The 135282-nt window shown below is 40.3% G+C and overlaps 6 protein-coding genes, 2 long non-coding RNA genes and 1 other non-coding gene across 12 annotated transcripts in view; 5 read left to right on the forward strand and 4 right to left on the reverse strand.

Annotated features, from left to right (window-relative positions):
• Nucleotides 1-4841, reverse strand: part of nrgna (neurogranin (protein kinase C substrate, RC3) a) — a 5099-nt gene extending 258 nt beyond the window's left edge. The window contains exons 1-3 of the mRNA XM_042091443.1: nt 4581-4841; nt 1643-1789; nt 1-328 (exon numbers count right to left, since the gene is read on the reverse strand). The exon at nt 1-328 is cut by the window's left edge and continues 258 nt beyond it. Coding sequence (XP_041947377.1) covers nt 308-328; nt 1643-1789; nt 4581-4595 — 183 coding nt within the window. The 5' untranslated portion in view covers nt 4596-4841 and the 3' untranslated portion in view covers nt 1-307. The remainder of the gene's footprint in view (nt 329-1642; nt 1790-4580) is intronic.
• A 27148-nt stretch (nt 4842-31989) lies between these two features.
• On the forward strand, nt 31990-68153 carry drd2b (dopamine receptor D2b). 3 transcript variants are annotated; one of them, XM_042091353.1, is made up of 9 exons: nt 32009-32076; nt 32370-32484; nt 52289-52583; nt 53944-54053; nt 54477-54613; nt 55013-55212; nt 56676-56762; nt 65488-65830; nt 65972-68153. In XM_042091353.1, the coding sequence occupies exons 3-9, from the start codon at nt 52311-52313 to the stop codon at nt 66166-66168; spliced, it is 1347 nt and encodes a 448-aa protein (XP_041947287.1). In that variant the 5' UTR covers nt 32009-32076; nt 32370-32484; nt 52289-52310; the 3' UTR covers nt 66169-68153. The 3 variants fall into 3 exon arrangements, with proteins under 3 accessions (XP_041947288.1, XP_041947287.1, XP_041947286.1); XM_042091352.1 differs by lacking the exon at nt 32009-32076 and adding an exon at nt 32123-32245; XM_042091354.1 differs by lacking the exon at nt 32370-32484 and having other exon boundaries at nt 31990-32076.
• LOC121708651 lies at nt 60419-64636 on the forward strand. Its single transcript, XR_006031727.1, has 2 exons — nt 60419-60670; nt 64516-64636. It is a non-coding gene; the product is annotated as an uncharacterized LOC121708651 (long non-coding RNA).
• An 18176-nt stretch (nt 68154-86329) lies between the features above and the next one.
• On the reverse strand, nt 86330-90747 carry LOC121708596 (zona pellucida-like domain-containing protein 1). Of its 2 annotated transcripts, none has more exons than XM_042091371.1 (10): nt 90645-90747; nt 90336-90562; nt 89810-89997; nt 89633-89705; nt 89450-89547; nt 89186-89269; nt 88822-88993; nt 86994-87105; nt 86847-86879; nt 86330-86744 (listed from the first exon to the last, which is right to left on the reverse strand). In XM_042091371.1, the coding sequence occupies exons 1-10, from the start codon at nt 90739-90741 to the stop codon at nt 86623-86625; spliced, it is 1206 nt and encodes a 401-aa protein (XP_041947305.1). In that variant the 5' UTR covers nt 90742-90747; the 3' UTR covers nt 86330-86622. The 2 variants fall into 2 exon arrangements, with proteins under 2 accessions (XP_041947305.1, XP_041947304.1); XM_042091370.1 differs by having other exon boundaries at nt 86847-86882.
• Nucleotides 90748-96281: 5534 nt separating this feature from the next.
• Nucleotides 96282-101833, forward strand: hoatz (HOATZ cilia and flagella associated protein). The gene is made up of 6 exons (XM_042091437.1): nt 96282-96577; nt 96702-96734; nt 96831-96901; nt 99664-99723; nt 100437-100489; nt 101458-101833. The coding sequence occupies exons 1-6, from the start codon at nt 96370-96372 to the stop codon at nt 101522-101524; spliced, it is 492 nt and encodes a 163-aa protein (XP_041947371.1). The 5' UTR covers nt 96282-96369; the 3' UTR covers nt 101525-101833.
• Nucleotides 101834-102003: 170 nt separating this feature from the next.
• Nucleotides 102004-105278, forward strand: layna (layilin a). Its single transcript, XM_042091381.1, has 8 exons — nt 102004-102250; nt 102514-102534; nt 102782-103079; nt 103346-103503; nt 103699-103743; nt 104055-104141; nt 104325-104427; nt 104516-105278. Exons 1-8 carry the CDS (start codon nt 102166-102168, stop codon nt 104868-104870), a joined length of 1152 nt encoding a protein of 383 aa, XP_041947315.1. The 5' UTR covers nt 102004-102165; the 3' UTR covers nt 104871-105278.
• A 2837-nt stretch (nt 105279-108115) lies between these two features.
• On the reverse strand, nt 108116-117023 carry ppp2r1ba (protein phosphatase 2, regulatory subunit A, beta a). The gene is made up of 15 exons (XM_042091315.1): nt 116857-117023; nt 115673-115763; nt 115215-115315; nt 114802-115034; nt 114455-114602; nt 113998-114153; nt 113739-113853; nt 113416-113486; nt 113064-113198; nt 110830-111003; nt 110662-110722; nt 110234-110388; nt 109719-109861; nt 109477-109568; nt 108116-109264 (listed from the first exon to the last, which is right to left on the reverse strand). The coding sequence occupies exons 1-15, from the start codon at nt 116932-116934 to the stop codon at nt 109248-109250; spliced, it is 1770 nt and encodes a 589-aa protein (XP_041947249.1). The 5' UTR covers nt 116935-117023; the 3' UTR covers nt 108116-109247.
• Nucleotides 117024-126934: 9911 nt separating this feature from the next.
• LOC121708647 lies at nt 126935-128492 on the reverse strand. Its single transcript, XR_006031723.1, has 3 exons — nt 128278-128492; nt 128145-128198; nt 126935-128053 (listed from the first exon to the last, which is right to left on the reverse strand). It is a non-coding gene; the product is annotated as an uncharacterized LOC121708647 (long non-coding RNA).
• Nucleotides 128493-130474: 1982 nt separating this feature from the next.
• On the forward strand, nt 130475-130611 carry LOC121710185. Its single transcript, XR_006032136.1, has one exon. It is a non-coding gene; the product is annotated as a small nucleolar RNA SNORA3/SNORA45 family (small nucleolar RNA).
• The last annotated feature ends 4671 nt before the right edge of the window (nt 130612-135282 follow it).

The following is a 135282-nucleotide window of genomic DNA, read 5'->3' on the forward strand; positions in this document are numbered from 1 at the left end:
AGAAACATTCCACTTAAAAACAGTACATTTCCAAGCTGACTAGAGCTTTCACTGGTATGATATATAGTCATGCTGTGTGTGAGGTTCACTTGTGTGTCATTGAACAGCCATCCTGACTTTATGGGACGAGAAGGAGAGGGGGAGTTCTCGGTTTTGTGGGGACAAGCTCCAAACCTAGATCTACGGTCACTTTTACATGGGCAGGGTTTGCCTTGGAGAGAGGAGCTCTGGTTATTGCAGTGATGTGTTTGTGTTCCCCCAGTCTGATCACTGTGTGGTCTTCGTGGAGCCGGCCTGTCTTCGTCTTTTACTTGTGATCCCGTTGTTTCTGGAACAGAGGAAGTTTATGTAGAGGTCAAGACTGGGTGACTGGATCATGTGCTGCATATATAAGAGTCTGAGTAGATTGTTGGTTGTACACATATAATTTGATATACAGTGCTTTGGGCACATTGAAGTTTTAAGTTTTGGGTGCATATTAAATAAAAAAAAAATACAAATCTATTCACTGTCTTTTCTTCTTTATTAAGACAAACTTAAACAGTCCATGTTTTCTGATATCTCAGTTACAATTTCAGGAAAGAAGAGTTAAACATATAAACATATCATGGATAATTTGGAGAAGATTATGCTGGCTGATTGTCTGCAAGCAGCAATTTGCCTATGCACAAAGAACCGACTCCAACTGAGAGAATCACTTTACTGCCCCACCCCAAAGTTGAAACAAAACCCACGCAGCTGGTAGAGCCATTTGAATGTGACTCATAGTTACATTCCACAGATCTCTGCTTTTGTGATGGCATGTTTTGTAAACTGAGAGATTTGATTACATCCTGTCCGGTTCGTTTCGCATCTTATTGAAGTAGCCTGTTGAATGCTTCAAGCCCATCAATTGCCATTCGTGGCAAGACTACATGTGATGACGGCACTTAAAGCCAGTCTGATGGAAACTGACCGATAGGAAGAGACTCCCCAACCCATCTGCATGAGCCCTTTGCTTCTCACCTCCTGCAGTGTAGACTGCTTTTACATTAGGAGCCAAATTAATGTACAGTATATCTGACCACAATGGACTGTACAAGTCAGCAAAGCAGAGAAATAAACATCAAAGTCTCCTTCTGACTTTATGCTATCTGAATAAAGCGAACACTGCTATTTACTGCGCCGTGCATAAGCAATGCAGTTGAGAGAGTACTCCCTTGACATTCACTGGGCACCATCTGTATTATTGCCTAGCAACCAGTAATTAAGGCTTCATCGCTAGGATACCATTTTAACCATTCTGAAGTTGATGGAGACAACACTGATTCCTAAAGGAGAGGGCAACATTTCTTTTCCAATTCCTTTGGATTTGGATCTTGGGTTTCAAATTTAGTTACAATTCTATATTCTATTCAGAATATATACTGTCTTTAAGATGAGGGAAAAATATTCTTTCTCCTACTCATGCTGAATTAATTACTTGCACACTAGGCTACTATGTATTCTATCAGAGTATTAAGTACTATCAGTATCAATAAGGGCCAAGATCAGAAGTAAGTGTGTTCATTCCAACATCTACTGCCTTGGACACCACTGTTGTCCTGTGCTCATACTGAGACAGACAGACAGACAATACGTTTTGTCATGAGCTTCTGCTCACCTCTTCTCTGGGTTTCTCATCCTTCATTTTCTTCCTGGTCATGTGACCGCGGAAGCCTGCTTGGATCTTGGCTGCGGCCTTGTTTGCGGCCGGGTCATCCAGAGGGATGTCCATGATGTCCTCGTCTGGCGGCTGGCTGCACCCTTGCTAATGGTTGAGAGAAAATGGCACATGATGAACCTGAACAGAGCCCATATAGCAGCCTCATCTCTCTGGCTAATGCCCTGCTCCCTGTGGGATAATGAACGGTGGGGAAGGAAAAAAACATTCACTGTAGCCATATGAGTAATCTACACTGAGTGTTGGATTTTATCACTTCAAAGGTGACTCACAGTGATTTGCAGTTGCCATGGAAATGTAGTTAAAAAAAAAACAACTCCCGTGGCCCTCACTTGGGATATATGGTAATGTTGTGTCGGATCTGTCTGATGTGGTGTGTGAACAATAGTGTTTTATCAGCAGAGTGATCAAAAAATTGTTCCTGCTTTGTTTCCGAGTACGGAACTTGCGCTGCTGCTCTACCTTTTCCTTTGGGTGGAAGGTGGCAACAGTTCCCTCCCGAGGCCCGAGTTTCCGAGAGCTCATCTAATTTGCCTTCCCCGCCGGGGGAGTGACGTTAACCGGGGAGCAGGCGCAGGGAGGACTGTGCATCACTGGCTGCCAGTGAAAGGCACCAGCTGAGCCAAAAGGAAACAATATGTTCCTAAGGGCTTTCCATAGCCTAACTCAGGGATAAACTATTGCACAACAAACATGACAACTTAAGTGCATTATATAACTCTTTGTTGTAGATTTTCCTACAACAGTTAGGATCAGAGTAATCCAAGTTATCTCATCTTAGTAGTTAGCTAATACCATCATGATGTGTGGAAATGATTATCATGATTATTCTGGTTCTAAGTCTGCATTTGCTTGTCAGGTTAGAAGATTCGAATACTTTATTTCTTGCTCTGAAAGGCCCGCAGGTTACTGGCATGGCCATGCACTCCAGAAAGTGGTTATATCTGTGGCCTTTGACTGTCAGGAACATGCAAATGACCATCTGTCAAACGAGTCGCAAGTCATGTCCTCAAATTATACAGAGTTAATTGCTCTCTCCTGTTCTCAACAAGTTTTGGGGCCATACTGTGGGCTGGAAGCTGTGAAGCACTAGCGCTTATGCCAGCTATTTACGTAAGAACATGCTCAAGATCTCTTTAGCCTACTTCTTGAAGTAGATACTGGAGAACGGCAAGTATGCAGGTGACTTATACAAGAAAATAATTCAACATGCTTAACGTTTTTTGTTTTTACAGTCTATGGTTTTCACCAGCTACGAGTGTGATTTTTCTAGTGGTGAGATGATTGATGATTGGATATTCCTGACGAAGATCCAGGGTGATCGAAACGTTGCTATGTTTTTAAAGTAATAAAGTTTATATTTTTGGAGCAATTGCAGTGTGCAGACCACACTTCTTCCACTGATGATTGGATATTAAAATAATCCTATGCAGACTCTTTGGGGCCCATCAGTGCGCACTTCCTGACCACATAGGGCCATTAGAGGACTATAGAGGGCCATTTCTACATGTATTCACATATCTGGCACTTTCATCCGACGTGACATACACTATCGTATAGCTGCACATTGCAATCAGTACACCGGTGTAGTTAGCTCCTTGTTATAACAATTGAATATGCGAAATGACAACATGTTTTTAGTCGCTAGGATTTGCTGATGTCGAATAAATTCATATTTTCTGGTATTTTAAATAGGCCCTCCTCTTGGCATTTCACCAGGATATGGCACTCACATCATTACAGGTCATATGTTTTAATCAAGTGGAGGAGAATAGAATTCATGCAATTAGACACGTTGCTGTATCAACTGTGATGTCTGTGTGATTGTTTTGGCTCTCTGTTGGTAAATGGCTTTGCATCTGTCTGTTCCTTGACAATCTTAATGGGATATTCTGGTCAGTAACAATCAACAACAAAAATGCTTTCAACAACATAAACATTACAATTATGCATGCATTCCTGATGTATACACTCAAACTCAGCATCACCTATTAGTTGCCATTGCACATACAATTTAGAAAGATTCCAGAGAACAGCACGGACAGACGGCCAATTGGAGTCCACTGGGAGGTTGTGGTTACATAACAGATTTTTACCAATTACTTTGACCATAATAACATTCCATAGCAATCAGGCTTCAGCTATGGGTTCAAGATGAGCCAGTGTATTATTAGACTTCAGATTCATTTTTTCCTTCATTTTGATTTGAATAAAATGCACTGTGTACCTCTTTATCTAAATCATTATTTTGCTAGATTACACAATGTTATGAAAACAATGCAAAAATGATTAAACATTTGTTATGACCATTCACTCAGGACAAACACATGCCAAACTCCTTTCTCAGATTAATGATTCCCTTATTAATGGGGTCTAAATAATAACTTAAAACAGTCAACTTTCCAGATAATTTATACTTTTGCAAACTTGTTCCTCAGAAATGAAAGCATTGTTGTAATACATTTGCATTTATTTGAATGTGGAAAATACTTTCACTGGTAGATTGCATGCAACCACAAGTGTCACATCTCAGTCTATTCACTGGCTCAGCCCAGAGCGCTTTTGTTTTGAAGCAGCCTAAATACGCTCTGTAAACGGAGTTACAATCGCATATGAATTCAAAACAACTAAGTGTCTTCATCAGTTATGTTTTGTGATTCGTAAGAAAGTTACGAACAATTTAACGCAGTAACAGTTTGGAGACGTCAAATCACTTCAGACTCAAAGATAAGGTTGATTGTTATTTGATTCCTCTTGTTGGTTTAAATTGACGATGTGGCGAAGTCGCTCACATAAAAGTTGATCTATGGCCACAAACTTCAATTCCGCATAGATTTGAACACCAAAAAGTCAGATAGATATCCAAAAATGTACTTACGTTCCGACAATCCATTGCAATGGGATGATCCTAACAGCTGCGGTCAAATGTAAGCCTGTCTGCCAACGTTACTGTACAATTCTCTCTCTCTTGTTCTCTCGCTGACAATTATATCTCTCCCTTCCTCTCTCGCCCATTCGCTCTTTCCCCTCATCCGTGAGAACAACCTGAGGCACCAATCACAACGACAGGCAGTAATTTCATCATTCCACATTTGCACGAAAATGTATCACGAAGATTGAAACGCTGCAAACACTTTTCAGGTGACAAATAAGTGGTTTCATCAATAATATATTCTAGGATATTTTGATGCTAGGCCTACATTTTTAGCAAAACAAGTTTTGGTCTTTGTAAAAAGAGTGGAAAGAGTAGGCTATAATTGATAATGAAGTCGTTTATTGATGATGAAAATACTGATGTTTAGGCCTACATACTACACCAACATATCAACATGCAATACTTCACCACTACTTTAACAATAATGTTTGTGTTTACATGAACCATATAGTCCAACAACTTGTCAGACATGACATGAGCACAGAGATGGTACTTGAAGAGTTTAAACCTTGTTCTCACAGGTATGATCACAACACACACTCTCGCCCTCAGAACAGGGAAGAGGGTAGCCTGTTGTAATCAGATCAGTCCATTTATCCATCAATCTGTGTGTGTGTGTGTGTGTGTGTGTGTGTGTCCACTCTTCAAATTCTCATACAAGGTGGAGGGTCACTATACTGTATTTTGGTCCGTCATGCACAAATGTTTTTCTTTTTTCACCTTCTCTGACAGGGCAAGGCCCAGCCAACATCTGATCATTAATATAACTTGTTGTTCGCAGTTGTGATCTTGACCTGGACCTGGTGTTACATTGAAATGTTCCTTCCAAATGTCCCGGAGAAGTGCTGTTAGCACCAGAAGGGTTGGTCTTTCAACTGAGAAGGTTTGAATACTCAGATAAGTCGTCCCTCAATAGCAAATTCTGAATTGCTTTCCTATGAAACGCCCGACTGAGTGTCAGATTGAGGGAGTCAGTGTGTGGAACTGGATGTCTTAATAAACCCTTCATTCACAAATACATTCAAGCATAACACAACAGTATAATGTATGTGGGGTGCGTAAGTGACACAGTGCATCTTTCAGTCTGTTTCAGGAGAAACCCAACCCAGCATATGCAGAGATGTGTTTGCAGCCACCTAGTGGTATTCTGAAGAAAGGCCTGATAAAGCCTGCTGGTGACATTTAAATCAGAAGATATCAACTATCAGCAAATCAGCATCATCAACCAACCCCATTCACACAATAACATTATCATTATAATGTGAAGAGTTTGGTTCCAAAACGCTATATCCAAAACGCTATATCCTCCATCATAATGAATAATTTGTTTACATTTTGTTTTACTAGTAATTTCAGTAGAACTGTAATTAACTATTATTATTTGATTTATCTTTACTCAATCAAAAAAACACAACTGCAATTTGATTGACATTACCTGAAATGCACAATGAAATAACATGACTTTTTAATGTTTTTATGGAGATATAGCGTTTTGGAACAATGTATAATGAACACAAGCATGTTTTCTGTAGAATTATTTGTGCACTAAATTGAACAGTTAATACATGTACACAAGTAACTGAAGCCAACAATCTCATTTGAACATAAATTCTTTTGGAAGTCAAAACACTTATTTAAACACAAATTCTTTTGGAAGTCAAAACACTTATTTTAAACACAAATTCCTCTGGAAGTGAAAACACAACATTCACCCAAGGGGCCTACTTGTCATGCAGTCTATAAAAAAAGTATTGCTGAACATAAAACAGCAGAAATAATATTAACAATAATTCAAGGCACTAGGGATGTCACTGTGTTTATGGACTGTGACATCTGCACTGCCAGATGATCACAAACAAACAGAGGAGAGAGGAGAGAGGATGTGCATGACCTACAGTAAGGGGAGGAGAGAGAACAAAGGGAGTTAGTTATGCCATTTTGTCATCATTATAGTTTAAGTATTACACACGTTGAAATTGAATCTTGATTATTTGTGTTTATAAGATGGGTCTAAAGACATCTGTTTAGCATATTTAATTAATTAAGTGGTTCTTCTGAGTTGGTTTGTATGGGCTACAAAGTGATCAAGTGATCATATCATACTGTCTAATTGTGTACGAAATAAACGTCTGTATGTAGTCATACAATCACAACAAATACTCAAAAGAACAAATCACAAAAGATCATACTAAGGTTAACTGCTTAGTGTCCGCATCAACGGGACCTAAGCATTTGTTAGTAAAGCCTATATATTTCTGATATGTATTCTTCTCTATTATTGTGTTACATGTTCTTATCTATATTTCTGACATGTGGCTGATTGGATCATAAACGGCCACAGCAACAAAGAGGAATGACTGCTTCTTCTCTATTATTGTGTTACATGCTCCAACTGTAAAGCACTTTGAACTGCATTCTGTGTATGAAAGGTGCTATACAAATAAAGCTTATTATTATTATTATTATTATTATTATTATACATATACTTTATATATATATATATATATATATATATATATATATATATATATATATATATATATATATATATATACATATGTGTATATATATATGTATATATATATATATATATACTGTAGATAAATATACTTTATCATAGTAGGACAACAATGAGGTCATATGTAAACAAGCTAACTGTCCATGCTATCGCTGTTAGGGCCAAAGAAAGTTGTACAACAAACTGATCAAGTCGGCTTCTTTTTAAACGGAACCGCTTGTTTCCTTTGCGTGCTATAAAGGCATGGCTATTGCCTATAGCGGCAACCGGGTGATAAGCGGGATAACGGCCTTCGAGGTGTCCTGTTATACGGAATTAATGGACTCGGGTGGAGTCTCAGCTTAAAAGAAGAGGAAAAAGATATGTGGATATTGTAGGCCTAATGTTGCTTTGACTTTGCTTTGCTTTGGCAGCAAAATTCATTGTAACAGTGGAGCCTACACATTACCTGAATCACATCCACTGCCCACTGAAGAATTTGAAGATGATTCTAAACAGACAAAAATATATTATGCTACATAAGCTTTGTTACTTGCACTGAAGATGCCTCACATGCTCATACATACTGTACACACACACACACACACACACACACACACACACACACACACACACACAGTATTTATCAATATTGTTATATATTTGTGCATAGTATATTTGGTCAATGTGATTCACATGTTTCATTCACATGACTTAAGCCTGTGGTGTGCACTGGTGGCCCCAGATGACAGCCTAGCACTCTAGAATGTTTGGTTGTGGCTTAGTGACCACACTCACCAGACTTCAAGATGAGATCTATGCTGAAGTCGGAGAACTCGTGGCTCTTGCTGACAGAGCACACATGGGTCCCGAAGTCTGTCCGCCTCACCGTCCTAATGGTCAGAGTTACGTTGTTGGGGCTGTACTCCAGCGAGTAACCCGGGGTGCACTTCTGATAGGCCTTGTGCTTGATGAAGTGGCAGAGGAGCTCGTTACTGGGGCTCTTCCACTGAAGGGAAAGCTGCTTGAGGTCCTCCAGGATCTCAAACTCATACTCACAGGGAAGCCTAGCCATCAGTCCGAGAGGAGAGTAGACCCTTACTGCAGTGACTAGAGGTGCAAACACATGAACATACATTAGTACTGACATGTGAAGCCAACTGAAGTCGAAAAGCAGCTGTAATATTTTGTATATGCATCAAATATTTAGCGATACAACATTGTGTAGCCTATTTCCTTTTTGCACGTCTGTGATTTCTATATGTTAAGGTTTCAGGCATCAGACATCATTAGCCGAACATGGCATGGACAGCCTTAAGCTCTTACCTTCCACAACGAAGAAAAGTAGCACAAATTTGGGATTTGCCATTTTTCAGCCCCTCTTATGTGTTTGTATCCAGGGCCTCATCTCTAAGGTGAAGTTAGACAGAGAGAAGCAGCTGACTGCTCCGAGCACTTTCGGTTTTGGAGACTCTGTGCTGACATGACTTCTGCTTACCCATTCAGTTTTGACTTGGCTTGGCTGGAAGGTACCTACTGTTTGGTTCTGCTATATGTATTCTGTAGGAGGATGTGATGATAAATGCTGCTAATAAAAGCCATTACCTCCCACATCTCCACTAAATCACCTTCACCCCACTCACCTCTGTCTGTCTCTGATGGGCACACACACATACACACACACACATACACATACACATACACATACACATACACATACACACATACACATACACATACACATACACATACACATACACATACAGTGCAAACACAAACACATACACAGACACACACTCATATTCCCTTTTTTTTCAAAATTACAGACATACATACAATGCATACACTGCACAAAGAGACCCCCACTCATTCTCTCTCGCCCCCCTAATCTCTCTCTCACACAGGCTACAAAAATATACACTCAGAGACCCCCACCACATTCTCACATTCCCTCTCTCAAACACACACACACACACGAGATATGAGGCATTTCAGTGAAAAGGTCCTGGCATTCTGTATGTGTTTCGTTGCTGTTTGGGCTTAACAGTCTGGTACTGTTGGAATCCCTTATTTCACTTTCTCAGAGTGTGCGAGGGCATGTGGGGTCTCAGCATGTTTATAAAGCCCTTTTGGAGTAGGCACAGCACAGGCTGAAATGAGTCACACGCTGTTTCTATGCTAAATAGCCTCCCAGAAATAAAGCAATCCATTTCAAACTCTCAGGTGCAATAAAAACTCCCTTGCCGTACAATATCAGCACAACTTGAGTAGTTACAAAAGACATCTGGGAGGCCTCCCAAAAAGGTAAATTGTATTATCTTCAAAACAATGCAGTAATGGCACAACAGCCTGGGAGAGAGCCTCCAGCAGTGGTAATAGTAGACTATTGTCAGTACCGGTAGCTCAAACACAAAAGCCAGTGCTACTGCTAGGCTAGGGCTGTGGAGCACTATTGCAGTAATGGGAGAGGTGGTGTGACAGTGATGCTTTATGAGCCATCATGTGCACAGTGGCTTGAGCATTGAGTTAGATTAATGACAGAGCTTCACACAAGCGTAGAAGCCATGGTAATAAATATATGCAACCAATGGAAATATACATCTATGGAATGCAATATATCTTCACAATTACAAATGACATTTACAACCAAAATCATTGGACAATACTCTGTGTTAAACACACTGCTTAATGTGGGGTTAAATGTGATCCCAGTGATATTTAAATGATGTTCAACACAAACAATTTAATCATTAACGTGACATTGCAGGAACGAGGCACTCTCTTCACAGTGCCCTTCCAGCATCAAGGGAAAACCCTCTGCTTTGAACCAACTGATGCCAAGCTCTACTGAATTCATGCTTTGAATCTTTATGTCGCCGTGCCAAGACCTCTCACGCCTGACCTCTCCCCAGGCCCTGGGCTTTTGGGACCTCTCTCATCAGCCACGGCCGCCCTCCATCACTTCCTGTGCGGGGCAGGCAGCGGCAGCTCTCCTGACAACACGCCTGAAGCCAAGTGTGGCGTGATATGGACGCCTCCGGGGAGACATTGGCATGGCGACGTGAAGTGCAGCTCAAACGCCAACTCTACTGTAAACACAAGCAGCCTCTCGGGGGAGCAGCACTTCACATGCCACTGCAACTCAGCCTCTTTTCCACCAGGGGGCAGAATACACACAATATTTTGTTATTTTGTAAATTGTTTGTTTATGTCTTGATGTCACGGGTACGCTGGCGACTACACCGCTCCGTCCAGCATTGTTTGTCTTTATGTGTCAATGTCTTGTGTGTGGAGCGCTTTGGATTATACTATGTACATGTTAAATGCGCTTTATAAATAAAAATGACTTGACTTGACTTGACACACACTGATATTATGTGGCGGTCATTTCATTGGAGAGACTCAGTCTGCATGTGTGTATTGTGTCTTGTTGTGATACACAGAGCCAAGTGTGTTTGCACCCGTGTGAGCTTGTTTGTCCTTTCATTACTTTGCTCTGTCTTTGTTGAGCAGCAGATTTCCATGAGGACTGCACGGGCCTCCCCAGCACTGTGAAGGTCTCTGCAGAGCAAATGAGCCATGATGGGACAAACAGATTTACAGGGCTGTGAGCTCCAGCTTTCAATAGCACTCAGTGAACGAATGCGTCCACATTAGCATTTAGTGAATGGTTGTTCCACAGACATCTAAGGACCAAAACATTCTCTAGACATTCTCTCAGCGGAAAGATAGTCATCATAATCGCTAATGGAGACGCCTCTTCTTGTGTAATGGTGATGATGCTAACAAGGAAAGCGAGAAACTGAGAGTCATCAGATGAACTGTTATGAGGAGATACGCTCATCGGAAGCTGATGGCCCACCTGCGTACAGTTAACCCAGAAGCATCTGGAATCTGTCTGGCCCAGTGATACCTGCTATGGTACTTGCTGTAGGCCTGCCTTGGAGTGATCCTGTGCACGCAATGAAGTAGTCTACAGTATGTATCATTTCTTGAATCACGCCTGTCTGAATGTCCTTGACTGCTCCTCACATAGAGTAGACAGAAATAATGGCCATACCTCCACGGCAACAGTCTGAAGGCGTTGTGTTCACCTCCACAACAGTGTGCACTGTTCCATTTGAAAGCATGTAATCAGTAGACAGAGTGGTTGGTTGGTTGAAAATGCTTGGATGTATGGTAATGATTCTACTGATTGAGACATGCCATGATAACAGTTTCCACACCGCTGTATGTGTGAGTGGCTTGGCTTTCTATTAGGATGCTCAACAAACAAAACAGCTCTGTGAGGAGTGGGTGGACACTGACAGTGTTATGAGTTGCACTCATATACCCTGCTTTTTTCACTGCTTTTGTTCAGCTTCTGGTAACATAACACAGAATAGATTTGAGGTGAAGGATATAAGAACATACCTTATATATAAAACATACCTTAAAATCTTTAAACTACCTAGATAATTGCCTAATGTTGCTTTATTGTAGCCTATTCATTTAGAGATTTCATTTTGGTCAGGTGTGTTGGATTGGAGGAGGCAGGATATGATCACTACATCCATCTTGACACACTTCATTTCACCCCATCCAATGACATGCCCTCCCTCCTCTCTCCTCCCTCCTCTCTCACGGAGGCTGAGGATGTCATGCCAGCTTTGTGTGAGGCACCTGAGAAAAGGTTGTAAGAATAGCTGTAAACAGATCTGCCTTGTTCATCTGAACGGCCATGGGGAACAGCAACTAAAATGGGAACAGATGTTTAAAACCGCTTTAAAGCATCTAATTGTTTTGTTTTTTTTGCCCGGAGGCTTTTTTCCAGCGTAAACGTTAGGAAAGGCAGAGTGCCTAGGCACTCAACATATGTCATATCCTGTTTGTTAAATGGTTGACCTGCTTATAGGATTAGTGGATTGTTCTGTAATCGAGGCAGATCTTAACTAAGAGTGGGTCAATTCAGGTGAAATTGCACTAGTGGGACACATTCATATTGAGCGCATTTCAATTAAAGGAGTTGAATCAAAGACAGCTGTACCTTGGGGACTCATCTGATGTGCCTGAGACAGGTCTGTTGACAATAAACAAATTGACAAATACACAATGATCTTAATGGCAGGCTATGGCAGGCTATGCATGCTAACATGTTAGATTTGTGATATGAATCTTTTCCTTGAACATTGTGTTGTCATGATATGACTATGAGTACACTCTTAATAAAATTAATGTGTTACGTTGTTCCTATCTGGGCACAGAGATGTGTTAAAAAACAACGCAAGTTGTGTTATTTTCAACACATATTGGGTAACAAATAAAAAAGGAAAGGATTTACCTTTCACTCGTTCATCAGCTGGCTGTCTGAGAGGGGAAAGAGAAGGAGTCTCTACCCTTTTGTCCTCAGGTCTTTTCCATAACAAGGCAATAAGCCCATCATATTCAGAATGGCCCTCAAACAAGGAGAGTCACATTTCTAAAAATCTGTAAAATGTTATGAGGATTGATGAGATGAAACTGCACATTTAAAGCAACACCAAAGAACTTTTCCTCTGTCGCACGCATGCTAATTGTTTATCGAGCACTGGCTTTGCAAATAACGATACAAGGTAGAATATGTTGCATGATTTTATGAAAGTACGATGTATTGCGACATCAGATGCAAGTCAAATTTGTAGTTTCTTATGTCTCATTCCATCGAACTACAGATCCGCTACCCGATCTGGCAAACTTACATAGTGCGGTTATAGCCGATAGAGGGCCGCGAAGCGAATGCAGAAGTGCCGTTCACCCTGTTACGAGTTGATTAACCACTGAAACGATTTTGGAAACATTATTTTAAGGTACAAAAAACTCTTTGGTGTTGCTTTAAAAGAAAATGCAAACAGAACAAAAAGGGAATAAAAGGACATGTAGCACAGGCTTCTGAACACAAGCATCCTGAGCTGTAAACACCTCTTCATACAATGACAAACAGTACCTGTTGTTTAGAATCTATGTCATCTAATGATTTTGTTAGTGCTAAGCAGTTTATGGATATAAATAGGAGCTAGCCCATGCAAGGCCTAAACAGAGATCAATAAAATCTTAAAATCAATTTTGACTGGCTGAATTGGCAGAGATAATGTGTGATGAGGTCTTCACCTTTTGTAGATCGACTGGACTAAAGCTGAGAAATTGCAAACTCGAGTGGAGACTTTATCATAATAGCCTACTCAAAGATATGAAATATCAACAGACAGAGAGCAGACCACACCTTAGCCATTTTTTCAGTCGTTTGAGTGGCTCAAAATCATTTTGGATGTGAACTGTATGTGACAATAGTGTATATTGTTCTGTTTCTAACTAATCCCATTTGCAAAAATATTTCAATTGAGCAGATTTCCCATACAAATGTGTATGCTTATTCAATGTGTTAGTGGTGATGAGATTAAGCACAATAGTACAAATACTGCCATTTCACCATTTTTCAAAGCCATCTGATTTTGCCCAAACCGTTTAAAGTAACACCAAAGAACTTTCCCTCTGTCACACGCACGCTATTTGTTTATCTAGCACCGGCTTTGCAAATAACAATGTCCACAGACAAGGTAGAATATTTTGCATGACTGTATTGCGACATCAGATGCAAGTCAAATTTGTAGTTTATGTCTCATTCCATCGAATTACAGATCCACTACCCGATCTGGCAAACTTACATAGTGCGGTTATAGCCGATAGATATAATGCAGAATTGCCGTTCACCCTGTTACGAGTTGATGAACCACTGAAACGATTTTGGAAACATTATTTTAAGGTATAGACAACTCTTTGGTGTTGCTTTAATGAAATTTGAGTCATTTTTAGGAACTGTGATGTTTTTAATATTAATCATCCTTTTTTATGACAACAGAGTTTATGATTGATTTGACATACACTGCACTATTAAACAATACTTTATGCCCCTTCAGTAAGCACTTTTTAACAATACTTTATGCCCCTTCAGTAAGCACTTTTTAACAATACTTTATGCCCCTTCAGATGAGGGCATTATCTTTAACGGGATCATCTTCTATGAACCTCAGTCAATTTCATCTCCTGCACTCATTTGAAAGGCTTAGAGTGTGAAGAACTGCTGTCTGCATATCTCTCTTCCCGCATGGCCATCGGAAAAACTATGTGATATTATCTCTGCTAGTAATAAGACTTTTGATGCCCCCTTCAATGCATGCGCAAACACACACACACACACGCACACAGACACACACACACACACACGCACACAGACACACACACACACACACACACACACACACACACACACACACACACACACACACACAGTGTATTGTTGTCCAACAACACCTCATCATATGGTCATACGGTTATATACGGATATACTTGGACATATGTCCTGCTTCTGCCAACATTTTACCACATTTATGTTCTGGAAAGCATAGCAATTAACTAAAAGTCTAAAAAATGCGTTGTTACTGTAAGTATACGATCTTAGGAAAAACAAGGATGGGAGAAGGCCTTACTCAACGTATTACCCAGGGGTAGGTAATAGGGGCAGCCATGGCCTACTGGTTAGCACTTCAGACTTGTAACCGGAAGGTTGCTGGTTCAAACCCCGGCCAGTAGGCACAGCTGAAGTGCCCTTGAGCAAGGCACCTAACCCCTCACTGCGCCGGGATTAGTGTGTGCTTCACCTCACTGTGTGTACACTGTGTGCTGTGTGTGTTTCACTAATTCACGGATTGGGATAAATGCAGAGACCAAATTTCCCTCATGGGATCAAAAGAGTATATATACTTATACTTATACCCTGAAAGAAAATCAAATTAAAAAATCATCTTACATCTCATCATGCAAAGTGCAGTCTTTTCTTGTTTTCAATACATGAATCAAAAATCACATTATTCCATTCATGTATGTCATCTTTATGTTGCTTACAACAACGTAACCTAGCTGTGTCTGTACCACTAGGAAGCTCTGGGAAATCCAAGGCCTATATGCAAAAGGAAACATAGAATAATCAGCTGTGAGCTTTGCATTTGACTATGTAGTAGACTTCACGAGTAGCCTTCACCACAGAGTAAAAGGAGACTGAACCGTAAATAGCCATTTCAGTCAATGTCACGCTGCACCTACTGCACGAGTGGCCACCACTCGGTCCCAACCTTGCCAATGGCAAAATTGACAGAAGTCATTTGTGAATGTAAAAGTGTGTTTTCCATGACCACACAATGGAGAGGAGCATACAGGGACAAGGTCAGCACTATAAATGTCAAAAACCATTACCCTTCACATGCAAGAACACAACTTGTTCATCCTCATTGTGCCACGCAGATACCCAGCAGGCTTCAGTTGGTCATGGCACTTCTGAAGGAGCAAAGAAACATTACCATATGGCCAGGTAGAGCATGTAGATTTTTGTCTCAAAAAATATAATCAGATAAAATCGCACTATATTCTTCTCTTTTAAGTCTTTTAAGTTTCTATGAATAAAAAAATCTCATAAAGTAAAACACATAATCACAGAGTGTGATGTATTATTTAGTCCCTTGATCTTCAATCTTTGTGTATTATTTTGAATGCCTTTTCATTTTCATCATACAGTACATCTCCGTTTCTCTCTGCGTTCTGTTGGCCCAGAGGCAGTTCTGTTTGTCTTGCAACACATCCTACTGGGCCTTTAACAAGTGCTGTTTCTAGTGCGGTGGACTGTCATGTAAAAGGTAAGGCTGTGAAGGCTGTGGTCAGTGAACTCGTCTCAGATTGAAGCCTGTCTGTCTGTCTGTCCTTCAGCAGCATCCCATTGAATGCATGTGGCTCCAGCTACAGTGGGTCAGCGTCTGGTTTGATGTGAAGGACTTTGAGTGCTGCTGCTGCTGCCTGGTGAGCTCTGTGCATACAGAGTGAAAGCTTAAACAAAAAGAGCATTAATGAGCCTCCATCTGAGAGCCGTGCCGAGGCTGTGGCACTAATTATGCATGTTGAGAAAGCTAAATGGTCTAGAGGACCCTGTGACGCAAGGGCTATTGTTAAATAAATGAACACCTGGATATCTCCACAGTGATAATCCCACAACACAGGGGGAAAAAGCAATGGCTCAAGGGGCAGGGGATAGCAATTTTGTTGACATGTTTAATCGTCCGACAACACAGCATGCGGTGTGTGTGTGCAACATGTACAATGACAGAGAAGTCATTGTCACATACAAGTGGTTTGTGAGTCAGAAATTGATGTTACTTTCATAAATGCGTTTGGAACACCATTAATGATTATGGTGGAAACCTAATTGTCTGAAAATGTTTCAAATTAATTTAGAAAAAAGGTAAAGCCCAGGGGATCCACATTCCCTAGAAATAAATAGATGCATAACTCTGCTAAACAGATTTTTATTTAACCTATTCTGGAAAGGAATAGTATTATTTCCTAGCCTGGTGATACCAGATGAACCTGTTAGCTAATTTGAATTTGCTCTGCTTCTCGTTTTATGACTTCCAGGGGCGTAACCTGCAGTGAAATTAAATTAAATTTGTGCACACATTCCTGGATTTTTAGTGATTTGGAAAAGGACACCAATGGGCTCCTTTCCAGACCGACATGCAGAGCAAATTCATATTTGTCAACAGGTTTGTCTGGGTTCACCCAGGCTAATTATTTCCAGTGCCATAAATAATAACTTATACTGCATTGACCTCACAGTCAATACCCATTTCCAACTACGTGTCTGACCTAAAATTACAGTCATGAAGGTTAAATATGCGTACAACTGTGAAACCTATTAAAATAAGGCCTAGTGCCAATCAGAGGTCTTTTTTGCAAATAATATTGAAATGATATGGTCCTTGTGCTTACATGCCTTTACAGATAGATACTTGTACTCACGTCCAATCAGATACTCTATATACTCTTGTCCAATCAGATATTGATAAATAGTTCGACCGGACCTAACTGTTGGAATATATACTGCATGTTGTGACAATGTATCAATATCTGATTGGACAAGAGGCATTCCAGGAGTAATATTATCCCAGGACATCCCCACTTGAACTGCTGGTAATAATTCTGTGATGACCTGCATTGTTTCACAATCCATTTTAAATGGAACATTCTTCACCTGAAAGATGAGTTTATGCTAAAGATACAGTAAGAAGTTAAATCACGCTGGATAAGCATTAAATCAAATTACACACCGAATCATAGCGGCTAATTTATGTTGCCTCTCTGCCTGCAAACATGCTATCTTGATTGGTTAGATCCTAGGGTCTGCCTCATTCCTAGTTGCAGATCTTATGAGAGATTATGAGACCAGAGATTGTCACTCAGGGCATCACCTGTATTGACAGAGACTCTTGACTAGATCAGAATTTTGCTAAATATTACAATGTTCTGATAGATACACCACCGATGCCTGGCCCCACAGTCAAGATGTTGTATTTTTGGCCATCTGATATGTTGCTAAAAAGATATTAAAACCATTTCTGTCAGTGAACCTTGTCTGCCGCATGTCAGTCAGTGCTCCAGTAATGTTGTGAAAAGCTTTGAGGGGAAAATTGTGTAGAAACACACCATAATATTTCTTGTTCAGTGTTACAGCCCGGCATCACTATGGAAGCAGCTGGATGCCAGAAAATACAGTTGTTCCATGACGTCCTCTAACTATAAATATTTTGAGTGATGTGCAAGTCACCAGATCCAGTGTTGGATGTGACTAAGCAGTGTTGCTGTGTTTTGTTTTGTTTGCCCCTATTTTAGAATGTCATTTCGTTTGCCATTCCAAGAGTCCACAGATAATGATGTTCACAGTGTGCATATGTGCACAAGACAACACAATGTCTTGTATTTGATTATAATTTCATGAAACGTAAACTGTAGAACTGTAGATGAACATATTGGAGTGAATTTCTATTCATTTGACCACATAAATGCATGTCATTGTCATCTTCCCAGTGCAAGAAAATACCCCCCTCTCCAGCAGGCTGCACTTATCCAGAAACAGCATTGATATTCTACGGACATTCTTTTCTGCACAATGGTTGGACATTAGCATGGACACATCAGGTGCAGCACTGTGATGTGAGCTGGGCTGAGCTTTCTTCACACGTGACGTGACTACATTTGTTTGCCATTTAATTCAGTTTGCGTTCCTACTTCTAACACCTCATGTTTCTTTTACTGACAATCCCGCCTCATTGTAGCCTGACGTCGTCATACTCTAATTCTAGTCAGAATATTAGGGCCTTCATGCCACCTCGGATATTCGAAAATTCCGATCTTTGATAGAGGAAAAATGACTTGAAGACTCGTGCGGAAGTCTTGTGCCCCGAGGTATCCGACTTGACTTCACTATCATATTCTGCAACCACAGCAGCCTCCCCTGCAACAACACAAGAGGCAAATTTCACTCTCATTGCAAATAGGCAAGGTCATTTATCACTAAATTAACACTACAGATAGAAACACTCACCCGAGACATTTTCCGCTTGCTAAACCATAGTAATCAGTTTTAATAACTTGTTTATGTATTTCTTGTATTTGTTTTCCGAGCTGATGTCATGAACACTCTCTTTTCGGAGGTCGGGATTTTTAAGTCGGGTCCTCCGAGCTTACGAATGGCATGAAGGCCAGTTTGAGTGTGATACTGCTCCATTGGGATGTGATTATGGGGGCGTGTTTTAACCGATACAGGGGGTGAATCCTGTAGGAAGAATCCTTCTTCTCCACAATTGCCTTAACATTGTTTTCTGGTCATTTTTAGAGTTATTGCACTGTCAATATTTTCTCAGATGTGATGGCGAAATCTTAATGTCTACCATAGCAACAGCGTTTTTGTTAGGGAGAACCGGGATGAATGAAACACTTTGTAATTAAACGTAATTTACAAAGACATCGTACCATACTGAAAGCTAATATTTTATAACTAGCAACCTACATCTGTCCTCTGTCAAACACATTTGCATTTTCCGCTCTGAACAAAACCGTTCAGGAGTTCTTCTGGTCTGAACCCCTTTGGTTCGGGCATAGTTGCTCCACAACGGAACAAGTCCAGACCGAACTTCACAAACTCAAATGTTGTGGGTGGGGCGAGGTTCGGCTGGCATCCAGACTAGCCTCATTGGCTATGCAGGGGAAAGTCGTGGATGAAAGAAGCCCTGCCTGCAATGCCATGCTTCCACTTTAGGCTTTGTTCTGGAAGCTTGATTGGCTCATAAACTGAAGCCTCCGGAAGGGCCTCTAAAAAGAGATCTTGGGAGCCCCCCATTGTTAAACTGGATTAAAAGATATTTTATCGAGGAAAATTTCAAAGAGCCATTTGTGCATATAAATGAGATTCTTTCCAGATGGTTCACACTGCCATAACCATTAAAACACACTAAGAAACTACTATCAACACGTCTTTTCAATGTCTTGCCTACACAAATGTATTACTGTGAATTAAGTAAATATGAACTAAATTGTTGCAGGTATACAATGTAATCCCCATAGATGTATATAACCATAATGTTGACTTTGATTTGGTCTAACTTGAGGAAAGCATGATGGTTTGAGAATGCCAATATGGGGCTTTGGTTGTAAACAGCTTGGTCTACCCTCAGGGACTCACTCTCAGAGAGAGCAGACATAGAGAGAGGCTTATCTCTGTTCCCAACAGACTGAAAAACATACGGGTATCTCTGTGACATTCCCTTTTCGGATAAAGTCCATTGCTGCAGCACCATTCCACATGTGGTGAGAGAGGTTTCTGACACATGAAGAGAGTGCAGGTGACGAGGTGGGCAGACATGATAAATCTGTCTCCCCTGCTGACTGGCTGTGGTCGTTGTCCTCACTCGAGGGGCTTTGTGGCGTCTTAATCTGGGTCCTTACTTCTGTGATAACAAAAAGCCAGGAAGCATTTGCCTCTTCCTGCAGAGAGAAAAATCCATGGAAAAGGTTCCTCCTTTCAGCCATGCACTATTGGGATCCCGCCATAACAATGCTCATGAGCTGGTCTGTGATGGAATGACATGGGCATTCCAACCATCTATGTCTTCTCGTCCAAATGCATTATTGCACATATATTTTGACAACTTAAAAGATAATTCTGGTGTTTAGAAACCAGAAAAGTCTCGCAAAACCTTTGGAACCGTATGTAAGAAATGTATTTATGTATTTCAATTAATCATAAAATGGCCCTGGTATGTCACTAGACATTAAGAAATCATGTTCATTTCAAATACTTATATCACTGACAACAGCGGTCCGGCCAGGATATTGTCATGTTAAAAAGTGAAGTTGCAGCCCTCAACTGATGTTGTGTTTTGTCATGTCATGTTGTGTTTTGGCCTGATATGCGCCACCCTCCACCTATCTACTAGATCACAAAGTCAGTAGTGTTTCGGCATCCGGGTTGCCAGCTCTGCCAGTCAGAGGGGAGGGAGAGGGGATACAACGCTCTACAGTAATTTGAAAGTGATTGCAGTACCAGTTTTGGCCACAATCTTACATATGGTTCCTTTAACTTACTTTCATAGCCTAGGTAGGCTAGGTTAGCAACACCAGGTTGAGAGATGCAAGTAAAGCAGGTCATTAACGTTAGCCTTCTATTTATTGTCATCAAAACTGCAGAGGAGTGAACAAGTTATAGGGAAGTCTCTGGTGTCTGCAGAAGTGAGTGTGGCATCTGACTCAATATTCTGCGCGAGGGACTGTTGTGGTAGGTGAAATTTCACGGGGAAACCTTGATGATTGGTTAAATTTGCGAAAAAGTTGCGGTGTTTGGACAAAATTGCGAGGTCGCCCAGAATTCACGAGGATTTGCTGAATTTGCGTTAATTGTTGCGATCGCAACATCGCAAATTCCTGGAGGAATTCTTAGTCTAAGATCAAAGAAAATACATGCTGCAACCATATGGGAGGTTAAAACGGTCAGAGAAATAGAGAACTTGCCCAAATGTGATTAGCCTGAAAGAGCAATACGTTGATGCACTGTAGCTCAGCTGATTTGGCTCCTTTCAATCCCACATTGGCGTCCAAATGCCTACACAGCTGAATCAGTTCTCTGGACGTTGAGGGCATCTGCCCCTAAGCACTGGGTAATGAACTGTGTGACCCGGAGAGCCTGTCAGTTAAGCAGTTCACAAAACACCATCACTTCCTGACCCTGCCACCACTGGGACTTTATGGCACAATCCAAAATGAACAAATAGAGCTTTAATACAGTTCTGAATCAATGTTTGTACAACCTTCCTTTATGGGATTGTCACAGGTTCATAGGTATGATGTGTCCACAATAGAGTGGCATTACCAATCTATTTTCTAAAGTGTACACCCAGGCACATAAAATCCTCCATTCACATCCAACTGTGTCGATAGAAAAGCTGTGTGTGTTGCCTTGGGGCTGTGCTTCTGAAGATGAGCATTATCTCATTGAGAGCATGCTTTTCAGTGACATCAAAGTGGAGAAGATATTTCGTATCAAAGAAATAAAGTAGTGAAGGGGAAAGCAATCATTCTTCTAACAAGTTAATTGAATAAACAATACTTATGTTGACAGGACCATTTCCAAGATTATTTACCAACCCACGTAACACTGTCGTTTCCGATATATAAAATAATCAAACAATCTAATCTCGTGCTGGATTGCTGTTGTCAGAATCCTCTTGAGACAAAGGCCTCTGTTTCCATTATGATCAAACTGCTCTGAGACCAGTCTAATCCCTTCAGAGTGAGCTGTTTGCATGCAGATTATATACAGTTAAGCCTCAACACCTTGAGTGCCACTATAACAGTTTATTTGATTGTGGTCTTATCCCATCTTTTTGTGTGCGAATCAATAACTTTTCAGACATCAATACAATAAAAAGACAAATCCAATTATACAAACAAAATGTAATCTTCAGAACAAGTAATTTGTACATATTCATTTTTTTTGTTAGAAAGAAAAACAGGCTTGTCACCAACATGGCCTTGCTGTAACCAAACATGCTTCATTTGCATGCACTGAATAGTCACTTGACAGATGTGAAGGTAGTTAAAACGAGGGTGGTTCAGCATCGTGATAAATCCTGTTTGACAGGTCACGTTGCCTCAGCTGTTTCCATCATGCTATACAGTCTAGTATACGTTTTTAATAGTTTCATTTTTTATTTATCTTTTATTTAAAGCAACGCCAAAGAACTTTCCCTCTGTCGCACGCAAGCTATTTGTTTATCCAGCACCGGCTTTACAAATAACAATGTCCACAGACAAGGTAGAATATGTTGCATGATTTATGAAAGTACGATGTAGGCCTATTGCGACATCAAACGCAAGTCAAATTTGTAGTTTCTTATGTCTCATTCCATCGAACTACAGATCCGCTACCCGATCTGGCAAACTTACATTGTGCGGTTATAGCTGCTAGAGGGCTGCGAAGCAAATGCAGAAGTGCCGTTCACCCTGTTACAAGTTGATGAACCACTGAAACGATTTTGGAAACATTATTTTAAGGTACAAAAAGCTCTTTTGTGTTGCTTTAACCAGGAGAGTCCCATTGAGATCTTGCATCTCTTTGTCAAGGGAGCCCTGGATTAATTTAAATAAAATCAATTAATTAATTAATTGATTAATTAATTAATTGCACCATCTATAGATTTTGTTTTTTCAAGAGCAGTCATTATGTACATATTGTCCATTGTAAAAAAACAACAGAGAAGAATGGTGTGTCCGGAGGTGATATTAGTAGGCCTACTGGCTTGGTTACAGTATATTTTTAGTTGGACCAAGTCTATTTGAACTTCCTGTGAACTGCTGCCCTGAATAAAACATAACCAAGAACCAGACCAAATATAGTCAACACTTGGCACAGCACAGTAATCCACAACACATGCCCTAGAGAGCACCTATAAGGTTTTCTCTCTACACTGAATACCATACACTTGCAAACACTGATGTTAATATGCCAAGTTCTAGTTTAAACACATGATGTACAGTATAGAGGGCACATCTTTAAACCTTCTCATGTATGTAGTGTATGTACCAAGGTGTGATCTCTGTATTTGCTTTGTGTGGATGTGGTTGATAATGTTGTGGATCTGAGTGTGTCTCTGGCTTGTTTGACTGTGTCAGTGGAGATTGTCTGGTGAGAGAACAGTACAACACTTCAGCATATCTAGGTCCCTCATGGAACTCACCTAAAGTCAAACAATCGCTGGGACATTCATCATAGTGACAGAGTCGACAGCAACAAACATGGAACAGCAACCTGCCTCAGTACGCACCATTCATTAGCATAGAAATTGAATGAAATGTGTAGAGGTAAGTTGCTGAATAGGCCTTTGAGTCACATACCTCTGTACATAATGAATAGTCATGGGCATTCTCATGTTTTTTTAAAAAGAAATGTGTAGCATTGGATGTTTTCCTATTTCTAAGCATTCTAACCAAAACAGAAATAACTCCCTTTTTGTCTCACGTTCTCCCCTTGGTTATGAGTACAGATCATTGTCCAACAATTACACTCTTTTTTTGTAACTGGCCGTGATATTATTATGGCCTCCCAGATCTTGTCCCTAACTGAGTGTTGGGGTCATAAACAGCCAGAGAATGAACCTTAATGGTCCTTATGCAATTTTCATTTTGCCCGTGGTCAGTTTGGACTGTGTGGGCTACCATCAGATTCTGCTATGACCTTGCTGATGGCCTTTTGAAACATACCAACGCAGTCAGCAATGAAGTACAATAGAAACAACCATGTTTGCCATTGCTCATGTTACGAGTATTTTAACATTACATTACATTACATTTAGCAGACACTTCTTGACCAAAGTGACTTACATAAGCTATATTACAAGGGATCACATTGTCCCGGAGCAACTTGGGGTTAAGTGCCCAGCTAGCCCAGCTCCTTAACCACTACACTACCACCGGCCCGCACCGCCGAGTATTTATATCTAAACCACATAATATCAAACATTTCAGAGGCACAAGTTTGAGAGAAGCACATACTGGTTTGTGTACTGCTGTACCTGAAACCCCTCCAGGATTGCATTCATGAAATATATATGCTTCATAGCCTCCAGTTATAAGTACATATAACTCTAATTCTCAAAAAAGAGCTAAAGTTTTATTGACTGACCATGCACAATTTCAACCAAATTTTGCTGCTCTTATTTTTTCATTATTATATGTGCCCTCTTATTTACTTATTTACTTACTTTTTTGTTTACTTGAATGTTATGTTTGTCTGTGGACTTAAATTGGTAAAATATGTCTTGTCTTCACCGTGGGATAGTGAGAAACGTAATTTCGATCTCTTTGTATGTCTGGAACATGTGAAGAAATTGACAATAAAGCTGACTTTGACTTTGACTTTGACTTTGACTAAAGGCACAGTTTTTGATTTAGCACGCATCCAGATGATGCTCAAAAATAGGACAGCGCGATGCACCAATTTCCAAGTATTGATGTGTCATTATTATTTATTATATTGGGCGGTGGTAGTGTAGTGGTTAAGGAGCTGGGCTAGCGTGCAGTAGCCTGAAAGTTGTCGGTTCAATTCCCGGCTTCCACCGTTGTGCCCTTGAGCAAGGCACTTAACCCCAAGTTGCTCCGGGGACAATGTGATCCCTTGTAATATAGCTGACATATGTAAGTCACTTCGGTCAAGAAGTGTCTGCTAAATGTAATGTAATGTAATTATTTCCTAAGAGGACACAAATGGCATTCTAAATGGCCTCAATTGCTTGTTTTAGACCACAAATGTAGGGGGGTGTTTGACTTAAGAATTGACACTTTCAACAGATGACTCAAATTTGCACTGGTAATACTTTTCGCCAGAAGAGCGAAAACAAGGAAGCCACCACCACATAAACCACAAAAGAGTTATGGAGACAGTTTATTGACCCACTGGGTCAAACAATTTCTGAGACACTAATTCCAACTGCATACTGATTTTTTAATCAATTAATTTAATCAATTTAATTTAACACCAGATGACAGTGCTAAGCCAATTAATGTTTAGCACTGTCATCTGGTGTTAAACGTCAGTCTTGACTACACTGATCACAAGGCTACACTTACAGATGGCTCCTTCAGGAATAATGTTGCCACTGCTCTTGTGCAAGCATGTGTTTGTGAATGCATATCCTTTTAGCGGCAGGACGGATTAAACAAATATGGGCCCCTGTGCACAATATCAAAAAAGCCCCCCTCTCCCCCTGACCGCGACGGGTGCGCTTGCGGATGCGCGTGCAAGTGACGTGCGCGTGCAGCCAGCGCTTCTCTCTTTGCTGTCGCTGTGCAGGCTGGTGCACAATTTCACACAATGAAAATGTACTACATTATGTCATATATTATAACTCAGGCCCACACAGAAATGAATTCCAGCAGCTGTTTTTATTATTAGGCTGTAATCTCTCTTTGCTGTCCATACAGTCTACAGCAACATTTTTCACTTAACGGACCGGACAACAGTTGTCATATTTCTGACGGACCGGTAGCAGGGACGTTGATAGTATTTTGTGAGAGGTGGTGCTGATCATATTACGGGCATAGTTTGAATTACAGGGGGTACTGGGGGGTACTATACCCCCCAATGAAGACCCAGTACCCCCCAAAGAGACAGAAATATCAGTTTCAAAGGTCAGATATTTTTTCTGATATTGTGAAAAAATATCATTACAGTTGGCTACAATACAAGTCAACTCCTATATTTTCACTAGAGAAAATGTAATGTAAAGCGATTTCAGACACCCCTATTATGGACCTTAACATTTTTAACCACCGTGGCGCTAGAAGCAACAGAGATAGAGAACGACTTCAACTTCTCAAGCAAGTGTCAACGTTACAGTAGGTAGATTCCTCCAGTAGCTTAAATTCGGTTTGCTGCTGACGTGCATGGGTAAATATAAGTTGCTAGCAGACGTCTAGCTTGTTGAAAATGTGCTATTTTACAACCTTCATGTTAGCCTAGAAATCTAGACGTACCCTAGCGGCGGCAAATTAATTTGCTCAGCCTGTACGTCTAGTATCAAACCATAGGGATTTCTATTGGCTGACGCCGTGGACGTCATCCAATCACAGCGCTCTATTTTCTTAGAGAGTCTTAAGGCGGGCTTAACAGGATAACGACAGTCCTGCGACGGTGAACAACAAGGAAGGTAGGTGGCTATAGCAAACGAAGAGCGGTTGTTTGAATCGGCGTTGGCATCAACTTTGGAGGAGTTCGAAGTTTCGAAGAAGGATGTATTTGCCGTTTTGCCGACCGGATACGGGTATGGTCGTAGCGCTGGCCTATTGCATGCCTAGGCAGTTTGAAAGACAATTCTCTGCCCGCCCCTTGGATTAAGCGAGGTGAATGGTTCGATTCCAGACTATACATTTCAATGATATAGGATGGCCCGCCAGGCTACCTTCATGTATTAACGTGTTTGGTTCTTTCATAGCTCATGTCACGTCTTCATACATTTAATTACCGGCTACTTACCTGCTACTTACCCACTGAGGCTAGTAAAGTGGACCTTGGTTAGATACCAAGGTTAGTTAGCAAGATAATTCTCTATTTAAATCATTTATTATTATTATTTTACATTGTGGCGAGGTAAAATCTATTGTCATTTCCAAGGAGATGAACTCCAGTCCATAGCCTATGTGTCCATTCTCGTTTAATCTTGAAAAAAATATTGTGCCCTTTTGAAATTAGTTTGGCACAGATCCTGTGTTGTTTTTATATTAAGCACAAGAGGGTCTGATGTAGCTACTGTAAGCCTACATAACATCAGTGAAACCTGTGGAAACATAAAAAGAGCCAAGTAGCCTAGGCTAAATAGTACAGCTATTATTTCATATTTTTAGTTCAATAAATGTAGTTTCATCTGAACCCTGATACTATCTTAATGAAACTAGGATTTTATTTTATTCACAGAGACACTATGAGGAAAAGGAAAGTGTATGTGTGCATGTGTATATGTGATTAATTTGTACAGTAGGATACTGTAGTGTTAATGGCACCCAGCTTGTTCTGGTTATCGGATTCTTGTAGGTTACCGCTCTGAAGGCTAGTTTTTCTATGGTAGTATGTTTTTTCATAGTATACTCCTTAATCACATTAAAGATTGCTCAGGTTTCACATATCTCTAGCAATTGTGTTGATTTGACACGGACTCATAGACTATAACGGAAAATTGGTTTCTGTTTATGAGAGGGTTAGGGTCTTACCTCCAGGTCTTATGAAACCTAAAAATAAACCAAATCAATATTTCATGAAATAGGCAATAGGCTTGTAAAGGTATTACTTTTACTAGTAATTAGAATGGTATTTCAGTGCACTTAACTTCTAACTTTTGAGAGTTGATCAAAACAGTTCTCTTTTGGATATATAATAACAATGAGATATTCTGTAGACTACTGATTATCAGTTTGTCGCATGTTTAGACCTTGTATGTGTGTTGCACAACACATGTTGCACTTGGTGATCATGGTGGGGATTGATATGGTAGTGGACCATGATGGTCATAGAAGAAGTGAAGGAGCATTACCCCCCAATTATGGTGGGGTAATTCGCACTCTGATTACGGGGGGTTCGGGGGTGTCTCCCCCGGGAAAATTTCGACATTCTGGCTGTTAAATACACCCTTTTAACGCAGTTTGGAAGGGGCATACAAACTTTAACAGAGCAAGCAGGGCCCGTTTTCTGTCTGACTCAGGTGATGTGAACATTGGCTACCTGCATGATAAGGTTTTCACTTCACTGCTGCTTGACACTACCTTGCATGGATACATATTTCACGTTAACAGTGGAGATGTGGAAACTATAGCGTTTGGTAAATGGAGATGCAGATCATCTCCCTAATTCATTTCTTTGCGCAACAGCCCACATTATGCGCTCACTCCAGCGAGACGAGTGAAATAAGTGTAGGCCTATCTGTCATCGGCATCGCCATAGGCTATTTGCTACGATATAAGCTACTGTTAGGCCCACAACAAGTCGCGATTTATTAGGCTATCCAATCGCTATGTTGTTTTCATGAACATTGCAGGAATCCACTTCATTCACCTACCCACGAGTGGGTCAGTTTCACTTTCGCAAACACGCATACACATTGAATGAGCACTCATAGCCTACCACTTCCACCTAATGTTATGCCTCTATATTTTATGAATTAAGAAGTATTTATTGATCAGGAAAACATTTAGTTTATTTTTCTTTCGGTCCGCGGTTCCATAACACCATTCAGTTGTGCCGCAAATTAACAGACAGAAGCACCGGGCATAATCTAGCCTAAATTCATGGCAAATTTTTTTTTTTAAATCCGAGGGCCCCCATTGGCTGAGGGCCCCTGTGCACGTGCACACTTGGCACAAGCCATGCTCCGTCCCTGTTTAGCGGCTTTGACAGGTGTTGTGCTGTGTTGGCAAATTCAGCGACCTTGTGACCCACATAGAAAGGAAGGAGAGGAAATAAGTCATTGCAGCTGAAGGAGCAAAATACAAAGATGGTGAATGAGGCACTCTATGCTTTTGTTTCCGTCCAAATTATTTAACCCTCATGTTATCCTTGGGGTCAATTTGACCCCAAGCAACGTTTAACATCATAAAATATATGGTTCATTTTTTTTTTTTTTGCTTCATGTTTCATGACTTTTCCTCAATTGAAGGGTAGGCCTACAACAGAGTTAGCATGAAATTTGTACAATAATTTGTTTTCAATGTCCTGTACAAATATTTTGTACATTGATGTTCCTTGGGGTCAGTTTGACCCCAGCTGTATGAAACATAGGATACATAAATATTTGACACATTATGGATATTATTATTTGAATAGTATGAAAACATATTGTTATTATCATTATTACATACACAAGTACATATTACATATAAGTCATTTTGGCAGGACTGAAGTCAAAAGGGGAAGCAACAGCAAGCCTTTGGGCTACTGACACTGGATGGGCAATATTGCCAGCCAGGGCTCCAAGGTTCATAAAGGGGTGTGTGGGGGGTGGGGGTGGAATTGTTTTGTAGGGCTTTTGATGGTGGTTATTACACTCTTGTTAAGTACCTGTCACAAAAGAACTGGGTAACAATATTAATTATAATCATTTTCTGAGGGTTTATTTAGCTGGGGTGAAATTGATCCCAAGGATAAAGAGTGTCGGTAAGATTTGAGGATAACACAAGGGTTAATGTGAATTATGAATATTGAAACAAGAAATCCTGAGGGGAGATGCTTCAAAATGTATTTGCTGGGAGTGGGTTGATTAACTCTCAATTTGCATTGGGTACTAGGCTAATGTGTGATTTAGGTTGATGGAAATAGGTTTATTTGTATGAAAATGAGGGTTGTTATTATTTCATTACATGTTTCCATCAAAGCTGATCTAAATAACCTCAGGATTTGAACAAGCAGCTGTTCATACTGTAACTCCTCTTGTGATGGGGAGAGGGGTTTCATTTTCATCTGGCATAATATGGCCTGTAGAATTGTGCCCAAACTTGGGTTTACTTTGACAGAAGTTTCATGAATGTGTTTAAAATGTTGTGCTTATTTTTATTCAATTTAAATGAGTTGGATGGACACCCAGTTTTTACTGTTAGGAAGAGCATTGGTTAAGGACTGATTAAACAGTCCTGTCGGGGCTCAGGTCTTTTACCTGTGTGTGGCTTATGAAATGGCACACCTTTTCATGGTGGGTGGGCTTATCTAATTAAACAAACCTAAGCAGGTTCAGTTTTTGTGGTGTGAGGCTGCTAATCCGTCTCTCATTTCACCTTTCATCAGCTCCACGCTTCTTAGTTGGATTCAGTGTTGCAGATTACCTACATATTTGTTTGAAGGTGTCAGGTGTTCTGTTGGCTTAAGGGGACATCACATTACACGCGGCATGCGCTGTGCTCACCACTAGGTTGCTCTTGGTTGAGGTAATGTCCCAAAGATTGTTGTGCTTGCCACCGGGCTTAGCGCAAAATACCTACAGTCTTACAACGAATGTGTTGAAAACAACACAACTTGCAATGTTTTTTAACACATCTAGGTCCAGATAGGGACAATTCAGTTTGTGTTGTTTCCAAAACATTACTTTTGTTATTCGTTTCAAGAGTGTACACAGTATGTGTTGAAAATAACACATGTCTATATTGGGATGACACAGTTTGTGTTGTTTCCAACACATTCATTTTAAGAATGTTCTTTGCATACAAAAGGACATTGCAACCCCCCCCCCCCCCCCCCAAAGCTATACTGTATGAGTGATTGTTGATGATAAAAGATTTGAGAGCTGGCTCTGTAAATGCATTTATATTTACATATGACTTATAAATATGCATAGCATAACTAGCATCCCATCTGTAGATACAACACATAATAGCAATACCTATATGTGCAACCCCCCACCCTCCTCATTCACATAGGTCTAGAACCATTATTGCAAAGGAACAGTAACAAAATGATGCTTCTCAATATCCCAGTGCAATCACATCCATTGTTCCCTTTTTATTCTTTTGTGGTATGATTGCCATTCTGTTCCCTATTTCTATTTCCCATCCTACAGCCATTTATTGCAATATCTCCAAGACGATTACTCAGCTGCATCTGGGAATAGAAGCTCCATATCCCTAACCCTTTGATGGATATCTTCACATGATAACCCATTGTTGTCTGAGTTGTGTCAGTCAGTCTGTCTATCTCCCTCTCAAACTGGCTCTATACTGACCACTCCAACAGCTTGTTTGTATGACATATGCAAATGCAGATAGAACATTGGCAAAAAACATGGCAAAATGGTGATTACTCACACAAGTCCACACATTAGCATTGCTATTGTTAGTGCTTGTTATGATGTAATAGCATGAATGCCTCTTACCTGTGCCTTATGTACTATCTTCACCGACATCTAATATGTGTTGGGGAAAAATGGCTTTAGTTAATGCTTTTTTGCATTAAGGTTATTTCAATTCAGGACTGAACAGAGAAAATGTCAGCTCTCCTTGGAAGCCAGGGATAAATATAGACAGAATCTTGGCATGGAATATATAATTCAACAGGGAAACAAACAGGGAACAAAAGAATGGGAAATTAATTTATTTTTAGATATTCAAATTTCTGCACCATTTCTTAGCATTACTATGTAACTTGCCAAAGAACATAAGCAAATCGGTCATGGCTATGTTGACAATTGAATCTCCTCTTAGAATCCATAAACCTTATCCTATACCTAATACTACACTGTCTCCACCCTTTAAAACAAGGAGCCCTTGCAGACATAAAAAGGGATTTACTGTTAATAGCTATTCTCAGCTAAAACATAATTTAAACAGAGCTATAGTTGGAAACACTATAGATGATTAATTGTTTTAGAGAAATTCTGATCTAAATCTAATCTGAGTTTAAAAAATCTTGACCTTTGCACTCAAATGGTCTGCTTTTATACATGCATTACATGGGTCTAAGTACAAATGCCAAATTGCAGTGCCGAATGTTCATATCTGTAATATAAAGAATTAAGGTGAATGAAAACAGTCATGGAAGGAAGTAGAAGGTAACCGTCAGGAAATCACTCCATACTGAAGCAATGGCAAAGCCTTAATAGCCTACATCGCTCCGTGCGTCTTGGATACCCTATGCCTTTGGGGTAGTTATGCAAGGCAGGCGCTGACGCCAGGCATATGAACAGCTGGTGCTTGTTGTGACAAATGCTTAGCAGCCACCAAGGTAATCATCTGAGTCAACTAGATGATGCGCTCCTCAGATCTGTGCAATGGGACAACCACTTATTCTAAATCTAACGACACGCTACCTAAAACAACAGTTCTCACACTTTAGCAGCCAAAATCTTCTGATGTGTTATGATGCAACTGACACAATCATTCACAGCACTAGATTTAATAACGTAATCTGATTTTAAAAAGTTAAATGAGCGTTTGATGGTAGCCAACATCCTAATTATGAAACCCTCAAAACCATCGATTGCATTCAACTCCGCCTCCTTTTAGCACCTGCACATGCACAATTAGGTAACTACCGTGAGCAAAATTGTTGTCGTGGTGGGCGAGGGTTGTTCCAGAGAAGCAGTGGCTCAACAACATATGTTTCAAGAGAGCTGCTTGTTCTTGCGATGTTCTCAAAAACAACTTAATACTTCTTCACATTTTGCTTGAACTTGGTCTTCAGGGTCTCGTTAGAGTGAGTTATCAGAAGGAAATTTCATGCGCACGCAAGCAGAGCGGAGAAGTCACGAGCGCGCTTTCCTGTCCAGGAGGCAATAGGCTGTGCAATGAAGATTTTTTAATGTGTTTTTTTACCCTAGCTTAAAACATTTAAACGATGTACGAACGGCGGGAAGTGAGTCTTAAATTGGGCTGGATGTAGGAAGCAGAACAAAGACTGGAGGAAAAGGAAAACAACAATCCTATGGCTTGAAGGTAGGCTGTTAAAGTACTAAGTGCTTTTTAACCTCCTCCTCTTAATAGCTTACAATTTTGTGACATTTAAATTACATAAGTGATTGGCTCTAATTAATCTAATAGCTTATTTGTCCATTAGAACAATGAATATGGACTTACATGATTGACAAAATAGTTTGTGCTGTGAGGTTTGCTCGTGGGCTATAACACTGTAATAGTAAAGTCATAATCAAGGTTGGCAATTAGCTTCAACTACTTATATGACGTGTATGTGTGTGTGTGTGTGTGAATGAGTGAGAGAACCTACGTGAAAATAAATGGATAGATACAGAGAAATATAACCGGGGCACGCAGGAGTGCTGGGTGTGAGTGTCATAGATTAGGTGATATTTAAAGAGAACATTCATCTACTTATTTGGTTGTTTTTGGCTGCGTCTTGCACATTAATATTATCTAAGAAAACATCTGATAGGTTCCCGTTCACAACAGAAATTAAGATATAAACAGACACATGGTGTAATTTAGCAGAACTATTCCTATACGGGTAATTCCAGGCAAAACTGTCACATCCATAACGCCAACACAAGGCCATGGTATTTAGTTGGCGTTATGGATGTGACAGTTTTGCTAGGAATCGCCCTCACACAAAACCCTTCAAACCAATTGTTCATGTTTTTTTTTTATATAAAGAGCCATATCTTTCCTTCTGAACCCAAGAGCATTTCATTGATAGAATCTGTGCTGATAATGTGTTTATATCAGTGCATTCTTAGATTCAATTCAGCTGTGCTGTCTAACTGCACTTTGTGTTTTGATTATGAGGTGCCTATTTTTAGCAGTAAATGTGATACTTAAGATGCCTTAATCCATTGGACTCTAGGATATTGACATAGGATATTTGTTACTGATACTGAAAGGGCTTGTTGTAGAGCTCTAAATTGCCTTATGCCTTTCCTAAAGCTAACACTGCTGTTGTAACACAGTTGTTGTAACAGTGATGTTTGTTACACGTAACACAAGAAATAGGTGTCTTTGTTCACACAATCCTTCTGTGTTGTAGTTTTGTGCAGCTTTATTTAAAACCATGAAAGCTCTCTCAAAGAAGAGATGGGAAAACCTTTAAATGTATCAAAGTTGATAGAAATTGAAGCAATATGTCAAACTGTGCAGTACATGTATGTCAGATATGTAATATTTTATTATGGTGCAGTGTCAAACATGTGAAGAGAGTCTGAGGTTCTGCAGCATGAAATTGTGTCACACCCCTTTCAAGGCAAACCTTCTCCATCAATTCAGTCTTCTGTATTACACCAGAGCTATTCTCTCACTTACGCTGCAAGTAAATATATTGCCAATGGCAAGTGTTTTTTCATCATAAAGTTTTAATTCAAATTTACATTTTAATGAAAGTTATATCACCTTTTTATGAAAATGCACAGCAACAGAAAAGAAAGAGCCACTATTTCATTAGAAGAATTAGTTATAGTTTAAGATCCTTGGTCGTCACATGATCAATTTTGTATGTAGTTGCTTAGAAACAGACAGTGGCTCACCTAATCAATTCCCCCCACTGTTCAGTGTATGTTTATTAACAGATTCTAGAGTGTCTTTCATGAATGATATTTTAAATATTGTTTCCCCCTCAACCTCGTTATGCAAACAGCTTTTATTAGAGTACCGCCTGCACAAGAACATTCATTAAGAGCAAAGGCATTTGAAGGTGCTCTGATTATACTGATAAGATGCATATGTATGACTACATGAATAATTGATTAGATGCTATTTTGTCTGTGTTAATAGGCATTATTATATAGGAGTTATTGGTCGTTGCTTAGTTAAAAGCTGTCAGATTGAGTGAATAGAGCCTCCTGGCGCATCATAAATGGAAAAATCTCTGTGTTTTTCTTTTATCTCAATAGTCTACTATTGAGGACTACTGTCTTAAAATGGCATGCATATTCTGTACTCTCGTCATGATAAAAAAACACTTCTGCTTAGTTAATGAATGTTAATGTGAATGTGAATGAAGAAGAGCATATGAATATTTTCCAGACCATTTAAGGGCAGTTATTACTTGTGTTATTATGTTTCTCTGCTCTATGGGACTTAATATTTAATATTTAATGTGTGAAGCTCTCTACTGTAGAGAGTTTAGATGAGGCTGACAGGAAGGAAACCGTGGTAACTGAGATGATGCAATGATCCTGTGTCCCAGGACAGTGAGAGATGCAATGGAAGAATAGAAAAAAGCCTTCCGCACGCAGACACAAAAGGCCAGAGACAGACATGGAGATGAGCGGGTGTAGCAGGCGCAGCTTCAGAGCGTGTGCGGCATGATCTCCTCCTCCTCCTCCTCCTCCTCCTCTTCAGAGGTGTCAGCGCAGCCTGGCGCTGTGCTCTTGCTCTGGGCTCTGAGGAGGGCAGCGCACTGGTGCCTCGCCTGGCCAAGCAGGCACCAGTGCAAGCCATGATTATGGCACACTCATTTGACCTGCTCGCATAAAAAACAAATGCGTGCCCCACAGCCATGTGGCTGCTGCCCACCCCTCCACTGACCTCTGCTCTGCACGGACGGCCTGCTCTTACTTCAGACAATGCACGGGGCTTTAGACCATGCATAATTTCCAAGATCATAATCACAGAGGAGCCTGAATAAACGCTGTCTCTATGATAACCATGCTTCAGTTACCACAACACAAGCTGCAGGAGCAGTTCCGACCATGAACAGTTTGTACTATCTGCCTACTTCAACTTGGCCTGGCACTGGCTTCCTGTTACTCCTGACTCCTCACTGTGCTTAGGCTGGTCTGGAATCAGATTCTTATTGTTAGGGGGATGTCGGTAATCAGCGTTGATCCAAATGATATTAGAGCCTAGGAGCTCTTTGCACTGGACACTGAGAGTGTGATATATGAGCTGGGAGGGCAAGGCTGGAGAAGAGACTGTATCAGAGCACCCTCTGTCTGGTGCTGTGGCAGAGCGTATTTTTCCTTGAGATCGGCTTGGGAGATCTTGCCCTCATTAGAGACATTTTCTCAGAAGAGTCTTTTCCTTTTACATGCTGAATGACATGCTGAACATGTTTTTATGATAGTCGTTAGTCTGTCATTTGTGATGACATACTCCCTGTGATCTTACACAGCAATACCTGACTTTCCACATCTGTTGTTTCAGTCTTCTCTCAGAGGTCTTAGGGGGAGTATGTTGGAGTATTCTCTGCCGTTTTACTTGTCAATTAAGTATACTTAACTATTATCTCCATTCACAGAGATAATACTGTGCAGAGTGCATACTTAGTAGAAGTAGTTAATGGAGTGCTACTTTAATACATAAAACCAAGCCTGGATGTACAGTAGGTGGACCCTATCAGGGTTCAATTTCCCCAATGCTCTCACATACAGTATTGCACTAAAGGTGTTTGGCCCTGTGAATGCACAAAGCAAATGGACCATAGGCTAGGCCTGTATGTGAACCTGGAGCAAGGAAGTAATAAGTCATGTCTTTCTTACTTACAACCTAAAAAGCCAGCATCTGATTGCAATATATCTCAGCTTCTGAGTCAGGAAATGTGGCTTTTGGCTGATAAATTGGTACAGCCCTGGCTATATATTTTCAAGTCAATGACAAGTAGAGTTTGGTCTATTTGTTGACCATGATAGTGATCAAATAAACAATATCTCTTTGCTCTCCATTTTGGTTATAAGCTGCAGACTGAAGATTGATTACTTTACATCATAAAATGAAGGGAACACACTGACCTTTTAGGGACATCAGCGTATTTGCCATCTACCCCAGAGTTATATAGGAGGACACACAGCCTTCTCTTCTCTGAGTGTACAGTACAGTAACCCAGTCGCACTGCACTGGAAGTAGGTTACACCAGCCTAGCTCCCAGAAGTCACAAAATAAACTTCCTAACAACTCCACTTACCGTATTTTCCGGACTATAAGTCACAATTTTTTTCATAGTTTGGCTGGTCCTTCCTCTTCATGACACATTTTTTGACTGGTGCGACTTATACTCCGGTGCGACTTATAGTCCGGAAAATACGGGTACATGTTGTGACTTGTGTACCACATTTACCACGCATAGAAATAACAATGTAAAATGAGACCCAGCAATTTTCTAAGCAGATATATAGACATACTTGGAACTACATTCTCATGTTGGCAAAACATCGCTCTTGAGTGCAGTGATCGCATGCAGCAGCTGAAAAGCCTTTTTTTTAACTCATGTATATAGCAGTGCTTCGCCAACATGAGAATATAACTCTAAGTGTGTATCTGCCTCGAAAATTGCTGTGTCTCATTTTACATTGTTATTTCTACACGTGGTACATACACAAGTCACAGCTTTTTAATAGCATTGATACAGCTATCAGCAGCCTAAATGGAATTAAACACAAGCCCTAGCTCCATAGCTCCATTTTGCCCAATTAAAATAAACCTATTCAGCTGGGTCCATAAGCTGGCTTGCTGCGCTAGTGTAAATGATCATAATTAAAAAACAGGAGTGCAGATGTGCTCTTCAATAAGACGGCAATGCCTCACACTCATCTTCACTTCTGCAAGCTGCTAGACTTGACCAGTCAAGTACCCTGTGTTCATGATGCCCACTCATTCACTATAGTGCACTGTGAAGTGAATAAATGTATGATGGTTATTCACTATGTAGTGCACTTTGTAGTGAATAAATGTATGATGGTTATTCACTACTGTATGTAGTGCACTATGTAGTGAATAAATGTATGTCCTGAATGAGGGGCCTAGTTTCTGTTCACATTCTCTGTATATATTATACAGGGCCTTTAGCCTCTGTGAAGAGGTCTCGGCTTACTGCTCTGAGAGGAGCACTCTTTTGTATGTTACAATGGCAATCAATTGGAGGAGTTCAGATAGCAGACCTATCGGAAGTGTCTGACACTGGGACTGGGGTGATTAATTTAGCCCTGGCCAACTCTATAGTCTCAGAGGCCATCCCCATTCACAGTGAAACATTGCCCTGGCGGCTCCAAACTATATCCTTTAAAGGTCACAACACCGTATAGCTGAATGCCGACTTATTCATCTAGTCCACTTCAGTAGTTTTCAGTAAAGTTTTCATTGCGGAAAGTTTTCAGTGTCATTGTTGGAAGGCATATAAGCAAAGGCGGACAGAGTACACAGCTTCATTACTTGAGTAAAAGTACAGATACCCTTTGCTAAATTTTACTCAAGTACAAGTAAAAGTACAACAGTCAGATGTATAATTAAGTAAAAGTACTGAAGTACTTGTTTTTAAAAGTACTTGAGTATCAAGAGTACAAGAGTAGCCTACATTTTCTAAATATCGCATTACTACTGCCACAGTGCTTACATTTATGTACAGAAACGTCCTACATGGCGTTATGAAAAATGTTAATGTTAATACCTTTGTATGGAGAATGTAAAAGGAATTGAAAGTAAAATCAAGTCATTTTCATCTTTTTACCATGTTGCCAGGGATGGGCAGTATTTCTAATACATGTATTTAACATACATATTTCAAATACAAAATACTATTTTGTAATTGAAACACTTGAAGCAAAAACTATCATTAACTTGTTCAAAAAATTTAAATAGTCTGGCGAGGTGGGGCCACAGGTTGGCACATTCCCGGTATGGACCTGCTGTGTCTTCATCCATTGTTTCGTCCGTGGTTTCGTCTCTTATCTAAATCTGACCATGGAGTTGACTTTGGCGAAAAGCTGAAGGTGATTGCTGATAGGCTGTCCCAATCAGTGGCGCCTGCACAATCCAATCACGTTTGAGAGGGAAACAACAAATTGAGGGTTTCCGAGATTTTTCTTTTTTCCTTTTTTTTTTTAGAAGAAGTAACGGGTACTCACGGTTATGGATAGAAATGTAGTGGAGTAAAGAGTACAATATTTGCCTCTCAAATGTACTTGAGTAAAGTCATGAGTACTCCCCAAAAATGATACTCGAGTAAAGTACAGATCCCTCAAAATTGTACTCAAGTACTGTACTCAACTAAATGTACTCCGTTACTGTCCGGCTCTGCATATAAGGCATTGTCTTGATACTCAATTAGTCATCATTGAGTCACTCTGGATCAATCAAGGATATTCCTTACTATTTGCAGCCCTCACAAGTATGACATTTCGTAGTTCAGATACTCTTCACCCTATAAGCAACTTCCTGCTTTAATCTGATCATATTCAAACCTAACTCTATTTACAGGTCATGTATGTTATGGTGCCTCCATTGACATGCTGTCATGTTTTGATGACTTATTCCAGCTGTACAAAGTTAAGAACCAATGTGTATGGAATATAATATTTTATCTTGAGGCATGTTTACAGTATATTTCACAGTGGTTATATCTTTCTCTGAGGTTGTGTGTTTTTTTCCTCATCCAACTGTTCCTTTGATGGATAACACTTGAATGACCTTACAAACCCAACAGCCTCATCAACCCCCTTTTCCGGGAATGTAGAGCAGGCATGTCCCTGTGATCCACAGGGATTTCAGACAGGAAAAAAGACGGGGAAATGGGATGAGGGAAAAAGGCTTAATTCAGGTTCATTTCGTAGCAGGGAAATGCCCTTAACACTCAACCCAACGTGCCATCAGGGGACATATGAATATCATGCCGGCCCTTTAACTCTTGCCACATTTCCTTTGCTCGGCAGACCAAAAAAGATCTGGCTCGAAGTGGAACTGGAAAAGGCTGCCGAGCCTGCTCCCTGTAAAGAGGTGGCGGGCTGCTGAGGAGAGCTTTGGTTGTTAGGAGCGAGCATCTGAGCAGGGCTTTAATGAGCTCAGCGGAGGCTTGTTGAAGACAGACGCTCCACACTTTCCCCAGTGGCTGTAAGGCCATCAGAGAATAGGCTGACGGATAGATCAATGCACCGCGCGGATGTGGCATCACCACAGCACTATCACAGGGCTATCACAAAGCCCTCTAACGTAACGCAGTGGTGTGGCCTGCTGTTTTTCGACCAAAAGGGCTCTTATCCGCAAGGACGCCGTGTGTGTGATAGAGCTGTGACCTTTAGCTGATTTTATGGATGAAACAGAACCGCGCCGAAACCAGATAATTACTTTTCCTCATGGAAGTAATTGGTAGATTAAATTCAAATGTGGGCCTCTTTGCACCTTCAGGCATAGAGGTAAAAACCCTTTGCCCATCTATGAAAACACATTTATTTTTTATCCACAGCTTTTATCCTTAAACTTATCTTTGTACCATCAGCTCTGATACACCCCCCCCCCCACCACCACCACCACCACACACACACACACACACGCACGCACGCACGCACGCACGCACGCACGCACACACACACACACACACCACACACATTATTCAAAATTTCCTCTTCTCCTGATAATAGAGAGATTTCAATTAAGAAATCCTCTGATGATTGTGCTGATACTGATACTGTATGATTACTATGTTGTGCTCATTGTACATATATGAGATTTGGGATGTAAGGGAAGCTGTGAAGAAGCTACATGCTGTGGGTGGCTGTGGTTGCTGTTGTTGTGGTCCTAGCTGTTGCAGTTGTTTAGCTAATGAAGTGTCCAGTGGCAAGGCCAGGTAATTTAAACGTCCAATAACCTTGGTACATTTTGTTTCAAAAAAGATGACAGCGACTCTCATTACAGTCAAATTATAGCTCCTATTACAGAGTCATTGCGAGCATTAAAGTATAGTTTGCATGCAGCTACAGTACCATCCTATATCACATCTTTAAGTGCTGGCCATTTTACCCCTTGTAATAAATCACCATAATAGTTTTAGATTCTCCGTCGACGTGGCCTACATATGCATTTTCTAATTTTACCCATTGAGCTGATGTGGCTGAAAGATAAACTCCTTTATTTATGGATTCACATTGGTGCAGTAGAGTTGCAGGTTTACCTACTGTTGTTCTCTTCTTGTATGTGGAATAGACGGATGAGTAGGCTATTCTAAAAAATCCCTCAGGGACTTTATCTCTGCTCTGGATTTTAAGAGCAAAATTACCATGACAACAGAACATTGCTCAAGGCAATAATGTCATAGCCAAATGACGTATTTTAAAGGACTTGTTGCAAAGGGTCGTTCACGCCAGGAACAATAACTATAAAGATAAGTATAATTATAAGAACATTACAGCCCATGCTGACCAACGTTAGAGAAAGTCTCTTGTTGCGTTGACAAATGTGTTTAGTCTAAACTTTTATGGATTTTATCGTTCTCAAAATTGCTCTGAAAGTGATCCTTAAGGATACCGTTCTTCATGTTGTTATGGTTACAGTTTATGTATGGACGTTGTCATTTCTATGATCTAGAATGATACTTATTTTTGTCGTTATTGTTATAGTTATCATTCTTGGTGTGAATGGCCATAAATGCACTATGGACCTTTTTCACACCCTCTACAGTGCACAGGGTTCTCCCTCCCTGAGTTGTTCTCTGTGTGGCAGGCACTGGCCCCAGGCTGGATGATGCAGAGCCTTTGGCCACACAACTGGGCCGTGTTTTACAGTAGCAGGCTCGGCCTCCTGTCTCCTCTGGTGCTGCCCATTAGAGTATTATGTAATTGCGTTATGCAAATCTTGAAGTGACCCATGGACGTTCAGTCGCTGTAGCAGACGTGGGAGGATCATCTCCAGTGCTGAGTTTTGGTCGGGTGGGTTAAAGCTTGAAAACAGCCCCCCAAAATTAAGGTCCTTTAGCACTATTACTCAATCTGAGCTTGGTAAAATTATAACTCAAACCGGCTCCTCAACATGTGTTTTAGATCCAATCCCTACTACATTCCTCAAAAAAGTATATGATGGCTTAGCTCCCTTTTTTCTCAAGGTAATAAATACCTCATTAGAAACAGGTATATTTCCAACTGCTTTTAAAACCGCTGTTGTGAAACCTTTACTTAAAAAGTCAAATCTTGACCATACCAATCTGAGCAACTACAGGCCTATATCAAATCTATCGTTTTTGAGCAAAGTACTTGAAAAAGTTGTTTGTAATCAGTTAAATACCTTCCTCAACGAAAACAGTATCCTTGAAAAATTCCAATCAGTTTTTAGATCAAATCACAGCACAGAAACGGCTCTAGTAAAAATAGTCAATGATCTCAGACTAGCTACCGACTCAAACAAAGTCTCAATCCTTATTCTTCTGGATTTGAGTGCGGCATTTGACACCATTGATCATAGCATCCTAATTCACCGCCTTGCGAAGTGGGTGGGTCTCTCTGATAATGCTCTAAACTGGTTTCAAACCTACATTACTGGCAGAGATTTTTATATCAGTCTAGGAGATCATGTATCTGAAAAACATGACTTGCCTTTTGGTGTGGCCCAGGGGAGCTGCCTTGGTCCCCTGCTATTTTCTCTATATATGCTTCCATTGGGAAATGTCATAAGTCAACATAATGTAAACTTCCACAGCTACGCAGATGATACCCAATTGTATCTTTCTGTTGAGCCAACTAACCCTGATGGCCTTTGCTCCCTCACTGCATGCCTAACCTCCATTAATCAGTGGATGAGCAAAAACTTTTTGAAACTAAATGATGACAAAACAGAGGTACTTCTGGTTGGACCAAAACTAAAGCGAGATATTATTCTTAGTAATCTGGGGAACTTGGCACACCAGGTCAAACCAAAAGTAACAAGCCTCGGTGTCATCTTAGATGCAGAGTTAAGTTTTAAGCCCCATATCAGTAAAGTTACTCAGACAGCCTATTTCCACTTGAGAAACATTGCCAAAGTGCGGCCCTTTTTAACTCAACAAGATGCAGAAAAACTAATTCACGCCTTTATCACTAGCAGGTTAGACTACTGCAATGCACTTTTCACTGGTCTTCCCAAAAAACATCTAAAGAAATTGGCACTCATACAGAACTCTGCGGCTAGACTTTTAACTAAGACTAAGAAGAGAGAACACATCACCCCTGTGTTGGCTGAACTGCACTGGCTCCCTATTTCCTATAGAATTGATTTTAAGGTTATGTTAATTACTTACAAAGCTCTGAATGGCATAGCACCTTCATATATCTCTGAGCTTTTAATATCTTATCAACCACAAAGGAAACTTAGATCATCCAATTCTAATCTTTTAATCGTACCCAAAGTGCTCCACAAACAAAGTGGAGAAGCTGCGTTTATCCATTATGCCCCCAAACTATGGAACACCCTGCCTCTGTACATCAAGCAGGCGAGTTCAGTAAATATTTTTAAAAAAGATCTGAAAACATACCTGTACAGGAAAGCTTTTAGTTAACTCATCTTATCCTGTAGACTACATTTTCAGATTATTCTACATCTGCTACTATTGGAGGGCGCAGCCAGCCAGAAGCAGATGGGCTCCCCCTATTAAGTCAGGTTCTGCTCAAGGTTTCTTCCTGGAATATGGGAGTTTTTCCTTGCCACAGTTGCCATATGGCGTGCTTGTGGGGGGTAAGAGGGTTAAGGCTGCCAGTCTTATGACGTCATTTTCTATATTTTTGATATGTTGCTGAGCATATCATAAACAGCAAAGAAAAGTGATTGATAATGACTGACTGACTACTATTGTGTTACATGCTTCAAATGTAAAGCACTTTGAGCTGCATTCTGTGTATGAAAGGTGCTATACAAATAAAGCTTTATTATTATTATTATTATTATTATTATTAAGGTGCTGATAGAAGATATTTTTACAGATGATGCTGTGAGAGCTGTTGTCTGCTGTCCTCACTGTGACTGTGTTTCTACAGGCTGACAAGGAGGAATACCACCGGGTTCTGGGTTAGGTTGTAATTATGACATAGTCAGTTGTGTGTGTGTGTGTGTCTGTGTGTGTGTGTGTGTGTGTGTGTTTGTGTGTGTGTGTGTGCGTATGTGTGTATGTGTGTGTGTGTGTGTGTGTGTGTGTATGTGTGTGTGTGTGTGTGTGTGTGTGTGTGTGTGTGTGTGTGTGTGTGTGTGTGGTATTTTATGTGTGCTTGACATGCTTAAGTGAGGCTGGTGATGTCTGGATAAAATCACCTTGAGTATTCGCTTGTATTGTGGTACCTGAAATGAAATGGAAAGCCATTAATTAATTTTTATCGTAAATGCCACAAGATAAGCCACAGCATATAAACTGCTTTATCCTGGCCCACAGACAGTACTACTGAGCAGGCCATGGTGGTGGTGATGGTGGCCAGTAACAGTCTAGCAAAATACTCATAGCTACAGTACGACATTCTGCCTTACAGCAGTACAGATGAAAAAATAATGTAATGCTTACAGTTAACCTTTATTAATAGGTCAAACATTGCTTCAAGCCAGAAAATATTGTTCATAAGACTTAGGGCAAGCAAAGCACACACAAGCATTGTTTTTAATTGTTTCTGTTGTTTATTGTTTTATGTAATCAATATGTAATTATATTGTAGATTGCGTTAAATTTATTCAGTAGACTCTACATACCGTATGCCATATTACATTGGCTAAATCAATTGAGCAGGACCTGCAGTGAGTGTAAGAACTAATAGAATTGTGTCCTTTTACTGTCCTTTTAGTAAGATAATAGGTAGTGGACAGAGCTTTTTTTTTTTTTAGATTTTAGATACTTTATTGATCCCCAAGGGGAAATTCAAGTTCTCTGCATTTTACCCATCCGGAGGTAGTGTACAACACACCCACACACACACCCTCAGAGCAGTGGGCACACTAGGAGCACACACACACACACACACACACACACACCCTCAGAGCAGTGGGCACACTAGGAGCACACACACACACACAACCAGAGCAGTGGGCAGCCCTTAATCCGGCGCCTGGGGAGCAGTTGGGAGTTAGGTGCCTAATCCGTGGATGTGAATGTGGGAGAGTGCTATTCAATCACTCCCCCCACCCACATTTTTCCTACCAGTCAGCGATCGAACTGGCTACCTGAAGTCCCTAACCAGGAGGCCACGGATGCCCACTAACAGATGCCCAGTTCACATTACTGGATGCAGAAGCCTAATGATGAAGTATGTGCTGGTGTGTGGAGAGAGGACGTTCGTAGCTGGACTCAAGTTCTCTTTTGTAAAGTAGATTTGGGGCTTTTTGCCTGTATTTACAAGTGAAGTGTGAAGTAGAGAGAGAGAGATGGGGTGGGATCGGGAAATTACTGCAGCTCGGATATGAACCTGGGTCCCTGTGGGCACTCGGACCTGTACATGGTATGAGCTCTGTCAGCGACCCCCCTGGACTCCAGTTCTTACCATGTACTTCTGACATAACCCTGTACTCTCCTGCCCTCGGGAATCTCCAGTCAGGAGGCATCACAATAACATATGACATTCTGGGACAGATGTACGTACATTTGCGAAAGTAGCGTTATCAGCGCCATGGAAAAACCGCAGATTGCGAACGCAGTCATACCCAAGTGTACGTCGTATGTATCAAACTTAAGTGTAATCTGCGCCTTTCTATGCCTTTCTCCGCCCCCTACCACAATTTACGAAGGTCCACAACTGAACGGAATAGCCTATGTACAAGCACAGTTGAATGAAGTTAACTGATGACAGCATTAAAAAGAATGAAACGTTTAGCAATCATGATAAGATGTCAACAAGCAGGGAGATCATGAAGATCAGTAGTTCTACTCAAACTACTTGTGCACGTAGGCTATGGAAGATGGCCTATTTGGCCTATGGAAGGTCAAATCTAGCAAGTAGGAAAGTTTAAGTGAATGACGTGAAAGTGAAAGTAAGACATTCAAAAGGCCAACGAGAGTTAAGGTTGCTTTTGATAGTACAAAAACTGGTGCTCTAAATAGCGATTCTGTTGTCTTTGAAAGGTTCTCTTATTGACGCATTGAACTGCAATTTGGATTTACACCTGCTTTTACAAGGCGGAAGTATTTAGGCGCAGAATAGACGAGCAATCTTTGTACATCCCGCGGAATACATAATTAGGCGCTCCCACTTTCGCCTGCATCCTCCCATGACTGCATATGCATGACACGAAAAACGCAATTTGCCATTTTCAGCTCCTGCGATAAGCAGTTTGCGCTTTTACATCATTGCGGCCTGTTTGTACATACCTCGCAATAATTTTACACACACGTTGCGAAACAAATACGTCTGAAGTGGGCACAAAAGCGTTAACCTTTAACCTTTCTGGTTTCCCTTGGTGAGGATTATACCTCTACGCCGTCCACTTTCTGGAGATTGGGATCTGGCTCTCCTAGCATCTCTTGTCATGTTCTCTGTGTGAAGACTTCAAGCCCATAGAGCAGCTTGCTCAGGCAATATGTCATAACAAGAGCCCTTGAGCAAGCAGGAGCTGAACCCAGCAGCGCTCGGAGACACTGGCCACGAGCTGAACTGTCTCAGTCTCACTTACTGAGCGTCTTACGCCATGTGTGTTTAGGCCACAGAGGTCGTGCCATGGTGCCACTCCAGATGACCGATGTCGTTACTCTAGCCGATGGCTCAAGTGGCTACAGCATTTGCCAGGAAGCACCTTGGACATGGATAATGATGTCAGGCAGCATGAGTGCCCTGCTCATGCGACGGGGGCCCTTAAGTCTCTGGACACTAGCCGAGATGAGTGGATGGACGCTCACTCTCTCTCTGTCTCTCTCTCATGTGTGTGTGTGTGTGTCTGTGTGAGTGTGTGTGTGTATGTGTGTGTCTGTGTGTGTGTCTCTGTGTGTGGGCGTCTGACTGGACAAATGAAAGCAGACAGAGCAGGGGCGTCAGCAGGCCAAAGCCAGATCTGTGGCCCTTGAGGCATAGCTAGCAGAATAAAAATGTGTCCTGTGATGTGTGTATGTGTGTGTGTGTGTGTGTGTGTGTGTGTGTGTGTGTATGTGTGTGTGTGTGTGTGTGTGTGTGTGTGTGTGTGTAGGTACTGGTGAGTAGTGTGCATGTAGTAATGTAGTGTGTGTGTGTGTGTGTGTGTGTCAGAGAGAGTGTGTGTGAGAGAGAGAAAGATCATGAGTGAAAGGCAGAGAAAAAGAGAGCCCTGAGAGTTCTATTAGTGACCCATCACAGTCACTCAATTCTGAGGTATCATGTGACCGGGGATCCCAGCCCATAAACCCAATAAATTGGCTTTTACTCTGATACTTCAGACGATATCAGGGGACCAAAGCAGTGCCTGTCCTCAACAGGCATCGCAATGTATTATTCAGAATTGTACATTAAATCCATCATAAATATCTTAGAGATCTCCCCAGTCCAGTAGACTGACGACAGTTGACGTTTAAAATGATGAGGTCTTCAATAATTAACATTCCTTGTGAAAAATCATGCAATTACTTATGTAACTGTATTTTATTTAAAGTAGTCTATGTAGTGGATATCGTGTATTGTTTATAACTGATTAAATGTTCATGAACCACAGCTGTAGCAGATGTATTATTTCAAAGATAGAAAGATTTTACAATAAAGTTCATAGCTATTCATCATAATCATAATTATCACCCAATTTAATCATTATCATAGTTATCACCCAATTATCACCTAATTTAGAGATTTAGTGAGATTTCTTTAGTCAGATTTTCAGTTGACTGACTGTATAAGTGGGCTTATTATGACCGCCGAGCAGCGAAGCCATCATTTTTGGTTTTGATCTGTAGCCCCCCCGCTGGACTGGACCCCCGAAAGGAGGGTAGGGCAGACACAGTTTTCTGTGAATATCTCGAGAACCGTAGGGTTTAGGAGGACCACCTTTTTTTCGTATGTTAATCTTAAGGGGCCATGTCAACCCATTCCATAACCAGTCATTTCATATATAGCGCCACCTAGTTAAAAACAAAAAAGTAAAAATGAGGTGTTGTAATCGCAGGTATCTGTGACCTAACATGGTCAAAACTGCACTAAGTACAGGATCATTACGACACCCTCTGAATGCACGCCAAATTTCGTGGAATTCCGTTCATGGGGGCCATACAATAATGAATTAATTTATGTTACTGTACACCAACTGGCCTGTAGGTGGCCGGACACAGTTTTCTGTGAATATCTCGAGAACCAGAGGGCCTAGGAGGACCACCTTTTTTTGTATGTTGGTCTTAAGGGGCCATGTCAACCCATCCCATTACCACTTATTTCATGTATAGCGCCACCTAGTTTAAAATTAAAAAGCAAAAAATTAGGTGTTTTAATAACAATATCTCTGGCTGACATGGTCAAAACTGCACGAAATTGAAAGTGTAGGATCATTATGACACCCTCCAAATGCATACCAAGTTTCGTGGACTTTCGTTGATGGGGGGCCATACAATAAATTAATTTATGTGTACATTTAGTGACCGTACACCAACAGTTTTCTGTGAATATCTTGAGAACTGTAGGGCCTAGGATGACCAATTTTTGCGTATGTTTGCCTCCAGGGGTCATGTAAACCCATTCCATATGCATAAACAGATACACACGTGCATAAACAGATACACACGCACACACATACATTCACAGTAATCAATCAATTCAAGTATTGAACACGTCAACTTTTTTTTTTCAGTAAGTGTACTTCCAGTGAGGCTATTTGCATGAAATTTTCACCAGACATTAGTATTAACTTAGGTAATCCACACATATAAAAATTCCAAACATTAATGTCCATAAGTAGAGTTATGAGTAAAAAAATGGAATGCCACAGGTAAAAAATATTGAACACGCCTACTGAAATTTCTTAAATACTTTGTGGAAAAGCCATTATTTGTAATGAGAGCTTCAACACATTTCCTGTATGACTAAACTAATCAGTTGCAGTATTCAGGTGTGATTTTGGCTCATTCTTTTAAACAGATAGTCTTTTAATATTGAAGATTCCAGGGGTCCCTCTTGTAAATCCTGATCTTTAGGTAACTTCCAAACTTTTTCAACAATTGGATTAAAGTCAGGGCCTTGATTTCCTTTCTCTGAAACCAATTGAGAGTTTCCTTTGCTGAATGCTTTGGATCATTGTCCTGCTGGAAGGTCTAGCCATGTCTCATACTCATCGTCCTGGTGCAAGATTCTCCCAGGAAAAATCGCTCCTTCAACTGTGTGAAGTCTGCCAGTACTATGAGATGAAAAACAGCCCCACACCTTGATGCTTCCACCTCCAAAACTCATTGTTGGTATGGTATTTTTAGGGTGATGCACAGTGCCATTTCTCCTCCAAATATGGTGTGTAGTATGACATCCAAAAAGTTAACATTTTCTCTCGCCTGACCAGAATACATTCTCTCAGTATTTAATAGGCTTGTCCAAATGTTTTGTAGCAAACTTTCAACGAGTTTCGACATTTTTTTCTTCAGTAATAGAGTCATGCGGGGTGTGCGTGCATAGAGGCCATGGAGCTGGAGTGCATTGCCAATGATTTTCTCTGTAACAATTGAACCTGCTGCCTCCAAGTCTTTTTGGAGCTTTCTCCAAGTGGTCCTTGGCTCTTAGGCTACACTTCTGACTTCCTGGTCAGAAATCTTGTGAGGAGATCCTGTGCATGGCCGATTGATGATGCAGTGATGTTCCTTCCACTTGCAGATAATGGCTCCAATACTGCTTACTGGATGATTCTTAAGTTTTGAAATGCATCTGTAAACAGTTCCATTGATATGTTTTTTGATATGCACACACACAGGCACATACACAGGCAAACACACGAGCACATGCACGCGCACGCGCACACACACACACATAAACATAAACATGTACACGCACACATGCACACAATTCAAGAATTTCTCAGAAGTATGAACAGGCAAGATGGGGGTGGGGTTGTATAAAATGTATTTTACATGTGAAATCTATGAACTATGTTTTGGTGTTTGTTGTCTAGCAGATACCAGTGAGAATTGAGTGTGCATAATGCAATTCAGTGAGACAGTTAGAATCATATATGCCTTTCAGCGTGATTTTTGTGGAAAAAATGTGCTGGACTGGGCGGCGGTCATATTTTGTACCGCTCTGCGGTACATCTAGTTTTAGTAGTGGTGTGCTTGCCTTGGCTTAGTAGCAGTTCCATAGTCATGCCCTCCATGTCGTGCCTACCTAGCAGCGGTATTTATGAGTCATACCGCATGACCTGCTATTGCCTTCCTCAGGCCCTGAGTCTTGCTTCAGTTCCACAACTTGCCAGATTCAGGAACTTCAAATTCTAGGAACCAGGATCTACCTCCAGGACCAATAACATTGCAAACACAGATCATGAGTAAAGTTGTTAAATATATTCCGTGAAATAAAAATAACTCAGACCTTTGTTATTTAAATCTGTCCTTTTTGGTCACTGGGATGAGCCAAAAAGTAGATTATCTTCCTGGTTTATTTTGAATAATCTCAAATCTATTTGTCTCATCCAGGTCTCTGGCTAGAAAAGGTCTTGTCATGGCTGTATATCATGGCATGCCATGGCAATAGACAAAGCTATTCAACTAATGCAATTAATGCAACTGTTCATTGCATTAAATGCACCATGTAGTTCATGAGTCCATACACATTTAGCACTGTGTTCTACTGAGCTATTCATCTGCTGACAGATAGTGTTTCTCCTCTTTATTCTAGTTCCCTTTCCTTTTCTATCACAGATTAACTGCTTCCCTGCAGATTAACACATATTGTATCACAAATTAGCTGCTTCCCTGCGGATATTAATGGCACTCCTCAGTGTTAGGGCTTGTTTCAGCCATTGCATTAGATTTGATCTCATTACCTTTAATGTCTTTTAACACACCTGTACCAGTCCGTTATGAAAGACATTGCTCTGTTTGCTTCTGTCCGGGGGTTTTGCATTTTGTATCAATTTTAGATGTGCTTGGTTTAAACCCTGCCCCGAATAAGTATACATTTAGATGTGCTTGGTTTAAACCCTGCCCCGAATAAGTATACATTTAGATGTGCTTGGTTTAAACCCTGTCCCGAATAAGTATACATTTAGATGCTTTGAAACACAAAGGTCATTGCTTCATACATACCCAATGGTTACTATATCCTAGTTAATTTGTTATTTGAAGCTAAAAAGCATATATTCCAGATCTACAAATCAACAACCTTCAGGAAAGAAGTTACAGGGGACAAATTGTGCCTTCATTAAGACAAAGTGCCAAAGACTATCGACTGGCCCCATGAATCCTGCTGGTAATTGCTACCTGGCAGGGGTTGAAATTACCTATTTTCCTCTAGTCTATTGTTGTGAGCCTGTAATTCTTGTGTGCCAATATTTTAAGACATTATTTCCCAAGGGTAAGGTAGGGATTCCTGAACCATACCAATCCACTTTGCATCACGTTTACATTATGTTTCTGTGGGACTATTAACCATGAAATAAAAGCAGGAGTTTAATGTATCTTACCATAAAATAAAATCTAATTTAGCTTTTGAGACTGACTCCTTTTCTGTCTACCTCTTTAAGATGGTGCATGTGTATAGCTATTGTATTTATTTGACCTCTGTATTTGTTTTCCTTACATTGTATTACATTGTGTGTGGCTGTGAGAGAGAGAAAGAAGAAGAGAGAGACAGGTGACTGTGCGTGCGTGCGTGTGTGTGTGTGTGTATGCGTGCGTGTGTGTGTGTGTGTGTGTATGCGTGCGTGCGTGTGTGTGTGTGTGTGTATGCGTGCGTGTGTGTGTGTGTGTGCGTGTGTGCGTGTGTGTGTGTGTGTGTGTGTGTGGTGGGGGTGATGGAGTGCTGTTGGCGACAGGACTCGATAATGGCTTAAGGCGTTTAGAATTACAATTTGGGCTTAAAACCTCCAGATCCCGCAGAGGTGAGAGTAGAGGCTGACAGGGTGAATTACACCAGCCGTCTGTCCCAACCTCCACACGTGAGGCAGGGCGAGTCCAGCATATTCCCCCACTACTACATCTACGCTGGCATCGTGAAATAAGAGCATTGTTACGGCACAACACAAAGCCATAACGCTGTACTGTTACGTCAGCATGATTGCTACCAAACACATAGGCCTGCTTTCCCAAACATGGATTGCACTTACTAGACTAAATGACTTCAATGGAGATTTCTATTGAAAACACATGTGAGAATTAAGTTCCTTACGAATGAGTACACCAGGAAATGTCTATCTCAAGTCTTACTCATTTACTCATGGCTTGTTGGTAAATGTTAAGGGTTGGTTGTTAGCAAATGCAGGTGGGTTAACTTGTGTGTCCAAATCTCTTGCCTCACCTCATCTGGCCTTGAGATGAAAAGCTCTTAACTTAATCACTTGCACCTCTGCAAAATGCCATGTAAAGGTCACCACGAAATAAGAACAGACTTTCTGGCACTATAATGTCTCCATTGTATTGTGTTTAAAAAAGATGGGGATATTACAGTCTCGGGGGTGGCTGCCTACAGAGTCTGACTTTTAATGGTACAATAAAAACAGATGGAGTTTGTGAAAGCATGTGAGATTTGTGTTCGTTGCTTGTTAAGAGTTCGGGTCTCATACCGTTAGGCATTGGGGAAATGATTCTCAGGACAATGCTGGTCAATAGGGAAGCAAGCATGTCTTCCTCATAAATAAATCAATTTAAATGCTCGATACACACTTTTGAAATTCAAATGGAAATTACCTGGCCAAATGTAGTTCAATTTAGTTGTGAGATGACTAGTTGATCAGTGAGGATGCTGAGCTGAAATGTGGCCCATGTTCAGTCAATGATGTATGGAGCAAAACAGCCACAGATTGTCTGAAAGAAAGAAAACACATTGGTTGAAATACCAGTCTTCCACCGTGGCTGTACAAGGCCATTGATGTTTTTTTATTTGTATTTTATATGTATAAGTTAAATAGCTTTCTTGTTGTGGTCCCATATCATATGCTACTTTATCTCTTCTCCAGGTTTTATATGTATAAGTTGAAGAGTTATCTTGTTCTGGTTCTTGCTCTTCTCCAGGTTCTCTGTCTGGCTACAGCTCATGGATTTCCTCACAGAGTATGCCTACAACGACACGTACTATGACAATGGGACGGTCAACGGCACGGCCTGCCAGCCCAAGCATCCATACAACTACTATGCCATGCTTCTCACGCTGCTTATCTTCGTCATCGTCTTCGGCAACGTGCTGGTGTGTATGGCCGTCTCCAAAGAAAAAGCCCTGCAGACCACCACCAACTACCTGATAGTGAGTCTGGCCGTGGCCGATCTCCTGGTGGCCACACTGGTCATGCCCTGGGTGGTCTATCTGGAGGTAAGCTTGCTCGCTCAGTGTTGGAACACGGAGTCAACTTTACGAAGCTGGCTCCCTCCGTTTCTTTACGACTGCAATAAAAAACATATCTGAACTGAACTGGCTGGAAGATGATGTTGTAAACCCCGACATCATAATTTGAACAGAATTAATTGAGCTTGTACAGCTTAGATGTCGTTCCCAAGTGATTTATGGCTTTTGTGCATCCTTACACATTAAATGGAAATGCTGATGTAATCTTGTTCAGTGTAACTAATACCAAATACTAGTAGTACAACTGATTCAAGGTAATTGCATCCAGTGTTGGTGACAGTTTCATAAGGCCCTGGAATTATTCAAATAGCATGTTGTAGGCCTGTAGATGAAACCGGTTGTTTGCTGACATGTGCTATGATTACATTGTAAATTCTAGGCAACAGATTAAATTACTTACCACTTTGCTTGTGATTCAAATAAATGTAAGATGCTTCTCAATGGGATGACACCATTCTGTCCCCACAATTTTTAGCCATCCATCCCTGTGGAGGTTGTATAAGTTATTTAAGGCTTTGTGGATTTGGCTGTTTGCACACCAGTGAGTTATGATGCCAGTGCAATGCCACACGCCTGGTGGAACTACAGGAGGCACATGCGGTGCATGTTATGCTAGCTTGTCAGTAATTCATAGGGTTATTACACGCTAGCGTCAGATCAGAAAAGATTAGCTTGCCAACTTGCTCGTATCAGCGTGATAGAAAAATTGTTTTCATACATTGTGATTTTGTGCTGAGCTTTCGATCATGGATGTGCATACTAGGAAGAATTGTTGTTAAAGTGTCGCCCCATGTCTTTCATACTTTTAAAGGGCCATCATAGTTGGCCCCACAAGATTGTTGAAAGGGTCTATACATTACGACCAGATCCCCTTTTGTTTGGTATAGGCTACTGTGCATTTGTTCAAATCTATACGTTAATATCACCAGTCCTGTTTTGGCACTAAACATGGACTCTATTTGTGGAAGCATGTGCAAATTGTTTTCATAGCTTGTTAAAGTTTCGAGTCTCATACTTTGAGGCATCATGCTGGCAAGCTACCTTAATTATGCCAGTCCTGTTTTGGCACTAAACATGTCCTCTATTTGTGGAATCATGCAAGTATTGTTTTCATAACTTTGTGAAAGTTCCAGGTCTTATACTGTACCTTAAGGCATTGGGAAAATCATTCTCAGTCAGGACAATGCTGGCCAATAGGGAAGCAAGCTACCTTAACATTCCATTCTGCAGGTGGATGCACTTGTTCTGACCTCTGTACTCTAACAAACAACATTACTTGTTCTGGCTCTAAACGTGGTCTCTTCGTTTTTGTGTCTTCATGTTCTAGGTGGTGGGAGAATGGAGGTTCAGTAAGGTCCACTGTGACATCTTTGTCACTCTGGACGTCATGATGTGCACTGCCAGCATCCTTAATCTCTGCGCTATTAGCATTGACAGGTAATCCTCCGCAGGAAAATAAAATCAATATGAAATTAAAAATGTTCTGTGGTCTTAGAGAGGCTGTGGTGCATTAGTGTTCAACGTGGCCCTTTTAATGAGCAATATGGTGGAGAGAAGGATCCATGATGGTTTGGTTATGAACTCACAATAGGCAATAATGTGTTATTGATAATTCCATAATCATCGCTCAGTCATCAAGCAGTGTCACACATCCAGCTGTTTACAGTGCAGAATATGAAGCAGATATTGATGTCCATGCCCTTTTCATAATCAATTTGGACACTTAGCTCATAGATTCAGCACAGTGTAAATTATATGAGCAAAGCAGTGTGAAAATTAATCAGTTTTTCACAGGCTCATCACTATTTTTAGCCATAGTTTGCCTAGAGTCGTTAAATGCATTTGATGTTACACCTGCAGGTATACCGCTGTTGCCATGCCAATGCTGTACAACACAAAATACAGCTCCAGAAGACGAGTCACGCTGATGATCTCTGTGGTTTGGGTCCTGTCCTTTGCCATATCCTGCCCCCTATTGTTTGGGTTAAATAATACAGGTAATCGACAACAAGGAATCTCAAAGAACATTTAAAGTAGCACAATGCAGAAATTCCCCTTTTTGTCAATTTACATCAACATAGTGGGTACCAATTTAGCACTAAGGGGTTGACCAATTAGTTTAAAACTGACAAAGAGTGTTGTGCTCCTACCCACCACAACAACATTAAATAGTATAGTGCAGTACCAGGCGTTCCTGGCAGAGACTCCATTGTCTGTATTGTCAGTGTAGCATCAAAATGAGAGTGCACTGCAGTCATTATTTGAAGGTGAAGGAACTACATTATGCTCCTTTAAGGTCCTTTCACCTTTTTTATATTCAGCCATCTATCTCCAGTATATGGATGGGAACAGAGTTGTTTAACAGAGTTGTGCAACTCGTGTATATTGTCTTGCAGCGACTCGAGATGGCGCGGTGTGTGAGATCGCCAACCCGGCGTTTGTGGTCTACTCCTCCATCATGTCCTTCTACGTCCCGTTCATCATCACGCTGCTGGTGTATGTGCAGATCTACGTAGTCCTCCGCAAGCGCCGCAAACGTGTCAACACCAAGCGCGGCTGCCAAGCAACAGACATTGATCCTCATGCCACTCCCAAGGTGAGAGGCCATCCCCATCTCAGCCAGTGTACGGGTGTGTATTGTGGGCTCCTCGAATGGATGTGTTTCTTTACGTTGCATTAACAGTTTGGTTGCATTACCACAGAATCAGTATCACTATGTATTGGGTGGTAGTGGCTCCCATAAATTTGGTACTCTGTTACTTAATGTGTGTGTTCCTTGTCATTTGTGTTTTGTCTATGATAACTAGAAGCCTAATCCAGGTCTGGCGCTATGAAGAAAATCAAAGTGCTCTGTCTAACATAACATAGAATTTATGTTCATGTACAGAATTTATATCGCTGACAACTGAAGACATGCACTGTGCTGAATACTGTTATTTTGTCCATTACTTTAGGAGAATGCCACTGTCTGGTTTAGATGCTGAGCTTTTAAACTGTTATTGTGTCTTCTGTGTCTTGTGGTGCCTGCACAAAAATAGCATTAATGATCAGTTTAGCCTCCTGACCTTTGACCTATCTCTATATTGATTTTGGCAGTATACCGTCATAATTGCCGTGATAAATTAATAGGTTCAGTTGACTGCCTTGCTTTTTGCCTGTTTGAAGTACAGTTAAGAACAAAATTATTCAACCCAAAATATTGATTTAATATTGTTTTTTTAACCTGGTGACATTCTCAAAGTAAACGGTAACACTAAAATAAGGGGCTACATAAAATTCTGGGGGAAAAGATCAGGCATGCAGTGTGCTGAGAGACCTACCCCAAAAGATGACATTGGACCATTAAACCACACAATGATCCAAAACATACAGCCAGACATGGCAATAAATGGTTAACTGAGAACAATATCAACATTTTAGGGCAACCTAGCCAGAATCCAGGCCTCAATCCGTCAAAAAAGGGAGCACAAGGCCAGAGTGATGGCAAAGAATCGTTCCTGCCTCAAATCCCAGATTGCTGCCAAAAAGGTGCGGTCTAGAATCATTGTGGAGGCATGGAGAGGCATGGTAGATATTATAAGAACACTTTTGAGAGCTGTGAATGCAAATACAGATGTTTCCACTGATTATTTAAAAAGGGTATGAATAATTTTGGACATGCTATTCCATATTTTTTTTTTTTTTTAAAAAGATGAAAATGCTTCTTTTTTGATTCAATATTTCTACCACATTGTCCTACAACCTTTCGCCATGTGGCAGTTTCATTTTCAGTCAAAACAAACATATTGGTCAAGAGAAAATCAACATTAAATCAATATTTGCCAGGGGTATGAATCATTTTGTTGTTAACTGTAGCTGTACTTTCTTTAAATATATTTGAAATAAGACATGTCTTCTAAGATTACTGAAGTATCCCCGTCTCATATGAGAATATAACCAGTCCGGTGGTTGACAGATTTGATTATCTTGGATATGAAATGTATTCTTTAATTTAATCTCCTCTGTTATTACTGAATTTAGTTCTCAAAAGATGTGAACTGTATGTCTCTTCTAATTCAGGACAAGTGCACTCATCCAGAGGATGTGAAGCTATGCACAGTAATCGTCAAGACCAATGGAACTATCCCCAGCAATAACAACAAAGGTGTATGTAAATGTGCCTCCATTTGACCTATAACCCAACATTTATGTGTACAAAATTGCGATGTAATTTGCTTAAGTTCTTCATTATAGTGGATGGAATCCACTATCTTGAAATCTCCTGGCTTCTTCTTCTTATTACAGTGCATGCAAATGCACTATATTGTTATTCCTTAGACTTCTTCCGACATATTATTACAGTGCATGCAAATGCACTGTATTGTTATTCCACAGGCTTCTTCCGACTTATTATTACTGTGCATGCAAATGCACTGTATATTCATTAGGCTTCTTCCGACTTATTATAATTTTTTTACAGTGCATGCAAATGCACTGTATTGTTATTCCTTAGACTTCTTCTGACTTATTATTACAGTGCATGAAAATGCACTGTACTGTTCTTCCTAGGCAACAACAACAACTTCTTCTTATTATTCCGCTTACCACTTTTTCCGTACGCAATTTCTCTTGAACAGTTTAACTTAGAAACTTCATTCAAACTTTGTAACGTAGGTATTCAAACGGACCAAGCTGCTATGTCTTTTCAACTTTGAAACTTTTATACTTTTTAAACTATTAAAGAAAAACTTTTTTAAAATCCCCATAGACTTAACATTGCTCATTGTGACATCATAATACGGCCGTTAAGCAATTAGAATCCTATGGCAGGTGTTCAGGCCACCTGGATCAACTGCCAGTCTCAGGCTTTAAAGGGGAACTTGGCAACCATTTCAACGTAATATACCCGTTTACAAATCATTTGGATGGTTAAATGACCTGTTCCGGTGAAAATGGTGACTTTCCCCGCTGCACCTAGCGTCCTCAGGCGGAAAACCAACCTTGCAACATTGAGACTACCGTCCCGGAAAGAGAAGTGAGAAACAAGAAACTAGTTTTAAATCGTGTTTCTTACCTTGTAACATCCACATAGTTCTGCCAAACTTATGCCAACCGTTCGCTAGCTTGTAAACAAATCCATGTGCTTTATCATTACCTTTTCCCACAGTTTGAAATAGCATAATGCACAATTTCTCCAGCAGAGGGGGAAATCCTGCCAAGTTTTCCTTTAAGCATACAAACTGGCCTTATTAAGACTACACATCCTGTTCAACTGCTTCCTCTGCCAAAAACTGTTTCAAAATAAAAGTCCTCACTACAATATTTCACCAAAGATGGTTGATTACGAAGATACTTCATGAGAGGCCATTTCCTGTCCCTGGAAATTTATGCAAATAGGGTAGCAGTACACGCCTCTCTTTTTAACATTGAGGTCTATGGCCGAATCCAAGAATTTCCCAGAATTTGTCAAAGCCTTATTTTTCTGAGCAATGGATGCACATTTCGGACACGGTATCATGATCTCTAAACCCTCCTCCCTATTTCAGTAGAATGTCGTGATAGTATGACCCTCCAGTCGGGAGAAAATCAACATTAATGAAGGTGTACACCAAGTTTATTTTGTACTCCGGCTTGTCTGGCGTGGAACCGAGGCGTTCAAACGTAAGTCATACGTCAGTGACACGCCCCTGTGCAGGCGGGAACTGAACCAGAGCCTGTCTCTGACTGAACTCCACTTTGCCCTCATAGACATGAACTAGGACGACCCATCTTGCTACGCATTCATTATCTTTGATTTCACTGTTAAACAATTTAAGCCTTTAAACTACTGAACTTTTCAACTGTTCAGCCATTGTAACTGTTACTTGTCATCAACTATGACTCCTACCCACTGTAGCTAATTTGCATGGTTAGCGTAGTTAGCATAGTTAACATGCTAGTTAGCATTTTTAACAAAACTGCTAAAAATGATTAGCTAAGTTAGCTAAGTAACATGGTTAGCATGTTAGCATGTTAGTTAGCATAGTTAGCATAACTGCTAAAAATGGTTAGCATAGTTAGCATGTTACTATTGTTAGCATGCTGGTTAGCATAGTTAGCATAACTGCTAAAAATTATTACCTAGGTTAGCTAAGTCACATGGTTAGCACAGTTAGCATGTTAGCATAGTTAAAATGCTAGTTAGCATAGTTAGCATAACTGCTAAAAATGATTAGCTAGGTTAACTAAGTCACATGGTTAACATAGTTAACATGTTAGCATTGCTAGCATGCTAGTTAGCATAGTTAGCATAACTGTTAAAAATGATTAGCTAGGTTAGCTAAGTCACATGGTTAGCATAGTTAGTATGCTAGCATAGTTAGCATGCTAATTAGCATAACTTCTAAAAATGATTAGCTAGGTTAGCTAAGTCACATGGTTAGCATAGTTAACATTTTAACATTGTTAGCATGCTAGTTAGCATAGTAACTTGGTTAGCATTATTATAGTGCATGCAAATGCACTATATTATTATAGTAACTTGGTTAGCATTATTACTTGGTTAGCATTATTACTTGGTTGTTATTCCACAGGCTTCTTCTGACTTATTTTTATTCTCTATTATTATTATTCTTCCAGGCCCTAATTTGACTTGAACCGCTTATCGTAGAAACTTGGTTCAAACTTTGACATGTAGCTCTTGAACCAAATTTTCGTTCTATGACTTTTCATATTTCTACGACTTTTACTTTTTGAGATATTAAATAAAAATTCCCATAGACTTAACATTGGCTTTATGACATCATAATAGGCTATTAAGGAATTAGAATGCAATCAACTGCACCTGTGCTCTCTCACTGACTGCCTGCAGCAACTTCAATGGAACCTCTTCTCTGTGTCCCTCTCCATTCAACTGAATAGCTCACTTCTCATCCCAACTTTCTTTCACTTCCTTTTCTTTACTTTCTCTCACTTACTATCTATCTCTCTATTTATCCCAAATTCAATAACTTTCTCTATCTATCTCTCTATTTATCCCATTTTCTCTATCTATCTCTCTATTTATCCCAATTTTTTTTACTATTTACACATTATATAGCATGGTAACCACTATAATGACCCTAGCAACAGCCTAGCAACCACATTAAATACCCTAGCAACAACCTAGCAACCACTGTTATAGCATAACAACCACTATCATTATCCTAGCAACAGCCTAGCAACCACCTTAAATACCCTAACAACAACCTAGCAACCACTTTTATAGCATAGCAACCACTAAAATTACCCTAGCAACAGCCTAGCAACCGCCTTAAGTACCCTAGCAAAAACCTAGAAACCACCTTAAGTACCCTAGCAACAACCTAGCAACCAATTTTATAGCATAGCAACCACTATAATTACCTTAGCAACAGCCTAGCAACCACCTTAAGTACCTTAGCAACAACCTAGCAACCACTTTTATAGCATAGCAACTACCATAATTACCCTAGCAACCAACCCAGCAACAACTTTGCATGCACTGTATTTCCTTCAGGAAATGCTTTTCTAGTTATTATTATAACCTTTTCTTTTTACCTTTCCAAGAATTAATGCGACTCTAACCGCTTAACGTACAGAAATGTTGAAATAACCGTTCTGAAGGTCTGGAGTGGGGCAAGAGAGTTATTTTTTCAGATTTTTAAAAAAGTTTTTTGAGAAATAAGGGATTAAAAATGGTAAAAAGCTCATTTTCCCCCCATAGACTTCAAAGGCTGTGATGTCATAATGGCCTAAAGGCAGCTGCGCTTGTCAAGCTCCCAGAGAAGTTCCCGGGCTAATTAGAAACGAATCTTTGATTAGAACACTGGCACAGGTGTCACCTGTGAATTCAACGGTCTCAGCTCCTAATGCATACAATCTGGTGCTCCCTAAAACTACATATCCCGTAATTAACTTGTGCGCATGCGCAGTAGCGTTCTCCTTGCCTCATTTATTCCTACCGATTCTACAGGCACTGCTGCTGTCAAGCATCCTCTTAAAGAAAGTTTACGTTCTTGTTGTCTGGTTCATCCAACAAACGACGACGAAACGGACGTTTTCCTACCACACCCAATGTAAGTTACAATTATTTGTGTTTTGTATTTGAATGGAGTGTGTGAAGTCTGTTTAAAACGACTCGGCTAATCAAGTAAGCAAGCAAGCTGGCGTTAGCTTTAAACTTGTAGCTTAGCAACATAGTAAGTTCATGTTTCTAGGTTCGCGGTTGTGTGCAGTGGAGGCGGTAGCAGCTAGCTAAGCACTCAAATTGCCAGCCAGCCACCTTTCGTAGCGATAGCTGGCCTGATGAGGGAAATGGCAAACAATCACTGGCTGAAACTTAGCCTTCGTTTTAAACTACGTTTGTATGAGTGGCTCAATGAGTTAAATCTCCAGTTACAAGGCTAACCGTGCTTTCTATTTGTCTCGTAAATCCGCCGTCCGAGTTGGAAAGTGTAAATTACCTTTTCTTGCGGCATTTTGGGCAGGCACGCCCACTTTACCTTGGAGTACCTCGGAGTTAATGTTGATGTAATGCTCTTACACACTAGATTACATTGCTGCTTCAATCCGGTCGCCAATTCATGCATTGCACGGTTTTGCTGTGCCTGCAATACAATGTAACGATTTGTTTTCCAGGCGTTTAGCTAGAGGCTACATGTAGCACAAAACAATAACAATGACTAGCCTCCTGCTAATGCCCCTCGTGGCTCGAGAGAAACGCGTTCCTATAGCCACTCATTCGTACATGTTGTACGAGTGGGTGTACGATGATTTACAAGACAAATAGAAAGCACCATAAGACAAGCACCTACCTCACCTAGCAGATCTAAGATTACTGCATTCACCAAAAAACTTGAGGTATGGGACAGGCGCCTCGATCGCGACAGTATTATGCCTTTGAGAATCTGAGTGAAATCACTGAAACGTCTGATTCGGGAGCCACTGTAGGCCTACATCACATCCCTGCAAAGTTTATTTCAAAAATATTTCCCAACCAGCAGTGATCCATTTAATGTAGCATGTTGGTATTTCATTGAATATATTGTACAATGCTGTAAAATATTGGCCTATGCTTCCTAATATGTTGCTGGAAAACAGAAATATGTGTGTTTAATTTACAATGGCACATTATGTATTTATTTATTATATCTGCAGCACCAGCTGATTTTAACTGCTGCCGAGGATATATTTACAGTGCATGAAAATGCACTGTACTGTTCTTCCTAGGCTTCTTCTTATTCTTCCTTCTAACGCGTTTAATGCAGCTTCAACCGTTTAACGTAGAAACTTCATTCAAACTATATTACGTAGGTCTTACTTAGGACATGGGTGCTATGTATTTTTCATCTTTGTAACTTTTATACTTTTTAAACTATTAATTAAAAACTAATCAAAATTTCCCCATAGACTTAACATGGGCTGATGACATCACAATAGAGCCGTTAAGCAATTAGAATCCTATGCCAGGTGGTCAGGCCACCTGGATCAACTGCCAGTCTCAGGCTTTAAGCATACAAACTGGCACTATTAAGACTACACATCCTGTTCATCTTCCTCTGCCAAAAACTGTTTCAAAATAAAAGTCCTCACTAATATATTTCACTGTTAAACAATTTAACCCTTTAAACTACTGAACTTTTTAACTGTTCAGCCATTGTAACTGTTACTTGTCATCAACTATGACTCCTACCCACTGTAGCTAGTTAGCATGGTTAGCATAGTTAGCATGTTAGCATTACTAACATTGTTAGCATTTTTAGCAAAACTGCTAAAAATGATTAGCTAAGTAACATGGTTAGCATAGTTAAACATGTTAGCATTGCTAACATTGTTAGCATTTTTAATAAAACTGCTAAAAATTATTAGATAAGTTAGCTAAGTAACATGGTTAACATAGTTAGCATGTTGGCATGCTAATTAGCATAGTTAGCATAACTGTGAAATTAATTAGCTAAGTTGGCTAAGTCACATGGTTAACATAGTTAGCATGTTAGCATGTTAGTTAGCATAGTTAGCATAGCTACTAAAAAATATTAGCTAGGTTAGCTAAGTCACATGGTTAGCATAGTTAGCATTTTAACATTGTTAGCATGCTAGTTAGCATAGTAACTTGGTTAACATTATTATCTAGTTAGCATAGTAACTTGGTTAACATTATTATCTGCTAGCAAACATTAGAGTCATTCTAACTGTCAGTTATCATCAACTATCTACCTAAATAATTTAACCATTTAAAGTATCCACCTATTTAACTGTTCAGTCATTCCAACTATATTAAACCTCATCTACTTAGCAACCAATATAGTTTGTTTTTACTCTGTATGATATTTTACATAATATTTTTGTATTTTCATGCACTGTATTTCCTTCAGGAAATGCTTTTCTAGTTATTATATTCTAACGCAGTTAATGCAGCTTCAACCGTTTAACGTAGAAACTTCATTCAAACTATGTTACGTAGGTCTTACTTAGGACATGGGTGCTTTGTACATTTCATCTTTGTAACTTTTATACTTTTTAAACTATTAATTAAAAACTATTGACAATTTCCCCATAGACTTAACATTGGCCTTTATGACATCATAGCAATTAGAATCTTATGCCAGGTGGCCAGGCCACCTGGATCAACTGTCAGTTTCTCAGGCTTTAAGCATACAGTCTCATTCTCTTAAGACTATTCACCTATTTAACTGTTCAGTCATTCCAACTATATTAAACCTCATCTACCTAGCAAATAATTTAACCATTTTAACTATCCACCTATTTAACTGTTCAGTCATTCCAACTATATTAAACCTCATCTATCTAGCAAATAGTTTAACCTTTTAAGCTCTTCACCTATTTAACTGTTCAGTCATTCCAATTATATTAAACCTCATCTACCTGGTGCAGTCATTCCAACAATATTAAACATCATCTACCTAGTTAGAGGGGATGCATCCCCTCTATTGAAATCCGAAAACTTCTTCTTCTTCTTATTATTTTTCTTTTTACCTTTTTGTGCGCGCTATTCAGCCCAAACCGCTTAACGTACAAATTTGGTTCAAACACCGTTCTGTAGATCTTCCAAGGCTTTACCGTCCTATCCGTTTTTCATTTTTGAGAAGTTTATAGTTTTTGAGATATTTGTAATTAAAAGTGTATTTTTCCCCCATAGACTTGAATGGGGGCTGTGATGTCATAATAGAGCCAGCTGTGCTCGTTAAGTAGTTCTCAGAGCAGTTCCCAGGCTAATCAGAACACTGGCACAGGTGTCACCTGTGAGGAATTCAACTGTCTCAGCTTCTAAGCATACAATCTAGCTCAGCTAGCAGCAAGCTCAACAGCCCCACCAACACCCTAACCAGCAGACTGCATCCCCTCGTGTAATTCCTCGGAATTGCATTTCTAGTTCAGTCATTCCAACTACATTAAACCTTATCTACCTAGTAAATACTTTAACCATTTAAACTATCCACCTATTTAACTGTCCAGTCATTCCAACTATATTAAACCTCATATACCTAGCAAATAATTTAACCATTTAAGCCATCCACCTATTTAACTATTCAGTCATTCCAACTATATTAAACCTCATCATGTTGGTTGCCAATTAGCACATCATCTGTTTTAACAATATATTTCACACCATATGTTTTGCATTTTCATGCATTGGTAATTCCCTGGAATTGCGTTTTCTAGTTGGAACTTGTCATTATTTCAATAAATTTGACAATTTTAAGTTTGACCTACCACTTTCTTAGAGCGATGAGGGACAGGTGGGGTTTAAAAATGCCCCCTTGATCTAAGTGGGGAATGAAAGAAAAAGTTTGAGAACCACTGGCGTAAAATAACTTGATTGTAGGCTTAGCTGTTAGTTTGTTGCTCAGTTGAACATATTTATCTAACAGCTGCCCCCCCCCCCTTCTATTTCTGTTAGGTGCCGCTTCACTCTGCTACTGAAGGATCAGGCTGACTGCAACTGCTATGGATGGCAGGAAAACACAGTACACGTGAATTTCTAGATGAAGAGTGAATAAATGCACTTGCTTAACTGATAACAAGTTGTCAATGGTTATTTATGCAAGCTTGTGTAGCCTAAACAAGACAGACCTAGGCCTAGCCAAATTTATCCTGGCTGTAGATAAAGCAGGATATGAATTTCCCAATATTTTGCCAGATTAGGCTAATAGTGGTTTACTGAGGTTTAATATCAATTGAAATAGCACTGAAATCACGTTGATCTTTAGTTTGGTTGTAATTTCAACATTGTTTCAATATTAATTTTAGTGGAAATACCATTGAAATCCCATTGATCTGTAGTTAGAATTTCAACGTTGCTTTAATATTAATGAAGGGTGCAAAAGTGATGTAGAATAAATGTTGCAGTGCGACGTTGATTAAATTATTTTAACGTTGACAAAGTAATTGTTAGCTGGCTGCAGAATGAGCAGTCATCAACACCAACTGAAAGCCCCGTTTTGCAGGTACAATAGTCCTGCATTGCATACTCTGAATTACATTTTCCAAAGGCCAGCTTTCATGCTTGTGTCACAACTTCAGAACGGCTTGACGCACATGCTTTAAATTTGGTGTGAACATTTGTATGGACTCACTGATGAAGTCAAATGTCAAGGCCAAACCTTGAGTGTGATATCTCAAGAATGCCTGACGCACAAGGTTTTTTGGTACAAGGGTTTGTATGAACGCAAAGATCAAGTGATTCAATGTTTTTTTTTCAGGAATCTCCCCACCAACATTAACCCAGCAGCTTTCCATCCACTATTGTAATTCCTCTGGCATTACATTTCTAGTTCTATTTAATCTTTACATTCTCAAGGGTTCTTTTCCTTGGTCTGGTAAATTGCTCATCTAATCATTGCCTCATGTATGCTTGCCCCTGTAATTGCAGCTCCTCGTCAAGGATGTTGCTCTCCACGGCAGTGAGCTGGAGATGGATTTAATGGTGAGCACCTCTCCACCGGAGAGGAAGAAAACGCTTTACCCAGAAACAGGCCAGCTGCGGCCATCTGCCGTGAACGCGGACGACCCCTCTCAAGTCGAGAGGCAGGTCAACGGGGATGAGAAGAACGGCCACACCAAAGAGGGCCAGTCTCCGACAGCTGGCAAAGCTCTAGAGACCCAGGCCTTGCCCAATGGCAAAACCCGCACCGCGGTGAGCAAGGCGCAAAGCAAGAAAAAGATATCGCAGCACAAAGAGAAAAAGGCCACTAAAATGCTGGCCATTGTCCTGGGTAGGTGGAAGTGTTTGCTTGCAGCCACAATGTCATCGGATCTAAGTGCCTTGCTGCAGCTATTGCCGTTTTTGCCTGAAGAGGCAGGTACTCAAAGATGTCAACTCCATTGTGTAATCTCTCCTGTGATCTCTCCTGCAGGTGTGTTCATCATATGTTGGCTTCCGTTCTTCATCACACACATCCTGAAAACCCACTGCACCAGCTGTGTTGTCCCCATGGAGATGTACAATGCTTTCACATGGCTGGGGTACGTGAACAGCGCCATCAACCCAATCATATACACCACCTTCAACATTGAGTTCCGAAAAGCATTCCTAAAGATCCTGCACTGCTGATAGCACTGCTTAGAGCTCACTGCTCACGCATGGTACTGGGAATCAACATGGAGGCAGGAAGAACAACCAACTGTCCATTGAAATGCTGAAAAGAGAAGGTCAAATCACCTCAGGATTTCAACGCTAGGCGAGTTGAAGCTATGACTTGACAAACAGATTCATTACACACCGGCACTTTGCTCACACCTCAGTTGAATGTACTAGTAGGGCTTTATCAGTTTTCCCTTTCAACAGTAAAAACACCCTCCATATAGTTAAAAAAAACAGTTCAAGTGATGAATGGACTGGTGATTGGAGCCAGTGGCCATTTTTGGAACACTCAGTGGAAACTCCCACATTATGGGGAGGATCATAGGGATTCATTAGTGGGTCAGCTTCTCTTTTTTTCTGTAGCAATATAGATGTTACAATGTCCCTGTAAGGGCCATCTTGATGTACATTGTGCAGAACACAGAATATTCAGTATTAAGTTATGTGTTAAATTATTGGTGTGTCAGGCTATGTAAATATAAGACAAAGAGCTTTCTGTATAGTGAAATCATGGCCAAAAGAGATGTATGAGACAAATGTATATTTTGCAAATTAAGGCCCAAAATCAAATAATGGCTTTCTAAATGGGGATCGTCCTTTGGGTTTTAAATTCAAATGGGTACTTTGCCATGTATTGAGTCATTTTTACATGTCAGATGTCATGTGTTTTTTGAGAACAGCATTTTAATTGAACATAGAGCAGAGTCCTCGTTACTGGGACTAGGTGACGTGGACACAGAGTAGATCTTATATGAAGATACACACACTGGACTGTGTCTGTTGTGACTCAGAACAAAAACTGGACCTCACAGATCTTATGTGTCTTGGTGAAGGACAGAGTGAATGCCCAGCATTAGTGATGATTTGCTAAATGTTTGCAGTAATAAGGTAACACTCTAATGCTCAACCAGTTTTGTTGCAGACCATGCCTTTAATATATGTCTATATATGTACATACATATACATGATGTTATATTATAATCATGACATCACACAATGCAGAATTTGCACAATGCTGTAATCTGCTGTTTTAGAAATACCATTAAGACATATTTCAGCATAGTTGGACTATTAACAATGTATAAAAGTATGACAAGTGTCATAAAAGAAAAACCTGAAATTACAGAGTGATGGTCTACTAATTTCTATTTAACAAATGTCATACATTGATTTTTATTATTAATTCTCTCAAAACTATGTGTGCCAAAATATGTAAAATACACCATTATGTTGAAATGCTTTAAATACTTTTAATCTAAGATAATTGTTTTCAACTGCTACTGGAAAATACACAAGCAAATATGAATGTTACATGCGACTCCAAGCGAATGGAGAGCCATGAGCCTACAAGCCTAATTAATGAAACCTTAAACAGACGCTTCATTTAGTCTTCTCTCTCACTTTCCTCATTCAGATTTGCTGTGCTTTTGGTCACAATTAGATGTTAAAGAGAGTTACTTTGGACAGCCTTCAAGCTGTAGAATTAAGCATCATATCAAATACTTTTATATTTGGCATGAAACTCAAAAAATACCAGAATGGGCATAGAGCAGAAGTCAGTTGGCTTTGTGTAATAGGCCTTTTGTGGCCATGTAGGGGTAAATTCAGAAAGCCATTGTTTCATTTTGGGAACTCAAGCCCATGATAAAAGACAAGCATGCATGTTACACGTGTACTTTTTATGGTATCCTGGCCAATGTGAGTCCCTCCACAGCTGCCTAGCAAAAAAAACATTGATATTTTAATGAAGCTACTGTATGTGAACTATGTAAAATGACAAGTGGACCATTTTCACTATCATGTATAATATATTTTTTTTTTTAGTGTATAATTTTCAATTGTAAATAAAAAAAAACACATATTGGCAAGGGGTCATATGTTCACACATGCAAGCTAAAGTCATAAGGCTGTGCTTTAAATTGTAAATTGTTTGTCACTAAATTCTATTTCTTAATACATTTTTGACTGGATTTCTTTTTGTTCTGGTTATTGTCTCTGCAGTGTGCATATTGTGTAAGGTGCCTGTAGTATAGAGTGTGCATTCAGTGAAAGGGACTGACACTCAATCATTAACTGAAAGGGACTGACACTCATAATCATTTGCAACTGGCTAGTCTTAAGTACAATAATTAGCTAAATAAAGAATACATTCATAAACTTAACATCCAAGCTAGACCTACTACTAACAAGAAATACAGTGTCATTATTCATTTGATTTTAAATTGCTTATTAACAGTTTATGATGACTGTTGGCCTTTACTAAACATTGTAGCATGTGAACACATATATTGCTGAACTCTAACACTGGGCAGGAATTTATTGGGACTAAAAAACAGTCCTGGACTTTCTTCTAAGGCCTTCTACCATACGTTCACACATATACTCTACATGTATCTGTCTATCATGATACTCTTTCATAATACTATGCCAGTCAAGGAATCACATTCAAAATAGCTGGTGACATGTTGCCATTTCCAAGAAGCAAATGTGATCTGTGCTTTTAAGTATAGCACTATGAGTCTGGGTCAAAAACTAAAGGCTCAGGTCATCGCCATCTTGTCAAGAATCCTAGCAAGATGGCAGCGAATAGGTTATGTACTAATTGCACAAACAGTACATTTTATATTCCATCCAACCAGAACTGCCTCCTCAAACTAAAAAAAAATATATTTTTCCAAATGTTTGCCTATGTTGGCGAATTTGAACAGGTAACAGCCAGATGTGGGCCAGGTCAGGACTGTATTTGGGAAAGATCTGGGTAGGATTCCAATCCACAGTCGTCTGCTATGACTGGGAGACAGTCAAAATAATTTCACAAAAAAATAAAAATAAATAAATAAATAAAAACCTGGCTCACTGATGCACTGATAAATGATTTGGCTGTGAGAATACTGTTGGCCATCTTTGGTGTCAGAAAAACCACAGAAGAACAAAGTAACTTGCCTAGTGCAAAAGGAATAATGATGCTTTGGCACACCATGCTTGTCTTACTGAGTTGGCTGTGACCACCCAAAACCATGCCAAGTCAATGTTATTTTTGCATTCTATGCAAACAGTGTTGGTTTTTGTTGTTGTAGCTTAGTGACAGTGATTTTACAGACATGTATAAAGTGGCTGGCACTTTATGTGACAGCTCTCCTGGAACACAACCCCATTTCAGAATCACAATTCCAAAAGATAACATTTCTAATCAGCATTTCCATTGTAAACTTGTGCTGTAGTATATTTCTATCTCTATAGGGTAACACAATCTAGAAGTGCTGGGCATTGCCAGCATTGGAGAGAAAAATCCAAATCCAAATTCCAGACAAGCCCACTGTGACATAAGTCATACGTTTCTTATAGGGAGGTGGGAGGATATTTGGTGCCATAACATCCTAACTGCATATTCATCATTTATGCATATCATGCATGTGTTATTTGTGATAGTTCTGGCATTACAATTACAGGTTGTACACCTGTTCTAATGGAATGCATTAACATGTAGGACAAAGTGGGTATGACAAATTCTGTATGTGTGGACCCTGTGTTAGACAGGCCATTAATAAGACACATAATAGCCATACCATTATGTAAATAAATTGAGACTTAATCAGCAACACCTGCAATCACGTTAGATGTATTAGATTTTAAAGACAATAAAATAAATTCAGTGTCCTACTCAGAAGGCCCACAAGTGCTTACAGAAAGATCAGTTACACTTTACTTGAAGATATCTACAGTACATTAGATTGACATGACACTGTCATGAACGTGTCATAAACATTATAAACAAGTCACAAATGTTTATGACATAACGCTTACGTACATTCGATTCTGTCAAGTGTCTTTCCGTTTTTGTCATGACAAATTAGGGTTAGTGTTAGGATTATGACAGTGTCATAGGGCAGCCGTGGCCCACTGGTTAGCACTCTGGACTTGTAACCGGAGGGTTGCTGGTTCGAGCCCCGACCAGTGGGCCGCGGCTGAAGTGCCCTTGAGCAAGGCACCTAACCCCTCACTGCTCCCCGAGCACCGCTGTAGCAGGCAGCTCACTGCGTCGGGATTAGTGTGTGCTTCACCTCACTGTGTTCACTGTGTGCTGTTTGTGTTTCACTAATTCACCGATTGGGTTAAATGCAGAGACCAAATTTCCCTCACGGGATCAAAGAAGTATATATACTTATACATGTCACTCTTAGATACCTTCAAGTAAAGTATTACCAAAAGATCAATTGATGAAGACGCCCAGAATATTAATGTGCACATGCAAACAAATAAACACGTATACAATTTGCTCTAATAGAGTCAGTTGGATTTTTTTTTTATTTTCAATGCTCGAATTCTGAACACTAGATGAAACAACTCAGAATAAGGAGTGAACCTTAGACAGTAATACTTTTGCCAGTTATGTCATTGTGTAAATTACCCAGCGGAGGAAGTACAAATACAAATGTCTGACAAATAAAATATCATACACATTCTGCATCAGATGCAGTGTCTATAATCAACACAGATGACCTTTTAAATAAGCACTCTCTTATAATTGCTATGTTTCTTAGCCATGGCATTAGGGTATCCATTTTTGTCTAAAATATGACACCACATCAACATTGTTCATATCAAAATACAGCAGTGATTTTTTTATTTTAATTTTGGTATTCTTTACTATATGTAGGTAGGCAAGGGATTGGTTAGCTCTTCATCTGCTTCTATCTTACACTTTACATCTTTTGTCTCCCACGGCGTCATCATCTCGACACATCACCTTCTCTAAACCGCAGCAAATGCAATAGACCACAAACCTTTAACTACAATTAACACCCACAAACCCCGGAAACTGGGAGTGGAAATGACATTATAATTGGATATGGAGTGATTAGCACAACTTGCAAAAAGTGATTGGTATTGAGTGGTGGGCCCACGTTTTGCCTGCAGAGGTAGAATTTGTTTTGTCCGTAATCCCATTATTGTTCCTGATGGAGGAAGGAGAGCCGGGTTTAAGGTAGAGATGACCTTTAGAGATTGGCATGGTTACACACTACCCCCTCCCCCCCCCCATTCAATTCATGGTTGAGTGAGGAGGTGATGGAGAGGTACAGATGATTTTCACTACCCTGAACCAATTCTGGAACGTGAGCCATGGTTGTGACAATGGGCCATTTAGAGCTGTTTGTTGGCGTTGGCCTCCTTCATTCTCTAATCTACTCTTTTCTCTGTTTTTGTCAACAGCTATTATTTGCTAATGACGTTATTGTTAACATCTGCACGACAAAGTGCCTTTCTGTATCTTCATGTACCTTCATGTAATATTCATCTAATCCTTGCCCCCTTGGTCTGTGTCCCCATTGCTGCAGGATGATCTCTGTAATTAAAATCTGTGCTACTGTGTGAATGTTCACAAACAGATCATCTCCGGAGGTCCGAGTCACATAACGTTCCAGCATGTAACATTACAATACAAGGCATTCTGAAGAATTTTGAGCCTAGGTGGGCAGCATGTGAACTTTTTACACAGTATTTCTCTACAAGCTCTAGAAACTACTGCTATAATAAAGCACTCTGTTCCATCAGTGCATGCTCTCATTGCAGTAAATTCATTAAAATGCAAGAATACTTGGCAAAAACAGTATACCTAGATATTTCTGAAGTGTCCCCACATAAAGAACGATTCTGTAGGATGTGAACAAGTCAACAGTTAAACGAGTTTAATTTTGAAAAGGATTAAATAGATAATATTCTATGTTTTGCCATCATTTCGTCAATTCGAATAGTTTTTTTTTTTTAATGACACCTTGACACCTATTTTTTTTCTTCTTATCCTGATGAATCTCAAAAGAAACATATTCCATCTTTGCCTAAATCTTAAATGACAAATGAGACCTCGTGTTAGGCTATAAGTGTCTTCACTCAAGTCCCTCAGCAGTCCTCTTAAAAGAACACAGTGAGAAACCTTTCCTTTTTCATAGATAGTGCTTTGTGTGTCTGTGATAGTGGTAGTGCAGTGAATAATTTCCCTTGATTCATTTGTACTATGTAAAGAACATAATGAGAAATGTTTCCTTTTCATGGATGTGCTTTGTGTGTCTGTGACGTTGGTAGCACAGTGGAGGGCTTGGCTGAGGACTGCATCTATCTCAGCGAAGGCAGCGGTGATTTATCACTGTTACAAACCTCCGCTCCCATGTGTGTTGGTTTTGCATCATAATAATTGTATGGGTATTATTGTATGAAGTTATGTAGGCCTATGGGACGCATCTTATCAGTATAATTTGTCCAAAGTACCCTTTGTGTTTTAGTAACCTTCATATTTTATATTTATTTCAAGCAAAGCAATGCAATTTTTTTAACACTGTTCTGCACGCATTGTCTTCAAATGTATCGTAGGCCTACAAATGAGGTCAACCTAAAATAGCAGTGTTGTCTCTCCTGCTTCACAGCCTCTATAATTACAGCAGAAAAAGCTAAGCTGCGGCATCGGCCCTAATGAACCCAAAAGCTCCTTACAAAAGCATTAGGAAAGAGGAACATCAGGTCTGTTTTAAATGACACACGGTGTGGCTCTCTCGTGGTGACCATTCTCCTCAGACAGGAAACCGCTGGCATGTAAATTATGTTCTTTGCCATCATTTTACCTCCACTTAGGCTATTGTTTGCTCCCGTTTCCATTCTGTTTGGGGGGTCTTCCTACCGGCTAGCTTCACAGCATAATTTCAGCATAATTTAGCCGAGTCAATCAGACGCCGCGCTGCTCTGCATGCAAAGCTAATGCCACAAGAGGCCCAGGTCTTTGAACTGTATTCCAGCATTCATTTTCACAGAGTGACATGTGCTTAACATATGGAAAACTCATGCACAATATAACAAATATGCGGCGCCCATGTTTACTTAATGAACTGAACAGTGCTCAGCATAACGCAGAGTCAGAATAGGCTCCCTGCTCTGATCTACTATAAGAGCATTTCCGTTTGGTATGTCTTCATGAGCCTCAGAACACTTGGCGGGAGGCACAGGCACTACACATCACATTATCTGCAGCTCTGTCATTTAAACTCATTAACAAAGGGGCCAAATGGGGTGGGGAGTGCTCTTAGTGATGATACGGTCAGTCACCACGGAAATAGGCATATAGTACATAAAACCATCAATGCTCTGCTTGGGTGCAGAGGCAAAGGGAGGTAAAATTACATAGCATCAAATAGAGATATATTACATGTCATATAATCAGCTACAGGCTCTGGGCTCTGTAATAGTGGGTAGCCTCTTGACCTAGAACTGTCACTCACTGTACAACCAGGTCCTTGGCCTACTGCTCGTTTTATATCTGAATACATGAGGAGCACATCATACTGACCCAGGTTACACATGCCCTTATTCTTTGTTAAGGACTAGGTAAAGCAACCATCTTAAGAATAGCAGTTTCACTAAGGATGCCCACTTTGTGCTAGCAGAACGTAGTCAAGACTCAAGAGTATGGTTCACAAGGCTAACTTTGTGCTGCTGTAGCCTATACATTTTATTCCACTAGGTAAATTAGACCAGTACGGTATATAGCCTACCATGGAATGTGTAGGACAGTGGAGATGGTGTGGGCACAAGGACCCCAATATGATAATGTGGGCACAAGGACCCCAATATGATAGTGTGGGCACATTGACCCCAATATGATGGTGTGGGCACAAGGACCCCAATATGATAGTGTGGGCACATGGACCCCAATATGGTACTGGTGTTGTAGTCAGTTGTGTCACAGTGCCCCGCCATACTTCTGTATTATAAGCTAATTCAAGAGATTAGATGTCATCTCAAAACTGGCTGAGACCTGGACAAAGGAAGAGGCATGACAAGGCACAAAAAAAGCAAAGCATCTGATAGCAGCCATGGCAGCAGTCTTATATGACCAAACCACGGTAAGTTAGTCATCATATTAAAGGTGCTCTAAGCGATGCTGGGTAATGTCACTTCTGTTGACCTTTAAACAAAACAGAGAGCTAGCTCGCTACTTCCTCCTCCTCCCTCCCGTGCTGCTCCTGTGCAATTGAAACTCTCCTAAACGCGCATCTCATCTGTGATTTGCTGGAACAGTTTGTTATGTTTTTTACAGTGTATTCAGGACACAGACAGCTAGCGGTTGATTAGGTGATGTTTGCAGTAAGTGACATAAAATGTTTTAGCCTAAAAAACGCATGGCATCGCTTAGAGCACCTTTAAGGCTAGTATCACTTTCTGATGTATGTTTTTTTTAAGAGCAACTACTTTATGATCTTTATGATCTCCAAATGACATTTCATCATTTATTTTTGCTTTTATTTAACGTTATTTTGGTCCTCCATAGGATTGGTAGATTCAAAAGAAACAAATAAAGTTGATCAGTTAGCCCTTTGAAGTATAGGCTATTTTCAGTGTAATTTTACATTTACTTAAGCTCTTATCTTGGTCATTGTAATGGCGATCTATACATGCTAGCCTATATCTTCTTTTTCAGGACAGTCTGTGCTACCCATAGCTGGGAATGATGTGATAATATTTGCACATGTCTTATGTCAAGCTTTACATCAACAAAAAGTATTTTTTTCCATATTTTTGCATTAATTGTCTGGAATCTGGCAATATTTATGATGGTGGGATACTCTATGACTAAGCAATTTACAAAAATGTATGTTATATTACTCGGCAACTGCTTATTGTACAGAGGCATGTTTCATATCCTCGTATTCTGTCTGGTGTTTATTTTGACATGGTTTGCCATTGTTGAGTGAAGAGTTTGTGAGATATTTCACTGATATTAATAGGTGTGTAGAGCTGTGTGCAGAATGCAAATATGATTACATTTCATGTAGCCTAAGTTTTTATAGTATGTATTAAAGGTATTCATTTTCCGTTTGTTCAAGTAATATGCTGTGTGATATCTGTGTGATATTTTTTTGTATTCCGCGAGAAATTTAGGCTGGTTGAACCTGGACTTGAGATTTTTACTGGGCACAGCAGTTCAGTAGCCTACTGGGGCACGGCTGAGTAAAAAGGGTCTAGTGACCCTCTAGTGTGGTAGAACAAAATCGTGTAATTTGTATTCCGACCAGATGCATTTTTTAGGTATCAAATAGAGCAGTGTTTCTTAACTTCTTAACTGGTGGGTCGGGACCCAAAGGTGGGTTGCGGAGCTTGTGGTTAAAAAAAAAAAAACAATCGCCCATTTAAAATGCTACCCTATCAAATCTATTGTTGGACCTTTATTTTGATAGACTTTATTTGTATGCCAGTCGTTGCCAATGAACATAGACAATGTTTATGGGACAGGTCATGTTAGACACCATTTTAGCAGTTAATATGGCAAAATGACCCTGAATATTTGAAATATGGAATCACTTATGTTGAAGACAAAAAATGGATAGAAACCCCAGTGTGTGGTGTGCAATGAATTGCTGGAGCATGAGAGCATGAAACCATCAAAAGTAAAACACCACATGGAAACAAGCACCCTACTGTCAAAGACAACCCTGTTGAGTAGCCTACTTTGAAAGGTGACACAGGAATTGAGGACTTAGGCACACAAATGTGCCTAACATCAGCACATTCCAAACAAGTACAGGCACTTTGCACATCTTAGCCTACCACATACCTCACTGTATCAGTTGGCTTGAACGCTAAAATATGGGTCACAACTTAATGTCCATGGGAAATTGAGGGTCCCAAGGCCAGACCAGTTTAAAAACACTGAAAAAGAGAACATGTCTGAGGAAAAGATGACGTCTGGTCACCCTAGACCTGGGCTACCCAATTTGGGGCCTGCAGGGCAAACTTTGCCCGCCATAAATTATTTTTGGCCCGCGCTGTGGTCAGAATTTCATTCTGTCTCAAAGACTGGTTGCAGTTCACTATCTAGCCACAGTTTAACAACGTTTAGATGGGGCGATAGGGGGGCGCTATTGAGCTTCTGTCAGCGCAGATCCATAGTCATGATGATGACAAGAGTGAGGAGGGCTGAGGAGAAGCTAGTGGCTAATCTGAATTGTCCAATTGTCATTGCTCAATCAAATCTATTTGTATTAATATTTTGTTTATTACTTATGCATATTAATATTGTATGAATATGTATTTTATTATTCCTTAATATGTGTTAAACTTCAAATTTATGGAAACACATTGTGTTGCAAAAAAAATATGGTTTCCATTTAAATATGTCTCATTTCCTGAAAAAAGAGATTGTTCTGAAGAATTTGTCCTATAGGGGCATGCTCTATTAATTACTCATTCATATTGATGCAAATAACTTTCTGCCAAGACATAGAATTGCTCCATATTATGCTTTTCTTCAAAGATTTTAATTGCTTCAGATAGGCTACACTGTATATTTCTACTCCTTAAAACAGCCATGTGGATGTTCAAAGACAAGCACAGTAAAGAGTAGTGTTTTTTATTTCTTAAAAAATAGTTTACCTGTTAATTTTGCAAAAATATTCAATACATTTCAATTTATTGGTCCACTACTTGAACATTCAGTCTTGGCCCGTGGCCATCCACTCCAGAGTCCAATTTATTTTTGGCCCTTGACGGTGAAGAATTTGGGCACCCCTGCCCTAGACTAAAGATGTGAGAGACGGAGCTAACGTTAACGTTTAGGCTACTTTAGCAAGAATCAAGTTCACTAGGCTAAATTTGTTTTCGTATTGGCAAGTAGCCAATGCTGTAACCTAATACTTGCTCTATAGTACGATGTTCATTTTAGGACATCCTCAGACTCAGAAAAACATCTGTCATCTTCAGACAAAACTGCCTCAGCGTCAGAAAAACCTCTGTCATCTTCAGACAGAACTGCCTCAGCGTCAGAAAAATCTCTGTCATCTTCAGACAAAACTGCCTCAGCATCAGAAAAACCTCTGTCATCCTCAGGTAAAACTGCTTCAAACCAAACGGCCTCAGAAGGAGTCAGGTCTCAGAAAAAAACACTGTCAGGAAAAGTAGAGTCAGGTCTCAGAAAAAATGCTGTCAGAAAAAGTGGAGTCAGATCTCAGAAAAAACACTGTCAGAAAAAACAGAGTCAGACGAAAAAGTCTCAGATGAAAAGTTATCAGAGTCAGGTATCAGACATCAGATGAAAATGAGTCGGGTCTCAGGAAAACCGCTGTCAGAAAAAGTGGAGTCAGACGAAAACGTCTCAAATGAACAGTTATTGCGGGGAAAGAAGAAGACGACGGATACAGAACGGTGAGTTTAATATTATGCTTAATACATTTATTCTGTCACTGGCATGTTATATTTGGTGCTTGGTTAGATGTAGAAATTATAAGTAAAAGTAGAAAGTGATCCAATGGTATACACATTGTAGGAAATCGATGTATGTAACTTCACTTCGCTAGTAACATTAGCAGCTGCTGTAAGGCATATACCGGAGTAGGCTATGCTATGTACTACATACCAGAGGTGGGACCAAGTCACTGTTTGGCAAGTCACAAGTAAGTCCCAAGTCTTAGCAGTCAAGTCCAAGTCAAGTCCCAAGTAAATACAGAGAAGGGCAAGTCGAGTCCAAGTCCAAGTCACATCAAAGCCAAGTCGAGTCCAAGTCCCAATCTTTTTCAAGTCCTGAACAAGTCATCAGGTATTTTTCACTTAATAATGCCATTATTATTAGACTATCAATCATAATTTTAACACATCAATCTAATCTACAGTATTTTTTTCTTTATAAATACAGATTAAAATATGTTCAATGTTTCTGTCTTGAAATCTTTTACGATATATGCATCCGCATACCTGTGAAATATACGCATGAGCATACCTGAGTAATCTGTACGAAACGGATAGCTACATGGCACTCAGCACAGCAGCAAATATATATATTTTTTCCAAATTGCGGCATCCACTAAGGATGAGTAATAATTTGACTGATGGCATTTCACTGCGCTAGGCCACAGATTTGCCTGCAAATAGTTTATTAGGCTGTCTGCCAGTGGCAACTCATAAAGCCAAGGTCATGGTTAATGATTACAATAAATGGTGACGAGAAGAATCGTTACATAGGCTACTTTTGTTGCGGTTAATTACGATTTTATTAGGGCTGTCAACCGAATAAAAAAATAACTAATTAATCTCATATTTTGAAATGAATTAATCTAGAATCTAGATTAATTGCGATTAAAAAGTACATTTTCTCCCTAAAGACTAAAGCTTCTTATATGGCATATTAACAGCATAAATCACAAAATTACTGAGTAACCACAAAGGTAAAAGTAAAACACTTCTATATTATGTAAATGATAATAATGACACAGTAATTTTGTAGTATTTAAAGTATTCATTTCTTAAATAGGCTTTTTTTCGCTCTATGGCTAGTCCACAAACTCTAACATTGTTTGTGCCACATGTAACGTGTATAGCACAATATTAACCATGATAAGCATGGTGTTAAGTTGGCACAAACAGCTTTCATTTCTTTGGAAATAAAAACATGTAATGACATGATGCTTGCTAGGCATGTTCTGTTTGCAATTATGATCCTGAGGAGGCTGCGGTCCTTCAATGTGTGCAGTTATCTCCTCAGGATGTTCTACCAGTCTGTTGTTGCCAGCGTCCTCTTCTGCAGTAGTATGTTGGGGAGGAAGCACAAGGAAGAAGGATGCGGGGTGAATTGACAGGCTGGTAAGGAAAGCTGGCTCTGTAGTGGGAGCTGAACTGGAGTGCATCACTTCAATATCTGACAAAAGGACCCTGAACAAACTGATCAACATCTTGGACAATGAGTGTCACCCACTCCACAGCACTATTGTTAAGCAGAAGAGCCTGATCAGCTGGAGACTTCGCTCACTGCCTTGCACAACTGACAGACTGAGAAAGTCATTTGTCCCTAGGGCCATTGAACTGTTCAATGCCTCACTTAAGGGAAGAGGAGAGATAGACTTCTCTGCATAGTCTGTCTGCCTCTTCACCCCCTCCATGTTTGGATACTGTCTGTCCACTAGCCACTTTTACCACTGTCTTTATGCCTCATTGTTTGCGTGCTATATTAGCACATTAGCACATATGCATACCCACCCCCCCTCCATGCCACAGCCGAACTGTGGCCACACTTATACATTTTCTTTAAATAGTTAAATATATAGATATATAGACTTTACTTTACTTTATTTCTGCATTGTTGCACTGTTAGACTTACTCATTTGCACTATCAACATGACCACTATCACCATTGCACTACCACCATGACACTCATTCACACAGAGCACCTTAGAGCACCTTACCATACCTTACTATGCACAGAGAATCACAGGCTCAGTCCCTGCCTCAGTCATTGCAAGCGCCTCTGATTGATTAATCACCACTATGTGGATACTGTTTTTAGAATTGATTTAGATTAACCGTTAGTTAGTATAATTTGTATTTTAGTATATTTAGCATATTCTTTATCTTCTACTGTCCTTATTGCTTAGTTGTGTTTTTATATTATATACTTTAATTACTCTTTCTGCTGTTAAAGAATGTGTTTGTGTTGTATGTATGCTGCCGCGGAAGTGAAAGCATCTCTGGGGTGACTGGTTCACGATCAGGAAATTTATTTTTTGACTCGAGACATGTCAAGTCATTACAAGTCAAAGAGGCAAAGTCCGAGTCAAGTCTCGAGTGAATAGTATTCAAGTCCAAGTCCAGTCGCAAGTCATGCCGATTTTGATCAAGTCGAGTCTGAAGTCATTAGGCCTACAGTTTTTTCTGATTGCTTAAGCACATTTTTTGTAACTATGGATTTTTTTGAAAAACTCTACACACAAATGGCAAAACCTCTCACCCAATCAGCAAAACATTGTAGTTATCTTGCAAAAGCTAACACACCTTGCTTAACTCTTCACACCTTCGTAAAAGCCATCACAATAATAAGCACACAATGTGGCAACTACACACTAATGGTATACAGTTTTTCTCAGTTGCTTTGGTGCTTTTCTCACATCACTATTAACATTTGCACAGCAGTTAGTGCATTTCTCAAAACAATTAGTGCAAACTGCAAAACCTAGTGGATGACCTGCAAAAGCACGTCACTTGCTCAAAATGGATAGTCCATTCCTCAAAAGCAAGTATTTATGTCAATGAAACTGTCAGTATCATCAAAATGAGAAGTCTTGACACCATTGTTTATGAACAAGATAGTCAAATGGCTTTGTCATGTTTTCATTATGACAGTTCTCTCAGTGTTTTCCAATGCAAAAAAAGGTCAGAATTCGGTGACACTACCTGAACATGCTCAAGACAGCACTATACAGTACTTGTACATCCATTTGAAAACTACAATAAAGTTACACATTACGGGAGTAAGTGAGTACAAGACACTGAGTACGTACATTTTTACTCTTTGCAATTCTACAGCATTGTGACAGAATTTGATAACTAGTTCAACAATTTTGTATGTAATGACTCAAGCAATGAAATGAAGACTGTTAGTTTTATTGGGAACGACTATTCAGCATCCGTAAGTATAGTTCATTTTGACTGACATGACATAAGCAAATGATAATGTTAAAAAACAGCAGAGAATTGTATGAAAGCAACTGATACATGTCCAAAAGTATTTGCAATTTGTTCAGAGGAAGGAGAAATTGCTACTATGATGTGCACAAATGACTAAATGTTGTGGAGGTTGAACTAATAGTTATGAGAATTTTCATTCTGATCTGAAAAAAGCACCAAAGCGACTGAGAAAAACTGTAAAAGGTCAGAACTCGGTGACACTACCTGAACATGCTCAAGACAGCACTATACAGTACTTGTACAGCCATTTGAAAACTACAGTAAAGTTAGAATTTTTTATAGTTAGGAGTAGTGAGTAGAAGACACTGAATATGTACGATTCACATTTTTACTGTATGCTCTTTGCAATTCTACAGCATTGTGACAGAATTTGATAACTAGTTCACCAATTTTGTATGTAATGACTCAAGCAATGAAATGAAGACTATTAGTTTTATTGGGAATGACTATTCAGCATCCATAAGTATAGTTCATTTTGACTGACATGACAGAGCAACTGATACATGTCCAAAAGTATTTGCAATTTGTTCAGAGGAAGGAGAAATTACTATTATGATGTGCACAAATGACTAAATGTTGTGGAGGTTGAACTAATAGTTATGAAATTTTTCATTCTGATCTCAAAAAAGCACCAAAGCGACTGAGAAAAACTGTAAATAAAAAACACATCTGGCTTTTGCTTTCTCTGTGCACAAGGTAGGCTATGTCAGTTTGAGGTAATACTTTTGTCATAGTTCTAACATACAGGGATCCAAACATCAAGTATTACATGTAGTGTTTACTGTATTTAGACACATCAAAACAAACACAATTGTTTTTTTTCCAAGTCAAAACACAAAATAGTAATTTCACAGAGAAAAACAAAAAAATCAGTCTACATCGTGTCGTCTCGTGTCGTCTCTCTGGGTCCGGCCACAAAATTTTATCTACATCACATGCAATGTTCTCTAGTCCAAGGCACCGGGGGTAATATCTTCTGGAATGCCGTATCCAGGCCTGACATGACAATATCCCCACATGTAGACTGATTTTTTTGCCTGTAAAGGGCTATTTCTTTCTCTTCTTACCCTTCCTCTTCCCCCTCTCCATCCTCCTCTTGCTCCTCCTTGTCCTCTTCCTCTAACTTCACCTCCTTGTCCTTGTCATTCTCTCCCTCTCACTTCACCTCCACATCCTCTTCCTCCTCTTCTTCCTCCTACTTCTTCACCTCATGTCCTATTCTTCAGCCTCCTCTAATTCTTCCTCTTCCTGCTTCCTCTATTGTACCCATTGTACATTACCTGTGGCTTAGTGCTTAGGCTGATTGCAAAGTGAACTAATTATCTAAAACATTTTTCACATGAGAAAGTGCCAGAGAGTTGGCAAAATAGTGAAAATAATAGCAATGCATGTGTATAGATTTGCTAGGAATCTGTTGATCATTTGGAAATTGAGTGTAAATCATGAGTTGTGTTTACAGTTCTGCAAAAAGAGTGCTGTGTAGCGAATTGTGCCTACAGTTGTGCAAAGTGTGTGTTACAAAATTGCAAACTGAGTGCAAAGCAGTGTTTGTGCTTTTAGTTTTGCGATCTCAGTTGTGTTTAAGCATTCAGAAAAAAACTGTAAAATGACTCGAGTCTGACTCGAGTCCACATGTCTGCTACATACAGCAAAATAAGTTGTTTTTCGTAGGACTACGGTACGTTCAATGAGCTAGGGAAAAGTGGGATAAACATTTTTCCACCACAAAAGTCCAGAACGACACCTGGACCATTATTTCTTACTTTTGCTAACCGTTTCCCAGTTGTAGCCTACACTGCCTACCAGTAAGAAACCTGTCTGTCTGACATGAAGACTGCGCGTTGCGCAAGAGACGTTGAGGGAGGGAGGTAAAGCGGGCACCGAATGCAAAAACTCTAACCTTTCGACTTCATATTTAGGTTTTATAGTTTAATCAACATTAATTCAATACACGGTGCGTGGATGCAAGGATAATTGTTTTTTTCGGTTATTTCTATGAAATACCAAGGATATAACCTCGGTATCTTAGGCTATATGGCAATGGTCCTAAACATCGTATAAATATCGAAAAGAATGCACACCCTCCGAGGTGCTGGCAAGCTGGCTAGTTTGCTAGTGTCCACATTAGGAACCTTGACAAAGACTGACAGGCTGAAACGTTGGAATTAAATAAAAGAATTAAGAGATAGAGTGTGCGGCGAAGTTTTTCCATGATCCTAAACATAACTGAAAAGCTAAGCCACAAGTCTTTCTAAAACACAAATTACTGTCTATTTGTGACAATAACTACAGAGAATCACCTTAATATATTTTAGTGTATTTCTCTTTCTGGTGTCCAGGCTCCCATCTACAAAGACTGCAAGGGAGTCTTTGGGATACCATCTGTTTTGACTTTTCTTTTTTTATTATTACAAATTGTCATTACAAGCAAAACTATTTTCTAGTTAATGCACTTCCATGGGGAAGATAAAGCTTTCTCTACCATAGTAATTCTTAACCGTTATAACCACACTTGATATTTGATACTTGACACACACACTTGATATTTGTCAGCATTTTAAAGTCAATTTTATTTCTGAGATTTTGTACCAAGCAGAAGAGATGTTGTGGTAAGGTTGAGGTGTTTAGATGCAGGCATGCCTCTTACTGCATAGTGGCATGCAAAAAGTATTCACTTTGTTTACACCGTTACTCAAACACAATTCTGACTCATGGATGCAATTTGATGAATCTGGCCAACAAAAATGCTACCTCGGAAACTCACTTTTATTTCCCCACAGATGTGCATTCCTTCTCTTACCAACAATACAGAGGTAAATCCTATGCACTTTGTTTATTATAATGCAGGGTCAGTTTTACGTGTGGTCGAGTTTTCTATAGATTTTATATGTCTATCTAAATGTTTGGATTTATTAATGAAAACAACCAAGTGATGACAGTATGGAAAATCCATTCTCTGTGAGCTGGGCGGGTCCCTTGTACCCAGTCACTGCCTGCTCGCCTCTCTTCCCACCCCCCATTTGGTGGCCAGTACATGAGCGCTGTAGCCGTAAAGGCATTCCTTACATTCAGCTGTAAAGCAAGGAAAAGAAGACAAGAGAAATGGACGGAGCTCAGAGTCGCACCAGTGTGCCATCCCATCTTGGTTTTTCCATCTTCAACACACTCTGCTGTTGCCTTCCTCTTGGAATTGCTGCCATTGTCTACTCATGTAGAGTAAGTAAATGTTATATATTGCTCTGTGTGAAATCCAGTGGCCTATGGCTTAATGATTTTTGTTTAAAACTGTATTACCCCAACTCAAATGCAGGTGGACAATGCCAACGCCATGGGAGATGGGGCCAGAGCTCTGGAATCATCAAGGACAGCCAAGAACCTGAACATCGCTGGACTCATCATTGGAATAATTCTGATCATTATTTTGATTGTTTATCAAATTAAGATACATAGCTGAGGACCTTCAGACTATGTGATGTTTCATTAGCCTCTGCTCTATGTACCGCATGCTTCAAATGTAAAACTTGGTCCTGCTTTCTTACCTGCTACAAAACTTTCGAAGCAAATGAAAACCAGCTGCTCAGACCTCAATGTCCGGAATATAGACAAGACCTAACCTGCAAACAATTACCAGGGTGCAAGTATCATTTTACTCTTAGCCAGTACAAACCCAAAAGCTGTTTTTTACTCCAACAATATGTTACATTAATCATCTATACTACGTTAAATAAATGACATATTTCCTGTTATTCTTGGTTGTTGTTGTTGTGTTGTATAATGGTAACCTGACTCTCGCCAGATGAATTTCCGCCTAGCTTCACTCACATCCATCTGGGACCTCTTCCGTTGAGAGTGATTTCTGCACCAGATTTTATGGTAAAGCTAATCAGGACAAAGGGCGAGAGTTTCATAGATGTGACATAGCGTAGAAGCGACTGTGAGACTGTTATCAGCATCACGGGTTGGTTTCGATGTGAGTGGTTGAAGTAGCACGTCAATAGATGACGGACAAGTGGCTTATCCAATCATATGCAAGCATTTTTTGATTAGGCCCAGCCTTCTGAAGCAACACTTCAATGGATTGATCCCAGATGGATGAGTGGAGCTAGGCGGGACGAAATTCATCTGGCGAGAGTCAGGTTAGTATAATGGTACACATTTGGAAAAAGGAGGTTGGGCCTCAAGAATTATCTTCACATGGCTGGAACTGGATGTGAGTCTGGGGGCCTTTAGCTCAGCACACTTCAGGGTCCCAGACTTTTGTGGCGCACCAATCACCAATGAAAAAAAAATAGTGGAAAGAATGTTGTGGAAGAATGTAGTGTAAATGATGATTGGCTACATGCCGCTCCATACGCTTCAAAGTTAATCCTAGACCAAGCCCATTTTTAAAGCCACAGACACAATAAAGTCCCTTGGGGAAGTTTTATAGAACACTTTTACTAGCTACAGGCTCGGTGAGAGCAGGCAGAACAGTTAAATGAGGTTTGAGGTTCTGACATTCAGTTAGCTCCAACACCCAGCAACTGAGTCTGATGCCAATCCCATCAGGAAATGCCAGTTTTGTAAGCAGTGCATGCAAGATGCATGTAATCAATTTCAATTTCCCTCCAAGGGATATTTACAATTATTAGGGTATTATATATATTAGGTGAAATAATATGCATTTGGTTCAGATATGCAATGGTCCTTTAATGTTACTTTCTGACTTGTCATCATGGTTTGATATGTTGCTATTGTAAGACATTTTGGATCACAAAGCACATTAATGCAGGCTACAGGATAATATTGCAGAACACTCCCAAGCTCCCAAACAATGTACTGTCTAGCAGAGCAACTCTGTTAACATGTTGCTGAACCAGGAATTAATTACTCTATTACAGTTTTTTCACAATTGCTAAAACACATTTTTTGAAACCTGCCACCCTTTTCTCAAAACTATAAACACAAATCCCAAATCTCAAATTACATTCCCAAAACCTTTGCCAACCTCTGCAAAACTGAACAATTGCCTCAGTTGTACCTGTGCTCAAAACCAAACACTGCCTTCAGATCATCTCACAAAGCAATCAAATGGGAAAAAAATGGAAAGCAGTGTTCAGGGCAGCTCATATTGCTCTATATTTGTGTTCATATAGTGCTCTGTTTGTGTTCATATAGTGCTCTGTTTGTGTTCACTCTCTCTAGGGCAGGGGTTCCCAAACTTTTCCACCAAGGCCCCCCAAATACCACTAGATTCTGGACAAGGCCCCCCAAATACCACTAGGTTCTGGCCAAGGCCCCCCAAATACCACTAGATTCTGGCCAAGGCCCCCCAAATACCACTAGATTCTGGCCAAGGACCCCCCTATTAAACCCATCGACAATACTACGGCAAATGTAAAAATACATTAAGCTAATCCTAATAATTATTTTAGCCACAAACACTTCACGATGGAGCATACAGTGCGTAAAAAAATTATTTGGGGCTTTCTGCTATATGAGAGCTATCACGACTATTATTCTCAGTCATTATCATGGAAAATATAATGTTCAGATATGCGTCACATTATTATAATGCCATTGTATAACAACCCTCATAGTAATAGGTATATTTGAATATATTTGGTATATTTTTCAAATGTATTTATGTGTTGCTTTTGTTTTTTCCTCCAACTTGCTGAGGCCCCCCTGGCACCCTCTCGCGGCCCCCACTTTGAAAGCCACTGCTCTAGGGCTCTGTGTTTACCCTTTGCCACTTCTGGTTACCATTATGCATTACAAGTGCATCACAATGCAAAATGGGTCTTCTTGTTGCATGAGAATGTGTTTTTTGCAAACAAGAGTCTATGAGATCTGTAATTTTATATCTGTATCTGTTTTATCTGTTTTATATGTAAAAACACACAAAAAAATCCTGTGTGAATTAGTGAAAGGATCCAATTTCACCACCAGTCAAAAATACTTCTTCACCACAAACCAGCCTCCTAAGACGAGTAGTACAGACGCTCCACAACCGAAAACCAGCCCGACAGCTAACCCTGTGCTGCTCGAACTCCTTTCACCCTGCTGAGCACCTAAAAGGAACGTCTTTTTTAGAACCACATGTCAGCCAGCAGCCTCATAAGATGGGTGTTGAGTTTCAAAATAAATTGTTTACGAGGAAACAACATACTTACCCGACTCTGGAGCCGAGGCTTGGTCGACTGCATCTGCTTGAACATGAAGGGTTTTCACATTAATGGAGATCACTGAACTGAGTTGCAACACTAAAAGCTCTTTTTAGAGATTGTGTAGAAGATTGTTGTGGACAAAGACAATTGTACCATTGTCTCTGGTGAAGATTGGTCCCACAGAGACAGTGGTTGACTCAGGTGACTCCGCACCAAAAGGCTCCACGACGTCTCTCCTTCTTCTGCCATTGTTTCCGCTGCACGCCTGCCAAGAATATAGCCAAAGTAATTCAGCATGGTTCAATATAGGTTTATCTGTTAGTCTTATCTTGGACAGTGGTAACTGGTGGTGGTTGGTCATTTTCTAGAGTGCCAGTAATCAGTTTGATGCCAACACACAGACACAGACAGGATTTGTTACACAAGGGGCCTGCAAAAAACAGTTTGCTGTGTGGTGGTGGTAGAGGATGGGGGAGGGGGGCTGAGGAGAGAGCCTCTGATGGCCACCAAGCTCTATCAGCTGGGCTGTCTGGACCGGCCGCAGGCCAGCGAGTGTGACTACCCGTCCAAGATGGACTTAAGCAGGTGGAGTTGGTTCTCAAGACACAAAATGAACAGAGAGACAAAGTAATATCTACAAAGATTTTAGACTTATCTAAGTAATATCTGTATCTATTTAAATATTAGACTTCTTGCACCTAAGTTCAGTTGTGTTGGACGCGTCAGTGCCCACACATTCATTACCATTATACAGAGGCTGACAGAGTACACAGCTTCATTACTTGAGTAAAAGTACAGATACCCTTTGCTAAATTTTACTCAAGTACAAGTAAAAGTACAACAGTCAGATGTCTACTTAAGTAAAAGTACTGAAGTACTTGTTTTTAAAAGTACTTGAGTATCAAGAGTACAAGAGTAGCCAACATTTTCTAAATATTGCATTACTACTGCCACAGTGCTTACATTTATGTACAGAAACATCCTACATAGAGTTATGAAAAATGTTAATGTTAATACCTTGGAGAATGTAAAAGGAATTGAAAGTAAAATCAAGTCATTTTCATCTTTTTACCATGTTGCTAGGGATGGGCAGTATTTCTAATTCATGTATTTAAAATAAGTATTTCAAATACAAAATACTATTCTGTAATTGAAACACTTGAAGCGAAAACTATCATTAACTTGTTCAGAAAATAGAAATAGTCTGGCGAGGTGGGGCCACAGATTGGCACATTCCTGGGATGGAACTGCTGCATCTTCATCCATTGTTTCGTCCATAGTTTCGTCTCTTATCGAAATCTGACCATGGAGTTGACTTTGGCGGAAAGCTGAAGGTGATTGCTGATAGGCTGTCCCAATCAGTGGCGCCTGCACAATCCAATCACGTTTGAGAGGGAAACAACAAATTGAGATTTGTTCAAGATTTTTCTTTTTTCCTTTTTTTTTTTTTAGAAGTAACGGGTACTCACGGTTATGGATAGAAATGTAGTGGAGTAAAGAGTACAATATTTGCCTCTCAAATGTACTTGAGTAAAGTCATGAGTACTCCCCAAAAATGGTACTGGAGTAAAGTACAGATCCCTCAAAAATGTACTCAAGTACTGTACTCAAGTAAATGTACTCCGTTACTGTCCGGCTCTGCCATTATAGGAACCATCATACTGGTAAAGAAAATTACTTTCACACATAACGTCCTATCCTGTGAAAATGCACCGCAGACAATCTATCAGTTACATCACCTATTTTGTAATAGCATGCCTTTTTGTCAGACTACTATAATTAGTCAACTATAGTCAAAAACATGTACATGTTTGTTTTGTGGCTGACATTCTAACATAGTAACAGCAAAATATTTTCAAATTTGTTTTTAACAATTTCTCACTTAGGGGCTTTACGAACAGATCTGATGCCAACCATGGCAGTCACAAATGAAGTAGGGGCACTGAGGTGTGAGAACTCAGGAGGGTAAAGTACTTCTTACATTGAGAAGCTCTTGGCACTTGGTTGGTTCACAGAGTCGCACAATACAATGGAGGTACAGGGTGGACTTCTGCTGACTGTGGTGTTGCACGAAACGGAACGCCTCAAAATAGAACCGCGAACGAAGATCCAGCCCATTCAGCTCTACTGTGGTTCTTGAGGCTATGTTACATCTGCAAAATTATAAAATAAAACCAAGTTAAAAAAGATAAGACAAGATATGAGTCACATGCTCCAAAAATCTATTGTTCATTAACTACCCGATTTCATTTTTACATTTACAGTACAGAAATGCATTATTTGCTCATGAAAAAATAACTTAAAATGGCTGTGTCTGAAATGCTTTATAACTGAAAACGTCCTACCCAATGAAGAAGTCATACTGTTCACTGACAGACACGTTGTAAGGGGATGGCGTTGCAAAGCAGTGGTCAAGCATCACGTTAAAGCTGATAACATGAAGCATTAGGTATCATTTTGATTATACAGAAGAGATATAATTCTATATTCTATCTATTTTCTCTATATAATGTACTGTAATATACCTATCCATACCTAGTATACAATAACATAAAAAAAATGTAGTTGAGGATATCTGGATAGGATAATATTATCTAGATAATACTAACCTTCCAGTGAGGTTTGTAGCCTTGACTTCAACATAGACGTTAGTGCGCAATGCTAGGCCTGAATCTGGAACTACCAGAGGGTTATTATAACCAGAATCCTGAAGAAAAAATTTCATAAGTTTGGGAAAAAAAATCTCACTATATATAGAATGTTTATTTTACACTACTGACAAATCAACTTACATTATAGACACTCATGCTGAGAGTGTTAATGAAGGTTCCATTATTCCCCTTGGTTGCCACAGAAACAGAGGACCTGAAGACAATTAAACATATAAGCACAAAATGTCTCCATTTCTTGAAGAGAGATAGAGAGTAGGGAGAGAGAGAGAGAGCGTGAAGGCTGACTGTGAGACTCACGCCACAATTTGTGTGTTGTTGATGAAGTACTCCAGGGGATAGCGGCAGGAGAAGTGGTAGTAGAGGTCAGTGGAGTAACTGATGATGCCTTCGGAGGACCTTGGTGTGACAATGAAGCCTGTGATGACCACCGACTGGATATTGGAAAATGCACTGAAGATCCCTGACCCTGCAGCCTCATTTACAATCTGTCTTCAGAAGCACACATACAAATACAAGCATGCATGTGTGCACATTGCACAAGTACACACACACACACACACACACACACACACGCTCACACACACACACACACACACACACACACACACACACACAGATAAACATAAACAAACATGAACATGTTAGTGTAGAACTTCACATAATCACCATTCTATAAACACATCTTTTGAGCTTGCTTTAACAGATTTTGATTCGTCGCATTTATTAATCAAATTGACCAAATATGAACAAATATTTAAACAAACAAAATGACCAAACTCAGTGTTGAAACTGAATGGACAAAAGACATAAAAGCAATAATGACCTGCCAGGATGTCCGGCAGGGGTTCTCCTGGCTATCATTGACCGGCAAGTGAAACCGGACAACAGGTGGGTCCACAGTGGAGTCCTGGATTCCGAGGCACAGGCTGTTATTGTGCTGTCCGTTCATAGCCAGAGTTGTGTCATTGAAGCCAGCCCACTGGACAGTGCACAGATTCACCTCCAATGTGATGGTATTAGTCCCACAGTCAACGGTCAAGTCACTGTTGACTGCAGGTAGTGGGTCAGGGTTAGTGGACAGGTGGATAGGGAGGAAGATTGCTTTGAATATGCTGCTCAGTGGAGGACTCACCAGGAATTCTGTCATAGACTGCTGAGCAGTTATTCGCAGAAGCCAATCCAGGATGCAAAATGAAAGCCAAAAAGGCTAGTTGTTTCCAAGTTATCATCCTTACGGTCTGTAAAACTGAGAAAGTCGAGGTGTGACAGGGAAAGACTGAGAGATATACAGTGAGGCATTATACAACACTTTTAACGTGACAAGGTAGTGTTAATGTTGAAATGAAAAATCACTAGCATGAAAGAACTCTTATCATTCCCTTACAAAATGAAAGTCTATGTTTGTCGAGGTCACTTGAAAAAGAGGCTAAAGAAATATTATACAAACCTTGCTTCCCTGGTGCTGATTGTCAGTGGCTGTGTGTGTGGTGGTTTATATATACAGTATAGAGAGCACATATAGCAGTATTATGTTTCATTGTGCTTGTCAAAGAATAGGATGTCCCCTGACAAGACATAAGCTTTGCCTCGAGATATTTCAGACATGGCCTTTAAGATAATGACAAGGATAAATCATATTACAGAACTTTTATTTCTTTTCGCGACATCAAATTACAGGATGACGCAAAGTTGTAATCCTGTAATTTACCTGACAAAGAGTAACTTAATCTTTAGTCATTATATGTCTGCAACTGTAACTCTGCACAACAAACTGTGGTAATTTATTTAATTGTTTTTCTAAGTGGTGCTATTAATACTGGTGTGCTACAATTCTCCTTTAGATGGAAATAAATGACAATGCCATTATCAAACAGCTGAGTGAGCATTTATTTCACGTTGAATGATAGTAGGGCCATATATCTTACAAGTAAATTTGTCTGCCATTTCTTCTGTGGATGGCAGTCAGCATCGTCATCCCTTGTTCGCTTCATCAAATTCAGGGGTGATCGTGTCTTCTCCAGCAGACATATAACACGTGCATTGTCTCTAACTGTCTTTAACGCTTTCTCTTACAAGTGATTGCAATCAGTTTGCTGATTTTAGATGTAACTTAATCAATTTATTCTGTCTACTTCATTGAGAGGGTTTGCTAATGTATCGAACGAGGTATTGATGTCCGAGTAACAAAAGTATAAAGTAATGTCTTTGAAAGGGTTGTCCAGTATATCACAGGCGTGTAAAGGGCATGATCTTCTCCTGGGAGGGGTGTGTCGGGGTTAGGTGAAATCCGATAGAAAGAAAGGAAACGCAAAATGTCTTTGTGGGCCGCTTCAAAAACAAACCTGCTATCACCATGACTAACAAGCCTATCTCTTCTCTCTCTAGATCTTTCGGCCTGGACTTGACATAGAGGCACGATAGCAATTTTCTAGGACACCTCTCATTGAACTGCAATGGCTTTTTGATGATGCTCAACATGAGTTAAAACAAAATAACAGTCTTTTATTATTATTATTATTATTATTATTGTGATTATTATTATTATTATTGTTATTATTTTCCCTGTTTGTGTCTCTCTGTATAAATGTTGCTCTTCACAGGGTGCTTCAGAACTATTACATGACTTCTTGCGGTCATGCAAATGACTCTCAAATGTGTAGGCTATTTTACTCAATATGGAATTGAGAGTATATAAAAAATGAATTCTTATTGAACAAAATCTGATTCTGTGGGGGCTAAGACTCAAACAGTTTGAAGTACTAATTCATTCACATGGCAATCAGGAGAACATTTTTTGTAGATTTCACAAAAGTTGGACTGACTTCATTGCTTTCTTAAAAGAGTTTTTTTTAGCATGAGCAAAATTGCATTAGATCATGGCAAAAATAAACATTGCGATGAAATACTTTGTACTCTGCTGCCATCCAATGGAAATGATTGAAGTTACACTTAACATTTGGCTGTTGTGTCCATGTTGTTTTTGTGTCCTGACAAAGCAAACTGTGATTGTACTAATTATTCAAAATAACATAGCAACATTTTAGCATGGGTCAGCCTGTAAGGTTTGGGAGATAAATATACATACAAAAGTCAAGATGAAACAATTACAACATATAGGAGGCAAACAGCTTAGTGCTACTTCCATCTTTGCAAAACATACTTGAGAAAGACAATCTACATAGTAAAAGACACACTTAATGACCTGAAATAACAATACTTCAGTCAACACATTTTCCCATGCACTTTTATAGGCTAATTTCTGATTGTTCAAATCATACATCCAATCTATTTTGGTTGAGGTACAGATCATTCATCCTGACAAAGATGTGCACAGATACACAGTGGATAAAACTGGAACATGTAGCCTACAGGACCCTATATTTCTATGTTGCAAAACAGAATATAGAACACTGATATGACCCAACTGAATGGCACTGAGCCGAAATGTCTACCACCCCCTCTAAAACATAGCAAAATCACTGTAAAGGCCATTCAAAACAGTATAACCTTTGATTTATCTTGTATCTAAAGAAACTGCATAATTGGCAGTAGCTTGGTCTCTGGTTAGTGATTACAGTGCAAACAGAACAACTGAATTGTGATGTGGCTGTGGATGTGGAATTAAGTGGCTGTTTTAGCTTGAGAACACCTGAGTTTTTCCCACTTCATCCTGACCTGAGCAAGAAGATATGATAAAAACAGGTGTTTCAAATGCATAGTGAGGTTTCCAGGAGACCTATTCTTCAGTGACACCAACATCTTTTTATGGGTTTATTATTTGGAGCTTCCCAGGAGGGCTTGATTTATTTAATGTTTAATATGTCTTCAAGGAAATATAAAACAAAAACACACATAGCTAGAAATGTTTTTGCATTTAGGCAGATCATATTTAACATGCACATAGCAGTATGCATATAATGTACACATCAGAACATGTTATATGCCATGTACATAACACTTAAACAATTAACAGTTAAAATAGGACTGACTACCTGTTCACTCAACTGACCCATTTGTAAAAGAGAGTTAGGTTACTGAAGACGCTGCACCTGTTGAAACAAGGCTAGCTGTCCATAACCTCCATGCAGGCAAGCCTAAACTTGCCCACAAGGGCAACAAATCAATGAAGATTCTATGGTAACCAATCCAACATCAACATTGCCCCACATGGAGATTTTAAATAAAAGTTCCAAGTTCTGCAACTCAGACTGGTGCTGCGTTCTGCTACATTTATTTTATTTGAAATGCTGGATGTTTCTTCATACTTTTTGTGGTGGTTTTTGATGGGGTTTCTGTCCATTTTTAGGCTGTAGAAAGGAAATGTTACTCATGAGCTATAACTGACAGTTCCTATTGTCCTGCCCCAGTCACCATGACATAGGTAAGGTAGTGATAATCCATAAGAAGGGGTAGACTTGCATCATGTCCAAATGTTTGTTTTGGGTGGGCTGGAAAACAAGGAAATGGGAAAATAAAATAAAAACTTCTTTAGAAACATTTGAAAATCATGAACTAAAGTCAGGAAATGCTGACTTGTCAACTCAAATTGATACAAATTGAGATGGAAGTGATATTGATTTTATGGATTTAAGCTACAGTAGTCTAATCAGGTTAAGCGTTCATTTTAATCATTAATATGTTTGTTATAATATGTGAAATAATTATATAAGGACAGGGATGGTTAGGCAAATTAACTTTTGCATTAATTCAGATCCAGTCGGCTTTAGTCTACTGCTGGATGATTGACCTACTACCAAATGTATGATGTGCTGTATAAACCTAATAAAATATAACTGCAGTTATAGCCTACTACAAAATAAATTACACTGCAGTTTTTCTGAAGTAGGCTAACATAGGCCTACAATGAAGTGCAGTGCGGTGCCATTTCTGCAGTAAAGTGCAGCAGGCTATCATACAACGTACATCTCTTCATGCCCAAAATAGGCTACTGCATTATCCCTGCATAGGCTATGAACTGCAACGAATTCCTCAATAAATAGCCTTCGCAAAAACGTTTGAAAAACTGGATATTTTTTGTAGGCCTATGGATGCTATAGCACACAGACACATTCAGTAGCCTATTCGGCTATTCAGTAGCCTACGTTGAATGAAGTGTATAATATTTGAATGAAATGTAACAGTATTTTATATGGAGGTTAGTCGTTAGCTGTCAGTTTCTCCCTCCTTGTTGTTATCTAAATAGCAGGCTCTCTAGCGCCAAAATGAAGCCTGAACAAGCGCCAATGTTCGCGGTGCTAGTGATCGCGCCTCTGCTGGCGCTGAATTTGAACTGACATTTAGTGACTGCTGCAAGCCCTACTATAAAAGCTGGCGATGTCCGAGTGAATTCCAGCACGCTCAACTAACAGGTGTTTTGAGACGCTGACAAGGAAGCTACGTTTTCAGGTAAGCTTTATCCGCTTTTTTCTTTTATCACGGATTTGGCAGCTGTAACCTATAGCTTAAAGACCAATGTGGATAATTTAGCCTTTTTATGGAGGACAATTAGCTTTAGGCCTATTATTCCTGTCTCCAAATAAGACATTTCTCTCTCTCTCTCTCTCTGCAGTGGTTTAACGATTTTGAACATTTCACATTTCATAACTCTTGATATTTTAGATTGCTAAAGTCTGTTTTATAAAAAAAAAAGAAAGAAAAAGAGGCTTATTTTATAATCCTTGTATTGCATGGCAGCCTACATGGGCCTGGTTATCAGGCTACTGCGTGTGAGTCATTGGCTATTGTCTTTCTTTTGCAGTTTCAACCCTAACCCCACCTGGAGATGTGTCCTCAGAAACCGTAACAACAACATATTTCGCCTGGACACAAAAACTCAGATGAACAGAATCCAGCCATGAAATGAGCTCTGCGCTCTTGGACACCATCTCACAGGTAAGCTTTCACGTGACAGCTTCTTCATATCAGGCTAGGCCTAAAACAGATTGAATTTACTCTTCAAAATGGTCAAATGAAGTAGTTTATCTGTATACCTCCTGTGCTTCCATGGGCTACTTTCTTTTCCAGAAATGCCCGCCGTTGCCTGTTCCTTGCTCCGATATGTTTGGGGCTGGTTTGTAGGCAGTGTAGTTAGCTGATTGTTTCATTTCAGTTGCAATCACTAACAGTACTGCCAACACAACAGCCTGCATCAGACACAAGTCCAGGCTTCAAAGGGGCTATCTTTTCATATGGTGAAATCTGTATAGACCCTTTCAATTAGGCTAATGAATAATGAGCACAATCTGTGCACAGCCTAATACACCTCCTACTACAGTAACAGCATAGTCTGTGCTAATATAGCCAGGGCCATAGTAGGCTAAACTGTCTAGTTTGTTGTAATTCTTTCAGATTTTATATCATACCAAGAATATCTGAAAGGCGTTGGGTTGGTGCGTTTCTTCTGCGGTCACCTGGCAGTGTAGTTAGCTGATTACCAAAATAGCAGTAATCACTAACCTCACAGCCAGGAGAACCAGACAGATTTTACAACTCTTCTCATCCCCTCAATGCTGTCAAGTATTTTGATGAACGTAGGCCTGTAGCTAGCCTAATAGGCCTACTGATGTTGTCAATGTGGATTTATGTTGATTGAAAAATAAAAACGATGAAATGTAAACTGTCTATTACTTTACTGTTGTCTCTTATTAATGGGAATGGTTGGTTTATTTAAATAAAGATAAGTTAATAAAACAGCGGCTTATCTTTGCGTCGGAGCGCGTTCTCGTTCAGAGCAATCCAAGGGCGCATAGTGTCTCCCTGGTAACAGACAACAACTCAGAGCACCTCAGTGAGTTTGAGACGTAGGCCTAGGCTACCGGTAACCTCAGCCAGTTTTGAATTTTGTAGTCGATTCCGTAATGGCAACTGATCCAGTGGACGATATAAACGTAGGGCTACAAGAACTTGCCGAGTTGGAAGCGCAGTATACTATTTTTGTTGGATCTTCGCCTGAGGATGTTTCATATGCGACGACTTTCTGGAATTCCCTAGCCCTGCAACCGCCGATAGAGTCGAGACTGGTGTCAGCAGATATCGGTCAGCGACTAAAAGTAGCTAAAGATCCATGTGGGTATTCTGTTCTTGACTAAATAGCTTAATCTACATAATTCATTTTTTCATTCGTTTGTTCATATACATGGGTTTAATGGTGTGAAATATAATTATTGCATTATCTACTATTTGAGTTCAGCCATTAAAACTGCTCCAAGGCCCAGTGCACCTCGTGAGTAGCCCTCACCTCAGCCATCACATCTGTTCCATGTGTTTGAAGATGATCTTTTAGTACTATAAGGCTAACATAGCGTACCCTATATTACAGAGAATGATGCAATCTTCGAAAAAATTTCAGAACAGAGGGCCGAGGAGGACAGACAAAAGTACAAAGACATGGTGAGAATCAAATGTTCATTATTGATAGGCATCAAACACTTAAAAGGGTGTCTTTCTAGGAGCCAATGTGTGATATCTAAGTGGGGAAAGGCTGTCATAATGTAGGCCTAATTTATTAGGTTATCTAGGCTGGATGCAATCTTTTGCTGGATTCAGCAGTTTTCAGCCTCACTCAATAAATGAGATACAAGCATCCAAACTTCCTTTTCTGTGGGTTTAATCACAAGTGCTATAGTCTCTTTAATTCTGACACACACTTAAGACTAGGCCTATTTGAGAATCCTCCTCTGTATATGCTTAGCTCAGTGCAGTTACTCGTTAAACGTTCTTGGCGGTTAAATAGGGACCAGCCTGCAGTGGCGTTATAGATGTTTGATGAAATATGATTAAATATCACAGGGTGGTCAGGGTGTGGATCTGGCAGGCAGGATAGGGCCGGCCAGAGAATACTGGCCCACATGCTGCATTAAGAAAATCACAGCATTAAAACTGACAGAGGAGGGTAGTCCTGCTGCATGGCTTTGCATCTTAAACAGTTATTACTAACACCATCCAGTGCTGTAGCTTTCATAGAAAATACAAATAAATCATGGGATTGTTGGAGAAATAGTTCTTGCGGGCACAGATTGCACACATTTTATTTATTGCCCTTTAATTTCCTCATTGTTAACATCACTCAAAGTATTGACATAAGGGGGATTACCCTTTGACCTCATTTATTTTTAGAGTGTCAAATATTTGAAAACAATGACTACCTGCCAACAAATCACAAACAAGTCCTTTGCATGACTCAAACAATTTGCAAAGAGTGCTGCAATGCTGTCAGACTGGGTGTCCCTCTGGTGCTCTTCAGTTGAGGGATCCAAATCATTGAAAGATGCTTTAAAGAAAATCTGAAGCACCCACAAGGTAATATGATGTAAACATAGCCCTCACGAGTGCCTCATTTACTTTGCATGACTGTTGTGCCAATAATCCTTTCTATATAAACACATAATAGAAGCTATACATAAGAGACTATATATAGAGAATATATCCTCACAATACCATCTCTATCAACAAAACTCAGAATCTATTGAAGGCATTGGCAATTTGGTGATGTATTTCTCTCAGAGTGCGCCATTTTGTGCAGTATGGAAAAGTTTAGCCTCCAACTAAAATGGTGAAATATGATTATCATAGTGTTTACACCACCTGATGTTGGCAGAGGTGTATTTTACACTAGAATACAATAATCCTGAGTGATTGTCCACATCTCAGGTCACCTGATGCTTTGAAGGCCCCGCAAATGAAATCAAAGGAGCATCTAACATTGATTTAGGGGGGTTTATCCGTGTGCAGTCCACATAAATCCTTCCACTGCAGACAGAGAAGCAGCCAATCCAGTAATGCTATACAGGGGGCTGGCATCTCTTACACTCTGCTTAGCCCCATTTAGCCGACTCTCTTCGCCGTGATGAATGTGTCTGCAGTGTCTCTCTATGGCCACATCCACCAAACCGCACACAGGCTAATCGGATTAGAAAGGAGGGCTGGGTACCCTTGGATCAATTCATCTAAGAGGGGTTATGAGAATTAAGGGACCATTGATTTATCCCACCAGAGGTTACTGTCAGACCAAGAAAACAGCTCATCATCGTGTTTTAAACTCGCTGGAGCCTGCACTACAGAATGCTGACCACAGCTGCTGGCCTCTATTTGTGCTGGGTTTCCTTTATGGGTAACTCCCTGTTTTATTCCATCTATTTAAGGATGTCTGATATAGAGACATAGCACTGGTCTCTTGATCTCTCTCAGTTGTTAGGTCATTGAACCCCTAATGGCTCTCTGCAGCTTCTTAGTGTTCTCAGATGTGGCGTCTTTCTTTGGTAGTGATTAACATGCTGAATAATATCTTACCACTCACTTTAACTAGAACGGAGCTTATTAATAATTTCAAAGCCTTTGGGAGATAGCTACCCAGCAGCCTTCATTTCTCACTGGCATGAAGAGCTGCCGTATCAGAGCCTGGGGCGTAGCTAGATTCATGCCACTCCTATTTCTCAGATTTTTTTTTCTCTTTTTGCTGAGAGTAATCAACCTGGAAGCCTCGCAATAGATTGCTCTCTAGAGAAAAGGCCCATTTGATGAGGCTCCTCTTAAGTAATTGACCCACTCCAGAAGCCCTCTGAATCAGGGTGTTTAAGGGAAATTGTGCATTTCAGAATAGTTACGTTTACGTTTTCACTAAAGCTACTCTCCAATTCATCAGCCTTTCATTGACCTTATATTCTAGTGGAAATACGGGTAATTATTGTCCATATACTGCATACACTGATAGCATATAGTTAGCATATAGAGGACTTAAAGGTGTCATTTGGTGACACATTACACTTATAGCAGCCTAAATTGTGTTATTTTGTAGTTCACATGAACTGCTAATATGTATTAATGATTCAAATTTGAAATGAGAACATAACAGTAATGGTTTAACCTACAGTTAAATGACATCTGCTTGGCATGTGTAATGGATTTCATCAAATGGCATTAACCACAGGAAGCCTTGTCCCCCATTTCCTGAAGTGATAAATCAAAGTTATGAGGCTTGTTTAGTAATTGCTGCTGTTGGCTCAGAAAGAACATCTGTGCTCTACTGTGCTAGGGTGATAACAGTATACACAGAGTAGTCTGTTCCAGGCCATGTCAACAGAAGGGAACAAGTTTTTTTATTACCAGTATATATATTGCACAAATATTCAAAATTCTGATTGTCATTTTTAAAGGCTAAAAGGAGGGACCAGATCATGGTGCTTCTAAAGAAGCAGCGAGAGGAAAGAGTAAAGGTAAGATGTTACTGCTTAGATGTGGTTGGGGGGGGGGGGGGGGGGGGGGGGGCAATAACTTATGTCCAGTAATGAACATTGGATTTAATGCAAAAAATTGGAGAAGTTTAGATGCACAAATGATGCCTCAGTGTCATGATGAGGTTGCATTATCTCCTGCGTAGGCTAATACAGCCATTTTAAACTTGGACAGGAAGAATGGTGTGCCCTGGACAGCCAAGTGCTTTATTTCTCTTCTATCCATTAAAGTGCTCTCACTCTCTCTGCTCCTCAGCAGTTTTTCCCCAGAGTCTCAGCAGTTCTGGGAGTGGTAGCCGTAGTGGGTGGGGAGGGGGGACTTCGGGCTCTCCCTTTAGTGACCATTCATACATCTCTGGGGAGAAAGGTGGTGATGAGGGTCAAGGAAGGGCTTGTCATCTGGTCAGCTATAAAACACATGCTCATGGACAAAGCGAGTGTTATGACCAAATGCAAAATGAAATAAATTTCTTACTGAAATATTATTAGCAAAAGCAACATAAAGAGAGTAAGTGAAAAGGTCTATTCTTGTGCCATTGCACATTCCTTAAATTCATATATTGTTTCGTGGACAGGCTGAGAGAGTAAATACTCAAGCCATGTTTTCAGTGTTATTACAATGAAGGCTCATCATTGTAAGTCATTTGAAGAGTTCTCTAATATAGTTTTACATAAAAGGTTTGTTTTCTCAACAGAGAGAGATGATTTCACGCCCTTTCAAGCCCAAGCAGTGTCATCAAAGTAACAGGTATGCCACTTTTTTAGGTTATATTCCAGCCTCATAGTAGTCTTAATTATTGTAAGAGGGAACATTAATTTAGGCACTGTTTTTGATACATGGCACAAGTATGATCCTGGAATGTTTACAAATGGAGGAAGTGATGGCTCATGCCAGGTTAAGGTATTGATCTTGGAGGCAGCAACTGTAGCGAACGAACCCTGATCTTATCCCATAATTTACAGCCAGAGGCGGGGAAGGGGTATACTATTTTGCTGATGTGGCTTGCATAAATCACTGCAAATTGAGGATAGAAGCTCTAATAATGTTCTCTACTCCCGGGCAATACAGTGTTGTGACCCATTCTGTTTACTTGCACACTGGTTCATGCATACTGTCGCTTGAAAGACCGTACACTAGTGAGTAAGTTGTTAACTTGTTATGTATCTAACACAAGTTATGGTACACATGCACCTTTCTTTTGAAAGAAGACACTTCAATGGCACTTCAATTTCTAAAGAGAATAAAATAACATGTTGGTGACGTTCACTTCAATTGCTACCACAAGTAATCATAAACTGCCGGTCAGTTACAGCTGGATGTTCTAAAACCTCAGATTCTCTTGGTTGGTGGCCCAGAAATGTAAGAGTTTTCACAGCAGGAAATATGGCACTCTTTTCACATACACCAAAAGACACAAGTTAGCATGTAAGTAAGCTTTTAGTGCTTCCAACTGGATGGTTGCTGGTGTTTGTCAGATGTTGCACGTCTTTTACGTAAGCTATTAGAACACCTTACTTCTGCTCTCACTGGAGCTAAAAAAACAAAACATTTAGGATAAGTAAATACAAGGCATTAAGTGCCAAGGTTCTTTACATGTGTACATGCCATCAGAAGGGATGGGTCTATGAATACAAGGACAACAAATGCATCTGTCCCCCAACACACTCTGTCCAGACCTAATTACTCCTCTATTCTTTTCACCTTTGTCTCCACAGGCATGGTCCAGATGTCTCTCCACAGGAACTAGACGAGGACATACAACATGTTAGGAGCCTTCAGTAGACTAGGAGTTCCGATTTATGAATACCCATCAATGAACACTTAACCCAAAGATCCCTGTGGGAATTTAAGACGTTTAAAAAGGAAGGAAGTGTACTGAATTGCATTTTCAAATTAGTGCACATCTTATAGTATATTGAAACATTGTCTTTTGCTTTAACGGGGCATCAATGCAACAAAATTCTACCTTTATGTTCATGAGATTATATTTTGTGAAAATATTTAGTGATAATAGCCTATAATATAAGTGGCCCACTTGAGTTCAAATTCTTGTTTACTCCTTAAAATAAAATAAACCTACTTTCTGCATAAGCTTTGTTCCTGTTTCTATGAGTGTGCTTTTTGCAAAAGAGCAGGACTGTACATGACAAACAGGCTATTGTCTTGCTTACACTGGCCTGCTGTCGGTCATCTGAGCTATTGATAATGGCTTGATGGTTTTAACGTCATGAACGCCGACTCCAGCCCTCTCCCGCGCCTCATTCCAGTCTGGTATGGACTGCTGACAACATGCCAACCAACAACAGAACACCGGACTGCCTTCGTGCTGTCCACATTTGGAACATTTTCTAAGTACTTTAAGTGGATTGTGGATATAAAACTACGTCGAGGAATAAACATTATTGAGAAATGAACAGAAGAGAATGAAAGAAATGGATTTTCTTATACGTTTTGGTTCCGCACTCTTTATCTGCAGCATATCAGCCTCCGCATCAAAGCTATTCAGTGGTAAGATATCTACTGGTATGCGCATTTGTTCTCTGTGGATAAGTAACTCATTGTCCATTTCACTAAATACTGGAAGCACAAAATAGATACATGGCTACTTTTTTGAGTGTATATTTAAACGATTTACCACTTTTGAAATCAACAAGTAGACTAGCCAGTGTTGATTTTCAACTCGTACGCATGCATTCTCGTCGAGTTTTTCCTAAAAATAATTAGCCTACTGTTCTTATGGTCATGACCATTTTTTTTGTCAATCTCTTTAGCAGACTTCTACGAGCCGAGAGGTATGTTGAAATCTATATTCATTGTGTCTCCAAAATATAATTAATTCATCCAGGCGCATCAGACAAGTGGAGTATTGTGCACACGCTTGGATCCAGTTCAGAATGCCATTGTGTTTATAATTAAATTATTAGGCTATAGGATAACGTTATATCATCTTAGTGTATTTCACTAGACATGGACCCTATCATTTACATTACCAATGGCACATGAGACCTTTCTCATGCAGATGTTTTCCTCTTTCTAAAGGGCAAAGGATCTGCAAGCGCGGCACAGAACGCCCCTGCTACAAAATAGCCTACTTTCAAGACAGCAGACGCAAAGTGAACTTTGAGGAGGCGAGCCGCGCTTGTAAAAGTGATGGCGGCGAGCTTCTCAGTATCGAGTCCGAGGCTGAGCAGCAACTGATAGAAAATTTCATCCAAGAGCTGAGAGCTGCCGATGGAGACTTCTGGATTGGACTACGCCGAGACGCGGGCTACGAGGAGACGAGTGGGGACTGCCCATCACAGTACTACTGGATGGACGGAAGCCAGTCAACATTTAGGTCTGGTTTAAAGACTGCTTGTTTAGTGGAGATGGCCATTAATGAAATAGCTCTTAGGATAATTGGTATTTTTATACCTACATTAATAGAGTCAGACAGTCAGTAGTGCTACTTTTAAACTTAAGCCCATTATTTTTCCATGCAAATTCAAATGGTTCTGAATAAGTTGTTTTGCCAGTAACCAGATTGTCCATCAGCCTACTTCAACATCTATAAATTCCTTTTGCTCAACCTATAGTTCAACATTCTCTTATTGAACTTCTCAGAAACTGGCACTGGGACGAGCCGTCGTGTGGCTATGAGGTGTGTGTGGTGATGTACCACCAGCCATCAGCTCCACCAGGCCTCGGTGGACTCTACATGTTCCAGTGGAACGATGACAACTGCGAGACAAAGAATAACTTCATCTGCAAGTACACCAAAGGTAGTCGTATATCACAGCAGTGGCCCTTTTTTTATATGTAAGACACTGAATCAAAGCCCTCTGCTTACACAACAATTTGTTTGGTCATTTTCATGTCAGTTTGTCTGTTAGCACTTTAAAAAACGCATAGAACTTGGCAGTCTTCTTAAGGACAATGATTTGTGTTCCTCATTTTGCTCACTGTAATGATTTCAGAGACTCCCCCTGTGCCTACTCCATCAGCAAATGGAAGTGTTCCAGGTAAATGCTCAAAATAGGACATCATAATTCTGAGATTGAAATTTGTTCCTGTTTATTGACCATAATGTTAAGATGTTGTTAGATTTGTTATATATTAGGTTATATTCTTTAACATTATATCTATAGAACTATATTTTATATGGTAATGTAATCATAGGATCATAGGAGACTGTAGTTACAATGGTCCTAGCTCACTGTTGGGGACTATTGATTTCACTGCCTGTCACACAATGAGTCTGGGACACTTAAATAAGTCTTATTTCCTGTCAACATTACTTTCTGAAATAAAGTCTGAAATACATTTTTATCAGGTGCTCCACCACCATCCTTGCGACCAAAATATCCTTCAGTAACAAAAACAGATGAAGGAATGAGAGTTGTTGTATCTCCAAACCCAGGTACTCAACAATTCCAATCAATGCACACACACACAAAAATGTATCATCCATATGAATGTATTTTTGATATAAAAAGTAAATTATAAAAATGTGTGAATACTGAGAAAAGGCTAAAAGAAACAACATAAAAAAACAAAAATAAAATGTTGCAGACCTCTAAATGTGACAACAACTCTGTTTCAGACAATGCCTTAAATATTGCCTACATCATTCTTCCAACAATTCCACTGCTCTTACTACTGATAGTTGCATCTGGAGTTTTTTGCTTCAAGCTTTTCACAAAGAGGTATGATTTATCAATTCCAAATTTCCCATATTAAGCCTTCATTTAGTAGCTTGAAATCAACTAACCCTAACTTTTTATGTGTATGTAGGGGTAAGGAACGAACTGAGACCTGTCCTAAAGAGCCAGGCTACTGGGTCTCTGATGAACACTGCGACAGCCCCAGTCAAGACGTCTATAACGTCATAAGGAAGCAGCACGAGGCGGACCTGGCCGGCACGCGGCCGGACATCAAGAACACGTCCTTCCTGGGTTCTTCTCCTGACACGCCACCTGGCGACTACGACAACCTGGCTGGACGAGACACAGAAAGCGGCTTTGTGACGCTGGCAAGCACCGAGAGTGGCTTTGTGACCAATGACATTTACGACATGTGTCAGCTGCGTAGCAGTGGACGATACCACCGCGACACAGGATGGTTGGACAGTGACCTGTATGGCTATTAAGGCCCTGCTTTCTGTGAACTTACCACTTTGTGCCAAGTAGTAAGGGCTTGCTCTTTGCCCCCTCAAATAACCCCCTAATACCTCAAATCCCCCTGCTATTATCTGTTGCAACATGGGGCAGTTGTTCCAGTATGCATCTCATCCACTGATCACATCCAGGTTACATCACAGTTTCATTCTGGTGTTACCTGCATGCATTTGAATTAACAACTGCTCTCCAATGAAGATATGTCCTCGCATACTGACGACTGCACAGTTGAACGTGTGGACAGAAGCATGGGAGAAGCACTCACTCCTTAGTTGCATGAAGATACCTGAAGCCTGCGCTCAGTGCCTCCGAAGAGCATCTATCCGTTTGCATCGTGGCAATGGGCAGTACCAGCCAAATGGTCTGAAATACTCTCCAAGCAACGACTTCAAGAGGATATGAGTGTAAAGTGATGATTGTGAAATGTCCTACTGAGGTGTCCTGTAGGACACCAAATCCTGAGAAACTCTGAAGTCTGAATGTAATCACATATCTCATGAGTTGAGTGTTATTAGAAGAGACTTTACACTGTTGTGTTGGATATTGTTGATTGTGTTAAGAATGTGTTCAGGACTGTATGGTCAAGTTGCACTAGTTACCGGATAAGCTAAAAAGCAAATTGAATGAAGACTATATGCATCTGTAGGTGGATTTGCATGGCCTCCCATTGTTGCTTTCCTTTGGAGTTGTTGTTACAGGGCAAATGATGATGCAGTAGAGAGCTCTGCCCTCTGCAGATTGCCATGATTGCCATGGCCTGAGTTATTGATTTTGAGACACTCGCTGCTTTCTCTACACTGGAATGTGTTTGTCATGTTGAGGAAACTAACTAAAACAAACGAAATGAAAATGACAGTGAACAGAAAGGTATCTATCATGTGTCTGTAAGCAACTGGGAACTGGTGGTGTACAAAGTAGGTTAATGTTTTTTTTTTTGTAAATTTTTGTAGATTGTAAAAATATAGAGAATGAGCTGAACAGCATGATCGGTTAAGTGCTCTACTTTGATCTGAGACTGTATGTATACTTACATAGATAAGTATTTGGAATTTGGTGATTAAAAATCAAACAGGAATAAGGCATTTTAAGGGTGTGTGTGTGTGAATGTTTTGTGTAAGGGATAATGTATAGAACGCCGGTCATTGTCGGGAGATATGGTCCCTTCAGGGAGGAACAGGACCTATCTCCCGACAATGACCGGCGTTCTATACATTATCCCGCTTATTACACGGCTACTTACCAAAACGACACAATAAACTCCCCACGATATGACTCTTTAGCCTACATAGCCTAGGCTATAGCCTATTTGTTACCGTTTCATCATGGCTTTTGCTGAGAAACAAATAGTTCGCAACAACACACGCTTAACTTGAATCAAACATTCTTTAGAACACAGCTGATCAACCGTCAGCTTTCACTTTTGAATGAAGTTCCAATCCTTGCGTAGTGATATGAAAGAATTGACTTAGAAGCACAAAGCCCATTTTCCTTGACAGCGGTCTGTTATTCAGAATTAGCAGACCGCCGAACGTTGGGAAGGCCCATTCAAGTGAATGGAGCATTCTGCAGCACTATGAAGAGTCGTGTAATAAACATTCTTGTCAGTCATGTATAATTACATGAATAATTTGCCAACAATTTAATTATTAGCTGCTTTCAACCATCCACCTACAGCTAACAGCTGAAATGTAACATGTACTATCTCTTTCATCATGAAAATTATTTGAGAGGAAGTGCCTATTTGAATTTTTGATGCAAGTAAATAAGTAGTTGCCTCCTCTTAAGTTACATTTACTATTCTGTGAACTCACCTCACACTATATACTGTTGATAAAGTTGATTTATTCTGATGCCTCTTGGTAAGCAACCCGATGATCCACTGGACCTGCATGGAGAACCACACTCCAATTTCAGTACCTTCAACATAAAAAATAAAACCCTTTTATTTCAATGGGGATGATAACAAATAAAGAATGAATATTCAATACAACTGCGAGTGCAATAAACACATACATCTACCGATCCACATTGCACTAGATGCCTTCACCATGGCCTTGCTGTAGTGGCAGAACCTTTACATTTGGAAGACAACACAAATAAGAGGCAAGTCTAGAATAAGATGATCTCTCAACTACCAACCTAGGGAGTCCTTCACTGACCTGCAGAGCTGTCAGGAACTGGCACTCAAGTTTTTCAGCTTATCGAAAGTGGACCTGTGAATGTGGTCACAACGATCCAAGTGAAGTGCCATCAGAACAAGATGCATCTGTACACAATAAGATCTTCTTTAGAGCATACACATCCAAAGGACAGGTCTTTACAGTGAGGTTATGAGATATGTGATTACATTCAGACTTCAGAGTTTCTCAGGACTGATTACCTGTCGCACCATGACACCTTGAAAGCCAAGAAACCAAGTCAGCATCAGAAACAGGAAAACATTACATTTCCTAGAAAGAATACAAAAAGTAAAAACATGCATTAGTTCTACAGTAAAAATAGTGTAGCTTTTTCTTTGAATTGGCTGCAGGGAAACCCCTTTATACGAGGTGTAAGCCATCCTCTTACTTCGAAGAGATGTGATGTTCAATCACTACCTTGAGCACATGTAATCACATTATGCAAAATACATATTTATTTTAAATATACATGATTTTCTACTGAGGAATGAAACTGGCTTCAATTTAGAAAAAAATAGAGAAGATGGTGTCAAGAGAGTTTAGTCTATGTATAGATTAAATATGTTTGTTTACCTCTAAACACAAAAGATTACACTTCAACTTATGTGGTTAACAGTTACTGTATAGTAACCAGACTGCATTTATATGGTGTTTCTCTACTCCTCTGAGCACCCAGCCTCTGAGCTTTAGAATTACGCCTCATTCTCACCTATTTACTTACACACACACACACACACACACACACAGGTGGAGGAGCCTGCCATGTAAGGTGCCAACCAACACATCAGGAGCCGTTTAGGGTTGTGCGTCTTCCTCAAGGACACTTGGACAGGGTCAGGAGACAGGCTGGAACCAGCACACTTCACTCAACAACTCGTCTACCTCCTGAGCTGACACCACTCATCCTCTCTATGGACAGTGTGTGTGTGTGCACTACAAACTTGACCCACCAGTATGAGCCATAACAAGCCTGCTAATGTCTTTGGTAGGAGAGCTACACAGAGTTTGGCACATTATTGAGAAACACACAGGCGGCGTTGAGTTACCTCGGCTTCTTTATTGATTATTCTCAAAACATTTCTCTGCCTTGCGTCAGAAGGAAGGAGATGCAACATGTTCATAAACAAGACACATTCTAAAGACACAACAGATACAGTAGTTACATCCCTACAACTGATGTCAGTTTACATCTGAAACTAATGGGTCACCGCCATGTACAGCGTGTAGCGCCTAAAACATCCCGACAAATTCAACACTTCCTGATGCAATGACACCCAATTATCTCTTCCAATTCAACAGTATATGAGAATATCATGCAACTGTTTCTGTACAAATGATAAATGAAAGTTAAAACTCAGCATACAGAACATTTTATTATGAACTAAGGTCCTTAAGAAAAGAATAGGGGAAATTGAAGGGAGATGTGTGGTCCATGGTTAATGGCACAGAAAAGCAAAGAGGGGGAGGGGCTTAAAATGGCCAAGATAAGAGAAGGTCTGTGTCAGTGTGTGCATCAGGTACAGTAAAGGTGGTGAAGGGAGTTTCATCGTGGTCCCTATAGGAAAAGGGCCATGTTAATAATGCATTTGTCTGTGGAGGACTGAGGTCTTCTGTAGCTGAACGTCTGATGGTGTGCACCAGTGGCATACTGTACAAGCAGGTGGGGTGGAGGCCTGAGCCATGCTCTACGCATGCACTGAGCCGTGCTGCAGCCGGACCGGGCACAACCACTAGGAACGCAGGCACAGACTCACAGCACACTCTCCCGTTACCCTAAATCACACTTGGGAGCTAGTGAGCCGACCGCGTCCGTCCTTGTTTCATTTTTGTTCTTCTAACTGGTGCAGATGCGCTTGTGGCCTAAGTAGACAATGCCACCTAACAAAGTGCTACGGGAAAGCTCAAAGGGTCGAAGGTCAGTGAGTGTACAGGACAGGGACAGGGACATTGGAGTGGCTCATGAACATCAGACCCAAATGGTCTTATGCCCTGAAGAGGAAGTGACCAGAATAGTGTAGAGAGAACTACAGTGAAAACAGAGTTTGCCCAGAAGATACGCCGACTCCCTCTGCACCATTGAAGTGTGTTAAAATGTCAAATATATGATGAGACATCAGTACTGAGGTTTGAGGCGTGAGACGCAGAAGGTTCCTCTTCTGTGTGGATCCTCTAGGCCAGGCCAAGAACTGCAACATAAAGATTACGTTCACTCGGTCACTAACAAAAATCACCCCACCTCACCTCACAAAGCGACAATTAGTTTGGGAAATCATAGACAAAAAAAAAAAAAGTACATATTCGTAATGAATATACAGTAAATCTACAAATACATAACCAAGATCACTGAACAAAATAAGTATCCAATTCATGCAGGAGAGTGAACGCCTTTCCCTCTTACCACTAATGGCCTCCTGAGCAAAGTACTTGACATCCATGTCTGTGTCTGTGGCCAACCTCTCCAGCACCGGCTTCACCTCAGCCTGCAGAGAACTACAAGACCCAGAAGAATCAGCATCAGACTCCACAGAGCAACCTTCATCACACACAGAACCATTTTTGCATATCAGATATGGCCTTGAACGTTCTCATTTGTGAACCTTTCCTAAAATAAATCTCAAATATCGAATGTAATTCACATACTTGCTGTCCAGCACTGGGCCAATTTTCTGCAGGGTCTTGGCCACGTTGAAGCGGACGTTGGCCACCTGGTCGTTGGCCATTTTCAGGGCCACGGGGAGCATGTGTTTGGTGGTGATCTCCTGGCCACACGCCTCCGATAAGGCCTGAGACAGTCCCATTTACAGAGTTAGGGGAGCAGAAGCATGCTACAAGACACTGTGAGTACAGTATTTATGAAGAATAAAAGCATACAATCTGCACATTCATTGCTATATTGCTCTAAAATAAATATCGAATAATCATATATTCATCCAACCACCCAGAGATGCTATGCAACCACAGCAGAAGCATTAGATTTCATTTGGCTGACGCTTTTATCCAAAGTGACTTACATGTCAATTATTACAAGAGCAAGCCTCCACAGAGACTTCTCTGCTACTGCATGCTAGCTCAGCAACGTAGCCACTATGCTACCACCACCCAGCATACTAGTGTATTTGCCGTGCACTAGTTTTTGACATTGAGATCATACTCACATTGATACAGAAGAGGGTGGTCATCCTGTGGAGGTAGTTGGGGTCGTTGGCCATGCCCAGCACTTTGGGCACAATGGTGTTCTGCGCCCACTCGGCACCAAACTTCTCCACCAGCTTCATCAGATTACATGTGGCAGCCTCCCTGATGGCATAAACTGTAGACAAGAGAAGAGCAATGTCAATCAAGGTCATCTCAGTTGGTTGAGGAAGGAGACAGGTCACACAAAAAATGACCAAATTACAATTAAAACAAGATCTAAAATGGTTTAAGATAACAGATTATGTATTTTATAAATAAAACAAGCAATGACATCCAATACACTAAAATCAAGTTGAAACAGTCAATACAGATTGGTGATACAAAATGTTGGGTGTTGTTTGAGTTGGTGTGCCATTTTCAGTCCATCATAAGAAGAGGATGTACTCACCATGATCAACAAGCCATGCCATGCACAGAGAATTCAGTTTCTCATCAAAGAACTCCACACCCTGAAAAAGAAGCAGAGATCCCAGTAAACATCAAGACCCCACAAAATATCCAATCTAACATCCGTGTCCAATTAGCTTTGATCTTACTGCACGACAGTTAGACTCACCAGCTGTCCAGCCAGCAGGGGCATGTACTCAATGATGGCCAGACGCACCCTCCACTTGGCATCCTCTGCCAACTCAACAATGGCCGGCAACAGAGACTGAGACAGCTGGCGGATGCCAATCACCTCGTTGACGCAATCCAGGTTGGAGATGATGTTCAGACGAACCTCAGGGCACTGAAATAATTAATGTATTGGAATGTCACATATTACCAACCAAAACAAGCCATGTTATGTATGTATGTCCAACCTCTTACGTGTATGTGTCACTTAATATTCATTTCTATACAAACCAAGATGGCGGATTCCTAAAGAAACTCAAGCACCCACACCCTAAGTTTATCTAAATTAGCTATGTACCAAAAATTACATTTTACCGTGACTCGAAGAGCTGTAAACAGTGTTGTAAGGCTGCGTGTACAAATTCGCTTGGAGCTCCAGTGGAATTTTGAATTGCGACGACGAGAATTCTCAGGCTAATCGTTGATGTGCCGTGAGAAAGGTTGGGAATAAGTACCCACCAGCCCAGCACTAAACTCTGAGCGTGGTAAACAAAATCGGATATTTCAGGTAGTAAAAGCCCCGGTAAGAACTAGATTTTGTTTAAATCTACACACATATGGCTACTGAAAAATGTAAGGTTCATTTATCAAATTAAAAAACATCGTTGTTTTAGAATTTTTGAACTAAATGGTTGGTAATTAGTACATTTACGATAAGTTAGAGAGATAAGCTCATCACTGTAAATACCAAGGATATTACAGAATGAAAGCAAAAATGTTTTTCTGTTGCTCTCGAGTCTTATAGGATAATTGTATAGCTAGTGCTGGGCGGTATACCGGTTCACACCGTACACCGGTGTATATTTTCGTTGTTGAATTTTAAATATACCGCCATACCGGTGTATTTGATTACACAACGTTTGGAACACTGCGCCGCGCGACAGTGTTTCAGACGGGACTTTTTTCACACGCACGCATGGTGCCACTGCGAGGCATAGTGAGGGTAAACACAAAACACCTTAAGTTTTTCCCCTAAAGTATGACCCTTAAGGCTTAATTTCTCCTTAGATAAGGGGTTTATTTAAGGGTGTGGCACAGAATACCTTAAATTGTTTCTTTAGTTAAGGAAAAACGTTAAGGGATACTGCATTGAAAGGGATTTACCGTCACGAAAATTCTATTGAGATTGTTCAACAGCTGTAACTAGCTGGCTAGTAGGTGATTCCGTTAGTTAGCAACCCACTGAACACAGTGAAGTTTAATGAGCTTATCATTCATCTCACCTTAAGAATATTCGCTGAAATTATCCAGGTAGGAAGTAAAGCATGTTATAGACATGCACTGAGCAATACTAGCTGGCTAGTTGGAAATTATCCTGACTGTCATTAGTGCACCAAAACAAACTTTTTTGTTAATGTTTTGCCTAGCGAACCGAACCGAAGCTCATGGCAGGCTAACAAGACATCCACATGAAGTTAACGTTAGCCTACCACTAACGTCACGTAAACCACACAATAAGGCATGTTTCTGATTGGCCTATTTGACAGAGTAAGCATATTAGCAGAGAGGTTTCATTTTAAATTGTATAATTTTCAAAAAAGTATAATTATTGCAAGTTGCACTACTTTTTGTATTGGTTTTATAGGATACAAGATGTTTGTGAAACTTGCACAGTAAAAGTTCTGTATTTTGACTGCAATTGTCTTTGCATTCTTCATTAGAATCATGAGTGGCTCTTTGTAAACAGCATCATTTTCTGGGGCCATGCAAAACCGCATTAGTGTGGAGTTATTCTACATCATGACAGTAAAATAGACCATCCTTAGTCAATGTACTGCAGCAATTCCTCTCAACCTGTAGAAAATTCTGTGAACATCTGATTATGCATGGAAAAAAAATACCGCCATATACCGTGAAACCATAAGAATTTTGAAAAATACCGTGATACATTTTTGGTCATACCGCCCAGCACTATGTATAGCGATGGCTAATTCATGAAAAAGACTAAAAAAAAAACTCATGTGTTCCACACACGCACTACAGCTATACAGGAACATAGACTAACACACTATTACAGCTATACAGAAGTATAAAGTTGCCCTACAGGTAGCAGCCTAATCAATTTAGCACCCATTATTTCTTAGCTTCTTGCGAGACCCACTTTAGAAGACCCGACATCTGAGACATGTAAGCAAGGCAAGCCGACCCTTTGTGGCCAGGACCAGACCTGCTTACCTCATCTTTGAGCTGTGCCAAGAACAGGGGCAGCAGATGTTCGACAGTGTTGTCTTTTCCCAGGATAGTGGACAAGCCCATGATGACTGACGCTAGAGCAGACTTGACATGCTGGTTGGTATCGGAAACCAGTTCCTACAAACAAAAAAGTAAATCTAAAAGTCAGTAATTTACTCAAAATATGAGGTTATGTTTAAGCAATAGATCACGAGTGAGAGTGGGGTTGGTCATGGATATTCTCACGGGTGTTGTTCGGCCGTAGCCACGTGGCGGGAGGACGAGTTGCGCAGGCAACAATTGTCAAATTATGTCTCCAAATTAAACTAAAAGCTGGATAACGGTTTAACTTTACCTTCACACAAGGCAGTATGTGAGTCATGATGATTGTCTCTCTGCTATCCTCTGGTAAATTTTCACAGAATTCTAAAGAGATAAACAAGTGAAATATTAAATGTTATAGATAAACCATAAAACCAAGAAAAAGAAACATCGTTTAAGGAAATTGTGTGTGGTTGAGTTGGTGGAAAATAAACAAACAAACAAATCCAGTAGGCCAGTAGCTAGTCTAGATAGATAGATAGATAGATAGATACTTTATTGATCCCCAAGGGGAAATTCAAGATCTCAGTAGCATACAGACATCACACACAACATGCACTTGCAAGATTCACTCACCTTTGACCTTATTTGCTGCAGCGGCCCGAACCTCGGCCTCACAATCCTTAAGAAGGTTCTGGAAGGCAGGTACCAAATCGTTTTTGGTAATCTCTGGTCCCACTGCCTTCTGGAGCTGTTTGAACCAGACACACAGTTAATACCGTTCCTCTGTTGCAGTCATATCGATTATCAGGTCACCCTGACCTGGCCTTTGACTACACTATGCTGGACACCAAATGAAACCAGACTAACGCCATAACAATCAACAGCCACTTACTTCAGAGAACTTGTCGGCCACCATGTAGCGGACTCTCCATGACTTGTCCTCAGCTGCCTGGCGGAGGGTGGGCATGACGAGGCTCTCCAGATCCTCCTGGGGAAGGAGCTGGGCGATGCTGACACAAGCCTCCACAGCAAGGAGCCGCACAGAGTCCTGCCATCACAACAACATCACAACAACATCCCAGCAACGTTAGAATAGAACTGGCCCAGGCTCACATGTCCATCAGCATTCCAAAATACCAATCCATAAGAAACAATATCAAATAAATGACTACATTAAAATATTCTTTTGAGGTAATTACACACAACTAGGCTATGTCAACAATGCAGGAAAAACACAATCCCCCAAAGTCTACTAAATGAATCCAGCAACAACTAAACACATGGTGAACCTACATGGCAGTAGTGAGAGCAAAGTGGCAGAAATAATCCATCAGTTGTGAGTGCCTCACCTGCTCATCAGAAGCCAGAGCTGTAAAGAGGGAAATGATGTCACTCTTGACATACTCCAACTCCAAGACTTTAGCAAATTCTCCCAGTTTTGATGCAGCGGCACGCCTCACCATGGGAGTGTCATCGGAACACAAGTTGCGGAAATGCCTGTGGCGGGGGGGGGTCACTCTTTCAGATAAAACTGATCAACTTATAAAATTGTTTAAGTTTAATATTTCACATAAGACTGATAAAATCTGGTTAACCCCCCCCCCCCCCCCCAACTTCCTCTCATGTTGCAAAAATATTCATGTCAAATATTCCAATATTCACACTTCATGTACATATATATTCAAAAGTATCTTACTGTCGGATCTCGGCTTTGACGGTGCTGGAGACGCGGGGGTAGCACACGCTGAAGAGGCCGCAGGCGGAGGTACGGGAGGTGAACCAGTCGCCGCTGGCCAGGCGCTTCACCAGGGGCTCGAAGTGCACCTCCAGGTCCACGGGGGAGTGCTCGTGAGAGATCTTACGCAGAGACTCCACAGCCTTGTCGCGCACCACCGTCTCCTCTACGGTGGCCAGGCTCTCCAGTGGGGGCTGGGGGCAAAGACAGACAACAAAAACAGTGAACAAATAAAAACAATAAATAAACAACAACAAATAAAACTAAATCATTTAAGTGTGGTTCTTGAAATCTACATTAGAGGCAGTAAGAAAAGGACATTTGGATCCCTGAGTTCACCAGCCCTTACATGGTACAGGCATCTTGGTACTCACCAGGAGACAGTGCACGTACTCTGGGCCTCCCACCAGCATGGTGAAGTTACCGAGCTGCTCGGCAAGTGCAAGTAGCACCTCATCTTCATCGTAGATGGTATCTGGGCAGGGCAAAGGAGAATCAAAGATGGTGTGATGATTGCACGTACTGTCATGTATTTTATGATCACTAACTTTGTACTTGTTTTGTTTCTGTGAATACATAGTGCATTTTGTGATGTCCGGTTCACTTCCTGACTAAAATGACAGTTGCCAGCCAGCTGTGTGGACTGTACAAGTACATGTATGCTACAACACAGTTATGTAGGCCTGTATGCCCACACTTCACATAAGATGTATGTAACGTAATCTAACTTGTATTTGGCCAATGCGTTTTTGGCCATGCTTGGGACTAGTTGAGTATGACAAAGAAGATTTTATGAGAAAAGTATGGTGCATGTTTCAAAGTTCACATCTACCTGTAAGGAAGGGAAGGAGCTCTGTGCGGGTCCTCTCCACCCCTAAGGCTAAAGCAATGGTTGACAACTTCTTGATGCTATTCAAGCGCAGCTGTAAAATACAAACATTGTAGAGGAGAGTTTGTAGTTACATGGATAAATCAGTGTTTGCCGTAGTGTTTAAAAAATACTTTGGAGAATGAAAACACTTTCCATCAGAGTTATTAAGCAAAGTGTCAAGCGAATGTCAATATCCACCTTAGACAAAATTATATCTAAGTTAGTCCATGGTGGATAGAGCTAATTAACGGGTGGCATCGCTCAACAAGTTCAGGATCCATCCTAGGATCCAACTGACAAGTATGAAGATTGCTAAATTAATGCTAACCTTAGTTGTGAACTGATGGCTGGGTGGTCATGGGAATCTTGGACGCTAACAATAACCAAATCGAGACTGGCTACTGCTTAGCCTTACGGTTTCAGTGCTAATGCTAACGTAGACAAGAACGCGTTTAGCAGATAGTTGCTAGCCTTGAAACCTTAAAACAAACTAATTACCTCACTTATAAAATGAATGTGAAGCAAGTGACGTTAAGCTATTAAAAACACTCGTTAATTGCTTTACCGCTAACGTAGCACTAGCTGGTATCATCACGAGAGGTTTCTTCTTGAATGAAAGCCATTCCAGTGAACTTAAACTATCATTTATACTAGAAGCTATATTAAAAACCACCAATCCATTATTGTCGAAAGTTAAGACACCAGCTCCGTAAGCTGTAAGTTACACAACTGTCTAATAGCTAGCTGCTAGCTATGGAGACAATCTAGCTAACGTTAACGTAACCGTCTGAAAAGAGTCTGATCTCAAAACTCATTACACCAGTTCGTATTACCCCAAGAACACCACACACCCGCACAGAAATACGTTACCAAAGTAATAGTTTGAGTATGGTCATGTTTTGTCAGAACCACGGGGCTTTAGTCACAATTAAATATGCGGCACTGGCAACATTGCATGCAGCAGTAACATTAACGTTGTTGTACCTGCTAGGCCTGAGCCTACCGGTACGTTAACTTTCGTTAGCCTTGCTAGCCAAGTGATGCTAGTCTCGTTGCTATTTTACTAGACAGTGGAACAACACAACTTTTTGGGATCAACATTTAACATATTCACAATTAAAACGTTTAATGATTACAAAACCTACCTGTACGTCCTCATTGCGAAGTTCATCAATGAGTACAGCAATAGGGTACAGGGAATCATCTCCATCTGATGCCGCCATCTTGGAAATTGTAGGGTAAGTAATCTACTTCCTACGGGGTTTCCTCCTACTTGTTCCACTAGGCGGCACTAGTGGGGAAACGACAGATACTTGAATTGACTCTCGAGTGCAGATTGCAGCAGTGACTTACCTACGACGAGTATTAGGGCCACACCAAAGATTGTTAAGGCGGAGCAAGATATTTCATCAGGAGCCACTTCCGGGAACCCGGATCGCACGAGAGGGGGTCAAAATCCCCCTTTATGCGGAGCAGAGGCAGTGACTGCTCCATTGAAGTCTATGGGCATAGCTCAGAATTTTACCACATATGCTAAGGTCTTGGTTCTATAGAGTTAAGAATGTGAATTTTGGGCACGTTTACATGATCCTCAAACCCTTCTGAACATTTCAGGTACATTTTTAGCATTTTTGAGCATTCCAGTCTGGAGAAAATCGACTTTATATCAGGTGTGTGCCGGTTATTTATGCCACTGCTGTTGGCCGGTTGCAACGTACGCTCATCAAAACGTCATCGACACGCCTCTTTATGCAGACAGGATTCGATCCCCATTTCGCGCCCATAGACATGAACTACAACGAAGTATCTTGCTCCGCCTTAACAATCTTTGGCCACACATGAAGGAAAAAATATTTTTGCCATACGTTAGACCGGCACATCCGGGAACTTGACTCGTGACAAACGTTCCCGCCCCTTTCGGGGGGAAAACAAACAACCCCTCTCATTAACTCCAACGCAAATTATGGTCAATAAACGTAATTCGTACAGAAATCGCAGGAGTAAATAATAACAAAAAATACCACAAATCAATATGATCACTCAATACATAACCACTTTGCCGGTCATTGACCGTGAAAGATACCTACAAAAGCTTAATTCAATTAATATAAAAACATGTCCCTTCAGTCTCCCGAGTACGAAGTGGTGCAACAACCCCACTCAGTGACCAGAAATATACGGTCTTCTCTTCTTTTTCTTTTTACAATTTTCTTCTGTGAGGATTTTTTTTGAGGACATGGTAGGCAAAAGAAACTCAGGGAGGGGTTCTTAGCTGTGTGGTTGGTACATCTACCGGTTCACTCTGGCTTGTTCTGAGGGAATGTTTTCCCCTCAAAAGGGGCATGGCGCAAACAACCTGCTCTGTGTGACGCGGGTCCGGTTGTAAGTATGACGAGATTCTTCTTCTTCTTCTTCCTTAAATTTAATGGCGGTTGGCATACCAACTTGGTGCATTACCGCCACCAACTGTTTGGGGTGTGGAGCTTCAACGCGGAGTTAGACGCCTGTATTTATTCGTGTAAACAAAAAAAAAAAAAAAAAGAATGGGGGTGTAATCTTAAATTCTATTGAAAAGACCTGTTTCCTTTAAATACCGTATGAGAGCTGGCCATGCTGATGGTTTAACTGAAGAAAAAGAAAGCAAACCCTCTACTGTTAAATGTGTGTACCCTAATCCTTTGATGTCTTCTAGTAGTGTGGTTCTCTCTGTGTTGTATGCCTCACACTCTAGCAATACATGTTCTACAGTCTCGTTCTTGTCACAGTGAGTGCAGAGTCCTGTTGTGTGTTTCCCTAAACGGCTGAGATTGTGATTGAGATATGTATGCCCAATTCTTAGTCTTGTGACCACCGCTTCTCCCCTTCGCTTCCAACCACCCTGCCTCCTTGTAATTACTTGTTTCTGTACTTTATATAAAAAACGACCTTTGGTCTCCTTTTCCCACTGTGCTTGCCATAGTTTGTTGACCTCTGTTTTAATGACACTTTTAATTTCTGTTTTACTCAATGGGACTGTCCATTGCAACTCTGACTTAAGAGCCCTTTTAGCCAAGCGGTCAACTACTTCATTGCCTTCTATGTCAACATGAGATGGGACCCACAAAAAACACACTGTTATATTACGACTTTGGAGTCTATACAGACTATGAAAGATCTCAAAAACCAAGTCTGGTCTACAAACAGATTTGCAATTTGTAATACTTGTTAAAGATGCCATTGAGTCTGAGCAGATAATATATTGATTAGACCCAACCTCCTCTATCCACATAAGAGCTAGTAAAATAGCTAAAAGTTCCACAGTGTAAACCGCTAAATGGTATGATGTTCTTTTAAATATTGATTTCTGAAAATGTGGTATATACACTGCTGCTCTCGTCTTTCCTGTATCTGGATCTTTTGAACCATCTGTAAATATTTGAATACTGCTATTATACTTGAGACCTAAGTATTGTTGCACCAGATCGTTCATCCCACCATATTCCCTGCAGTGTTTTGACATCTTTGCTATTTCAAAATCTACTGCTGGCAAGGGAAATATCCAAGGGGGAATGACAGGTAATGCCACTGTACAGCTGTGACTTAATTTTAAAAGACCCAGTTTCTCAGCTTGACTGTTTCCCACCCATCCAAAACTGCTAAATTGTTTCCTTCCATGTTCCCAGCTAGAGTTCAACACAGGTTTGGTTGGATGATCCTGCTTATGCCCCTGCAGATTCACCCAATACACCATGGCAAGCTGTAGACGTCTCATAGATAAAGGCATCTCCCCACCCTCCACCTGGAGAGCTGGGATTGAAGAAGTCTTGACTGCACCACAACAAAGACGAAGGGCTTGTGCCTGAACCAAGTCAAGCTTTTGCAAGTGGGATTTTGCAGCTGAACTAAATACAATACATGCACAATCCAATGTAGATCTGACTATGGCAGTATAAATATGTTTAAGAGAGTTCATGCTAGCACCCCAACCACTTCCTACCAAGCATCTTATAACATTGACTGCCTTCTTGCACTTGGTGACAGTTTTCTGAATATGATCTCTAAATGTTAGTTTATGGTCCATCCACACACCTAAAAACCTTATATTTTGAACCTGCTTAACTAATTGCCCATAAAGAGTGACTTGTATTGTAGGGTTATTGCGCTTCTTAGAAAAACAAATAACCTGTGTCTTGTCCACAGAAAACCGGAAACCCCTCCTGTTTCCCCACTTCTCAACAATGCTGACTGCTGCCTGTAGCTTTTTCCCAACAAGTACGTCATTACGCCCACTCACCCACAATGCCCCATCATCTGCATATAAAGACCTCCCAAGTCTAGCATCAACCTCTGAAAAAACCTTGTTAATCATGATATTAAATAAAATAGGACTGCATACACTTCCTTGCGGTACCCCATTTTCTATAGAGTAAATCCTGGAGTGGGATAGCCCAACCCTTACCTCTATAGTCCTGTCCTTCAAAAAATTCATAATCCAGTTGAACATTTTTCCACCAATACCCATGGATTCTAATTTAATAAGAAGACCCTCTTTCCATAACATATCATACGCCTTCTCCACATCAAAGAAGACAGCAGCTACCAGTTCCTTTTTAACCTGAGCCTTCCTAATTTCATCCTCTAAACATAGCACAGGATCCATAGTCGACCTCCCTCTACGGAAACCACTCTGCTGAGGTATAAGCAAGTTCCTGCTCTCTAATATGTAAGTTAACCTGTCAGTGACCATACGCTCCATTATTTTACATAAGTTAGATGTTAGTGCGATAGGTCTATAGCTAGTTGTTTCACCTTTGTCTTTTCCAGGTTTCCCAATTGGAATAACAACAGCGTGTTTCCAAGCTGATGGCAATACCCCTGACTCCCACACATTATATAATTGCAGAATCACTAATTGCGCTTGATGAGTTAAGTTTTCAACCATTTTGTAACATATCTCATCTTTACCAGGTGACGTTGCCCTGACTCCTGCCAATGCTCTTTTTAGTTCAAAAAAAGAAAAGGAAACATTTAGTGTTCCATCAAAATTGTCCTTTACCATTAAAATGTTAGAGTGTGCTCTCATTATCACATCTCTACCTTTCTTAGCTTCAGGTGTCAGATTTGTAGAGCTATGGACTTTAACAAATGTTTTTGCCAGAGCCTCCGCCTTATCCTTATTTGTTATCATAATTTCATTATTATATTTGATAGTGTAAGAAGACGCTCATAAATGATATATATAGCCTCGGAAACAGAGACGTCGAGCTATATCCTCACTTGAAGGAGCTTGTGTGGACAAATAGGGTGAAGAGTTAAATGGCAATGATATTATTATATACTCGTTAATCTGACTCCATTTGATTAATAATTTGTATCACCAATCAATTACCAAGTAACTAGTTTATCAGCTATGGAGGAGAATGGCATGGCACACTACGATAATTGAAGATATACTATTGGTAGGCAAATGAACAATTTAATAGGCATTAAGTCTTAAAGGTAAATGTAACCCATATCACTTCAGTTGAATGTACAAGTAAACTCACATAGTGTCAGACACCAAACAGGACGAGGACCACAAAAGCGTCACGTTCAAAAGTTTATTTAAGGGTTGGGGGTTAAGGGGGTTTCAGGGGTTCCGGGGGGGGTACAGGAGTTCCAAGAGTCTGCGTGTGTGTGTTCCCCCAGTAGCCGAACAGCGATGGCAGGAGCTGGATGATCCAGGAAGTCCTGGGGGAAACACACACACAACAGCAATTGAAACGAAGCAGCAGTACAGTCAAGGACTAGGCGGTATTCGTAGAAGAGGGACGGAAGGCAGGTCAAGATTACCGGGGCTGGAGAACACAGAAGTAGTCGAGCGGGTCTAGGATCACAGGCAAAGAGTCAGAGGCGTTTTCCTAAAACAGGCAGGTAACTGGTGCTGGTTGCAGACGATCTGACAAGTGTGGACTGAAAAGCAAGGCTTTATATAGAGGGCATGATGAGTGGTGAATGCAGTGCAGCTGGTAGGTAACGAGGGTGAGGCAGAGCAGAGCAGGAACAGGTGGAGGTCATCAGACTTCAATCAGCGTGTGTTACCAGGCAGATAGAGAGCTCATGACACATAGTCTACTGTAACAAAGTAGCAAATGATAACAAAGGAAACTTAACCAATTCACAGAGGTAAACTTGACAAGTTAAAGATAACAGATACACCAGATAAAACAATACAAACCCAGAGATGGAGAAAGGGGGAGAGAGAAAGAGAGAGAGAGAGAGAAAGACAAAGGGAGACAGAGAGAGAGAGGAAGAGAGAGAGAGACCCAGAGAAGAGGTCCAAGGTGGAAAAGAAGAGAAGATGGGAAAAGAAGCCCCAAGATGGGAAAGAAGACAGAAGACAGAAGAAGAGAACCCCAAGATCGGAGAGAAGACAGAAGACAAGAAGAACCCTGGAGGACCAGAGCCTCCACTTTTATCATTCACCTGGGCCACCCCCGACTCATCAGAGCCTTTGTTGTCTGAGGTGGATGGGTGTGGCCCAGGTGGATATCATAACTTTATGCTGCAGTTTAATTCTTAATCTACAACTATGCACAGATACATTCAATTGTACCAAACCCATAATCAGACTGTTGCCCACATTACAAGTATTAATTCAAGACCAAACATGAATGTATTATTCACAACACATATTTACAGAGCAATACTGTATGATAATGAGGTTGGCCTATTTCACCAAGACATCAAGTAGGCCCAGGACTGAGTTATCTCTCAGTAGAGGGGTCAGAACAAGGAGCAAATGGTCACTTTATGCATGAGCGGGTGTTGGGGATCTTTGGCCATGGCCAGCTAAGACAATACAGATCAAACACAGGCATCCACACATGTAAATTGACTGCAAAAGGCATTCTTGAGAAATGCATAAGGTTTGGGCAAAAGACGGGCCTTACAATAGCTGGTAATGTATACTCCCTCCTAATACCACCCATCCTTCTTATCATACCCCAGATTTGGCTAATATGTGTTTCTCTCCCAATGTTATTGCAGAACTGCTGCCAGTAACTCCGCTTAGCCTTTCTAATAGCTCGTCTAACTTCTGCTTGTGACTTTTTATATTCTATTAGGTCATTAAAGGAAAATTATCTTTTAACTTTTCTAAAAGCTCTGTTTCTTGCCTTAATAGCATTATTGCATTCATCTGACCACCAGGGAACTACCTTGTGTTGTTTTAATCCACTTCCTTTACCTATAACTTCTTCTGCAGTAGTGTGCATGACTTCAACTACTTCTGCATTAAAACCATCTATACTATCATGCCTGTTTTGACTAATTCCTTTTAACCTCATACTACATGTCATATTATAAAGTGCCCAGTTGGCGTTTTTTAATTTCCATCTAGGAAAACCTATTTCCTCCAACTGAACTGGACCCACTCCTACTTCACATATTATTGGGTAATGGTCGCTCCCTACTGTATTATCTTGTATAACATCCCACTTACTGACTCTAGCTATTTGCTCAGAGACCAAAGTGAGATCAATTGGAGATTCCAACCCTCTTGCTATATCTACTCTGGTTCCCCTTCCATCATTCAGACAGATTAGCTCTTGATCCTCTAGAAATTCTTCCACCACACTCCCATTACTATCAGTGTGAGCACCACCCCAAAGTGTGCTATGAGCATTAAAATCCCCACACCAAACTGCGTTGTGTGTTTCTTCACCAATTATCTTTTCAAGTGCCTCTTTATTTAGCTTCCCACATGGATTATAATAGTTCACTATCCTTATGCTTGTATTTCCTATCCATACTTCAACTACAATCGCCTCAGAGTCTTTGCTGATATTTATAACTTTATAGCCTATTCCCTGTTGAATAAACATAGCTACACCACCTCCAGTGCCACTTTCCCTGTCCCTGCTTATAGCCACATACCCATGAAGTATAAAATCTAAGTGAGGCCTAAGCCATGTTTCTTGCACACAGATAACACTAGGTTTTTCACTCCTTTCCTCAATACATTTTTTAAATTCCTTCCCATTAGAGCAGAGACTCATTCCACTGCAGAATTGCTAAAACCATTAAGACTCTCCACATGATGGCTGAATATCCTGTGTCCCTGCTATAAGTGTCTCATTTATTGCGTCCACTGTTACTTCCCCCATATTAAGGTATTTTTGTGCTGCCTTTATGATAATCTTAATCCTCTCTGTTCTGCTTTGAGTTTGGGCTGAATAATTGACTACCTCTGCCAAGAATGCTACAAACACAACACTATCCACTCCAATACTAGGCTTGACTACTGTAGGTCTCTCAAAATCTCTTCTGACTTTGTTGTATCTCTGGTCTTGACTCTGCTCAAGCGTTCTCGCTATTGGTGATACTACCATACTCCTCTTTGCATTCACTTCTTTAATGGCTTCAGCATATGTCAGCTTTTCTTCCACTCTGACTCTCTGTACTTCGGCCGCTCGTTTGTGCGCCTCACACCCTTTATATGCAGCACTATGCTCACCCCCACAGTTACAGCATTTGACTTTTGTACCTTCATTGCATTTGCCATTCATGATCTTCCCCCACACATTTACCACACCGTTGTTTGCCTCTACAAACCGCTGCTACATGGCCAAATCGTTGGCATTTAAAACACCTTAGGGGAGGGGGAACATACGGTCGCACCTGGAAACTCATGAACCCTACTTTAATTCTTGTTGGCAAAACTTCCTCCTGAAATTGTAACCAGATAGATAAGCTCTCCTGTTTTGTTCCATTATTATTATACATCAGTCGTCTAGCTTTTATCACTTTAGCTCTTGATACATTTTCCAAGATCTCTTCAATGGGCACATCTGTTGAAACCCCTGTAATAACCCCTTGTAATGTTTTCTTTCGACCCCAAACAAAACACTTGACTTTCTTCCCTTCCAAAGTTGTCATTTTAATCAAACTTTCTCTCTGTTTGGCATCAGAACATGTAATCAACAAACTACCATCCCTAAGTGGATTAACATGCACAGTACCTACAGTATCATGCAAAGCTTTCGTCAGCTTCAATGAGTTGACAGAACCGGGAGAATCAAACTGGAGCTTTACCTTAAACTCATCTCCTCTACTTTGAGATGCGCTGAAACTACTATCCACATCCGACTCATAACGATTATCATTATCACCATCGCGGCTTCTTTTCTTTTTCCTTTTGAAATTTCGCGTAACTGTGTACCAGTCTCCTCTGTTCGTTTCTCCCGGGTCCTCTCCCCCCATCTCCACCTCACTTCCTACTCCTGCGTCACTTCCTGCCATCTCAGCTCCACACCGCTCTCCCCTCATGACGAGATTAAACTCGACATGTCGACTTTAAAGTCGCCATGTCAACATTAAACTCGACATTTCGAGAATAAAGTTGAAATGTAATATCGACTTTAATCTCAACGTATCGACTTTAATCTCGACGTGTCCACATTAAACTCAACATTTTGAGAATAAAGTTAGTTTGGAGAGAGAACGACCACTCGCGACGATTGAAAGGGAGGACGAATGAAACAATGCAACAAGTGCAACAATGATTCGGAGTGTTCGAGTGCAACAATGATTAGACATAGGCCTATATCATGTGGACAAAACATAGAACATACCTACGTTGCTCAGCCAAATACTTTGCTGTTAGGTCCTTTTCACGGAGTTACAGGCGATAAATGCGATGGTCAAAAGTAGCCTAAACGTCATTAGCGGTTTATTTATTTATTGTAGGCCTATTATTAAAGTGTTGTTTTTCATCTAAAGGTTCAACTTCATGCTTATGCACTAGACTAGGCATACTAGGCGCTCTCCCCAATCCTAGACTTTCACGTTGCTTGTTTGTAATGGATGCAAAACAGCCTATTGCTGAATGTCTATGGAGGGACGAATGAAGCGGTCCTCCCGACCACCCCATGTAGGCTAGTAGCCTACATGCACACATAATGCATAAATAAAGCGCATGCACACAGGGGCGTCATGCAAGACAAAATTCAGGGGGGGCACAATCAGACTTTTTTTTTAGGGGGGGGGGGGGGGGTTATGTTAGAAGGGGGGCCGGAGATTTCTCCCCCTGGAAATTTTGAAATTCTGGCTGCTAAACATACCATTTCAATGCTGTTTGGGAGGGACAGAAATACCTTAACAGAGCAAGCAGCAACCCTCCTCTATCTGAGGACTAAGCTAAAGTATCTATTTTGTATCTATTCTAAGTTAATGTAAAACACATAGGTTGGTGAAAGAACTGTAAGCTCAAATTCAGCTCATTAAAGTGTAAGCTCATTAAAGCATGTTTAGACACACACATTTACACTTAGGCCTACTACACATGATTTTAAAAACAGTACCATTGCAGTTATGATTTTAAATTGATATGTGACCTAAGAACAATCTTACATTAAAAAAGGTTCTGAGGTCTGAATTTGTGTGCTCAGAAATTAAATTATTTTAATCTTAATTCATGTGATGAAGGATTTTGAAAGAAGTTTGATAGGTTTCAGTGCTGAGTAAGGTTAACACAAAATATTTGAATATTTTACAAGGCCTACTAGCCTAATCTATTTCTCATTACCATTATGGCAAGCAATAGGCCACCTCATTTGTAAGTTGCAAATCATGAGCAAGTGACCTGATAATAAGTTATGAGCACACGAGAGAGACTATTATACTTTCTTGCCCTCTACATCACGGTCATAGCAATCCTATTTATATAAAACAACTTTAGGAGCTCATTTTGAACGGATACCCTATCCCTTTTCACTACATGGATAAGCTGCCAGATACGTGAAGAGAACAAGTGGAGAAACATCCAACGCGATGCCTTGGTAGGCCTAATGTTATTAGGTTGGATTTTGTAGTCACTGCAAATTGAACACCCCATTAAACTGGAAACAATTGAACCAGGAGACTTAATACTACTGCTATGTGTAATATTTGTAAGAGGCTAGCCTAGGCTACGTTACACTGACACCATGTAGGCTAACGTTAACGTAATGCTCTGAATTCGCGGCCAACATCAAAGCCATAGTCAAAAGTCAACATTTCCAGGTCAACCACAAATAATTCCACAACTTTTTATTGCTTATGTGACCACGGGAGTCAGATGACAAGAGTCTTGACTATAGAGTGCTCGACTACGCCACTTGGGGCCTTTCACACCAAGATGTATTTTAGCTAGACCTCCAACACCTTGATTTAGACAAGAGGGCTCTCGCACACAGATAAGCCAGTAATGACAGAGACGTGGTATTTCAATGAAAAAATAAACAATATTTATTCACAAGCAATTCAGTTAAAAAGTCAGTCTTGGGTTTGATTCTCAGGATGGAGTGCAGTACATATTAGGCCCAATAGGAAGGTAGTGGCTGCCACCAGGAATATTACATGTAATCAAGTAGGGTTAATTTGATCAGCTGTTCGGGAGCGGTTACCTGTCCTGGAAGAGGAGTGAGACCGACACACCACCCGTGCTGCGGATTCTGTTGCCTATTCACAGACACACACACACACACACGCTCGCATAGGCACAGGTACTACAAAGAGTGATCACTGCAAATAGTGAGGTGCACGTTACCACTACAAATACTGTGTGAAGTACACGAAGAGGAGGACTCAGATCCGGCGACCTGCCCCGCGGAACAGCTGCAACACTCTGTTTCTCTGGAGGGGAGAAGGGAAGATATGGTTGCTATTGGCAATAACTGGCTGGGTCAAGAAAGCTAGATGTTAGCATTACTACCATCACACATTACCGCAGCAAAATACTGGGGCAGCCAATACCACACCTGTTGCCGACACCACGACGGAGGGCAAATAAATGAAACCAGCCACGCCTATGTTTAGGCCAAATCAATCGGACAAACAAAACAAAATAAAGAAAACAAAATGAGGCAAGAGCTACAATTACTTAAATCTACAGGAGGCAAAGCAGCAGTGGCAATCTTTCTAAAGGAGTAAACAAACACAGTTAAAATCCATTGTTTATGGTAAATACAGCCTAAACCAATACAGATACAATACAACACGGTTTCCTTTTACCTCTAGGAATACAGCACTCAACATGAATGGAAATGGGACTCCCTGGTATCTCTCCAGTACGCAAACCTACATAAAATCACACACAAGCATAGCTCACATACAACATAATAAAAGGTTATTGGCTAGTTAAATCACAAGGACTTACAGCGAAACATGACACATTATAGTAGATCCAGTTACTGTAAACATGCATATAAACATACATATGTACACATGCACACACACATATTACATGGCAAACCTTACTGAGATATACAGCCAATGTTACCTTAACGCATCTCCCAATAGAAAGTGCAACCTGCGCGTACACGGCGTCTTTTCAGTCAAGACCTACGTTAAAGACAATGCTGTGAATGTGCGTGAAGGCATTTACAAAAGGACCATACAGTTCAATCATCTACGGTGTAGTGCTTGTAAATACCTTCGGTAGATCAACAAAACACTACCCGGAAGCGTCTGGTACACAGCCAAATACCTGTTGTCAAACAGTTGCACTTTAAAAACAGCTGGCTAAAATAACATGTTTGCAGTGAAAAAGGAGCATTGGCACATACCTTTCATAGGTGACAGCACAGCGAACACAGTGTCGGGAGGACGTACGGAGCCTAGGGATCACTTACTAGCCCACCTCCGGTGCTGGTCTTATAGAAAGTGCCATTGACGCTAATGAGTACATAGCCACCTGCAAGCTAACTGGAGGGCGTGACCGATAGGAGAGGAGCTACGGTGAGAACAGGAGGACAAACTTGGTACAGCAGTTAGTCTGCCGGTTACACTTAGCATAGTCTACTTACCACTTCAACACCATTGACGGTATCTGTTTAAACTGTAACTGTAACAGTTCAAACGGTATCCTAAAGTTAACTGTAGAAGTTCAACACAAGCAAAACATTGCGAGTTTACGCAATGAGTTGTTACGGGAACATACACAGACACCAATTTTAGGAAAAGGGCTGATGTTGTTGACCGGTCTTCAGCTATTTTGGTACGGTTTATTACACATCCAGAAGAATACATTTGAGTCGTTATAGGCTCTGGCTTATTATGGAGCATAATAGGAACAAAGTTGTGATAAAAAAAAATATCAGGGAGGAAAAATCCGAGGGGGCACGTGCCCCCTTTATTTCAATGGGCATGACGCCACTGCATGCACACATATTCTCTCACGGGATCAAAATAGTATATATGCTTAGGCTATAGGCCTACCTGTGTTTCTAGAATCCTATACGTATTGCAGGTGAGACATGGAAAAGCAGTTTTAGAAAAATGAGTTTTGCCATGTTATCCTATGGAGAGTGACGGCCTGTGGGTCATGAAGGGCAGTTATTTGGATCTGCAGTGGCCTTACCCACGTAAAACAGAGTGAAATAACATTTTGTATAGAAACATTATATCATTGGATACATATATTGTTCTAGCTATTTAGCCTAAACGGCATAGTGCATGGTATTTCCATAACCGCGAGACAGCACTTCACGATGACGGCAATGATCAGTTACTGTAACAGACAAGACGCAATCTATCTGAATATCTGCTATCTAGCAATCTATCCGAAATAACACCTATTTGAAGCCCATTTTTCATGTAACATAGTGTGTATTAGTGTAGGCTACATAGCTTAAACTGTGTAGGCTATGTTTAAACAGTAGGGCCTATTGCGAGTTTAATGTCAGCATAGATTGCATTAGATCGAGATTAAAGTAGATATGATATTTCACTTTTATTCTCGAAATGTCGAGTTTAATGTCAACATGTCGACTAATTAATTATTAATTATTTTTAATTATTATATAATTATATAATTATTATAATTAATTATTATAATTATTAAGAAATCTATATAAATTAAAAATATTTTTTTAATTTATATAGAAAATATTAAATTTAAATAAATATTAAAATATTTGTTCCTTAAATGTAGATGAATAAACACATCTACAATAAACACATTTATTTACAATAAATTCAGACTGCTTGGTGCTGTAAAAATGTAAAGCACCTTGAAAACCAACACTAAAGAATGCTGAAATGAATAGGCTGGGTCTAGCCTACTAGCCTAGCCTACTCATAAAACAGTGTTTTATATAGGCTAGGCCTACAACACAATATAAAATTGCATTGATAGGCCTACTCAGTATAGTCAAGTATGATAAAGAGGAGTCATGCTCGGGCATCACCCAAATGGTCAGAACCAGGGGCCTCATTCATAAAGTGTTGTGCAGAAACCTTCAAGCTGACTTCGGGCCGGCAATGCTAGGCCTACTGGTCTAGCATTCTTCTGGTCTAATTCTAATGCATGATCATGATTCTGGTCTAATTTCTTATGCATGATCATCATGATTACATGTATGTTAGGTTAATTACTCATGAGTTCATCATGTTTGTGACCCCTCAAGTGTGAACAATGGCATGTGTTTAGAGAACTGCATAAGTTGTGTTCCAATCAGAATTTGAGTAGTGATGACAACATTTTTGGCAGAAAAAGAAATCATAATAATCATTCTTAATAAATCATCATAATGATGTGCTCACCATACGTAATGCTTTAGTTGATGTGTTGTTCATGTATGAGGTCATGAATGACAAACTATGAACTCATATAAATTTCTGATGATTCATGAGATATTAAGGAATGAAGTAATACGTAAATCATAAATTAATTCATGCATGAATTCATGATAGTTCATGTACCCTTACCGAAAAGTGTTACCTTATTATTATACACCCACAACCAGTAGCCCAATGTCTGTGAGCGAGTCTAGAGTCACATCCTGACACAATGATTGTCACGGTGTGCTAGAGTCCTCGCAGAGAAACTTTCTTTGCTAATTCATTGGCTGCCTCTTTTCCTTTGGCCAATTCAGATGTGAACAGCAACAGAACCAATTATTTACACTTAGCAGATTACATTACATTACATTACATTACATTACATTACATTACATTTGGCTGACGCTTTTTAACCAAAGCGACTAACAACATGGTAAACAGTAAGTTTTAGAACAATTCTCACAATTTTAGGACAGTTTAAAAAAACACATTAGAGTACAGTAAGAATAAGTGCGTCGGTGAGTGCTGTATTTTAACAGTTACTTGTCAGTTTAACGGCTGGTGAGTGCTAGGATCAGTAAGACTTGTTGTAAGTGTTGCTATGAGAGTAGATGTTCTCTAAAGAGCTGGGTCTTCAGGAGTTTTTTGAACGTGGAAAAGGATGTCCCTGCCCTTGTAGGAACTGGCAGTGTGTTCCACCAACGAGGAACAACAGATGAGAAAAGTTTGGATTGGCTTGAGCGTACCGGTGGTAGAGCTAGACGTCGTTCGTCAGAGGAGCGCAGCGGTCTGGAGGTAGTGTAAGTCTGTATGAGGGCATTCAAGTAGGTGGGAGCAGAACCGGAGACTACTTTGTAGGCAAGCGTTAGAGACTTGAATTTGATGCGGGCCGCCATAGGTAGCCAGTGTAGCTGGATGAGCAGCGGGGTAACATGTGCCCTTTTGGGTTGGTTGTAGACCAGGCGCGCCGCTGCGTTCTGGATCATCTGAAGTGGTTTCACTGCGCAGGCTGGGAGACCTGTCAGGAGGGCATTGCAGTAGTCGAGTCGTGAGATGACTATTGCCTGAACCAGAAGTTGGGTAGCATCTTGAGTCAAGTAAGTCCTGATTTTCCGTATGTTGTAGAGTGCGAAACGGCATGACCGGGCGACTGAGGCAACATGATCTGAGAAGTTTAGTTGGTTGTCGAGAACAACTCCTAGATTTCTTGCAGTCCTGGTCGGTGAAACAGACAGGGAGTCAAATTTGATGTTGATGTCGTGGTGTATGGTAGGTTTAGCTGGGATGACCAGCAGTTCAGTCTTTGAGAGGTTCAGCTGGAGGTGGTGTGCCTTCATCCATGTAGCTATGTCTGAAAGGCAATCCGAGATCCGTGCTGAAACCAGGGGGTCGTCAGGTGGAAAGGACAGATAGAGCTGTGTGTCGTCTGCATAGCAGTGGTATGAGAAGCCGTGCGAACGGATAATCTGTCCCAAGGAGGTGGTGTAGATAGCAAAGAGGAGGGGGCCCAGCACTGAGCCCTGGGGGACCCCTGTGGTGAGATGGTGAGGTGCAGATAGCTGACCAAGCCATGATACGTTAAACGAGCGTCCTGTGAGGTAGGATTCAAACCAGGAGAGAGCAGCTCCGGAGATTCCCATGTCAGCGAGTATAGAGAGAAGGATACGGTGATTAACCGTGTCAAAGGCAGCCGATAAGTCAAGCAGAATGAGTACTGATGACCGAGCGGTCGCCCTGGCTTCTTTTAAGGCTTCTGTTACAGACAGCAGAGCCGTTTCGGTAGAGTGGCCGCTTTTGAACCCAGACTGATTAGAGATTCATATGTTCATCTTATATTTAGACTTTTCAACCCAATCATTGTGTTTGTATAATACAGATGGGTCTTCCAATACTGATCCATAATTTGATATATTTATCTGTTTGCATGCTTTTAGTTGACAGTCTTGTCATTTTAAGGAACATATTTGATTACGTCCACCTCTTTTAATTAACATACTTGCACTACTAGTCTTTAAAACGACTCGTCCCTTCAACTCTGAAGTTGGCATTAAACTTCATATAAGTGCCATTAAAAGGTCTTAAAATTCTTAAATTTCACTTGCACAACCCTGGGGGGTGCCCTGTACACTGCATTTACCAAATTATGTCTTGTTACACTCTTCTGTTTAAGGGAGATTAGAGTCACATTCTCACAGAGTAATACTCTTTGCATATACTTAAAGGTTGTATCAGTGATTGCAGGCCCAAAAGCTGCCCGCCCCATAAGCAGGCCTTCAAAAAACACTGTAGGCAGCCTAGGCTCTGAGATATGCTCACAAAAACAATTGCTACCAACAAGAGTTGCCAACCACTCAAAGGCAAAATAAAGTGTTCCAACCAATAACCGACGAGATGCACATTCAGGAGAGTTTCAAAGGAGGGAGGGGGAGGGAGTAGCGAGCTAGTTTTGTTTGAACGTCAACAGAAGTGACGTTACCCCACCACTGCTGATACAACCTTTAACTGTTCCGCAGCCAATCACCAGCCCCCCTCCACCATTTAGCCCCTTTCACAATTTCTGGATTTCCAGCTTGAACTGAGGTTATTGATACCATGGCAGGGTAAAGCATCTTCCTGTCCTTCCTGTAGACTTTGCTGTAGAAAAGTGACTTTCTACTGTTTACATCTTCGAACCTAATCCTCTGCAAACTTGACAAGTTTGGAAAAAGTGTTGCATTTTTAACTAGACTGCATTTCCGGCGGGAACTGCGAAAGTGTGCTTGCCCTGGTCCGGTCACCAACGTGAGCAGACAGTGACATACGCTATGCTGAACCTGGCTTGATCCAAGCATTCTAACAGTGCCTTTCAGTGTTGGAGCAGTGGCAATACCTCAAAAGCTCTATTCAACTATTGCTTTGCGGGGTGAATGCGGTTTGTTGGATTTTACCTGTGGCCTGCCTTCGAATTTAGCTTCTATGACTAAAATCAGATCAATAAAATAAAACAATAGCAGTGATTGGCTGCAAAAATAAATAACGTCACGCGTCTTGCACCTCTCAAACTGGGCTATCATTGAAATTATGAAATATGACTAAGGCATTAAAATGCTGCTTGTTTGTCAGGATACTTTTTCACTGATTTATTTTAAAAATATGAGCTATGAGTGTGAATGTTATATCTTCCATCCCCTAATTCAGTTTTACTGGTTTATTTGACAAATAATCTATATGGATTTGTTCTATAAAGACCTTATGTCTGTTTGGAATTGTTTTGAGAGCCTATTGATGTATCTCAGAATAAAGGAATGTCCACAACATTAGTGATGTTTTTTTTTGTGTGTGTGAATGTATTTTACTTAACTCATTGAATGTAGCTGGATACTCATGAACGCATGTCTCTAATAGCCACAATAGGAGTAATTTTAGCAACACCGTATTTTGTGTGGCCCATAACGACCCAGTGGATCATGAAAATGTGCCAAAATTCACATTCCTTGCTTATTGTTGGTACATTAATCCCAGATTGCCACTTATCTGAGATGTAAGAGTTCAGTATAGGTTTAAGGTCTGGGGCAGGGATTTGACATTCTGTGACTTCTTCATTGAGGGATTGCTTAGCAGCACTGTCCGGTTTCTCATTTCCCCTCAGACCAACATGGCCTGGGACCCAGCAAAAAACTACACTCAAGTTCTGGTTCTTTAGACGTTCTAGTTGATCAAGCTCAGCTTTGGTTGTACTTTTTGCGTGACATTAAAGCCTACTGGAAAGATTTTTAATTGCAATTTAATTGAATGCAATTTACTTTTACGATTAAATAAAATTAATTTATCCCTCTCACCCATAGTTTTATATTTATTTACAAATGTACATAGGCCTACTGTAATTACATTTATACATAGTTATTCTACTGATCTTTATACTATTCATCCTGCACATAGATTTATTCTTACTACTCTTATAATGTTGTTTCTGCACTGCAATGACACTGTTTCCACACTGCACATAGCTGTATGTTATGTACATATCTGTTATATATTTGTCATATTGAATATCCATATTTATTCTGTTTTATTACATTCTGTTAATACACTGCATATATCTATATTATTATTTCTACTATTATAACGTTACTACTACATCTACATACATTATTCTACTTATTGTATGAGATAACTGCTAATACACTGCACATATTTATATTTAATTCATATTACTCTAAACCACCTTCTGTAAATCAACTGTATACTACTGTCTACATTGCACTATATTTCTTGACCTGTCTCTGTATATTTCATCACCTTTCTATACTTTGCATCACATTGCATGCATACTGTAGCTACATGAATCACAGCTAAGATCCTTGGTTGCTATGAAGACCAGTCGTTCTAAATGGATGGTTGCTATGGCCAAAGGCCAGTTATCTCTGCCGTTGTCAAGCGGGCATATCCTAACTTTATCTTATTTTAAACATCTCTGTTTTACTTAGCCTACGTCCATACAGTGACTCCCATTAAGAAGTGGCCACTTCATTCGCGCTTACCGTGATTCACGCAGCAGCATTATTAAATTAATCTGTCACCATATGCCTATGCCAACGTTTGCAAAGAGGAGAATCTTTTAATTTGATTCACAATGAAACGTTACATTTAATGTACATGTAAACAATGAGTAGGCTAGTTTTGGTTGTTGGTGGTGTTACTGCATCCCTTAGTTATGCCTACAATGCAAAATTGTTCCCTCGTGATTGTTAGACGCATTTCAAAACATCGCGACGTGAAATGCCACCACAAAACATTGTTTGTGAATCGGTCTTATTAGGAGTCCCATAGACTGTATATATATATACAGTCTATGAGTTTTATGCAAAACAGGACACCACCCATCTAGCTGAACATAGCGAGAGATCCAACTGGGTGGCGCGCCGCTATCCACATTGGAACGTTTGGGCGGCGCGGCCCTATCCACATTGGCACGTTTGAAATGAATTAATGAAAGAAGATTACAAAATCTTTTCTAAAACGGTTACTAT

The sequence above is a fragment of the Alosa sapidissima genome, chromosome 5, assembly GCF_018492685.1.
Source record: "Alosa sapidissima isolate fAloSap1 chromosome 5, fAloSap1.pri, whole genome shotgun sequence".
Taxonomy (NCBI): Eukaryota; Metazoa; Chordata; class Actinopteri; order Clupeiformes; family Clupeidae; genus Alosa; species Alosa sapidissima.

What these genes read in the sequence shown, in the direction of transcription:
- drd2b (XM_042091354.1), top strand. Translation starts at nt 52,311, where the DNA reads ATGGATTTCCTCACAGAGTATGCCTACAACGACACGTACTATGACAAT. An exon ending in CCTGGGTGGTCTATCTGGAG is followed by an intron (nt 52,584 to 53,943) that starts GTAAGCTTGCTC and finishes TTCATGTTCTAG; the next exon opens with GTGGTGGGAGAATGGAGGTT. An exon ending in ATCCTCATGCCACTCCCAAG is followed by an intron (nt 55,213 to 56,675) that starts GTGAGAGGCCAT and finishes CTTCTAATTCAG; the next exon opens with GACAAGTGCACTCATCCAGA.
- LOC121708596 (XM_042091370.1), bottom strand. Translation starts at nt 90,741, where the DNA reads ATGATAACTTGGAAACAACTAGCCTTTTTGGCTTTCATTTTGCATCCT. An exon ending in AGTCTATGACAGAATTCCTG is followed by an intron (nt 90,563 to 90,644) that starts GTGAGTCCTCCA and finishes CACTACCTGCAG; the next exon opens with TCAACAGTGACTTGACCGTT. An exon ending in AATCTTCACCAGAGACAATG is followed by an intron (nt 86,883 to 86,993) that starts GTACAATTGTCT and finishes TTCATGTTCAAG; the next exon opens with CAGATGCAGTCGACCAAGCC.
- hoatz (XM_042091437.1), top strand. Translation starts at nt 96,370, where the DNA reads ATGGCAACTGATCCAGTGGACGATATAAACGTAGGGCTACAAGAACTT. An exon ending in TCCAAGGCCCAGTGCACCTC is followed by an intron (nt 96,735 to 96,830) that starts GTGAGTAGCCCT and finishes CCTATATTACAG; the next exon opens with AGAATGATGCAATCTTCGAA. An exon ending in AGCGAGAGGAAAGAGTAAAG is followed by an intron (nt 99,724 to 100,436) that starts GTAAGATGTTAC and finishes TTTTCTCAACAG; the next exon opens with AGAGAGATGATTTCACGCCC.
- layna (XM_042091381.1), top strand. Translation starts at nt 102,166, where the DNA reads ATGAAAGAAATGGATTTTCTTATACGTTTTGGTTCCGCACTCTTTATC. An exon ending in TGTTGTATCTCCAAACCCAG is followed by an intron (nt 104,142 to 104,324) that starts GTACTCAACAAT and finishes ACTCTGTTTCAG; the next exon opens with ACAATGCCTTAAATATTGCC. An exon ending in TTCAAGCTTTTCACAAAGAG is followed by an intron (nt 104,428 to 104,515) that starts GTATGATTTATC and finishes ATGTGTATGTAG; the next exon opens with GGGTAAGGAACGAACTGAGA.
- ppp2r1ba (XM_042091315.1), bottom strand. Translation starts at nt 116,934, where the DNA reads ATGGCGGCATCAGATGGAGATGATTCCCTGTACCCTATTGCTGTACTC. An exon ending in TTCGCAATGAGGACGTACAG is followed by an intron (nt 115,764 to 116,856) that starts GTAGGTTTTGTA and finishes TGTATTTTACAG; the next exon opens with CTGCGCTTGAATAGCATCAA. An exon ending in CCCTGCTGGCTGGACAGCTG is followed by an intron (nt 110,723 to 110,829) that starts GTGAGTCTAACT and finishes CTTCTTTTTCAG; the next exon opens with GGTGTGGAGTTCTTTGATGA.